This window comes from Tenrec ecaudatus (assembly GCF_050624435.1).
Source record: "Tenrec ecaudatus isolate mTenEca1 chromosome 2 unlocalized genomic scaffold, mTenEca1.hap1 SUPER_2_unloc_16, whole genome shotgun sequence".
Lineage (NCBI taxonomy): Eukaryota > Metazoa > Chordata > Mammalia > Afrosoricida > Tenrecidae > Tenrec > Tenrec ecaudatus.
This window is the reverse complement of record NW_027457576.1, coordinates 447,986-592,164: the sequence shown is the minus strand read 5'-3', so window position 1 is coordinate 592,164 and position 144,179 is coordinate 447,986.

Below are 144,179 nucleotides of genomic sequence, written 5' to 3'. Positions count from 1 at the left end.
CAGTCCAGTGCCTCAGAACTTGAAGGTGTTTTTGGATATGAATAAGTTTTCATAACTTTGTACCCTGTATGCTCTATCACATACGTGGACATATTGACATATTTACAGTACAAATAAGTATATCAAAATAGTCCCTGCCACACAGGTATACTCCCACAGACCACCGGTTCAACTCATAACTACCTATATATATACATACACTTATAAATTATTATTTGCTTTCACTGTTATTTCAAAATGGTGATTGGTATCTTTAAAAGGCATTTGAATCCAAAAACACAATTAAATAGATAATGAATGATTGACTACAAGCTAAGCAACTCTAAGAATTGCTGGCAGTTCCCAAAAGCTGAGAAAAACGATATACGGACCTCCCTTATTTCAGAGAGAGAACAAGGTGCTGTCAACACTTGCCTTCAGATTTCTGGCCTCCAGAACCGAGAATAAACTTCCCTTTGTTTTAAGCTACCTTGCTTATGGCATTTAGTTGTTGCTGATGCACAAGTTTATTGATAGTCATGTGCCAGGCTAGCCATTACTGTCTGCCTTCGCAAATCAGATGATAAACAATTGTGGTTACACATTAAATATAGCAAGAGGTCTTACACATCATCGTAACTTGCTTGTGTGAAACATTAATAAATATTCAAGAATCTTGGGCTTCTTGGCTTCACCAGGAATGCTACAGCATCCCTGCCGAATGTAAGACCCATGAGGGTCTGCCTTCTTCTTGTACAGCCAAATGCAACTGTGTTTGGGGGGAAAAGAGGAAAAAGACTCAAAGGTAATTAACAAACCACTAATATAAAATGTTATATATATGGATAGAGATTACTGCAAGGATGAGAATTCTTAGGATTCTAATAAATTCTTAGAAATGAGCACTAAAACTATGTAGTCAAGTAATTCTGGTTTTACATAAAGAATGCCTGTAATTTTAACAATTAAACAGTGGTGTCAGGTAGATGGAAAGATGTACAGATGTCTCCAAGAGCTGGACTCTGTCTAAATGTGAAGCTATGACAGCACATGTTCCAGAATTCCTTGTCTGATTAACTGTTCACACTTCCAACGAGGTAAAAAATGCTGAGGGAAAAAAGGGACACAGAAAAGAAATTATTGGAAAATAACCTCTTGGATTATATTTTACATCAATAAAAAACAAACTAATAGCTTATTTTAAAATTCCAACGGTGATAGATCATAATCAACTCAACAGCAACAAGTAGTTAATAAGGAATTAAGTTAAGTTTACTATATTTATTGCTTTATTCAAATTTTGTTAAAGCTATTGGTATTTTAATCAGAATTACTTAAATGAATTGTATAGTTTAAATTAAATTCAATAAGAAACTTGTAAACACAGAAGTGGTTTTTTGCCCAACTTTAATAAACACTGAATTTTCCAGGAGTGTAACTAGTATATATATTTTTTAAAAAAAAGAAGAACTTATGAATTAAGGACATCAGGTATAATGAATAACTATACAGACAACTTACAACAAAGATACAAGAGGTCTAGTAAAACTAGGTAATCTTGGAACCTTGAGCTTCAGAAGAAATTATAGAAAAGTGGACTGAAAACTAACTAGAAGATGAAGGGAAACAAAAGTGGTGCAAGAACAGACAGGTGAATTGTCAGCTAGCCTGACGCATTCCATCCAGACAGAAGCCTGGCACATTGGTAGCTGGCACTAAGAAAGGATCCTCACTTGTTTCCCACACCCTCCTGATATCACAATTGCCAGCCCCTACCTTCACCCATACACCAGACAGAGATATCCTTGTAAGTCCATTTCTGCTTGAAGACAAAGCTATGCCCTCATGGTTTAACATCCCCATGCCTAGAGATGGATTATCACCCCCATGCCCAGAAATGCTTGAGATTCTCCTCATAGCACTAGCAAAAAATACAATGCTGGATCCCTCGCTGCTCTTGGACACGTGGAAAGTTCCCCCATGATTAGCCATTCTGACCCAGCTGCTTCTCTACCAGAAAGATTCCCCTCAGCTATCACCTAAGCTGTAAAAACACCCTACTGGATCAGGTACGTGGACCACAGAAAACAGATAGGCCTGCCAAGCTCCATCTGGAATCAATATTCAACCCCCTAGAGGCTGTGACCTATACAAAAAGGTCCTCACCCCAAGTTTTCTCTTTGTTTTTCCTTTTCCTTCACTTCCTTTTATTTATTTTAATCACTTCTGCACTCTGCTTTCTTCTTTATTTCTGCTTCTACTTCTATTCTTTCCATTTTAATTTACTTTTCCAGTTCCCTTCCTTTCCTTTTTTATGTTTTGATTAGCTTCTCTTTTATTTTTCTCTACCTTGGTTTTTGACACACACACACACACACACACACACACACACACACACTTCTAGTTATTAAATTCCTTTCACTTGCTCTTGTTTGTCCGCTGTCTCTTGCTGGTTTCTTTTTCAAAAATTATTTCTTCGTTGGCAATTTTTTTTTGTCCCTTCCTGTTCTACCTGACAGTGGACAGCAATCGCAGGCCTAGCCACCTCTATGACTGTAGTCATACCTATACAGTGACAGACAATACATACTCCTGTACCACCTGATCATCTTTACGTAAGTGAGACCACCAAACAAACCATTGCTAACTGTGCTATAATAACAACAAACAGTACCACACACATTCTCAAATTATCCTTTACAACAACCACTAGATAGGTGGAGTGTCTGCAGTCTCAAATACTAAGATCAATTAAACACAAAAACACTAATACTACAACATCTCAGTGGCAAAGGCAATTTAAGTTTATATGAAGAAACAAGACAGAACAGCTGAAGCACATGACCAATATAGAGCTAGAAGACCTTTTTTCAGGAAGAAAAGGCATTGAAATTACCTGATAAACTATTAAAAATTATACTTTTATACTATCAATGAACCGGGAGAAAGGAAAGATTGCGAAGCTAAAGAAAAACTGAACACACACACACACACACACTTTAGAGTAATTCAGGAAAGCACTAAAATAACACATCAATTGAAACTAGAAACCGTATACCACAGCAAAGAGAAATTCAGAAGATTAATACTAAGATGAGAGAAACAGATAACGCATTAGAAGAGCAAAGGACTTTGCGAGTAGAAGGAGGCAGGGGAAGGGAGTGGTAAGCAAACAACGCCAAAGACAGGGGAACAACTAAGGAATTAAAATCAACAATGAGGAGGACATAGAGATCCTGGTGGTGTTGGGGTAACAGCAATTTAGCTGAGAAGAACTACTAAGGTGGAAGAAGGGTGAGTGTGATGGTGAGGTAGAAGAAAGGTAAAAAGAAACAGGAAAGATCTAGGAAGCAAAGCTATAGATAGAGGTATAAGCATAAGTGTGTACCTATGTAAATACATTAATTCATAAAAATAGAGGTATTGGTCTATGTACATCATATATGGCAAGACATTGATGTAGTAGATGGACGTTAGGTCTCTGCTCAGGGCCTGCCTTCAATACAAGAATACTTTGTTCTAAGAACCTGGCATGTTGTGATGCTCACCCTCCTGGCATGATCGGTGAAGACAAAATGGGTGCACAAGCAAATGTGGTAAAGAAAGCTGATGGATTGCCTGCAACAATGATGCAAAAATAGAGCGATACTGGGGATGGTTCAGGACTGGATGGGGTGTGCTCTCTTGTCTAGAGGGTCACTGTGAGGTGGAGCTGGTTCGACAGCACCCGACCACAACAACAACAGAAAACTAAGACTGGCTCTGACAAGTGTCAGATGCTGCTCACCCAGGCTTGGACATTAACTTTCCATCGCATTAAATGTAATCGCTTGGTGTCAGAGTTGGAGAAGCTGCTATTCATACTCTAGTGATCAAGTGTTATGTGAGAAAATTACTTGTACATTTACTAGTTTGCTATTCATACCTTATTTCAGTTTAGCTTAATAACCCATTCCCTTGTTTTCTTTATCTCTGGGGAAAATAAGTATCACTAATTGGAGCAGGATATGTGAAAGTACTGCAAAAATAAAACACACCATGCTAATATTAAAAAAAAAAGAAAGCTGATGGTACCTCTTCTATCAAAAGATATAGCATCTGGGATCTAAAAGGCTTGAGGTTAAACAAGCAGCTGTCTAGCTGATAAACAAACCCACATGGAAGAAGCACACCAGCCTGTGTGATCATGAGATGGGATCAGGTAACAGGCATCAGAAGACGCAAAACACACACACACACACCCCACACCCCCCCCCCCAAATCCATCTGTAGATAATGGAACATCTCCTTGCAAAAGGGTCACAAGGGATGAGTCAACTAGGATGCAGTATAACACCAATGAAATATACAATATTCCTCTGGTTCCTTGAGGTTCCTCACCCCCCACTACCATGACTCCAGTCCTGCCTTTCACTGAGGGCTAGACCAGAACATGTACACAGATACAGATAAGAGCTCGAGACACACACTGAATCAAGGAATAACAATGGAAGTAGTGATACCAGGAGGGCAGGAGAAAGGTGACTCCAATGATTGACACATAACCACACCCCCACCCCAGGGGGACGATCAACAGAAACCAAGGGTGACGGGAGAGAGTGGTTGGTTAAGATATGAAAATAATAATAATTTATAATTTATCAAGGGGTCAAGGTGGGGTGGGGAGGGAGGGGAAAAAGAGGGACTGATATTTTGACCCTGGCCTCTAAACCCCTGATAAGGCCTGACCGTGGCAGCCTGCTCTCTGCTGGCTCCTCTAAGCCCCATGTCCATCACATGGCTGGTTCATTTTCTGTCAGCGCCCACGTAACTGACATATCTCCCCCACTTGCCTGAAAAGACAGCCAGGAGATCACCTCGCTAGGGTTTGGGATCAACGGTGGCCCTCTCTCCTTTGGGGACTGCCTACACCAGCGGAGCTCTTAACACTGGTCTCACTTCATGCCCTGCCTTGCCCTAGGGGCTAACTGACCCTGGGGCACAGCAAGGCCAGTATCATCACAAGGGCATAAGGACTGCACCTCTTGGCCTCCTAGTACAATCCTGCCCCTTGAGAGTCCCTGGCGTCTAATAGTAAGGGCTCAAATAGAAAGTAAATGTTTAGAAAATAATCTTGGCAACATATGTACAAATATGCTTGATACAATTGATGTATTGATTATTATAAGAGCTCTAAGAGCCCCTTTATTAGTCTAGGTACTTTGGAGAAGTAAATCTACAGCAACTTGTGTATAAGAGAGAGTTGTATGTAAAGGTTAAGTGCGCATCAAGAAAATATCCCAACCCAGTGCTGCCCAAGCCCACAAGTCCAACATTAACCCATTAGTCCAATAACAGTCCACAAAGTCCTGCTCCATCTCACAAAACAGACACAATGATGTCGACTGCAGAGGAAAGCTGAGTCAATGAATATGTAAGCATCTCAGCGCTGGCAGGGGTCTCCACGTGGGTGCTCCAGCACCCAGGGCTGCATCGGGGTATGTTCATGTGGCTTCTCCCTGGGGATGTCTTGCAGGAAGTCTGTCTTGCAAGCTGAAGCAGGGAACTGCGAAAGCAGTTGCACCCTGGTGTGACCACAAAGCAAGAGACCCGAGAACTAGAAAGGTGAGGCTCACTGAGCCATTTATCCCTCTGCCCTTCAATTAACCCCACATGTGTTTATCGGCCAGGTTGGCACAATAAACTAACTGAGTCCCCAGTAGTATGATCTTTTAATTTTAAAAAAGAGCAAATGGACTAGAATTGAATCAGAGAGAGTTCATCAGTGAGATTAAAGAAAATCTCTCAACCTAATTTGGTAAAGGAATAATTTTTAAAATAGACAAGAAAATCTAGAGAAAATCACAGAATTCTGTGGGACAACATCAAGTACATTATGTGTGATTGGACAAAAAAACAGGAAGAAACAAACAAAACAATCAAAAGAGCAGAGAGAAGGAAACTTCCTTAATATATCATGACATGGTAAAAAATGTACTCATGAAGCTAAACAAACCAAAAGCAGGGCTGACTGAAATAAAATAATCATGACATATCATGATGAAAGTTACAAATGACAGGAATCCTGACAGCAATTGAGGAAAAATAAGTTACTTAAAAAGAGGAACTGAAAACAAAAATTGTCTTAGAAAAAGTGCATCCAGAAGGCTCTGTAGCAGAAAATGACGAGACTTGGTTTAATGTACTTTGGACATGTTGTCCAGGGAGACAGACCTTGGAGACGTGTCCCACGCATGATAAAAGTACTGGGTTTTAGAACCGAGGAAAACCTTCAACAAGATGGATTGACACAGTAGCTGCATCACTGGGCTCAAAGATAAGAACAATAGTGAGGACTGCACAGTATGGGGCAGGGTTTTGCTCTATTGTCCATAGGAACACTGAGTTGGAATAACTCCACAGCACCTTCCAATAACAGCAACAACACCACCATCTATCATACACGAACACACTGAAGCAGGAAAAGTAAACATACATATTGAAAAGAGAAACAAGTCATGCAATTAAAAACTCCCAATACATTCAAAGAAGAGTTGACACCAATTTTATTCAAACCATTGTAGGACATAATAAAAATGGAAAGTCCCCAAATTCATTTTATGAAACTTGTAAAATCATTATACCCAAATCAGACAGAAACATAGCCAGGAAAGAAAATAATACAGCAATATCCCTTATGAACATAAATGTAAAAATATCTCAACAAAACCCTACCTAATAAAGCCAACAATAAATATCTCAGTAAAGTAAATCATCATGACCAACATGAATTCATAACAAGGGTGCAATGATGGTTACATATTAGAAAAACAATCAATGTTATCCACTATATAAACAAAACAACAGGAAAGAACTTTATAACCATATTAGAAAAATTCAAATCCTACAATCCTGAGAAGAAAATTGGACCGACGGTTCCAGGGGATAAAAGAAAGGGAGAGCTAGGGAAGGGGGAGGGGAGCCAACAGACCCACGGACAGGGAACAACAAGAGATCTAAAATTGATGGAGAGGAAGGTGTAGAATGCCTGGTGGGGTTAGATCAAGTGCAATGTAGCTGAAAGAGGAATTACTTAGAGCCAAATGAAGGTCAAACATGATAGTGGGACAGGAGGAAAGTAAAGGGAAATAGAGGAGGAAAGGAGGCAAAAGACATTTTTTTTTACATTTTATTAGGGGCTCATACAACTCTTATCACAATCCATACAAATACATACATAAATTGTATAAAGCACACCCCTACATTCTTTGCCCTAATCATTTTCAAAGCATTTGCCCTCCACTTAAGCCCTTTGCATCAGGTCCTCTTTTTTTCCCCCTCCCTCCCCGGTTGCCCCCTCCCTCATGAGCCTTTGATAATTTATAGATTGTTATTTTGTCATATCTTTCCCTATCCGGAGGCTCCCTTCCTCCCTTTCTCTGCCGTCCATCTCCCAGGGAGGAGGTCACATGTGGATCCTTGTAATCGGTTCCCCCTTTCCAACCCACTCACCCTCACTCTCCTAGTATCACCCCTCAGACCCCTGGTCCTGAAGGTATCATCCACCCTGGATTCCCTGTGTCTCCAGCTCCCATATGCACCAGTGTACATACAACCTCTGCCCTATCGAGTCCTGCAAGGTAGAATTCGGATCATGGTAGTTGGGGGAAGGAAGTATCCAGGATCTGGGGGAAAGCTGTGTTCTTCATCGGTACTACATCGCACCCTGACTGACCCATCTCCTCTCCTAAACCCCTCTATGAGGGGATCTCCAGTGGTTGACAAATGGGCTCTGGGTCTCCACTCTGCACTTCCCCCTTCATTCACTATGGTATATATATATATATATATATATATATATATATATATATATATATATATATATATATATATATATATATATATATATATATATATTGCATGATGCCTTTGGCACCTCGTGATTGCACAGGCTGGTGTGCTTCTTCCATGTGGGCTTTATTGCTTCTGAGCTAGATGGCCGCTTGTTCACCTTCAAGCCTTTAAGACCCCAGACACTATCTCTTTTGATGGCCGGGTACCATCAGCTTTCTTCGCCACATTTGCTTAGGCACCCGTTTGTCATTGGTGATCGTATCATGGAGGTGTGCACCCAATGATATGATTTTTTTGTTCTTTGATACCTGATAACTGATCCCTTCAGGACCACGCGATCACACAGGCTGGTGTGTTCTTCCATGTGGGCTTTGTGCCTTCTGAGTTAGATGGCCGCTTGAGACCTTTAAGACCCCACACACTATCTCGTTTGATTGCCGGGCACCATCAGCTTTCTTCACTACATTTACTTGTTCACGCACTTTGGCTTCAGCAGTTGTGTAGGGAGGGTGAGCATCGTAGAGTGCCAACATAATAAAAGAAAGTATTCATGCATTGAGGGAGTGCTTGAGTAGAGGTCCAAGGTCCTTCTGCCACCTTAAAACTAAACCTATAAATACAGAAACATAGATCTATTTCCCCATCCTCATATATATATTTGCATGTACATGTCTTTGTCTAGACCTCTATAAATGCCCTTTGACTCCTAGCTCTTTCCTCCATCTCCCTTGACTTTCCTCCTGCCCTACTACCAAGCTCCATCCCCACCTGGGTTACAGCTATACCTCTTCTTTATGTAACCTTACCCTTGATCATTCCCTACCAGGCCTGCCACTCCCTCCTCACTACCATTTTGGGTCCCATGTTGTTCCCTTGTCCCTGGGTTTGTTAACACCACTTCCTTACCCCCCCACTTCCCCTATCCCAAGCCCCCCCCGGAACTGTCGGTCCATTGTTTTTCCTCCAGATAGTTCATCCAGCCTGTCTTATTTAGACAGACCTGTGGAGACAATAACATGCACGAAAATAAGACAGAGGAAAACAAAGCAACAGTATACAACCAGACAACAAAACAACAACAAATCACTGACAAAGAACAAAACAAAACACATCAAGAAAGAAAACTTGTAGTTAGTTCAAGGATCGTTTGTTGGAGGCAAAAGACATTTATAGAGGTGTAAATATACACACATATATAAAAATATACTTATATAATGATAGGGATATGGGTCTATGTTCATATATTTATGTTTAATATCAAGGTTGCAGATGAATATTGGTTCTCTATTCAAGTCCTCCCGCAACGCAAGAACACTTCCTTCTAATAACCTGGCATTCTGTGATGCTCACCTTCCTGACATGATAGCTAAAGTCAAATGGGTGCATTAGCAAATGTGGTGAAGAAAGCTGATGGTGCCTAGCTATGAAAAGATACAGTGTTTGGGGTCTTAAAGGCTTGAAGTTAAACAAGCGGCCATCTAGCAGGGAAGCAATAAAACCCACATGAAAGAAGCACCCAGCCTGTGTGATCACAAGGTGTCAACAGGATCAGGTATCAGATGACCCAAAACAAACCATCATATAGATATGAATTGGGGGGGGTTTGGAGTGGAAACCCAAGGCCCATTTGTAAACAATTGGACATCTCCTCACAGAAGGGTCAAGTCAGTCAGGGTGAAGTTTAGCACCAACAAAATACACACTACTCTAGCTCTTTAATTGACCTTGGCACCCCACTATCCTGACCCCAGTTCTAGCTTACAAATCTGGCTTGACAGGAACATGTACCCTAGTACATATCAGAGCTCTTGGTACACGGAATCCAGGACAGATAAATCCCTCAGGAACAGTAATGGGAGTAGCAATACCATGAGGGGAAGGGGAAGATGGGAGAGGAAGGGGAGAAAAGGAAAACCAGTCACAATGATCGACATATAAGCCACTCCCCACCTGCAGGGGACAAGCAACAGAGTAAAGGGAGACTGCAGACAGTGTAAAATATGAAAATAATAATAATTTATAATTTAACAAGGAGTCATGAGGGTGAGGGAGGGAAGGAGGGAAATAAAACAGGAGCTGATACCAAGGCCTCAATTAGAAAATGTTTTGAAAATAATGGTGACAACATATGTACAAATGTGCTTGATACAATTGATATATGGATTGCTATAAGAGGTGTAAGAGCCCCTAGTAAAATGATATTAAAAAATACATCTACCTCTCCGTCTCTCTGCCACCCCGAGTGTGGTGGTGCTCCGACTTCACCATGTCATCTCATAAGACTTTCAGGATCAAGAGATTCCTGGCCAAGAAACAGAAGCAGAATCTGCCCATTCCCCAATGGATTCGAATGAAAACCGGTAATAAAATCAGGTACAACTCCAAGAGAAGACATTGGAGAAGAACCAAGCTGGGTCTGTAAGGAGCCCCCTGAAGGATGGCACGCATGGCCGCATTTTCCCAGGCTCAAATCATGAATTAAGATTTTTGTCCCCATCTGATGAATTGAACTTCAATCGGCAAATAATCTGGTTTATTCCTTGATTTTTTGCTTCCTAATCAAGTTTAACAATAAATAATGTAAGGTTGTTGTTGTGAGAAAAAAAATACATCTATACTACTATAATACCTCAAGTAGAAAAAGACAGAAAATGGGGTAAGATGGCCACCATATAACAAGCCCGGGAAGATGTGCTCAGCAACTACCAAAGAGTTTCCACTATGAGAGAGATTCTGCACTTCCTGGTAGCAAGAAATTCAACTTAAAAGCCAAGTTGACCCAAGTTTCTCAAAGTGGAAAGCAGCAAGGCCTGCTGACAAACTCCCCTTTACGGATGAGCAGCAACATGAGTTGCTTCTACAAGCATCGTGATTCTTCGTGGCCCCTGAGAAAAGACAGTCAGCCAGCCAACCCTCTACCTCCCTGGCCTCTAGGGACACAGATAGCTAGCAGATCACTTGGGCAGCTTGGTACACACATGCTCAGTACCCAAGGTATGCTTTGTACCATTTCCCCATCTTCCTCCTCTTTTCCTGCTTTGTTCTACAAGGCATTCCATCCCGTGTGCCAGCGCCGTGATACCGCATACATGTACACACAGACTACTAAAAGAGCAGGAATCCCCACCCACAAGGTAGCTTTATTATATATATTTTTGGATTTTGTACTTTTGTTCTATTTTAATACTCTCTCTCTCTCTCTCTTTTTTGATCTCCTACTTCCTCTTCTGGAGTGACTCCACCCTCCTGAGAATCCACATTCCTCCCAGGAAGAGACAGGTCTGTGTATCCCAGCATACCCACTCTAGCATGGGCTTTCCAGGACCTCCTAAGTGCACAGATATGCTCACATTCATTCACATTGCCACAATAGCAGAATCTGGTACCCACAACCATACCCAAGTCTTTTTTTTTGATCCTTGTACTTCTATCAATTATCTTTCTATTTTCTTGCTGTTCTCTCGTTAAATATCTTTCCATGAAACCTATTAATTGAGATTAACTCTCTGCCCGCAAGTGTCAACTCACAGTGATCCTATAGGACAGGGTAAAACTGTCCGGTGAGTTTCTGAGACTGTAACTGTTTATGGGAATAGAAAGTCTCCTTTTTTTGGCGGAGCAGCTGGTGGTTTTAAAATGTTGACCTTTCGGATTACAACTCAATACATAACCATTATATGACCAGAGCTCCTTATTGTGATTACCCCTCTGAAAATATTTTCCCATTATTTTTGCAAGTCTGTTGGCTTATTCACAGTCACTTATTACTATCACTACTTTATTCTTATCATTACTTTTATTTTATTCTATTTTTCCCATCCACTATCCCCACCTAGGCACCTTTCCCCTTCTTTTCATTTCACCACTGTATGTTTTCCAGCTCCTATTAGAACTCACCTGTGTCACTAGACAAATTCTACCTCTGTATGGCCAACAGCTCACACACCACAATGCTGAAGAAACAGCAGTCAAGCACAGAAAGCTTCCAAATTCAAGAAAAACAAACATGAACAACCAAGTAGCACTCAAACCAATGGAATAGTCTGAAGATGTGATTGTGAACCACCAGTAACAGAATTCAGAAGAATGATGCTTAGGTCAAGAGATCTGGGGAATGTTCATGAGAAAAACAGAAGAAATTGAGAAACTAAAATCCTTAAACCAAAGGATTCTAGAAGACAAGCAATGAGATAACTGAATTAGGCAACATAGTAAAAGGCTAGAGGAATAAAATGGAAAAGGAAAATAAAATAAATGAGCTTGAAGACAATTACCCTCACGACAGTAGACAAGAGAAGCAATCAACAAAAAAACCCGGAAGCATCCAAATAAATCCTGTAGGACACTATCATAAGAACCCATCTAAGAAAAGAAAAAAGAAAAGAAATGCTGGGAAAAGAACACCACCAAAAAAAAAATCTACAGAGAATAGTACAAGAAACCATGGAAGAAAATTTCAACATATTATTCAACAAGCTGAGAAGAATGGACAACCAAAGAGAAAACATCAAGACATAAAGAAAAGGAGAGAATCTGAGGGCAGCTAGAGAAAAAGGAAAAGTTATCTACAAAGGAAAGTTGAAAAGGATAAATTCAGACTTCTCAGCAAAAGACCTGCAGGCAAGAAGACAATGGAATGACATATATACAATTGTGACGGGTGGAAGGGGGGGTGGGGCGGAAGGAAGCCAGCCAAGAATATTATACTGAACAAAAATATCCCTCAAATACAAGGGAGAAATAAAGGTTATTTCCTGAGGAGGAAAAAATAAAGGAATTTTGAATTCAACAATTCATTTTCTCAGATCACAATGTTATAAAACTGGAAATCTACAACAGAAAGAAAAGGAACAAAAAGACAAACACATGGAGACTGAACAACATACCATTTCAAAATGACTGGACACTAGAGTAAACGAAAACGAGAAATTAAGAAACTCCTTAAAACAAGCAAACCTATAACACATCATACCAAAAACTCGGATACAACAAATGCAGTTATCTGAAGTCAATTTATAGCAATCAATACACACACGAAATATGAGAGAAATCCAAAACCAATACTAATAAAACACTTCCAAGAAGTAGAAAGAGGGAAACCACATAAGTCCTTCAACAATAAAGGGAAAGAACTAATAAAAATTGAAGCAGAAATAAATGAACTGAAAAATGGGGGGGAAATCAACAAGACAAAAAGTTGGTTATGAAAAGATTAACAAAATCGACAAACTGCTAGAAAACTTAACAAAGGAAAAGAAAGATGCAAATATCTAGAATTTGAAATGAAAAGGGTGCCATCACAAAAGATCCAAATGAAATAAAAAGATACATGTAGAGCAAAAGAAGAATTAGAGGTCACCAAGAGACTTCCAACCAAGAAAGATTCTAAAGAAGTATGTATGTTGCCTTCACAGGAGAATGCTAGCAAGTATTCAGGGAAGAGCCATAACTAATTCTGTGCAGACTATTCCAAAATATAGAAACTGACAGCAAACTCCCACACGCATTCTATGAAATGAGCATAATCCTCAAAACCTGATCACGATCATTTAGAAAAAATGAAAACAGGAAGTAGATAAGAGTGTCCCTCATCAATATTCTTATTCAACATTGTACTACAATAAACATCTTAGCCAGACAGACAGCAAAAAAATTTTAAAATAAAAGGAATATAATTGGGCAAAAAATAGGTCAAGCTGTCACTATTTGCAGATAGTATGATTTTACATAGTGAGAGCCCCAAGGACTCCACAGAAAGATTGTTGGAAAGTACTAACGAATCTGTTAAAGTAATGGCATACAAGATTAATAAGCAGAAATCAATTTTAATATGCTATTGAAGAGCTCCAAAATAAAAACATCAAGAAAAAAAATTAAAAAAGAGAAAACAATATCATTTATAATATCCATACAAAAGATGAATACCTGGGAATAAACTTAACCAAAGAAACAAAAGACCTGTACAAAGGAAACTACAGAAAAATCAAAATGTGAATATTACTGAAAGCAATAAATCTATAGATAGAACACAATTCTGATCAAAATCATTTTCTTGGGGGCTCATACAGCTCTTATCACAATCTATGCATCCATCCATTATGTCTAGCACATTTGTTCATTGTTGCCATCATCATTTTCAAAACAATTTCATTCTACTTGAGCCCTTGGCATGGGCTCCTCATTTTTCCCTCTTCCCTTCTTCACGAACTCTTAATAATTCATAAATTGTTATTAATTTTTCATGTCTTACACTGTCCGAGGTCTCTCTTTACCCTCTTTTCTACTGCCCATGCCCAAGGAGGGGTTACATTGTGATCAGTGCCCCCTCTTGTTACCACTACTCTCACAGCTGTCTACAAATGGGTTTGGGGTCTCCAGTCCACCCTCCCCCTCAATCACATCAATAAGGCTTTTTGTTCTGGGTCTTTGATGCCAGATACCTGATCCCTTCGACACCTCTTTATCACACAAGCTGGTGTGCTTCTTCCATGTGGGCTTTGTTGCTTCTTAGAGAGAGTCACTTGTTCATCTTCAAGCCTGTAAGACCCCAGATGCTATATCTTTGCATTGCTGGACACCATCACCTTTCTTCATTACATTTGCTTATGCACCCATTTGTCTTCAGCAATTCTGGCGGGAAGGTTATCACAGAATGCCAGGTGACTAGAACAAAGTGTTCTTGCGTTGAGGGAGTACTTGAGTAGAGGCCCACTTAATTGGACCTTTTGGACCTACTTTCTATCCAGCTCTTGGTAATCCAGGGTGTGTGCTACAGACTCGTGGACTTAATATTGTTCTTTGGAGGCACACAATATCTTTCATAGGCCACACCAGAAAGAATCCATGTGGAAGCTACATTCACTGGAGTTTGTAAACTGGGCTTTCATTCAAACTCATCAGGAGCCCTTTGATTTAAGACTGAAATTCATCAGTGTGAGAAGATGATGACTGCTATCCCAAGTTATGGAATTGGCAGTTATTGGACTTTGGTTTGACTCTCTGGCCTTCAGGGTGCCTAATGAATGGTGATCCAGGAATACCAAATATTTACTACTTTAATGCTCTTCTTATTTTGTTATGACATGTATTAGTCAGGTATGCATGTTGCTACCTTTTGGAATGAATTTTGTTGAAAGTTTTGTTCCAACATCAACCCTAATTATTTGTGTAAATAGTGTCCAGCCCAGCCTGTGTGATCACGAGGTGTCAATGGGATCAGGTATCAGGCATCAAAAAACAAAAAGTCCTTTCACTGTGATGAGTGGGAGTGCGAAATGGGGACACAAAACCCATCTATAGGCAACTGGACATACCCTTACAGAAGGGCCTTGGGGAGGAGACAAACCAGTCAGGGTATAGTATAGTAAAGATAAAACATACAGCTTTCCTCTAGTTCTTTAATGCTTCCTCCCTCCCACTATCATGATCCCAATTCTACCTTACAAATACGGGTAGACCAGAGGATGTACACTGGTACAGACAGGAACTAGAAACAGAGGCAATCCAGGACAGATGACCCTCTGAGGACTAGTAGTGAGAGTGGCGATACCGGGAGGGTGGAGGGAAGGTAGGGTAGAAAGGGGCAAGGGATTATAAAGATCTACATATAAACTCCTCCATGGGGGACAGACAACAGAAAAGTGGGTGAAGGGAGACGTTGGACAGTGTGAGATATGCCAAAATAATAATAATTTATAAATAATCAAGGGTTCGTGAGGGAGGGTGGGGGAAGGAGGGTGAAAATGAGGAGCTGATACCAAGGGCTCAAGTAGAAAGAAAATGTTTTGAAAATTATATGGCAACAAATGTACAAATGTGCTTGACACAATGTATGTATGGATGAATTGTAATAAGAGCTGTATGAGTCCCCCCAGAAAAGATTTTTTAATAAATTGTTCAGAAACTTGAATTTAATCTATATAAGTCAACAATTCGAGCATGAATTGATGTCTGAAACCAGCCTATACTTCTATATGCTTTTCTCAACCGTGTTTTAAATTCTGTATCATTAGCTAAATGAATCACACTATCGTTACCTTATGTCCCAGGAAGATGGTTTGAAAAGTTTTCGTTATCATAAAATGATAATGTTGTTTCTAAAGTGAACCAGAGACATATATAAACCACAGATATGTGAATGGATTTTGTGCTCCCATTTAAATCTAGCCCCAATCTAAGAACTATGCGTTCTTAGGATGTGGCCCTCTTTAATGCTTAAAGAAGTCACTAAAGATATAGGTGCTATAGAAAAAACAAAACAAAAGAGAATGAAAAAACAACAAACAAAGCCCAAGTAATATACTCATAAAAATTATATCTGTTTGTAATTAATAGATAAAAATTTTACTAGTACATTGCTTAGAACACATGGTAGATAAATGGAATCACAGAATGGAATTTTCCCACTTTTTGCAGTCCATTGTATATTCAATATTTGTAAGTCTTAACATTTACAAAAAGTACAAAACAAGGTGATCTATATTAAACATAATGCCTGTGCTATAAATTGTCATCACAAGGTAATTATTTTACTATTGATTCGAACATTTTCTTCATTCAATACTTTTATTGAAGTTCAAAGTATACATTCTTAAGACAATAAATACCTGGCTGTTTTTTCTTAGTATCACAGAGGTACCATCATCAACTTCAAATTCTCCATAGTCTCTTAGACACCGTACCTGAAAAGAAAATCAGATATTTTATCCAAATTACCTTTTAAAATATGCAGTGATCATAACATGAAGTGGGATTATATAAATGCCCGAACAGTAAAAGTACTGTATTTTATGTGTCTGTTTCCTCCTCTGTGTACTTAGGACCCTTACTATTCCCAGATATTTACTGTGGTCCTAAACCTAAAGATCTCAATTTCCTACGTCACCGGGAAGGGAAACATAAGCTTTGCAAATGTATACATGGATGGTATTACCAATAAGGAAACCAGGGATTTAGATAAAAGGAGACTACATAGTTGGACGTTTTCCTCTCAAACAATGCACTATATTAATCAGAAGGAATAAAAATGAGGGACATAACAGTGGCAAACAAGAAAGAAAAGAGCATTTTACCTCAACTAGATTGACCAGATCCTTCCCATAATCCATCAGGATAAAAGAACATACATCTAAAAACAAACTGTTTTTCTTTTTAACAATTTATTGGGGCTCATACAATTCTTATCACAGTTCATACATATACATACATCAATTGTATAAAGCACATCTGTAGAGTCTTTGCCCTAATCATATTTTTCTCTTTTCCTTTTTTACATTTTATTAGGGACTCATACAACTCTTATCACAATCCATACATATACATACATCAATTGTATAAAGCACATCCATACATTCCCTTGCCCCAATCATTCTCAAGGCATTTGCTCTCCACTTAAGCCCCTTGCATCAGGTCCTCTTTTTTATTTTTTCCCCCTCCCTCCCCTTTCCCCCCTCCCTCGTGTGCACTTGGTAATTTATACATCGTTATTTTGTCATATCTTGCCCTATCCGGAGTCTCCCTTACCCCCCTTCTCTGCTGTCCCTCTCCCAGGGAAGAGGTCACATGTGGATCCTTGTAATCAGTACCCCCTTTCCAACCCACTCACCCTCCACTCTCCCAGCATCGTCCCTCACACCCTTGGTCCTGAAGGTATCATCCACCTTGGATTCCCTGTACCTCCAGCCCTCATATGTACCAGTGTACAGCCTCTGCCCTATCCAGCCCTGCAAGGTAGAATTCGTATCATGGTAGTTGGGGGGAGGAAGCATCCAGGATCTGGAGGAAAGTTGTGTTCTTCATCGGTACTACCTCGCACCCTAATTAACCCATCTCCTCTCCTAAACCCCTCTATGAGGGGATCTCCATTGGCCGACACTTGGGCCTTGGGTCTCCACTCTGCACTTCCCCCTTCATTTAATATGGTATATATATACATATATACATATACATATATACATATACACACATGTACACATACATACACACATATCTTTTTTTTTTTGCATGATGCCTTATACCTGGTCCCTTGGCACCTCGCGATCGCACTGGCCGGTGTGCTTATTCCATGTGGGCTTTTTTGCTTCTGAGCTAGATGGCCGCTTTTTCACCTTCAAGCCTTTAAGACCCCAGACACTATCTCTTTTGATAGCCAGGCACCATCAGCTTTCTTCACCACATTTGCTTATGCACCCATTTGTCTTCAGCGATCCTATCATGGAGGTGTGCAGTCAATGATATGATTTTTTGTTCTTTGATGCCTGGTAACTGATCCCTTCGGGACCACTCGATCACACAGGCTGGTGTGTTCTTCCATGTGGACTTTGTTGCTTCTGAGCTAGATGGCCGCTTGTTTATCTTCAAGCCTTTAAGACCCCAGTCACTATCTCTTTTGATAACCGGGCACCATCAGCTTTCTTCACCATATTTACTTGTTCACCCACTTTGGCTCCAGACGTTGTGTCGGGAGAGTGAGCATCATAGAGTTCCAATTTAATAAAAGGAGATATTCATGCATTGAGGGAGTGAACAAACTGTTTTTCAAAGGAAATCAAGTCTTCCAATCTCTTGTTTCTCAGGAATACTTAAAAATACATTTAAAAGATTCAGTTTCATGCTCTTTCATTTTGCTTACACAGTAACTTAGCAATCAATTAATTTTCATTTAGTATTTTAAAAATAAAACAAAATTTATGGAAGATGGAATGTTAGATTACATTAAGATGCTTGAAATTAAAGTGCCAACATCCAATCATTTTTGACCTATAAAATATAAGCTTAATATAGTTCAGCTCACACATCACTATTACCTTAAAACTGTGAATCAAAGTTTGTTGCAGAGAGGGCACTATAAGTATTTCCATACTCCTGTCCCTCTATAGCAGTGTTTCCCAAAGTGGGGATACTGCAATGATCCAGGAGGAGTATAAAGCAGATAGCTACACTTTATCCTGGAGTATAGGCTATTGTATAAAAGTTTTTAATTTTACACACACACACACACACACACACACACACACACACACACCATAGTGAATGAAGGGGTAAGTGCAGCGTGGAGACTCAAAGCCCATTTGTCGGCCACTGGAGATCCCCTCATAGAGGGGTTTAGGAGAGGAGATGGGTCAGTCAGGGTGCGATGCAGTACCGATGAAGAACACAGCTTTCTCCCAGATCCTGGATGCTTCCTCCCCCAACTACCATGATCCTAATTCTACCTTGCAGGACTGGATAGGGCAGAGGTTGTACACTGGTGCATATGGGAGCTGGAGGCACAGGGAATCCAGGGTGGATGATAACTTCAGGACCATTGGTATGAGGGGCAATGCTGGGAGAGTGGAGGGTGAGTGGGTTGGAAAGGGGGAACTGATTACAAGGATCCACATGTGACCTCCTCTCTGGGAGACAGACGGCAGAGAAGGGTGGGTGGGGGGGGTAAAGGAGACTCCGGATAGGGAAAGATATGACAAAATAACAATGTATAAATTACCAAGGGCACATGAGGGAGGGGAGAAAAAAAAGAGGACCTGATGCAAAGTTAAAGTGAAGAGCAAATGCTTTGAGAGTGATTAGGGCAAAGAATGTAGGGATGTGCTTTATACAATTGATGTATGTATATGTGTGGATTGTGATAAGAGTTGTATGAGCCACTAATGAAATGTAAAAAAAGAAAAAAAAAAAAAAAGAACACAGCTTTCCCCCGGATCCGGGATGCTTCCTCCCCCCAACTACCATGATCCTAATTCTACACTGGTGCATATGGGAGCTGAAAGCACAGGGAATCCAGGGTGGATGATAACTTCAGGACCAATGGTATGAGGGGCAATGCTGGGAGAGTGGAGGGTGAGTGGGTTGGAAAGGGGGAACTGATTACAAGGATCGACATGTGACCTCCTCTCTGGGAGACGGACGGCAGAGAAGGGTGGGGGGGCGGGGGGTAAGGGAGACTCCGGATAGGGAAAGATATGACAAAATAACAATCTATAAATTATCAAGGGCTCATGAGGGAGGGGGGGCAAGGGAGGGAGGGGGGAAAAAAAGAGGACCTAATGCAAAGTGCTTAAGTGGAGAGCAAATGCTTTCAAAATGATTAGGGCAAAGAATGTAGGAATGTGCTTTACACAATTGATGTATGTATATGTGTGGATTGTGATAATAATTGTATGAGCCCCTAATAAAATGTAAAAAAAATGATTAGGGCAAAGAATGTACAGATGTGCTTTATACAATTGATGTACGTATATATATGGATTGTGATAAGAGTTCTATGAGCCCCTAATAAAACAATTAGGAAAAAAAACAGGCCCAAAGAACAAAAGAAAACTGGGTTAGCAATATATATATACATAAATTAAAATATCTATAAAGAGATTCTATCACCGCCCTCTAGTTGATTCTAACTCACAATGACCCTATATTGGATTTCCAAGGCTGTAAATCCTTACAGAAACTAAGAGTCTCATCTTTCCCCTGAGCAACAGTTGGTAAATTTGAACCGTAAGAACCTCAGAACCCTGGTGGTACAGCAGTTAATCACTGGGTTGCAATCTGCATGGTCGACAGTTCAAAACTACCAGTACCAGTAGGAGAAAGCCTGGGCTTTCTACTCAGAAACCCATAGGGGATCCCTAGGAATCAGCATTGACTCAATACCAGAGAGTTTGGTTCTGGAACCTTATGGTTAGCAGTCCAATCAATGCCTATCCTACAATGCCAGCAGGGATCCTAAGAAAGAGATGAAGAGATGTAGTCAATGAATAAGGCCCATCTAGCCATCATCTCTTATGCATTGTATTATCAATTCTAGCCTATATGGCTATGGTTAAAATGCCATTTTGGAGGGATGGTTATGTGGAAAAGCCATCTCAGAAGCAGGAACACAGAGAAATGCTGGACCATCAAGGTGTAAGAGGCCCTAGTGGGACATACTTGAGATCTTTGTCTGAAGTGGTAGAGACTGAGATGGAGGCATCAAAGGCTGCAGCACAGAGACCATGGGACAGAACAGAGGGACTAGGCCAAGACCAGAGGCTGAGGCAAGGCGTCCATGACATAAAACAGAGGAGCAATACTGAGACTATGATACTTTGAGGCAGAGCAGTGGGCTGCCTTTCTGGCCCAAAGAGGCAAAGGGACTATGTGACTGAGAGGCTAAGGACTAAAGACTGACATGACTGCTGGATGACAGGAGAGGTACACTTACTGTTTCCTGATGCTGACTTGTGGTAACTAGTTACCTTCCTTAATAAGCCCACTAAATTGTGAATATTGTCTGTGAGTTCTGTGAGGCCAACTGGGACCGATAATTGAACCCGACAGAAAGGCAGTGTGTGAGGGAGGAGTGGGTGGTGTCAGAATAGATATTGAAGGATGAAGGATGGAGGCATGTCTGAACTCTGCCTCATGGAAACAGTGAAGCCAGAGAAAGTCAAATACGGCCCTCTGATATGTCTTCCTACATTTAAAGAAGCCAATCCAATTACTAGCACTAACAAATAAGAGAAACAACGTTACTGGATAACTCAACAGGATATTTGAGTTGGCAGAAGAACAGAACAGCTTATTGAGGCTGAGGAACAAAAGTAAAGAAACATGATCCCAAGGAACACCATCAAGCAAATCAATGCAAATATTATGGAAGTCCCAGAAGAGGGCAAAGGGTAACTAAATAAAACTTAATAGACAACAGCAGAACATTACCAAAACTTGACAAAGGACAAGAATGTACATATCAATGACACTTAAGAATTTCCAAATCAGAAGAAAGCCTGAGAGATCCACACCAAAATATCTTATCATCAAACTCTTTAAAAAAAAGATAAAATCTTGACAATATCAAATAAAATGAAGTACCAATTTACATATATAGAAACCCTGGAAACCAGGAGGTAATAGAGTCACATATTTAAAATAATGAAAGAAATGAACAGCCATCCAAGATTCCTATAGCCAGCAAAACTTTCCTTTATAAATGAGGATAAAATTCAAGAAAACAAATAAAACCTGAGGGAATGTTGAGACATTCCTTTAGATTGAAATACAAGGAGAGTAGATTGCAAGATGAAGCAATATAGAGAAAAAGGTGTTAGGTTCCTGGATTCAGGTACCTGAAAGAATTCACACAGCAGAAGCAGGTTTGTAATCCAAGTGATTTTATGGGGAAAAGGGAAGTTTCAGGTATTACAGCCTCAAAAAATACACATTGTTTTAAGAAAGCATACAAGGATCCGCAGAACTGCACATGGGTTCACTGCTGAATGGGAAAAAAACACATAGAAAGAACAGGAACACATAACCCAGCACGTGGAACCAGGAAATCCCAGGGGCCAAAAGGGCTCCCACCCCCCACTTGTGGAGAATGCTGGAATGGAAGGAAGTCAAGGCAGGGTCTTTATTCCCTCCTCTCCACAACGGCTGGGGGAAGCATGGTTGAAGGTATTGGTTGGTTCCACTGGCTTGAGTTTAGGCCCACCTGTGTGAGGTAATGTAACTGAGCCTAATCTGTGTGCCCTGGTGGACCTCCCCTCGGGGCAGAGGGAGCTCTTGTCTGAGCATGCTCAGTTTGATTGTTCTAAAATTTAATGGATGCCTGATTTCTTCCAATCCTTTTGCTTTAGCCTTATGCAGTTAGTGCGGAGACAACCCCCTTGTGGTGCTTATGTAATCTGATGTCAATTTGGGACTTGAGAGGATTAAGAGTGAAGTGGTGGAGTCTAGTTGGTCAATCAGGATAGCCAGTGAGGCCTCTGTGTGGGCATTGCCTTCGCCTGAGAATTCTGGGAACTCCAGTATTTCCTCCTTAAACAGGAGACGCTTCTCTCTCTCAGCTCACTTCCTTGGAGATGCTCTACTGGCAAGACACATGGCACTACGTCCTGGTAGCTGGGAAAGCCACACGGACCTACCCTGATGCAACAGACCTCTGGAGCCAGAGAAGCTACATAGAGAAGAACCCTGCCAGCGCTGAGATGTTTACAATGCTACTGGATCCAAAAACTTTCTACTCGCTGGTTCAAGATCGTCCTGCAATCGGAGTCATTGCATGTTTCGTGAGTCTGACGAGGCCTTTACAGATTGGTATCAGACATATGGGCTAATATTGGGCTCACGGACTTGACCTGGACTGGGCTGGGACGTTTTCGCAATATTCAGTTGTTCTTCTATATAAACCTCTTTCTTATAAACATGAGTTTCTATGAATTTGTTTCTCTTGTCTACCCAGACTAACACTCCCCCTTTATGGCCCCTATTCTGGCTACCTAACATATTTAGCCAACACCTAAGTTGAATGCAAACATTTTTCTTTGGTCTTCTTTATTCAATATTCAAAAGTATACAAAAGAGGATAATAAAGATGGTTCAAAATCCAAAAATTAACTAAGCGCCAAAGTACGTGGTACTACTGGAAGAAATGAGGAGCAAAGAGAGGATAACCCACTTAACAAGTAACAAAATGACAACTATATGACAGGGACTTCAAGTGTGTGCAAATATGGAATTTAAAAACTGAAAAAAGTCCCAGAAACATTTGAAGCTCCTTGGTAAGTACTTCCTTAGTGGTAGTAACTTTCAATATGAAAGTATTAAAATGTCCAGTGTAAAAGCAGAGACCTTGTGATATGCATATGATACAACTTTGCTTATGGAAAGCTAAGAGGATTCAACACATTAATGAAGAACTGAGACTAAAGCTTTCTGTAGGGATTATGGCTCGATGGAAAAAAAAAGCCTCATGCTCTGGCCAATAAACACAATGATAAAAAGAGAAAAAAATAAATTGACACGGATTTCATTTATTTCAATGCATAATCAACATTCATGGAATTAGTGAAGAAATCAAGCCATGAGATAAATGCTGCAAAAGACTTCTTTAAAGTGTTAAAGAGCAGCAGAGTCAGCAAAATGACTGTCAGACAACAAACTCGGACAACTCTCAGCAATTATAGAGAAGGTCCACTAGGAGCGATATCCTAAACTTCATGGAAGAGAATCTCAATATGAAGTACATCCAAGCTTCTTAAACTGAGAGAGCAGTAGCAACTACTAACAGATTCCCCTCTTTGTTATAGGCTGTCCACACGCTGGGGAAGCGTCCCTCCTGCCTGGCATAGCCAATTTTTTCTGGTCCCTGAGCTAACCCAGCTGACCAAGCCTCTTGGCTTGCTGTCCTCTGGTGAAGAACAGCTTTGCAGAGTCAGCTTGGTGCAGACAGTCACTAGCCAAGCTTAACTTTTGCTTTGTTCTACAGTTCCACCAGCCCTTGCTCAACATTCCTCACCTTGCCACCCCCAAGCAGGAAATGTGTTAGCAAAACAACACAATTAGGGGGCAAGGGGGAAAGAGAAGCCTAGCACTTCCCGCACCAATCTCAAAGTAGACTTGAGAGGTTTAATTTAACCCCCCCCCCCATTGGGTGAGAAATCCACACACCTGGCCTCTAGACCTGGCAGGAACCCCATCTTATCCCTCAAGGGGTGGAGTCAAGGGACAGAGTTTTTGTGGGTTTTGAACTGCGGACCATGCTGATCGCAACCCAATGTGTAACCACTGTACCACCAGGGGTCCTTTTATCTCAGTAAAACTATGAAAACTAGTCCTCGGTTTATCTGACCCCAGCCATGCTATTTTTTAATCACCTAATATGTATATGAAAGGTGAACAATGAATAAGACAGAGGTGAATTGATAACTATGAATTATGATATCGCAGAAAAGCACTGACAAAACATCAACAGCCAGAAGAGCAAACAAAGCTATGCTGGAAGAGCTACAGCGGGAGTGCCCCTTAAAGAGGCCGACTCCGTGTATATGTCATCTGGATGGCAAGTCCCTGGATGGTCAAAAAGAGGAAGCCTCTCAGTGGTACACATTGACACCATGACTGCAATAATGGGCTCAAACAGCAATGTTTGAGAAGAGGGTGCGGGGCAAGGCAGTGTTTCATTCTGTTGTACATCTAGTTACTATGAATAGGACTTGGTGGCACCTAACAAAACTATATTCATATCTCCTTCTTACATAATAGGAGCATAATCCACACATTCAATAAAATCCATTCTCAAGAGGTAAAACTTACTTCAATATATAAGCTTTGGGGAGGCTTCATATCCTGTGTTATGTCCAAACCTTCATTTCCTCCCAATGACCTCATGTAAGTAGCGAGGGACTTCTTATAACAATTGAACCATTCTATCTGAAAACAGAAAAATGGTCTTTTTACCAAGTGACAAAGAAAACAAGCTTGCCAACATTGTGTAATCGTGACTTCAAACAGCACATACGCCCATGTAGATCATGAGTGTGGCATTCCTGTATTTATATAGCGAACATTAATGGTTGTCTTCTACGAGTCAGGAACTGTCTGTGCACTTAGGATGGAGCATTCAACCAAAACAGACAAAATTCTTGTTATCACATAGCTTACAAACCAGTAGACCTAAGCACAGATCTAAAAAAACCATTCAACCAGAAACAACACTACGAAAAACACATGATTCAGTTATGGTCGCATTAAATACTGCACGGACTCTTTTTATAAGAATGGAACAACATGCTTGAGCAGACAATGCAAATGTCCCCAAAGAGAAGGAAGGACAAGCAAAATGAGGAGTGCACACAATAGAAGATAGTGAGGCTTACTTTGGAATTCAGTTCTAAGTTGTAACTGACAAGGGTAAACCTTTATCACACGTAAAGTGGCGCAAGAGGTCACATTATTTTACGACTGCATTTGTAGGAAAGTCAGTCATCGGAATTCTATAAATGTAAAAAAGTAGATTAAGAGTTGCCAAAGGGCTGGGGGAAGGAAATAATAATAAAAGGCATTTGTTATTTTTTAAAGTCTATTATGGTTAGGGTGAAAGTTTACAGAGAAAACTCATGTTTTATACAGTAATTTATATATATTTTGTTTTGTGACATTAGTTGCAATCTCCTCAGAATCTTATTTATGTATAATTACAGAAAGGTAGGCAAAACAAAGATGTACAGGTTAATGACATTATTAAGAAACAGCCTGGTCAAGGAGTAACACATCCTCAGCCCCAAAATGGAGACTTATCATTTTGTTCCATTCTGAAAATTTTACATTATCACCCAAGAATGCATCCCTAAAACACTAGTTTAGTGCTGTTCATTATTTGTACTTTAAATAGATCCACACAGTATTTATTATTTTGTGACAAATTTCTTTCACTAAACATATTTTGGATTTCTGAAATTCTACTTTAAAGTGATGAAGAGCAAGGATGTCACACTTTGAGGACTGAGCAATGCCATGGGATTTTCCATTGACCTTAGCCATGGGATTTTCCATTGCCTCATAAGCATATGAAAGTTGGACAACAATTAATAAAGACCAAAGAATAGATGCCTTTGAATTAGCATGTTGGCAAAGAACACCGAAAGTACCATGGACTGCTAACTGAACAAACAAATCTGTCTCGGAAGATCACAGCCAGACTGATCCTTGGAGATGAGTATGGCAAGACTTGTCTCACAAGTTTTGGGCATGTTTTCAGGAGACCAGTCCTTAGAAAACGACACAATACTTGGTACAGTGCAAAGTCAGTGGGAAAAACAAAAACAACTCAAGGAGATGAATTGATACGGTAACTCAACAATGGGTTCAAACATAACAATTGTGAGGATGCAGAGTCCAGTAGTACTTCATGCTGATCTAGACAGGGCCACTATGAGGCGGAACTGACGAGAAGGCACCCACCACTACTATGTTGGTTAGTATTGGGTTATGTGTTGGCTAAAGCCAAGGTCAACAGTTTGACTCAACCAGTTACACCTAGGGAGAAAGGGGATTTCTGCTCCTATAAAGAAATACAGCTTCAGAAACCTAAAGAGCCAGTTCTACTTTGCTCATCCTTAAGGATTGTTAAAAGTCAATGGCAGTGGGTGTTTTACACAATTAATGTATGTATGTATGGATTGTGATAATAGTTGTATGAGCCCCAATAAAATGATTTTTAAAAAAGAAATTATGACATAAGATTATCTCTCTCTAAAGTGTCTTGGAGTCTCTAACTTGTAAACTACTATTTGTCTACCTTCATGGAAAAAAATAATACACTAATCTTTGTTAAAGATGGCATCACCTATCCCTTATCGGTGAGTTCAAAGTGAAATGTTCACATATAGAAACTGAATTTCGGTTTATGCTCTGAGAAGGAAAAGGCAGAGGCAGTGATTCTCTCCATAGACTAGACCTTGTAGAGACTCTATTAACACCGAATTTGGACCCCAGCTATAAGGGATTTCCATTGAACTCAAGGTCAAAATGAAGTCTAAAGTATGGAAATCTAATCTCAAGACTAACATTATAATTCTTAATTATAATTTTCTGGTTCGAAAATCAGCATCTTGAAGTCTTACTTGTGTGCCTTGTCATGACTACCTTGTACTAAACTAAAAAAGTTTATGCACGACAAGTTCATGTATTTATGTTTAAAATAAAATCCTCATCTATTGGTTACTTAAATTTTAAGATAAAATCCTACAAGAACTATTACTCTTAAACACTCTATGTTTTTAAAAAAATACTATAGCTATTGTTATTAGAGAAAGAACATGTTCTGTTCATTTCACCATAATAAAGAGGCACCCCTCAAGTCCACTTAATGTAAGATTCCGGCACAAAGACCATGGAAAAAGAACCTGAAAAATTAACTGGTAACGTAATTATTTAGTAGTTCCCTCAAGAAGCTGAGGTACTTTGTTTCTTTCTCCAGAACATGAACAGAATAAAAATAAAGCATGGAAATGTACTTAGCAATCCAAGATCAGAGGAGGCAATGGTATTAGAGATTAAAACTTGAGCAGACTGCGGATGACAGTGGAAGCCCAAACTCCATTTGCACAGTTCCCACACAGATTAAGCCTCCAGTGAATCTCCTTAGACCATGAACAAAGAATGGAAATAGTCTTGTTATACACTGAGTGCATTGGAAAGTAGATTAACACAGATAATTTTTAACGTTATTGTTTTTCTCTCTTTTGGTCCCTTTTAAATTTGTTCTAGTTTTTATATTTTCTTTTGGATTGAGGGCTGTTTTTTTTGCATATGATTTTCTTTCTTTTTTTTGGAGTTTTCAGTGGTTTATTGAGCATTCAATATTTTGCCATGATGACTTAGGATAGTTAGGTGTTTTTTTTTATTTTGTGTTTTACATTTTATTAGGGGCTCATACAACTCTTATCACAATCCATACGCATATGATTTTCTTTAAATAAAATCTAGGATAGGACTTAGTTACTGTGAAGACTATAAATGGATTAAGTTTCTTTGGGTTAGGACAGGGCAGGCTGGGGCAAATGGTGAGTTTAAGACTGAAGAAAATGTTCTAAAATTGATGGAGATCATAACTGCACAGCTCTTTTTAATATATTTAAACCACTGGGTTGTGTGGTATATGAATTATGTCAATTAAACTCAAGTTAAATTTTTGAAATGCAGTTAGCAAGTAAATTGTTTATAAAACTCATGGCAAATTTACTGAATACATGCCGTGGCAATTACATTATATCCTGTCAGCCTGTCAATAAAATTGCAGCTTGATGACCTCATTTTGAGGCATGACAGAAATAAGTAGCTCAATGGAGATCAAACCCAGTCTCTCTGCCTTCCTTTTCTGCGCTGAGACAGTCAGAGAGCTGGAGGAGACCCGTGCCAACACTGAAATGCATACACTGCCACTGGATCCACAAGACCTTCTACCCACAGGCCTGCGATATTCCTGCATTTGGCACCATTACATATACTGTGAATCTAAAGAGGAATTTATCGACTAGTACCGAACATATAGGCTAATATCGGACTTAGGAACTTGATCTGAACTAGGCTGAGATGTTTTCTCAATATATAATTGCTCTTTTATATAAAGTTCTTATACACATGAGTGTATGACTGTTCCTCTAGTCAACCCAGACTAACACTTTCTTTCATAAGTGATATACTATACCAAACTCACACAATAACAGCATTGATCACATTCCGTTCTATGCTATGTTCCAAATGGGCAGCCTTAATCATCCTGTAACAACCCTGTTAATACAGCAGTTCTCAACCTGTGGGTTACGACCTCTTTTGGGGTCAAAGGACCCTTTCACAGGAGTCACTTAAGACCATTGGAAAACATGTATTTCCAATGGTCTTAGGAACCAAGTCACTGCTCCTCTATCCATCTCCAGGAGGGTCTGCCCACATACGAGTACGCAGCGTAATGACATAATCAGACAACCCCATCACATTCAACTTGTACAAATAAAGGTGGATGTGACAGGGTTGGCACCACAATGTGTTTATGTGGACAAGTCACACATGCGTAGAGAGCAGCTGCTGTGTTAAAAGCAGCTACTGTGTTAAAAGCAGCGACAGTGTTAAAAGCAGCAGTATTGGTGGTAAATGACACTTCATGAATTATTATTTCTGGGTAAAATCATAAACTACTGCAAAAAAATCGATATCTGTACCATGGGAACTTTATCTGGATGCTGATTGGTCTTTTTATATTCAGCTGTGGTTGATGTGAATACTGCTCCTTGTGATAGTAACAGGTATGTAAAAACACAACATAGAGAATGTTAAATCATAGGAAATTTTAATAAACTGTATTGACTAAATTGTGCCATGTATCATCTTTAGTACTATTTTTTTTTTAAATAAGAAATTTAAACAAGACGCTTGACTTGAAGGGAAAACTATCTAGGCTTCATTGAGAGTAATTTATGCCTACTTAAAGACAGATTGCCCTACATGTAATAGCTACATACAAAAATGTTATAAAACTGTCCTTGGTTTTACAATGATAAATGAAAAACATAAAAATTCTTCAATCGAACAAGGCATGCAAGGATTTTTTTCATGTCATTTTTTTTGTTTTTGTTAAACAGTGAGAGCAAAATAACCTACTGAAATACAAAGAGAGAAGCTGAATGAGCAAGCCACTGATGGAGAAGGGGAGCTTTCACAGAACCAGTGTTTTCCCCATCCCATCTCCACCTGATGTTGATCAAAACATACCATTGGTGATTTAGTAAACGAATAAATAAACAAAGGGAAAAATTTAATATGCTTGTGTACATGCACCAGTTACTTTGTGTACAATAAAGGAATGAGGAAGGGGAAATGAAATAAAGAGAAAACTATACTGTAGTTGTCAGGAGGTGGTGGAATCAAACTGTGGTTTTCTAATCGAGAATGGATTCTTGGTCGGCTGGAAGAGAGTTCTGGAGGAAAGGAGCAGGCTCCCTTAGAAGATGCCTCCTGTCTGCTGCTGGAACACATCAATTGTATCTTCATCCTCCATTTCCAACTGTGCAGGTGTGTCTGTTTCATTGATTGGCTGTCTGTCGAATCAAATCAGATCTGACTCATTGACAAACCCTGTTCACAATAGGCTTCCATTAGCTTACTAAGTGGGTGTGCCTCTGAATCTTAAACTGCACCACAGAACCATCCTGCCCTACCACCTTCAAGTTAATCTGATCATTGTTCTCAGTCTTGACTCCTCCCTTGAGTTTTTTGTTGGCCAGGGTGAATGCTGAAGTCTTCTCAAAAGAGGTACCAGGTCCGCACCAAACGAGCACACAGGCAGCTGCAGGAACAGCAGGAGGAGGTGGCAGTGGTGGAGGAGGGAGAGCCATCTTTTGTATTATTAAAGCTATGGTTATATATTATTTTCATTAGCCAACCATCCCATGACAATGGATCATGTAGAAGAACGTTAAGAAAAGATAGTGAGGATTTTTTATGGTATGGTTTTACTTCAATGACAGCAGGAACTGAGAAACTACAATGTCTTACTTGTTGTGAAGTTCTATTAGTTGAATCTATGAAGCTGAACAAACTAATATGCCATTTTGATAGCAAATATCCGAGCTTTGCTGGCAAGGATACCAACTATTTTAAAAGCAAAGCTGATGATAAACTCAAGAAAGCCAGACTTGACACTGGTGGCAAGTACCACAAACAAAACGTAGCAGTCATTGAAGTTTCATATTTGGTGGCACTCAGAATCACCAGCGCTATGAAACCCTACACCATTGCTGAGGATTCACTGTTGCCAGGGGCCAGTAAATTGTTCGAGTTATGATCAGAGATGAATTTGTTACAAAATTGAGCGCAATTTTCTTATCAAATGACACTGCCTGCAGAAGAATAGCAGACAAGGCTGCTGATATTCTTGATCAGATAATCCAGGAAAGTAAATCTGCTCCACTTCCAATATTTAGCATCCAGCGTGATGAATCTACAGACGTTGCAAACTGTTCACAGTTACTGTTTACCTGAGGCATATTAATGATGGCGACTTTAAATATGAGTTTCTTTTTTTGCAAACCTCTTAAAATGGCAACTACTACACGTGATGTATTTGATAGTTGGTTCATTCTGAAAGAGCATAAGATCTCTTGGGAAAAGGTTTGTGGTGTTTGCAGATGATGCTCCACTATGCTAGGATGTCAATCTGAATTTCAACGTTTGGTACTGAGTCACCGAAAGTCACCGGAACTCACTGTATAACTCATCAGAAAATATTAGCAACAAATACACGGCCAAAAGAGTTACAAGAAGTAATGAGAAGCATCATAAATTCTGTCAATTTTGTAAAGGCGAGCACTTTAAACAGTCTACTGCTTTCGCAACTGAAGTGAGACGGTTGTCCAGAGGAAAAGTTTTAAAAGGTGTTTTTGAGCATGGTGATGAACTCAAAACGTTTTTTATCAGAAAACATGACCGCAGTTCAAAGCATTTTGCAGCGATAAAAGTGAGATACAGAAAATAGTTTGATTGCCATCTTTGCCATCTTGAATGAGTTACAATTTATTACTGCAAGGACAAAATGCAACATGCCTTGATTTATCTGAAAATATCTGATCATTCCAAAGGAAACATCAGCTTTGGGGGAAAAAATTGGATGAAAATAAAATTTACCAAAAAAATAATAAAAAGAAAATAAAATTTACATGCCTACCCTATCTGTTTTCTTTGAAGAACATGACACTGAACCAGACAAAAGGATTACAATTTCTGTGAAAGAACACTTGCATATGCTTGCAGATGAAATTTCATCGTACTTTCCAAATCTACCCGACACCTCATTTGCACTTGCCAGAAGCCCATTTGCAGTCAAAGTTGAAGATGTTCCTGAGATAGCACAAGAGACGTTTATTGAACTAACAGCGATGCAGCGAGAACTGATTTCTCTACAATGCCAGTTACAAAATTCTGGATCAAGTGTTTGCAGTCAGGTCCTGTTCTGTCGGAGACTGTGTTGCACCTTTTTCTTCCATTTCCAACAACTTATCTTTGTGAAACAGGGTTTTCCAGCTTGTTTGTTATCAAGTCTAAATAAAGAAGTAGATTTGTTGTGGAAGATGATCTTGTGCTCTTGCAAAGACTGTCTGGAGAATTTCTGATCTAGTGAGAAAGAAACTATCTCAACCTTCTGGCTTTTTACGCACACTGTCGCAAAATGTAGCAATGTAGTTCACTATTGTTATATTAAGACTGTTACTCATGCTACACCATGCTTCAAGACAAAATTTCATTTATTTATAATTAGAAATCAGTATTTCACAAGATATAATTACCTATTTTTGTGATTAATCACTATGCTTTAAATATGTTCAATTTGTAAACTAAAAATATATCCTACATATCAGATGTTTACATTATAAATTCACAACAGTAGCAAAATTACAGTTATGAAGTAGCAACAAAAATGATTTTAAGATTGGGGATCACCACAACATGAGGAACTCTATTCAAGGGTCGTGGCATTAGGAAGGTTGAGAACCAAGGCTGTAGTAGGACACACTATGACCCCATTTTGTAAATAAAGGAGTGAACACAGAGCAATGAGGTTACTTGCCCAAGATTAGAAAGCAGTGTCAGGAGTTGAAACCAAGTGTTCTGACTCTAATGTTCTATCTTGAAATACTGGTCTAGCACCCTACCTTCAGTGACAAATACTCATCTTATTCTGAATATTTATTCATGCTGACTAGAAAACTACATATCTCCTAAGAATAATGTCGGCTTTTCAACTCCACTGATGAATCACTAATAAATAAAAGAAACTCCTTTTTTTATTGTTTGTCAGTTTTCCCTGTAGCACTAGAATTACTTACTACTACTCCCTTCCAGGAGGGTACCCCAGTGGCAGTTGCTACATTTGTCACTATTAATGGAAAGGTTGGCAATTTGAATCCACTTAGCTACTCTGTAAGAGAAAAATATGGCAGTTGGTTTCCATAAAGATTGATAGTGTATATGGATTATGTGCCAAATAAGACAGTTCAAAACAAAAATAATGTATAGCCTTATAAACCTCTGAGGCAGTTTTAGTCACAATCGACTTGAGAGTAATGAGTTTGGTTTTATACTTCCCATGCCTATCGCAGTAAGTACTAACTGCTTAAAAAACGCTGAAAACTTATTGCTGAAAAGGTGATCAAATCATGGATCAAATGATAGCAACTCAAAAGATTAGCTAGGAATCTTGGAGTAGTAAGCTTATGCTAGTGAGGAATAACTCAGAAAAGTATGGTAAGAATGGTTGCTTAATTCAAAAAGTATGTGTCAATAAATTATATATACAAACTGCTGAGTTAGTAGTTTATATTTACCTCTACACATTCTCACAAACAAAATTTACATAAAACAGAGAAATACTAGTAAACATCATTGTAGAAAAAAAAAGCCAGGATCTCAGTATTTTCCCAAAATCATTAACTTGAAAAAGTGCTAACTTACTTCTTCAGCAGACATGTGAAATCGTAAAGCATTAGGCAACACACTGCCATATTCCCACCTAAGTGCACGAATCCGCAGTAACTGGTCATACCTAGGACATTGAGAGAGTATTAGCATACAAACAAGCAGGAAATCAGACACTGTTCTATCAGTAAGGACTCAAGGATCTTATCAACTAAACTGTCATTTGTGGATTTTTTTTTTAAGATTCTGATGCAAATAGATCTACTCTAAGAAGACATCTTTGGGACTACCAGAAATCGGGAATAGGAACTGGGCTGATGCCCCTAGCACTGTTCATTGTCGTAACTGTGATGGTGACACAGCAGTAATGTGGAAAAAGATCAGAAAGGCCCTTATTTCTTAGAGATGTATCCTAAAGTATATAGTGGTAAAATGTTATCTGATGTTTAGTACTTAGTTTTAAGTAGCCTAACATACATATGTCATAAATTATGGAAAATGTATTGTTAAATTTATAAGACAACTCCAGGAGCTTCACTATATTATTCTCTCTGCTTTCAAGAATAGTGCAATCTTTTACAATACAAATTTTAAACTGGAAAAACGAAATTAAAATGCTTACATTAAATCAAACTTAAAAGAAATAACTCACTGCCACATGGAGTTGTTTGACTCATACTGACACTGTAAGGACAGGATAGAAGCGCACCAGTGAGTTTCCGAGATTGTAACTCTTTTTTAAGAGTAGAAAGCCTCATCTTTTCCCCGCAGAACAGCTGGTGGTTTTGAAATGCTGTTTCTGGTTAACAGTCCAGCGCATAAACACTGAAAACACTCTCACTTCCATCAAGCCAATGCTGACTCATAGCAAACCCCTGTGGGTTTCCGAGATTGTAATTATTTACAGGAATAGAAACACGGCCTTTTCCCCTCGGAACTACTAGTGGTTTTGAACTGTGGACCAGGTAGATCACAGCCCAACAAGTAACCATGCTACCAGGGCTCCATGCATAACCACAGAGATAAATAAATCTGAGATCTGTTGCTATCAACCAGAAACTTAATTGAGAAACCCCATGGAAAACTCTTCTTTGTTTCCTGCTACTACAAGTAAAATCACAGCAGCTTACAAGTACGCAATAGTGCAGCGTCGATTTCTTAACAAAGAACAGTGCCGAAATTTGATGGTTGGTATCAAATTGCTTCTTCCGTCTGATTTTGCTTCATTACTAGGAAGAGAATTAAAGAGAAAATGGATAAATACACTGCAGAACAACAAAAATTTTTAAGTTTTATTGACATGTAACAATTCACATCAAACAATTCAATAGTTATTAAGAATTGTACAAAAAACTGTACAATTACCACTACAATCAATTTTAGAACATTTTCTTATTTCTTGTACTCATTGTTATTAGCTTCCTCTTTCCCACCAACCACCCCTACAATCCCCACAAGAAACCATTAAATGCAGTTCCTGGCACTACAGAACCAAAAAATTAACTTTTCCATGATATTTTTCAAAGGACTGATACACGTACACATTTTTACCTATTTGTACGTAACAGTTTACCTAAGCAAATTGTGCTGCTTCTACTTCAGAACTTTTATTTACACATTACAAGATTAAATTAAGAAAAAGCCAAGTTAACTAACTTGTCAATGCAATGATACTATAATAATTTAATCTCCTTTAACCATTTGGTATTGTACAGTTTTGCACACTGATTGCTTTCTATTATTTCAAAAGACAAGTGTCCTATTTGTTCACTGAGGTAAGAGAAAACCTGACATCATGGCCCGAAGAAGGTGGTCTTACATGATGTTTCTATTGTATGAGCACTCCGCTTCTAGGAGCACTTCCGAATCCTCACCACACTACTGTAGCTGGACATGGAGTCAGCAGTTTATTCATTCAACAAATATTTGCTATTTCCCCATCTATATTTTTTACTATACTTTAGGGTTTTTTCATATACAGAGGAAGTAGTTTCACCCTATAAAATGCACATCTTCTTAGACACTTTATATGGATCACATTTTAAAACCAGAAGAACAAAAGGAGTAAGTATCTACTTTAGCATTTTAAAGCAATTAGATGAATATAAAAAGGGTCCACCATGCTTTGTTCCACATAATGCACTAGGCCCTGAAAACAGGAAAAATGCACACCCTGTGCTGTTAGGTTTTTCTATCTGCTGTCACTCTATGGGTACCAGATTATGGTCTACATTGTACAAACTAAGCACAAATACACCTAATACCAAGTACTTAAAAACATACATCAAATGTCCTAAAAAAAATCACATTTATAGGTGGGAAAATAAAAAGATTTCTTTTGATATATAATTTAACCAGACATTGCTTACAGTGATTGTTTTCTCAGAAGGACATCAGGAAGATGGGGGACAAATTTTTAAAACAAGAATTTACAAGTGTTATGAATACAAGAAAGTAGTTCAAAGTGGAACACATCCTGGCCCACCAAGCCCTGAGGACGATATTTCCACTCAGAGAAGTCAAAGCACAGAGAGGACCATATGGCCAGTCCACTATGAGACACGATGTACCTCACTGACCCATAGTGCTACCAGGGGACAACACTGGAAACACAGTGTGGGAACTGTGCCCAATCTGACCCCATCACACTGAGGCAAAACACTAAGAGCCATGCAACAGAACAGCAAAGGAAGCAGAGCAAAGAAGTCTTGAGGGAGTACAAAAAATAGACTTTGGGGCCAGAGTGTGCCACCCCATCAGACTCAACTGGAAAACACTCCTAAAGGTCAACAAACAGACCTTGAACTATTTACAGGCTTTTCTTTTTTTTTTGTCTTTTTTTGGTTTTCTTTTGTTGCTTCGTTTTGCTCTGTCTTGTTTTTTGTGCATATTATTATCTCTGCAATTCTATCTAGAAAAAATAGGCGGGATAAACAATCTGAAGGAGAAAACAACGGACGGCTGGTTCTGGGGAGATATGGGAGCAGGGGAGGCGGGGGTGGGGGGAAAGGAATGGGTGTTAACAAACCTAGGGACAAGGGAACAATAAGTGATTCAAAATCAATGGCCAGGAGGGTGCAGGAGGCCTGGTAGGGCTTGATCAAGAGCAGTATAACCTAGAGGAATTACTGAAATCCAAATGAAGACTGAGCATGATAGTGGGACAAGAAGAAAGCAAAAGGAAATAGAGGAAAGAATTAGGAGTCAAAGAGTATTTAAAGGTCTAAATACAGGTGTGTACATGCCAATATTTATATATGATGATGGAGAAGTAGATCTAATGTGCATGTATTTATAGGTTTAGTATTAAAGGACATTGGGACTCTACTCAAATACTCCCTCAATGCAAGAACACTTTGTTCTATTAAATTGGCATTCCATGATGCTCACCTTCCCTACATGATTGCTGAAGACAAAACAGGTGCATAAGCAAATGTGAAAAAGAAAGCTGATGGTACCAGCTATCAAAAGATATGGCCTCTGGGATCTTAAAGGCTTGAAGATAGAGACCCACATGGATGAAGCACACTAACCTGTGTGATCACGAGGTATCTATAGGAACAGGTACCAGTCATCAAAGAACAAAAAAAATCATCATTGTGAATGAGGGGGAGTGCGGAGTGGAGACTCAAAGTCCATCTGTAGGCAAGTAGACATCCCTTTACAGCAGGGTCACAGGGAGGAGACGAGCCAGTCAGTGTGCAGTATAACACTGATGAAACACGCAACTTTCCTCTAGTTCTTTAATGCTTCCTGCCCCAATTATCATGATCTCAATTCTACCTTACAAATCCGGGTAGACCAGAGGCTGTACACTGATACAGATAAGAGCCGGAAACACAGGGAATCCAGGGCAGATAAACCCTTCAGGATCAATGAGTGCAGCAATACCAGGAGGGTAAGGGGAAGGTGGGGGAGAAAAGAGGAACCAATGATCCACATATAACCCCCTCCCTGGGGGTGGAAAACAGAAAAGTGGGTGAAGGGAGATATTGGACAGTGTAAGACATGAAAAAAATTTTATAAATTATCAAAGTTTTGTGAGGTAGGGAGGGAGGGAGAAGAAGGGTAAAAAATGAGCGGATACCAAAGACTCAAGAAGAAAGAAAATGTTTTGAGAATGATGATGGCAACAAATGTGCTTGACATAATAGATGGATTTATGGATTGTGCAAAGAGTTAGTTATACAAGCCCCCAATAAAATGATTTAATAAAATAAATAAACCTAACCAAACTCACTACCAAAAAAAAAAAAATTCCTGTATCCATTGCTGGTAGGAATGTAAAATGGTATCGCTAATGTAGGTAGTAGTGTCGCAGCTCAACAAAAATCTGATCTACTACACCCAGATTTGAAAAGACATGCAAACAGACTTGTACACCAACATTCCTTGCTATACTATTTGCAATGGGTGAAGATAAGAACCACCTAATGCCCATGAATAGGAAAATGTGATATATATGTGTACACACTACTGCTGCTGCTGATGTTACTCAGCCAATCGGAGAAATGAAGAATTGGCACAATCTACAATATGGATGGGACTCGATGTCATTAAACTAGTGAAAGAAGTCAACCACAGCACGGGACTTGGTTTCAATCTCTTGCCACCAAGAACAGTGGCCCAGAACTACCAGTCTGTTTTAATGCTTCTTTGCTTTTTATGGCAGGTGTGGCTCTGCTGTTGTAAATATTATTGGAACGTTTGCCCTATCACCAACTCCTGTTGTTTCTGTAAATAGTGCTCAGTCACTTAAAGGTTTAATTTACACAAGTCAACAATTCATGTATTGCAGTTCACAGCTGGCCCATACTTGTATAATTTCCCTTTCTCGACAATGTTCTAAATTCTGTAACATTGGCTAAACTAATGACACCATCAAAGTGTACCGGCTACACATTAGACTCCTAAGTGAAACATCAGCAGTTTAAAGTCACCAGCCAAGTCTGTGGGGGAAGGATGAGGCTTTTTACTCCTGTGATGATGTGCAGGCTGGGAGACTCACAGGACAGTTCTACCCTGCCCTATAAAGTTGTCATGAGTCAGCAAGGGGATGATAATTGATAATGTTCTGTAACATAAAATGACAATGATGTCTCTTAGGTGAACCAGAGTCATTTATAAACCATGAGTGGATTTTAGGCTTGTACTTAATTCTAGTCCCAATCTAAGAACAGCTAGTTCTTATGACATGGTCCTGCTTGGTGGTTGCCCTCATGAAGAAATCACTGAAGATATGAGTCTACAGCAAAATGTGGTGAAGAACCTAGATGGTGCCCAGCTATTAGAAAAAATAGTATTGGGGATTTTAAAGGTTTGTTTTCAAACAAGCAGCCATCTAAGTGGGGTGTCACATGGAAGGAGCCCATCAGCCTGTGTGAACATAATCCAAATCTAAAGGCTGGAATGATATCAAAGCTTAAATTGTGAACAATTGGTTTGTAGAAGGCTATGGTTGTCAGTGGAAGCCCAAAATCCATTTAGAGGGTCCACAAAGAGATCAAGCCTCTTGTGAATTCCCTCTCGTTATAGCTGAGGGATGTGAAGAGCTCTATTATCAGACACTGTAAATCAATATGTCAGACATAGATCAAAATGCAGTATATCTTATTTGATTTTCCTTTGGACCCATTTTAAAGCTGTTTCAATTTTAAAAAAAAGTGAAGGGAAAACACTCATGAAGCAAACCCTTGGAGCCTCACTGTGACCATGGACGAGGGGTGGAGGGCCTCGCTAGCATGCAGAGCACAGTGGATTCCTGCGGATGCGGTTAGGTTCAAACTCAGCACCCCACCATTTGCTCTCCCTTATGAGCCATCTAAATGTGTTCTAGTTCTTAAGATACTTGTAGCTTTCTTTTGACTGAGGTTTTTGTTTTATTTTCATAGTCTTGTTAGTGTTGTTTTTATTGTTTTCACTGTTTTTCTGTATATAAAATCCAAGATACAGAGGCAGTAACTGGATTCATGGTTCCTTGGGGCAGGGCAGGGGAGGTGGGGAGGAAATGGGGAGCTAATAACAATGAGTCCAAGAATGAAGAAAATATCTAAACCTGATTATGGTGATGATTCTACAACGATATGTGAATTATATACCAATAAACTGTTAAAAAGTCCATCGCAAATTATATAATTAAATGGTTCAATCATATTAAGAAGAGTTGTACAATCATTACCACAATCAAATTTAGAACATTTTCTTCCTTCTTGTACTCACTGTTATTATTGTACTCACTTCCTTCAAACCGCCCCGGCCACAACTCAGGAACCATTAATCAAGATATTGTCTCAATAGATATACCTACCCTAGATTTCATATACACTAAAACATTTAAAAACAGCAAAAAACCTACTAAAAATAACAAAGTAAAACAAAAGTATCCCAACTGAAAAGATAGAAAATATAAAAAACTAAAATCAATTTAAAATGGGTCAAAAAGGAGATCAATGGCTATGGTGCTAAATTTTAAAGGAATTGCATCTGCAATAATCCACTTTCCAATGCACTCTGCATAACAGCAAGGCTAACCACAACACTTGTCTATGCTCAGAGAGGACTCACAGAGCTTTATCCATACATATTTCCCCTGCACTTTGTTTTTACTGAAGTAAAATGGGTCAAAACAGAGGTCAAATGATATCATGCTTTATTGTAATCATCTCTATAACACTCTCTGTCTGATAGCAAGACTACTGACATCCTTCAACTGAGTCAGAGAGGATTCACCGGAATCTTAAACCACTTGTGTGGAACTTGCAAATGATTTTGGATTTCCACTGTCATCCATATCCTTCTGCAAATCAGGTGTTCACAATTTAAGCTCTAATACTATTCCCTCCTTCATATTTGAGTTTTAATTATTCACACTCCTCTGGTCACAAAGGCTGATGTGCTTCTTCCATGTGGACTTAGGTGACATTTCACTCAGAAGGCTGCTTGTTGAAAAATAAGACCCCCATGCGCCATTCTTTCTAAAAATCATACCATCTAAATTTCTTTACTACACTTTGCTATAGCATCCATATCTTCAGTGAGCATCAAAAAGGGCCAAGTCACAAGAACTAATTCTCATATTGGGCTAGAATTAAATGCAAGTCTAAATCCCATTCATGTTATCTATGGTTTACGTACATCTCTGGTTAATCTTAAGAGACATCATTGTAATTTTATATTAGAGAACATTATCAATCACCCCCAGGGGCACATGGCAATTCTATTGATAGTGTGAACTTTTTGATTAAAGAATCTATAAACGAATGCTGATCAAAAGGGAAAAATTCAAAATTGAATTTCAAATTACCAAGAACTCTAGACTTTCTAGAGCCACGTAAACTGGAAAAACCCAAGTCCTAAAATAATCCTTAAACCAAAAATATCCTCCAAAGTGGGTCACTCCACAAAGAGGTGGGATATGGGATAAGACCATCCACCTGAGGGTCTACACCAAGACAAGGCTGGGGCAAATCCCCACAGAAATGAAAGAACCTTGCCAGGAAATCAAGTTTAGGCCAGGGGAGAGGAACATCACTGATAGTTCTGTTGGCGAGCATGGTAGGTGATTGGGGAGAAATATCCTCACATTGGGAAGGTGTGCTAAACAATGATTGTAGGGAACCTATAGGGACAGATTTTATGTTCCTGGGTAAACACTACAAATATGTCTCTAGCCAAAGCTCAATAAAACATGCCATGGACTAAACACCAAGATGTCACTGGATGCTGACCTTGTGGTACGGTAAACCTTGTGGTCAGCATGGCATCACTCGGGCTACACAAGCGCTTAACACAGAGGCCCAGCAGAATGAACTGAGCCTGGCCTCAAAGGTGCCTGTACCCTTGGACTGAGGACTGGGGTGCTTAGATAGAAGAGGAAGCAGAGTGGCTGCCCTGGACCTGTGGAAGTGATGGTCATTGGACCTTGGGGGGAACCCCATTTGGTTGGAGTCCATCAAAAGGGACTCAGAATCACCATATATTTAGTACCTTGATGCTCCCCTCTCAGTGATATGACTGGCTTTGATCTGTTGGGCAGGGATTTAAACTTGGAAGAATTGATCCAGGATGTTTCCCCTGGCATCGATCCCCCCTGCTTAGGGTAAACAGAATTCAACTGAATATGAGATCTAACTGTGTGGAGCAACAACTCATGGGTTTCGGCTCAAGTTAGAACTGTACTTGCAGACTCCTCAAACCTACAGCAGAATGATGTGTCATCGGAAAACTTGATGGTGTTGCCAGTGCAATCATCTTATACTCCAGGGGGAATGATTGACAATGTGTTACTTTTCTGTTTCTATGGGTTTTTTCCCAGCCTTTCATTTGCTTGTTTTGTTTGTGTTTCTCTTTAGTTGTCTGCTAGTTGTTTTGCTGCTGTTGGTGGGGTAGTTGGTCTTACAGGGTATTAATTTGTCATAGTATGGCTGTCAAAGTAAACCCGAGCTATGCATATCCCAGGGACAAGCAGATGGATTCTGGCCCCAATTTAACTTTAGTCCCAATCCAAAGACAGTTAGTTTGGATAACATGGCCTTGCCCACCTCATGTAATGATCACTGAAGATAAGGGTGCTATAGCTAAGTGTGGTGAAGAAAACAAATGGTGCTCACTATCAATCGGAATAGTGTGTGGAGTCTTAAATTCAAACAAGTAGTCATCTAAACGAGGAGTGAACTATGTCCACAAAGAAGAAGCACACCAGCTTGCGTGACCCAAAGGCACGCAAAACAAAATTCAAAAATGACAAAGGGAAAAGTATCAGAGCCCAAATTTCGAAGACCCAATTTATAGAATGCTATAGAAGATAGGGGGGCCCCAAACCCATCTGCAGAGTATCTAGTCAGATTAAGCCACCAGCAGATCCCCTCTAGTCACAGGAAAGTGTCTCGAACAGCTTTTCTATCAGATAGAGATCATTGTAAGTGTGATTATGCTGGAATGAACTGGATACATGGTCAGATGACCTCCCTTCTAACCTGAACTTGTTCTTGGTCAGTGGTTTTCAACCTTCCTAATATACATTTACTACAGTCCCTCATATTGTGGTGACCCCCCCAACCATAAAATTATTTTTGTTGCTACTTCATAACTGTAATTTTGCTACTGTTATGAATCGTCATGTAAAACCTGATAAGCAGGAAGTATTTTCATTGTTACAATTTGAACACAATTAAAGCAGAGTGATTAATCACAAAAACATTTTCTATTGTGAAAGACTAATTTCTAACTACAAATGAAATTAATTTTGTTGTAAAGCATAGTGTAGCATGGGTAACAGTTTTCACGCCAGTTACTCGTATGTGGGCATATCTGCATATGGGCAGCCCTGCCTAGAGACAGCTAGAGGAACAGTGTCTTGGTTCCTAAGACCATTGGAAATGTGTTTTCAGGTCTTAGGTGACTCCTGTGAAAGGGTTGTTTGACCGCCAACGGGTCGTAACCAACAGGTTGACAACTGCTGTTTAGGTGAGAGCATTTCTTGCTTGTTCTAAGACAAGGTGGTCTTTTCTTTCTTACTCATTATTTGTAATTTTATCTCTAAAGAATTGATTGTGTTAATGATTATGTAAGTCTTCTTGATATGACTGAACTATTGAATTGTGTGATATATGTGGATTAAGTACCAATAAAACTGTTTTAAAAAAGGCTCAGAAACCCACACAGGCAGTCTATCCTGTCCCATAGAGTCACTATGAGTCGGCATTGACTCAATGGCAGTGAGCTTGGTTTGTTTTTTGACCAAATCACAGGGCACTATTACTTTGTCTTACAGCTCAAATTCTTCACTGTGCCAAATCCCAGGCTGAACTTTTACTATCTGTAAATCTAGAAACCTTTTGAGCTTTCTGCAGCACTAGTTCTGTATAAACTCCACTCCAACTATGAATAATCTCTACTGCGCCGATACTCAAACCAAACTCTGCCAGTGAGTTGATTTCCACCCAAAGCAGTTCTGCCCATAGGACAGGGTAGAACTGCCCCTCTGGATTTTTAAGACTGTCACTTTATAGGAGTAGAAAGCTTCATCTTTCCTCCTCAGAGTAGCTGATGGTTCCAAACAGCTGATCTTGCAGTCAGCAGCCCAACATGTAGCTATCATGTTGTCTATTGTCTATACTGCCTACTATATATTGTCTATTCTCTTTACTCAATGCATTAAAACATCTATTAATTTTTTTAAAAAGTAAAATGTATGTATTCCACTTTGTTAGTGCTTTTATTCACTTGTATCTCAATTTGGGTCTATCCTAATTCCGTCATATCAATCAACCAACAAATATGCATTAAAGCACCCAAAATGCAGATATAACAATAAGCAATATTAAGTCCTTTAGAGCTGGGCTAAATTATATAGTTAGAATATAATCAGGTGCACAGAGATTAAAAAAAACCCAAATATGATGCAAAATCAACTAGCTAATATTATTTCTAATTAATTCTTAACTCTGATAACTTAAAAAAAATCTTATGAAAACTTACACATCGGATTGGTTTTGTTCATATAAAGCCTTCATCTCCTCCAGAATTTGTCTGAGTCCATCCTCCTGGAATATATAAACTGCTTTTGATATATATCCATGGATTCCCCAATGCATTCAATTAATCCCCTAAATCTATCTGTACTACATTTATCCTCAATTTATATATATAATTTATTTAAAATCCATAGCCATTGCATAAATTCTGGCTATTTATGTACCTATATCAAAAATAAAGGCTTAATCGAGCATGAAAGTACACATTTTCACTGCAAAAACAACAAATACAAGTTTTAAAATATTTCTCCCAATTTTTTCCCCCAAAGACACAGTTTTGGTTTGTATTGCAAGAAAAGAAAAGCCAAAGGAATTTTTCCTACCATCTACCTTAAGATAGAAATTTTTCACTTAGACAAATAAAATGTTTTAATTCTAAAATTCATAAATGTTAATAAGATAGTTGACCATTTGAAAAGAAGTGACATCACATATTCTTTCAGCCAAAATACAGTCTTGGGTTCAACCAACCCTGTAGCCAATTATATGTTGAAAATATCTGATGATGATGAATAGCCTTGTTTACTCTTGATGTCATTTATTACCCATTTCATCTCCACAATTCTAAAAGTTACAAGTCCTGCTAGTCTTCAATCACTTAAAAAACTCATTTATCAATATCTGTAGAATTGAGTTTCAATCATCCACATTTCTCACCACTAGCTCATCTCTCTGCCTCCATTAGTTCTTCTCTTCTGATGCATTTTCCATATTGCCAATAACCAAAACCACTTCCATTAAGTACATTTTGATTAAATGACCCTATAGGACGGAGAAAATTGCTCCCTATGGTTTACACAGCTGTAAATCCTTACAGAAGCGGCTATCTTTCTCCCTTAGAATGGCTGGTGTGTTTGAATTGCTGACCATTAGGCTAGCAGCCCAATGCATAACTCCAGGCCTCATTTTACTGCCAATAAGTACTCCAAAATATAAAAACATCCCGCCACACCCCTACCTGAAAACCTCTACCTGATTCCAAATGCCTGTGGAATAATGCCGAAGTTTTTCTAATCCTAGAACCCACCATTGACATCTCCATACATAACCTTTCCAGTTGTGATCATGAGTCTTAAGCCATTGTTTATCACCTGCCTGTGTGAGGGCTAATACTTCATACAAGGCTCGAACACCCACTCCCAACCCCCTAGTAGCATTTCTCTTTATGCTCCCATCTACGCAACACCAGTTTCACTTACCACATTGCATTCTATTCACTTGTGTTTCTTGGTCCTCTCACTGACATCTATCTAGTTGCTGCCCTATGATTGTTTACTACGATGCTTAAACGTACAGGCTCTTGAGCCAGACTTCCAGGGTTCAAGCTCTAGCTCTGCTCTTTACTGGCTATATCACCACTGACAAATCTCCTAACTTCAATTCTCCACTCACATGTTTGAGGTGGGGGGAGACAGCTCAGATCTCACACAATTATGAGGAGAGACAATTGCAAGCTAAGTGCTGAACATCATTCCTACTTCCATGTTATTGTAGTGGACAAATAATCATAATAGTAACAATACGACTGTTAGCACTATTATTATTTCTTGTAGAAACAGCATACAGGGACTCAGCCCTGGGTGTGTCAGGTACAGTTCCTCACTACACCAAGAGCTCTGTACCATCATCATGCCCATTTTTGTTGGTGAGAACACTGGACGCACAGAAAGCCTGAGTCCACAGTGATCGAACAGAGTATGAATCTCAGTCTGGCACCAGAGGCCTACTTCATCATCACATTTTGCTCACTGAGTGCGTGCGCGCACACTAACGCGCATAAAACGCTAGATCCAATAAAAAAGACTGGTTCTGTGGGTTTCTGAGGCTGTCAATCTTTAAAAGAACAGAAAGCTTCCAGCTTTCTTCGGCAGAATGGAGGTGGATTCGAATTTACTTTAGTTCGTATTAGGCAACCTTTTACTTGGCTAAGCAAAGGAAAAGCAACAAAGCTAAAAATGAAGCAAAACGGAAGGAAGTAGACTTTGAGGAAGCGCAATTGCTGAGTTGTACAGTAACTTCCTTCTTTCTCCCACAGTAACCTTTTGTTATGCTGTTACTTTCCCTTCCGGAACTTGGCTCACACCCTCAGGGGAATCTGAAGCAAACCGCGAAAAGAGCAGCCCAGGGGAGATCCCGCTCACCCTCCAGCCCCTTTCAGCCAAGCTCCCCGGACCTCCATCCCGCCCTCTGCCGTCCAGCCCGTCATATTAAAGGCGGGCAGCTGCCCTTCTGGCGTGTGGTGCAGTTCGCGGACCACCTCCGTCGCCTTTTCACAGAACATGGCGGGTAGACCTGGTACCGGGACCTCCTTGTCGGCCGCCCACTTGACCGAAGAGTCTGCGGGCTCCCTGCAGCCTAGTTCGCGCCGCGCTTATTAGCGCAGGTCTAGGAAATCGCCTGCGCTTTGGCGGTAAAAATCCCCAACCAATGGGAAGGCAAGGACGCAGGTTGCGTGGCTACGGTGGTTGCAAAGGGACAATTCCATACGCGGTAGAGAAATATGACCGGAAGTGGGGAGGCGGTGACCGGTGCCTTCTTCCGGTGGAACGCAGCCCTCCGGAAAGAGTCCTTGGGGTTCCATTTGACTTTATCCATGAGGTGAGACGAATTTTCAATACTAATCTGAGCACATAGTTTAGGGAGCAGCATAGCTTGGAATAGATGTACCACCCACACCCCCCGAAACTTCCTCTTTTCCCTTTTTTAAAAATAAAAATCATTCTATTGAGGGCTCATATAACTATCCATATGTACATACATTGTGTCACGCTCATTTGTACATTTTTGATATCATTCTCAAAACATTTGCTTTCTCCTTACTCCCTTTATATCAGCTCCTCACTTTTTCCCCTGCTTCATGGAACCTTGATCATTTATCAATTATTTTGTCATGTCTTACAGTGCCCACATCTCCCTTCATCCACTTTTCTGTTGTGCAACTCCATGGAGGGGGTTATATGTAAATCCTTGTAATCAGTCGCCCCCCTTTTTTTTTAAATCATTTTATTGGGGGCTTGTACAACCCTTATCACAATCAATACATCATTCCATTGGGTTTAGGACATTTGTGCATTTGTTGACCTCATCATTCTCAACACATTTCCTTTCTAATTGAGCCCTTGGTATCAGCTCCTCGTTTTTCTATCTCCCTCCCTACCACCTCCCTCCTAAACCCTTGTTAATATTGATAGGTTTAGAATTAAGGTAGCAGATGGACATTGGACCTCCACTTCTTTTCTCCCTCAATTGCAAGAACACTTTGTTCTATTGAACTGGCATGCCGTGATGCTCACCTTAAAAGCTTGAAAATAAACAATCCGCGATCTAGCTCAGAAACAGCAAAGCCCACGTGGGAGAAGCACACCAGCATGTGTGATCACGAGGTGTTGAAGGGATCAGGCATTAAAGAACAAAAAAAATCACATCATTGTGAATGAGGAAGGGTATGGAGTAGGGACGAGGCCAAAACCCATCTGAAGGAAAGTGGACATCCCCTTACAGAACGGTTGTGGGAAGAGAAGAGGTGTTCAGGGTGCAGTGGAGCAACAATGAAACATACAGCTTTGCTCTAGTTATTTTCTATTTGTTTATGTATTTGTTTGTATCATTTTATCAGGAGCTTGCACATCTCTTATCACAACCCATACATACATTGTGTCGAGCACATTTCTACATTTGTTGCCATCATTATTCTCAAAACCTTTGCTTTCTACTTGAGCCCTTGGTATCAACTCCTCATTTTCTCCAACCCTCCCCGCTACCCCCTCCCTCATGAACCCTTGATAATTTATAAATTATTATTTTGTCATATCTTACACTGTCCGACATCTCCCTTCACCCACTTTTCTGTTGTCCTTCCCCCAGGGTGGAGGTTATGTAGGTCCTTGTAATCGGTTCCCCCTTAATACCCCACTTTCCCTCCACCCTCACGGTATAGCCATTCTTAGCACTGGTCCTAAAGAGAGCGTCTGACCTGGATTCCCTGTGTTTCAAGTTCCTGTCTGTACCAGTGTACATCCTCTGGTCTAGCCAGATTTGTGCGGCAGAATTGGGATCATGATACAGGAGGGGGTTGGGAGAGGAAGCATTTAGGAATTAGAGGAAAGTTGTATGTTTCATCATTGCTACACTGCACCGACTGGATCATCTCCCGACAACCCTTCTGAAAGGGGATGACCACTTGCCTACACATGGTTCTTGGGTTCCCAATCTTCACTGCCCTCATTCACAATGATATAAATTATTTGTTCTTTGATGCCTGATACCTGATCCCTTTGAAACATCATGATCACACAGGCTGGTGTGCTTCTTCCATGTTGCCTTTGTTGCTTCTGAGCTAGATGGCTGCTTGTTTACCTTCAAGTCTTTAAGAGCCCAGACGCTATCTCTTTTGACAGCCAGGATTTGTTTCACCACATTTGTTTATGCGCCCATTTGTCTTCAGCAATCATATCGGGAAGGTGAGCACACAATTATATGACTTTTTTTGTTCTTTGATGCCTGATAACTGATCCCTTTGGCACCTCATGATCACACAGGCTGGTGTGCTTCTTCCATGTGGGTTTTCTTGTTTCTGAGCTAGACAGCTGCTTATTTACTTTGAAGTCTCTAAGACCCTATATCTTTTGATAGCCATTTGTCTTCAGTGATCAGATCATTACACAGCTCTTTTTAACAAGTTTAAACTATTGTATTATATGACATCTGAATTATATGTCAATAAAACTGAAAAAATTTTAAAGATTAAAGGAATATATGGAGTCGCTATACTAAAAAGAACTAGTCAATATTGCATCATGTTAAGAGGTATCATATAAGAACCAAAGGTACTGAAAGAAGAAGTCCAAGTTGCACTGAAAGCATTAGTCAAAAACAAGGCTCCAGGAATTGTTGGAAAACCCACTGTAGGCAGTTACATAATCTAATAACTTGAGAAAGGGTAAAGTCTAGCCTGTCAATAGGGTCACAGCAAATGAGGCCTCTGTGGGGCCTGGCTTTCTCCAGAGGATTTTGGGTATTCCTGTATTGCTATCTTGTGGTGGAACACACTGTCTCTTTTCTACACAATCCTGTTGACAAACCACATGGAGACACACTGAGAGAGCCAGAGCCCTGGAGCTGGAGGAGCCACATAGTGACCCCTGCCAGCACCAAGATCCTTCACCGCTACTGGATCTACATGACTTTCCACCCACTGGTCTGTGATATTCTTGCATTTGGCATTATTGCATGGCTACATGAGTCTAAAGAGGAATTTATTGACCAGTATTGGACATAGGGGATAATATTGGACTTAGGGACTTGATCTGGGCTGGGTGGGATGTTTCTCAATATACAATTGCTCTTTTATACAAAGCTCTTTCTTATACACATGAGTGTCTGTGAATTTGTTTCTCTGGTCTACCTGGACTAACACATTATGCTACCTGGAGTGGTGTACTAGAGAAACAAATCACAAAGATGGAGAGTGGATGCTTGTTTGACGTCTGCTCATGGTAGTACTTTTTTGGCTAGCCAGAGGTTAGATCTGGCCATTCAGTTTGCTGGGTTGTTTTATGGAAAAAATACAGGAAGTTAAACTTTTTATGATTTCCTTTGATTGCTGTCTTTGGTGATTCCTGTACTAACTGGTAAAAATGAATGTGATTAATGCATATTTAGAGCTCAGGGGTAGAAATCCAGATTGGAGACTGGAAAGTCAACTCGGTGCTCCTCAAGGGGACAGGCACTCCCCTCTCTGGATCTCACTTTTAACATCGATACACAAAGGTCGATTCTGTGAGGGTCACAGACTGGGGACTCCCATGGCCAAATGAGGACCTGTGTGGACTCTGGTTGGCCTGCTTATTCACTGCCATCTAGAAGATTCCAACTCACAGTGACCCTGTAAGACCGAGCGGAACTGCCCCTGTGGGTTTCCGAGGCTGAAATTCTATATGGACTAGAAGGTCTCATCTCTGCACAGCCCCCCACCCTATCCCCCAACCCCCGCTCCCCCAGTGTGACTGGTGCTTTCAAACTACTGACCTTCTAGTTAGCTGCCCAACACATAACCCACTGTGCCATCAGGGCTCTTTGGCCTACTTGGCTTCTATCCAATGTTATTGAATCGCCTTTGAAAAAATCAGGAGGTTTTTAAGAAAACAGGAATTTTGACTTTCTCTAGAAAAATCGATCTGGCATCACTGGAACCTAAACTAGAGGATCCACAATTCCACGTGGCTCTGGGAATCTCAACATTTCTTCCTCCTGCTCAAAGTAAAATGGTTTAAGGGGACCTTTCACAGCTGGTGGGCTGGTCTCCTTTCTAGAAAGTTGCCTCTGTAAAGAAAATGCATCTTTCTTCCCTTTTACCTAGTTGGGGGTGGTGAGGGTAGCAGGAGCTATTGGGTTAAGAAAAAACAGTCCAGGTAGCTTCAGTCTGCCCTGCCAGGGCTTTAGAGGCCAAGCCTTTTTTGCTCCAGCTGACTGACCTGCTGTTTCCAGGGCAGCCCCACCATCTGTTCCCAGATGCAGGGAGGGAGCCGACTTTCCTCCATCACACCTGCCCCAAACTCAGGCCCAGAACTACTGTCTAAACACAGAACAACTTTTGTCTGTGGCCAAATGTGGGACCCCAAATTTCTTCCCTCTTTCCCGATACTCCTTCAGTGACTTGATGACCTGGGCCAGGCTGAGATGAATTAGCTTGCTCCTCACAGCTGGCTGCTGGGTTCCAGTCAACTCCCAGAGGCCACTGGCTGTGCCCATCAGTAGAAGTGGGAGTTGAGAACCCTCAGCTCTTGGCTGAGCAGCTCTGTCAGTCTGTAGCTGTTGACTGTAGCTGCTTCTGACAGCCAGTCTAGCTGGTGCTTTAAGTCATTTCAGTCGCTCCACCTCAGCTGTGATTAGTCTAGTCTCGGTAGCCTCAGAGGGAGGGGAAAACAAAACACCTCAATGACTTTGAATCAGAGTGGGTTATCCTCTTTTAAAAGGCAGAAAGTCTGAATTGGAGGATATTTTTGGGGGGTCTCTTTTATGCATTTCACATTTATGAAATAAGAACTAACAGTATTTGTTCCAGTAAGTGGATCAGAACCACCTAAGGGCACACTCCTCCCACCAGGCCACGCCTCACTAAGAATAGAGGTCCATCACTTGTCTGGCATTTTGTGGTACTGTGGTGACTTTTGTTTTGTGAGATACTGGGAGCTATGTGATTGGCACTTCATATACCAGCAGGGTCACCCAAAGAGCTTCCAGACAAAGAACAGACAATGAAGAAGGAATTGGCTGCCTGCATGGGAAGAATGAGCCATTGAAAACCCTATGGATAGCAGCAACACTGTCAGTTACTAGACCCCCCATGAACAACAGAAGAACATTGTCAGAACGTGTGCCAGAAGATGAGCTCTTCAACTTGGAAAGTACTCAAAATACGGCTGAGGAAGAGGAAGAGCTGACTTTTCATAGGCAAGTCGACCATAATGATGCAAATCGAGTATAGCCATCAGGACCTTCATTTGCTGATGGGGCACAACTCAAAATGAGGAGAAACAGTTCAAATCGTCATTCATAATTGAAACTTGGGATGTATGAAATATGAATCTAGGGACATTGGAAGTCATTAAAAATGAAATGGAATACATAAAGATTGATATTGTAAGCATTAGTTAGCTGAAATGGACTGATATTGACCATTTTGAAACAGAAAATCTTACGGTTTACTCTGCTGGAAATGACACAATCAAGAGAAACAACATTGCATTCATCATCAAAAGGACATTTTAAGATCTATTTTAATGTACAATGCTATCTTTGATAGGATGCTATCTATGCCCCTTCAAGGAGAACCAATCAATACAACTATTGTTCAAATTTATGCACCAACCACCCAAAGCTGGTGATGCAGAAATTGAATAATTCTACCACCATATTCAGTCCCAAATTTGTCAGACTTGCTATCAAAATGCTATTGGAATGCAAAAGTTGAAAACAAAGAGGAAGGATCAGTAGTTGAAAAATATGGTCTTGGTGATAGAAACCAAGCTGGAGATCGCATGACAGAGTTTGCAAGACCAATAAATTGCTGATAGCATATACTATATTTTCCAACTTCTGTTCTTTCCTCTTTGGTTCCAACATTTGCACTCCAATCACCAATAATTACCAATTTATCTTGATTGTATGTTAGAATTTTGCATGATTAATGATTTCTTCAAACATTTGATCAACAACAAAAAAGGTGACCATAAATGTGGACTTCTCCAGATGGAATACACGGAAATCAAATTGACTACACCTGTGGGAAGAGACAATAAAAGAAGCTCAATATCAGCAACTGAAACCAGTCCAGGGACTGATTGTGGAACAGATCAGCAATTGTTCATATGTGAGCTCAAGTTGAAGTTCAAGAAAATGCAAACAAGTACACGAGAGTCGATATACAACCTTGATAATAACCAACCAAATTTTGAGAACATCTCTGAATAAAGCACAGTGTCATTATAAAAAAAAGGAAATAAAGAAAAGATACAAGTGCATGTCCAAAGAGACTCTGAAACTTACTCTTAATCAGAGAGTAGCTAAAGCAAAAGGAAGAAATGATGAAGTAAAGAGCTAAATAGAAAATTTCAAAGGACAACTCGAGAATACAAAGTAAAATATTATCACAAAATGTGCGAAAGCCTAGAGTTAGAAAACCAAAACAGAACATATTCAGCATATCTTAAACTGAAAGAACTGAAGAAAAATGTCAAGTCTTGAGGTGCAATATTAAAAAATTCTATGGGCAAAATATTGAATGATGAAGGAAACATCTGAGGAAGATGGAAACAATATGGAGTCACTGTATCAAAAAGAATAGACCAACATTCAACCATTTCAGGAGGTAACATATGAGCAAGAACCAATGGTCAGGAAAGAAGAAATTCAAGATGCATGGAAAGCACTAGCCCAAAACAAGATGCCAGGAATTGCTGGAATATCTATTGAAATGTTTCCACAAGCTGATAAAGCACTGGCAGCACTCACTCATCTATGTCAGGAAATTTGGAATACAGCTACTTGGCTAACGGACTGGAAAAGATCCATATGTGTATACATACCAAAGAAGGGAGACCAACAGAATGGTCAAATTATGTAACACTATCATTGGCATCACATGTGAGTCAAATTGTACTGAAGCTAATACAACAACAGTTGCATTGATTCATTGACAGAAAGTTACCATATTCAGCATTCAAGAGCCATCGTGGCACAGTGGTTACAGGTTGGATTGCAAACCCCAAGGTCAGCAGTTCAAAACCACCAGTCACTCCGTGGGAGAAAGGCAAGGTTTTCTACTCCCATAATGAGTTACAGTCTCAGAAACTCACAGGGGCAGTTAGTTCTACCCTATACTATAGGGTCAGGATGAGTTGTCATCAACTACAAGGCAGTGAGTTTGGTTTCCCAGAGATTTAAGCCAGATTCAGAAGAGGATGTGGAACAAAGGATATCAGATATCAGATGGATCTTGCCTGAAAGCAGTGAATACCCTAAAGATGGTTACTTATGTTTTATTAACACCCAAGCTATCTGACTGTGTGGATCATAAGAAAACATGGATAGTTTTGAGAAGAGAATTCCAGAACACTTATAGAACAAGGGTAGATTGCATGGTTTAAGAACCAAGAAAGGTGTGCATCCTGGTTGCACCCACTTATTATACTTTTTCAATTGTATGGTGAGCAAATAATCAGAGAAGCCAAATTATATGAAGAAGAACACAGAATCAGATTTGGAGGAAATATTATTAACTACCTGCTATATGCAGACGACACAGTTTGGCTTGCTGACAAGGATGGGGGACTTGAAGCACTTGCTGGTGAAGATCAAGGATTGCAGCCTTCAATGTGGGATACAACTCAACACAAAGAAAACCAAAATCCTCACAACTGAACCAATAGGTAACATGATGATAAATCGAGAAAAACCTGAAGTTGTCAAGGATTTTGTCTTGTCTGGATCCACAAGCAATGCTCCTGGAAGCAGCAGTCAAGAGATGAAAAGATACATTGCACTGGGTAGATCTGCTGCATAAGAGCTCTTTAGAATGTTGAAAAGTTAGGATGTTACTTTAAGCAGGAAGTACACCTGATCCAAACCATAGTATTTTCATTTGCCTCATCTGCATGTGAAAAGCTTGCCATTGAGTGAAGAAGACCCAGGTAAACTGTATGAATTTGAACCATGGTACTGGCAAAGAATATTGACAGTACCATGGACTGCCAAAAGAACAAACAAAATCTGTCTTGGAAGTACGGCCAGAATTCCCATTAGAAGTAAGGATGGTGAGACTTTGGACATGTTGTCAGTGGAGACCAGTCCCTGGAGAGGCATCATGCTTAGAAAAATGGAAGGGCTGTGAAAAAAGGTTGAAGGCCCTTGAAGAGCTGGATTGACACAGTGACGACAACAAGAGGACTGAGCATAGGAACACTTGGGTGGATGGAGGAGGAGCTGTTATTGTTACATTCTGCTGTGAATAGGTTTGCCATGGACCAGAACCAACTGGATGGCAAACTAACAACAACAACAACAACAACAGGGAGAGACATTAAAAAGCCAAACTCACTGCCATTGAGTTGACCTTGATTCAGAGCAACCCTGGAGGACAGGGTAGGACTGGCACCCGTGAGTTTCCCGAGAGTGTAACTTTTCACAGGAGGGGAAAGCCCCTTTAACCTACTACTTAGCAGCCCAGCCCATCACCAGGGCTCCACAAGGATAGAGAGAAACACTGTTAGGGCTGGATAGGGCAGAGGCTGTACACTGGTACAAATGAGGGCTGGAGGTACAGGGAATCCTTGGTGGACGATACCTTCAGGACCAAGGGTGTGAGGGGCGATGCTGGGAGAGTGGAGGGTGAGTGGGTTGGAAAGGGGGAACTGATTACAGGATCCACATGTGACCTCTTCCCTGGGAGAGGGACAGCAGAGAACCGGGGAAGGGAGACTCCGGATAGGGCAAGATATGACAAAATAACGATGTATAAATTACCAAGGGCACATGAGGGAGGGGGGGAAGGGGAGGGAGGGGAAAAAAAGAGGACCTGATGCAAAGGGCTTAAGTGGAGAGCAAATGCTTTGAGAATGATTGGGGTAGGGAATGTATGGATGTGCTTTATACAATTGATGTATGAATATGTATGGATTGTGATAAGAGTTGTATGAGTCCCTAATAAAATGTAAAAAAGGAAAAGAGGAGAAAAAAATTATTAGGGCAAAGACTGTACAGATTTGCTTTACACAATTGATGTATGTATATGTATGAACTGTGATAAGAGTTGTATGAGCCCCTAATAAATTGTTAAAAAAAAAATGATCCTCAATTCTATCTGAATCCTTGCCAGAGCTGCAAGTTGCCTTAATAAACACGTGCAAAAAAAGTACCTCTGGCAGCAGACCGCTCAGGTTCAAATCCAGGCTCTCTAACTTATTGACTATGTGACCTTGGGCAAACCTGGACCTCTCTGTGCTTCCAAAGACTCACTTTCCAAAAGGGAAGTCATAAGCCAACTTTTCTTATTCCTCACTGGGTTGCTTTGAAGATGAAATGAGACATCTGTCTAAAAATGCTTCTGACCATCCCTTGGTTCTCAGAGCTCCACAAATGCTATGGATTATTGTTATAAGATTATGAATGATTTTTTCCAAGGGTAGTGCAAAGATTAACATCAGTGCTACTTCTCTCTGACAAAATATAAATCCAAATTTCTAAATAGCAGGGTCTGAACGGATGCGCTGTTAACAGCATCTTGCTTTTCTCCCATCACTTGTCACAGTAAATCTGATAAGAAATGCTGGGCTAGGGCCTGCAGCCAAGCCCCTCACTGGCAGCCTGCAGGACCTCAGGTTGTTGCCAGGCCAAGGGACATCACAATGGCAAGAGGAGACTCCACAAAGGGCCCCTGCTTCCTCCCCCACGCCACCCTTCCCCACATTCAGGGTGAAACGTCAAAATACAATTTTTTTTGTCACCTGGTGAAATAATGAGCCCCCATTCCCGTTGCCTTGGTATCATCAGAGCGCAACAGCCACGTGGGGTAATCGCTGTCTCCGTGTTAATGCTGCTCAGTTCAAACATTTTCACAGGCCCTGGCGAAATGAAACCCGTGCTTTCTACCTAGGTAGAGTTTGAGGCGATTCAGCCCATTTGCTTCTGCTGAAGAGGCTACCTCAGAAAAACAGGAAATAAAAACATAGAGGGTGCCATTGACATTAGGTTTCTCGTTTTCTTCCTTTCTTCCCTACCTTCCTTTCTTCTTGCCCTTCTCTTTCTCTTTTCTTCCTTCCCTCCCTTTGCTCACGTCTTCCTGCCTGCCTTCACTTTCCATCTTCCCTCCCAAACTCCTCCATTTCTTCTTCGCTCCTCTCTCCCCACCGCCACCTTTCTCCTTTCCTTCCCTGCCTTTTCCCTTCAGCCTCCCAGTTTCCCTCCTTCACTCTCTCCTTTGCTCCTTCCTTCCCCCACCTTGTTTTGATCCAGTGATTTGTACTCCTTTCTTCCTCTCATCCCACCCCTCCCCATTGCTGGAGAAACATCAGTTCCTTGTGGTGCTGGTTTCTTGGCGCCAGACCCTGTTCTTTGGGTGTTCACAAGTCTGTGTCCTGTGTGCAAACATAAGACAGACATATGATCAGGATTGGACAGAAGATGGGATTTGACAGGTGTTCTGCATCCCAAATCTCCAGGAGGCAAAGGTAAAGTCAGGCTCCTGCCTTTAAGGTTATGTCTCCCATTGTAACTGCATCCCACAAAGGCTCCTGCCTCCTGGCCACCTGAGGCCTGCTGCCTGCCTTCCTCTAGCTCCTGGGGAATTGGGGCAGCAGTGGCAAGAACAACAAAAATCCCCAGGAGTTGACAAGAAGGGAAGCTGCCTTGCTCGAGAGACGGCCCCTCACCCACCTGCATGATGTTGAGATACAGGTTCTCATCCCTGTGACTGGGCAAGAAACACCCCCTCCCCAAACGCAGTGGCTTCAAACAAGGACCATCATCGTGTGGTTGCTGGGAGGCCACTGGGTCGTGCTTGGAGTCTCCCATGAGTTGGCAGTCTCATGGGAGCTGGGGCACTCAGAGGGCTGGCAGCTGAAGCTGGCCGTTAGCTGGGTGCTTAGCTGGGTTGTTGGTTGGAGTGTCTCCACGTGGCCTTTCCAGGCAGCTCAGGCTTCTTTCAGCATAGTGTCCGGGTTCTGAGAAGTGTCCTGAGAGGTAGCACGTGGAGGCTGGACATTCTAAGGGTGAGCACTCAAGAAGAAGTCTTTGAAGGGATTTTTCAGAAGCTGTGAAGCACTTTGTGGGAGGGAAGGGGGTTGCCCAAACTAGATGTCACAATGTCATCTTCTCCATAATCTATTGGTCACAGAGGTCATGAAACATCCCAATTTAAGGGGAAAGGGCATAGACTCTACCTTCCTATAGGTAGCCTGTCAAGGAATTTGGGGGTCACATACGAAGACTGGGAGACCCTGGGTGGCACAAATGGTTAAGGACTCAACGTATCAAGAGGTGGGCAGCTGCACCCCTCAGAAGAAATAACTAATGGCCTGCTTCTAGAAGCCCACAGGCTTGAGAATCCTGTGATGTGTAGTTTCTCCCTGGCACCCAGGGGGTCCTCGGGAACCAGAACCAACATAACAGCAATGGGTTGGGTTTTTGTTGGTTTTGTTTGGGCTAATATTAAAACGATTAGTATGAAATTATATATGTATTGTGTTTAACTCTCAGGACTCTGATTATGCTGAAGTTGAACAAAACCGTCTGCCTCTTCTATGAACGCCAGCCGATGGAGGCAAAGGGTGAGGGTCTAGAGGAAGAATGAATGTCCCATTCCCGTCCTTATGTTTCAGTTGTCCTTAAAGGGCACAGGGGACAAACCAGACGTCTTTGATATGATTTTAGCCTAATGATGTGCTAGTATGATGATGAGCAGCCTGAAAAGTGGTTTTAACTAATGTGATCCAATATTTGAAAAGTTGACGATTTCACATCGAATTTTATATTCTCAGCATCTCAGTTACAAACAGAAAATCAGGCCTTAAAATCCTTGCATTTCCCCAAGGCAACAACAGTCTGGAGCTAGAATTTGAATGTCCCCTGTGGATGAGCTGACACGTGCCTGTTAACCACAGTCTCCATCCATCCCTATTGCCCCCAAAACAGAGGTTGGCTACAAGTATCCTTTATCTATATGGCTAAATAGGTTAGTTAGTTTGGATTGGGTTGCTAGTTTTTCCTGTTTTGTTTTGCTTACTTTTGATTTTTGGGGGGGCTAGGAAATGGTGTGTATTTTGGTACCATGTCTTCCAAAGCGAGAAAACCAAACCCAGTAAGCCAAGAAGGTCAAACAGTCTAGATTAATGATGAAAGGAGGAGCCCTGTTGGTGAGGTAGATTATGAGTTGGACTTCTAACTGCAAGATTAGAAGTTCGAAACTCCCCCCACCCCCACTCCACAAGAGAAAGATGAGATTTTCTACTCCTGTAAAGATTTACAGCCTTGGAAACCCACAGGGGCAGTTCTATACTCTGTCCAAAGGGTTGCTATATGTCAGAATTGATTCCAGGGTAGTGAGGTTTTCTTGATTGATATGAATAATTTTTGGTGAGTATTGAAAAAACCAGTCAATATTATTTTTAATACACATCAAAAAGGTCCACATTAATTGTTCCCACAACCCTGCCACCTTCTTTCTTTATTCCCTTGCCTCCCACTCTCCTTTCTTCCTCCCTATGTTCTTTTATCTCATTCGTTTTCTTTCAAGGGTTAGCCTAGGAGTGGGAAAGTCTGACTAATTCTTAACCAAAAGACTAAATTGGTGTTATTACTTGGGTTAAATTTTTTTCTTTTCTCTTCTTCTATTGGTTTGTGTCATGTAACCCAGAAAATGGGGAAACATTTGGAACATCAAAACACTATCCTTTCTCAGTAGACTACAAGCATTAAAGGCAACAGAGATAAATACTCCAATAATAACAATAACATACAAGGATAGCTAGAGAGATAAATAGATAGATAGAAAAACCACAAAATCTGAGCAGTTGTGGGAAGGAGAATGGGAATAGCCCCATGAATAAATATAGGTTTGCCAGAGAATAGTTCTATATACATATTAGCATACACTACAAATATGACCATGAATATAATAGTGCATCCAGGAGGCATAGTTAGGAAATGTCTTAGCTAGAACAAAACCCCTTGAGGGAGCGTGTCCTAAATATCGGGGATCAGGAACATAGCTCTGAGAGACCTCAAGATCAATTGGTACAAACTAGCTCACAAAGACAATGTTCTGTATCCATCAGGGAAGTGACTGGGGTCTTCAAAAGCTAGTGAGTAGCAAACTAAAAGTCGGTTCTTGGTCTCACCCTATGTGTTGGACAGGGTTCTCTAGAGAGACAAAACCATATTGCTAGTAATTATATATAAATATATTTATAAAGCTAGATATGCAATACAAGAAATGAACCACTAAATTATATACAGATAGATAACACAAGAAACTAACAGTTAAATTATAAAACAGTGAGACACTAGCAGTCCTTTAAGGCTTGAGAGCCGCCAGTTGCCAGTCCCATTCTGTAGAGAGAGCTGGGCTATATATACCCAGGCAGCAAACAGCAAGGCAATTCACCAACTGTCACCAATTGTCGGTCCCCAGCTCCAGAGACGAACATTCCAATCCTGTGGGATTAAATGGACCTCAACTTACAGCGACAGAGTCCACAAGCTAGGCATCCCACAGGTAGTGTACCCCTTTAAATTGAGGCACAGAACAAGCAAGGCGAGGCTCACGAAGCCATTTATCCCTCTGCCCTTCGATTAATCCTACTTGTGTTTATCGGCCAGGCTGGCACAATAAACTATTGCACCCTGTCTGGAGCAAATACCATTGAAGAAGCTCAAGATGCCTGGCAACAATTAGTCCAAATCAGTAATGGACTATGCGTACCTCAGCCTCTATGATGCTAAGGTCAGAAGAACTAAATGGTGCCTGCCTATCACAAACAGCTGCTCTGAAAGGGATCATGGTACATGATCCTAGATAGAGTGGGGAGTAATGTGTAAGAAAACTGAAAGTCATACTACTACTACCAATAGTAATAATAATAATGATAAAAGATGAGGTTTATTGGTTAGATAGACTAGTGAGATCCCCACTACTATGGTCCTTCATCACCCTTCAGGTCTGGAACTGAATTCAACCCCCTGAAAAATAGACAGGTTTATAAAGTGAACCTTATGAGAAAAGATTGCAGCCCTCAGTATGGATTACAACTCAATGTCAAGAAGACACACATCCTCACAACTTGATCAATAGGTACCATGATAAATGGAGAAGTTTGTTGTTTTTTTTTACTTGGTGTTATTTGTTGAAGTTGTCACGGATTTTTTGTCTTGATGAGGTCTATAATCAATGCTGTTGGAAGCTGCAATCATGAGATCAAATGACGCATTCCATATGGATACATTTGGTGCACAATACGTCTGTAGAGTGCTAAAAAGCAAGGATGTTACTTTGAGGACTAAGGTGCACCTTACCCAAGCCATAGTAATTTAAATTGCCTCATAAGTATGTGAAAGTCAGACATTGAATAAGGAAGGCTGAAGAAGAATTGATATGTCTGAATTGTGGTGCTGGTGAAGAATATTGAAAGTAACATGGACTGCCAAGGGAACAAACAGATCTGTCTTAGAAGAAGTATGGTCAGAGGGCTCCTTAAAGGCAAGGATGGTGAGACTTCCTCTCACATACTTTGGTCATGTTATTAAGAGAGACTAGTCCCTGGAGAAGGACATCATGCCAGGTAAAGTAGAGGGACAGTGAAAGAGAGGAAGCCCCTTAAGGAGATGGATTGACAGTGACTGAAACAAGGGGCTCAAGCTTGGGAACAATTAGGAGAATTATTCAGGGCTAGGTAGTGTTTCTGTCTGTTTGGCATAGGGTCAATGTGGGTTGCAACTGGCTCAATGGCACCTGATAAGAACAACTACACCAAAATGAATCATAGCACTGAGGAGCACACATTCCTCAGAACCATCAACCATTCAAAAGCAAATAGGCAGTATTTGCCCAAGGCCAAATTCAAAAGGCAGGCAAGGTTAGGGGAGAAGGATGAATGAAAACAGGAAGCAGAGTTTCAATGGCATGAGTGATATTACATTGCAGGAGATTGTCATCAATGTCACATAACAAAACGTGTATAAATTGTTACGTGCAAAGCTGATTTTCTCTGTAAACCTTAACCCACCTTACAATAAAAACTTTCTTTTTTTAAAACAAAGACACCATCGTTCATATTATAGACACAGCCAAAGAAAGATCTCCTGGACAATCCTAAAAGGATCTCCCAAATGATTTGGGTAGTTAGCCCTCCCCAGGGAGTTCTACCCATTGAAACGCTGGGCGGTTATGGCTGCAATTATATTTCAGGCCAGAAGAGGCAGCAGAGGCCTGGTTGTTCAAATGCTACAAAACTACCAGACAATGGGCAAACAGTTTCTTTCCACGGACGACTAGCGGCTCTGTCATATCCATGTCTGGTGTTCAACACTTGGCGACAGAATCCAGCCCGCTGGGTTTGGGTGGGGTCTGTTTCTCACCCATGCTTGGCTTGGGATTGTTCTATGGCATCCACAAAGTGGAGTCCTTTCCTTTCTGATGTCCTGAGAAAGCTGTTTTCTCCTTTTTCTCTCTCTGGCCCTCTTCCCAAGAACCCTGGGGTTCACTCTGCTTTCCTCTGGTTGATGTTTCTCAGGCAGTTACTTGACCTCGGTTCATCTACTGCAGGTGACCATTAGCAAGTAACTGTACCGTCCTTGGATGGTATTGTTCATGAGCTAGGCTGCGAACTACGGGTTAAAGGTTTGAGTTCACCCAGAGGTGCCTTCCAAGAAGGGCCTGGTGCTATGCCTCTGGAAAAAAACCCACCCCAGCCATGGAAAATTCTAGGGACCGGACTTCTCTAACACACTTGGGCTCTCCATGAGTCCGAGTTGACTCAATGGCAATTGGTTGCTGATATTCCTGTAAGTAGAAGACAACAATCTTTAAGCAGTCCCTCTTGGATTCATGGGAGGAGGATGGTTTCCTCTGAGAGAACTTCTCAGGGCTCTAAGGGCTCAATGATCTTACAAAAAATGAGAGAAATGATGAGCCTGATGACAGATGATATTGCTATGCAGGCCTCGTTTCAGGATGCTCAAGTTTCCAGGTCTTTCCCTGACTCACAGTGTAGCCCTGTGAGGTTCCAAATAGAAGGGCACCCTTGCTCCCAGGACCTGGAGCCTTGTAGCTGAGCAGAGCAGTCATGATGAGAAAGAGGACCCAAGGGGGAAGTCAGGGGGCTGCTTCACTTGTCTCAGTGTCAGGCAAACAAATGTTTTGGCAGGAAATTTCTCTTCAAGAGTGTTCTGATTTCTTGAAGGAAATATTTTTTCTGAACCATTTCCTCAGGGGAAAACCACTCAACTACCTCGGGAAGGAAGATTTTTCTCCTTCCAAGCTTACCAGGCTGTGCTAACTCACAGAGGAGGTGTGACTAGCAGGCAATGAAACTGATTTCCAGACTCCTATGAAAATCAGCAAGTGCTCGGCTGCTAAGTGAAAGGTCGGCAGTTGGAAAACCCCAGCTGCTCTGCAGGAGAAAGTGGTGGCTGACTGTGTCTGACAAGATGACAGCTTTGGAAACCCAATGGGGCAGTTCTCCTCTGTGTTCTACAGTTGCTTTGAGTTGGAGTGGACTTGACAGTGATAGATCTGATCTTTTTCCCCATGAAAATCAACTTTCACGAATACATGTGCATTCATGGATGTCTGTGTCTGCTTTGGCATGCATGTGCACATATGTGCCTATTTGCACGTGGATGAATACGTCTGTGAATGTGGGCGTCTCTATTTACTTTGCCATGTGTGTGCACATGTCTGCCTTTGTCAGTATGCATGCGGGCTCAGGCAGCATAAAGAGATCACAGAGAAACTTGGAGAGAAAGAGAAAAGTAACCTATTTTCTCATGGGTCTCCCATACCTGACGGTCTACTGGCATCCACCGCCACGAAGACCAGAGGTCACTTCATGCCATGTGTCCAGCTGCACATTGCTGGTTGAGGTCAGTCACCAGGGAGGCAAGTGAGACTGGCCTCGCCAACCTACCACCCACCTGCAGGAGTGATTCCCACCATCTGTCCTGGAGCCCCTCCCACCTTACTCAGCCTCCCTAGACCTTGAGTGAAAGGCGTTTCCAACGTTTTTACATAAAGATTTCTGAGATTGACTGAAGAAATGATTTCATTTGACAAAACAAGAAGCTTTGAATTTAAAGATTTGAGGCAAGTGCCCTTCAGAGAGGGGCCACAGGACGGGGCCATGCTCCCTTCCGGTATGCACAGGGGTTGCTATGAGTTGGAACCAACTTGATGAGCACCTGCCAGCAACAACAACAACCAGAAGTTGTCCAAACTTCTGTGGCCTCAACTCGGAAATGAGAATATTATTATTGCCTCCTAGAAAGAACTCAAGGTATGTACAATTGGTTAATAGGCGTTTGGAAAGTGAGTACATTAAGTGGACTGATGACATTGATAAGGCAATAAGAAACTGAGAAGGCTTCACTAACAGGTGCTTTCACATCTGTAACCAGTAGATTCCTTCCTTCTTCATCTCTTGCCATCTTAATCAGCTCCCACACTTTCCAGGCAGCTTGAGGGATTAAATGTTCAGTCTGATCCTATTATAAGCCTCAGCCTCAGAATCAGAGGCTTTACCTGAGGTTTGAGGAGCTATACTGGGAATGAGGGAGAGTAACCTGTCTTTTCTATTGCTCTCCTATCGCTCCCTCTTCCCTAGCCCTTCCCTGTCTCTGGGCCTGCCTTTCCTCCCTAGAGCATTGGCTTCCGGGAGAAGGGGATGGAAACAATGAGCACAATGAGCACATTCCTGACCAGGCCTCTTACCATGCTATGTTCCAACCCTCTCTTGGAAGGGCCTCCACCAAGTCCTCTTATGTCATCTCACAATAACTTGTTAGATACCATTGAGTGAGCTCCTGACTCATAGCAAAAGTACACACAAGAGATTGAAGCACCACCTGGTCCTGCACCGTCCTCACAATGGTCCTTGTGTGTGAGCCCATGGTTGCAGCAGTGTGGAGGAGATCCTGTCCAAGAAGGCTGCCAGTGGGTGGGAGGGGCTGCAGCTTTCAGAGACTTTGGAGGATGCCAAGGTGGATAGTTCACGGCGTATCATATGAGGTCAGCCAGCGGGCCTTGGGGCCCCTTCCCATTATCCATAGATATATGAAATAAATGGAGGCCCTCAGCAAGATGGGCTGCAGACACCTCCAGGACTCACTTGATCCTTGGCAAGCTCCCTTAGCCTTAGGACACCACCTGCTGGAACTGTGGCTTTGCTGCCTCTCCTGCCTCTCAACTTCCCTCCTAGAGGACTCCAGCCACCCTTCTCCTTCCAGATCCTTCCAGCAGGAGGCAGATATTGGTCTCTATGCTTTTGCATGTGGCCAGTTTTCTAGGGACAGATCAGCCTCTCCCAAGAATTTGGGTTCACCAGAGTGAGCGTGCCCACAAGTCTGCAGAGCGTACGGCCAGGCCTCTGAAGAGAGAACTGCTGGAAGATTTGCCCCTTTTCAAAAGCGCTAATTCCACAGTTGAGAGCTCGTCTCCTGGGGACTCAGCTTGAGTCTCAAGGAGCACATCCCCTTTGACACTGCTGGCAACTCGAGGTACTGTGGGTCATTTTCTTGCCTTTGAGGAGTGCAAGGGAAATGCTACAATATGTCCCTTCACATGAACCACCAATCCTTATCTGGAGAACTCTCTGAGATGACAGGGATGAGAGGGAGATGTTCCTGGGGCACGCTTTCACCTGCACATCTCTCAGGTGAGTCAAACATTTGACCCCCAAAAGTTGAGTATGATGGTGAGAGTTCAGGCTGGGAGATAGAGTGTCTGGGTTCAAATCAAGAGACTGCACATCTCAACTCCCATGGTTCTCCTGCATAAAACCCAAGCCAAGCAGTTTATCACTTCCCGGCTGAGTATCCTACTGAGGCCAGCTAAACTCATTCTTTGCTGATGACAACGTTGCTTGTACCAAATGGCTTTGCCATGTAGCCCTTAGCAATGGCCAGAAGGGCTGCTCATCAAACCGCAGAGCAGGGCTTCTGGCGCACACGTTAAGAAGGGGGCTATTCACAACAAGGTCAGTAGTTCAGAACCCACTAGCTGTTTCTCTGGAGAAAAACTGTGGCTGTGTGCTTCCATAAAGATGCCCAGCCATGGAACCCCCCTGGAGAGGGCCATGATGAGCTGGAGTGAGCTCTACAGGAGTGGGATTTTTTACTGTGGATGTAATCCCACCTGGGCAGAGATTTTCTTTGTGACTTAAAGAGGCTGTACCTTACACCAATGACTTGGCTGATACAAAAGGATTCAATTCAACACTGAAGCAAACCAACTCCAAAGGAAGAAGGCAGCTGCCATGCAGAGAGCTCCAAGGACCACCAACCATGGAGGTCATTGAAGCCAAAACAAGAATACCGCCCACCAGCCCTCAGCCCCCAGGGATGGAAAAAGAGAGCGTGCCCATCAAGCTGGTGCACTGGCATGATGCTGTCAGCCTCCGGTGCTGTGAGAACATTGACTTTGGTGTGTTAAAGGCACCCACTTGCGGTATGTTTGTGATGTCAACGTGTGGAAACTATGGCAAGCCCCCCTCCCTGCCTCACCGCAGCAAAGCCTCGGCATTAAAACCCCGTGCCTTCTGTGGCGCTTGCCAGCTGTGAGAGGGCAGGAAATGCCCTTGGCTTTTCTGCTCCTTGTTGCGACCTCCCTCTGAGGCAGGGAGCAGAGGATGTGAGGTTGGAATCTGTTTTGTTTCATCACTACCCTTTGTCATCTCTCTGAACACTGTCATGTGCTCCTCACCAGTGCTTCGCCCTCTCTATCACCAAGCCATGTGCTCTTTAAAACATGCACACACACACACACACACACACACACACCTAATGTTCACATTTTGAGGCACATTTGTCTTTAATTCACTAATAATAACAATAATTATTCAAAGTCACTTTACCATCTGAAAAGAAATCACTATGCATACACATAGATCATGGATGCCAACTGCCTTCTTAACAACATTTCCCAATGAAATATTCAGCAGCGATTATTTTAAGCCTGAAGCTGTTCATCCAGTTTGTGTTAATCAAAACAAAAACAAGAGACGAAGGGATCCAAAAGGACATGTAAGATCATAGACTGAAAGTAGCCCCATCGAGCACCAAAGGCTTGTCCAGAAGGGCAGAGCCACAGGTAAAAGCTATGTCTCTCTGGAGTTGCTGGCATTTAACTAGATGCAAAATGTCAGCGCAGGAAATGGCTTGCCCAATGCAAATACTAACAAGGGAGGCATGTGTTCCTGTGTAAATGGAGCTTTAGCCAATCCGGGCCTTCAGGATCCAGCTCCCATCGCAGCATCCACGGGAAGCACCAGGGGAATGTTCCGTTTGCTTATTTTCCCTCTCTTTGCTAAGAAGAAAAAGACTCTTTGTGGCCTAGTGGCTACAAGTTGGGCAGCTAATTTCTATATCAGCAGTTTGAAACTACCAGCTGCTTTGTGGGAGAAAGATAAGGCATTCTGCTCCCATAAAGAGTTCGAGTCTCAGACACTCACAGGGGCAGTTCTACGCTGCTCTATAAGTTGGCTGTGAGTCAGCATGGATTCGATGGCAGTGAGTTTTCTAAGAGTAAGAAGTATCTAGGGGTGTAAACAGTTAATGAGCTCTGCTATTAAGGGAAAAGTTGTCATGCCCAACCCACTTAGAGGAGCTGTGAAAGAGAAGCCTGGCAATCTTCTTCAGAATCCTCAGCCATTGAAAAGTTTATAGAATGTATTGACCTTGGTTGTTAAATAGATCCAGGTATATGGTGGAGCATACAGGGACCAATGTCATAAAACGGGGTGGGGGTGGAAAAAATCTCTGAGACAGATGCAAAAACTGTGAGGGAATGAGTTGTGAGGCTGGGGGATCAGGACCATCGTCTCTGGGATTTTCAAAGTTCCTGAGCAATCAGGAAAGGGGCAACAGTTGGTCTCTCCCCATCCAGAGGACAACAGAAGAGGAGAACTGATTGGGCACAATGAATCAATGACTAGTGACTCAAGCAACGATCACCCTCCACCACTGGAGACCAGAAGAACTAGATGGTGCCTAGCTCTCACTATCGACTGCTATGAAAGAGATCACATTAGAAGGGCTTGATTAGAGTAGAAGGGAAATGTGGGGCAAAACTCAAAATCATGATTGTCGCGTGCCAGGTCTCGCCAGCAAGAAAAGACGCACCACAACAGGATTCTTCCACAAGCATTTAATATTACATAATGCGGTAAAAGACCCCGAAACCCCAAACTACTGCTGCTTATATATGCTCTATTGGGACGTGCTGTGCCCTGATTGGTGCATTTGCCAAAACCTCATGCATTGATTGGTGAGTTCGCCAGAACCTTCGTTTGCATACTCCAGGGTGGAGTTATGACTACGTCATCTCAGCATCACGCATGCGCTAAGTGGTTGTTTATCACTTAGTTGGACCACCGCCCTGACTGCCCGGCGCCATCTAGTAATGGCAGCGAGAGCTGCGGCTACCCACATCACGAGAGCTGTGGCTTCCCACATCTCGCGAGAGCTACGGCTTCCCACACATGATAAAACACCAAGCTTACTGTTTGGATAAAGGCTGGTGAAATTGCAAGACTATGGTGCTTAGTTACCCTGCAGGTCTAGAACTGAACTCATCATGGCTCGATGTTCAACCAAACAATAGACAGGTCTATAATGGGAACAATGACATTAGAGACATACAAATACCGTAGAATAATAGATCACATGAGATCAAAAGACAGCATTCCCCCAAGAACGAAGTTCAAAAAAGTTGAGAATGAAGGAAGCTTGGAGACAAGAAACAAGAAGATGTGGGGGAAGTGATGGTACATTGTGGGAATTGCTATCAATGACATGAAACAAAATGTGTATGCGTTGCTCAATGGACAGCTGAGCTGCTCTTAAACCTTCACCCAAATCACAATAAAAATGTTTTTAATCAAAGAAAACTTCATGGTTCACTTCTACTCTGACACACACGGGGTGATGAGGAAATAGTGTCAACCGGGTTTGCTGTGGTCCAACCACCAGACATGTGCTTATGGGAGAAAGAGCATGCTGACGCTGGCAATACCGAGCAGGACCAAGATGGTTTTATTTGCCTGCATCATGAAGATGGTAGCCCTGGTGGTGAGATGATTCAGAGCTCAAGTGCTAACCAAGAAGCCACCCAGTTTAAACTCACCCAGCCCTACTGAAGGAGATTTCCCTCCTCAAAGGTGTTGTTGGTTGTTATGTGCCATTGAGGCGATTCTGACTCCCTGTGACGGGAAGGAAAGGCACACTGTGCTATAGTGTAAGGGTTTTCAGTGGCTACTTCCTCTGAAGTGGGCAGTGGAAACCTTCTTTGTATTCTGTTCATAGCCTGGAAGTTTCCCTGACACCTCTTCACTTGAGGTAACCCTGCTGGCATTTGAAATACCAGTCACGTGGCTTCCAGCATCACAGTAACACACAACTCACCACAGCACCACAAATGGACAGACAACAACAGGATAGGAGTCTTCATGGGAGCAGGCAGTCACGTCTTCACTCTCTCGATGGGGATCAGTGAGTTCAAACTGCCAGTCTCTCTGTTACAGCCGCACATGCAACCACTGTGCTGCTAGGTACATTTCCTTAAAATTCTGCCTAGAAAAATCTGTGGAACAGTTCTTCTCTGTCACAGAGGGTCACTGTGAGCCAGGATGGGCTCTGAGACACACAAATGCAACACCATGAAGCCACCTTACTCTGTCCTGCTCTTATTTAACTCTATTCTTTTCTGAGCTATCTTTTCCATATATTGACAAGAGACTAGCACTGAGCAGTGTTAATTCCACCAAGGCCAGGAAGGAGGTCAAAGAGTCACAAAGGACTATCTCTTTGCTCTCATGCCACTGCACTAAGGAGGCTTGGGTGGCAGCTGGAAGCTGCACATTTCACTCCCTGTCCCTACACTCCTGGCTGAGTCTCCTCAGAGTGAGACTGCCCCTTTACCCAGCTCACTGCATTGGCTGTCTTGCTCTGAAAAGAGAATTCGCACATGTGAGTCTGACGGGGTGACAGATGGGAATCTTAATGCTGCTCTTTGGAATATGAAAGGCCTCGGATCAGAGTGCTGCAGGGGAGTGATGTCTGCAGAAGACCTGCTGGTCTCCCAGTTAGAAAGAAGCCTTCCCCTTTGCCTCAGAGGTGCGTTCACTGTGGGTGGCAAGTCAGATCCTTGGGCTGGCACTCTCAGTAAACAGATCATATGGGCACCTTGAGAAGCGCTTGCTCACTGACCCAGCTCCCCAAGGATGTAAATATACCAACCAGGATGACTAAGGACACCAGTGCCAAGAATGATCACATTCTTTGCATGTGTACAAATGAGGTGGGCAGCCACCTTCGCTGATGGTGGCTGCACAGTGAGTGTCTGGAATCACACCTGGCTAGGTGGACCATTGAAAGAGTTGGTGACATGATAATAGGGAGTACACCCCCTTGCCAGTAAAGCTGAGGAAATGGCATTTGAGGAAGCAGGGGCAGCCGGGTCGCCAGCATGAAGTCAGCGAGAACTTTGCTTGTGCCTCCTTTGTTCACTGGTGGCTGCTGGCATCTGGGTAGTGAGGACACCATGGCTACTGCCAGAATTCTCCACGGTCCCTGGTTCCACTCTCAAGTCGCTGGCTTCATCACTACCACTGCCATCGAGTCGATTCTGACTCACAGCAACCCGAAAGGACAGAGTAGAACTGCGGCTGGTGGGTCTGGGGGGCTGTGGATCATTATGAGAGCATTTCTATCTCGCAGTAGCTAAAGGGTCCAAAATGCTGGCCTTACGGTTAGCAGCCCAACATAACCCACTTGGTCATGAACCCTTGCCAGCTGATCCAGGGAGTCCATTCCCAAGTGCATATCTAAAAGAATGAAAGACGAGTACCCAGATGGATGCTGCACTAATCACTATGGGCAAAAGGTAAACAATAAGCCAACAATACCCATCAGTAGAAGAATAGAGAAAATATGATCTACACAGAGTGGGATATACATATAGTCTGCCACAAGAAAACTAAGGCCTTTGATTCGGACAGACTCTGTAACACAGGTGAACGCAAGACATGAAGTGAAAGACGCCAAACACCAAATGCCATGTATTGTGAGTCCATTTAGAGCAAAAATGCTGGACAGGTAAATCCCGTAGAGCCATAGAGTAGATTGGTGGTTTCCCAGGGTGGGGCGGGAGGGGCAATGGGGAATGACTGCTTAATGGCTGCAGGGTCGATGAAAATGTTCTGGAACTGGATGGTGGGAAGCTTTCACAGTGTCCTTAAAACTACTCTTAAAAAGGGGAGAGAAAGAATCTGCAGAAAGCACAGTTCTGATTGACTCACATGAATGCGGTCACCAAGAATTGGAATCCACTAGAATTGGAATGGCAGCTAGACTATTGTTTCCTTGGGAGGTGCCTCCAGGAAGGGCCAGTAGAGAAGGGTAATACTGATAGAGCAAAGGGAAGGGGCCGATAAAGAAATGTCATTGAGTAGGTTCCCAGAGACAGTATAAATCCTCTTGTAGTTGTCCCACCCAAAGGCTGAGGGAACTGGAGTGTGGCTCCACCTATCCCCATGTGTCATTGGTTAAAGTGGCATTAAGTTCTGGAGGATGTCAACTCCCCTGTCTGCTCAATGACTGTTCCCTGTGTGGGGAGTTACATGTGCTTCCTGTGAGACCATTGGCATTTATGGGAGTGGTGGGTGCCAAGTGCTAATACATGGGCACATTAGCAGCTGCTACAGCAAGTGCTGTACATTTTTAGCTGCTTGAGTGACAGGTGGGCCTTACCTCCTGCCTATATTCAGTGGTAGGGTGTTCAGATGGGGGCATCCGAAAAATAATAAGGCCCTATTCTTTGCAAATAGACATTATTATTATTTTAATCTGTCCCAACCCCCTTTCTTATCTGTCCCTGTGAACTACCTCACTGGCTGAAACATCAGTTCCCTGGGGAAGACACCACATTTCAATATGGTCACAAGGCTGTTTTCATTGGCCCAGTGGAGACACTTACATAAGATGGGTCAACTAGACGCTTTTTCTGGAGCATTTCCAACCAAAAAACAAAAAAAGATAGTCCCGCTTTTGCAAGTGGCCTGGCATCTAAGAAGCATAATTCAGAAGCACATGTCCCGCCATGTGGAGGAGGCGGTCTATGTTGCGAGATTACAGCATGTGCCCTGAGAGACAGACACAAAGAACACAGGAACATGCCAGTGGTGGTCAGGAACCGTCGACAGAGCCAGCTGTCCTCTTGTTCTCCCCACCTTTCCATTTTCCTAGGATTCTCTCTTCCAAGTATTGGTCTCTTTGCCTGTTTACAACCAAATGAGCCCCAAATAAGATCCAGATCATAGAAATAGAAGGAGGAAGTTGGATGGAGACTGCAGTTCATACTCCCCGGAAGCCATTCAGACTCGCTGGAAGAAGGAGACCCTGTGATGGAATTAGCTCTGGATTCCTGACATTTATTGAGGAATGCTCAGGGAATAAGCACCTGTGGGGGGAATCAAGGAAGGGCACAAGAGGGAAATCTCAACAGAGGTCTCAGCCCTGCCTATGGAGAGTGTCATAGTCAGTGTTCCCTAGAGAAACCAAACCAGTTATATAGCTGTAACTGGAGATATCGATATATCCACCAGGGCTCCTATGGTTAACCACTGCACCGGCCACTCATTGCCATCAAGGTGGACTCAAAGTGACTGTGTAAAACAGTATAGAACTGACCTTTTGGGCGTTGGAGACTGTAACTCTTCAGGAGATTACGAAGCTTCATCTTTCCCTCAAGGAGCCCTTGGTGTTTTCAAACTGATGTCCTTGCTGTTGGATGCCCAAAGGGCCACCCACTACGACACCAGAGCCCCAGAGAGTGAGGCTTATTTCTAGCAATTGGCTCACATAGGGGAATGGCAAGTTCCAAATTCATAGGTCAGGCAACAGCCTAAAGAGCTCTGTAGATGTTCATCCTAAAATCCATAGGTTAGGTGATGGGAAAAGACAAGAATAAGAATGGTCAGAACACACCCTAGGGTGTGCTGAAGGCCTTTGGCTGATAGGTTTACCCCTTCCCACATTATGGAAGGTATTCTATTTTGCTTGAGACCCACTCCTTCATAAGAGCAAATAGATGAGGTGAACAAGCGGCCATCTAGCTCAGAAGCAATAAAGCCCACCTGGAAGAAGCACACCAGCCGGTGCGATCATGAGGTGCCAAAGGGACCAGGTATAAGGCATCATGCAAAAAAATAGAATATATATATATCTGTGTGTATATGGATATATATACCATAGAAATGAAGGGGGAAGTGCAGAGTGGAGACCAGAGGCCTAAATGTCGACCACTAGAGATCCCCTCATAGAGGGCTTTAGGAGAGGAGATGGGTCAGTCAGGGTGCGATGTAGTACCAATGAAGAACACAGCTTTCCCCTAGATCCTGGATGCTTCCTCTCCGCAACTACCAGGATCCAAATTCTACCTTGCAGGACTGGATAGGGCAGAGGCTGTACACTGGTGAATATGGGAGCTGGAGGCACAGGGAATCCAGGGTGGATGATACCTTCAGGACCAGGGGTGTGAGGGGTGATACTGGGAGAGTGGAGGGTGAGTGGGTTGGAAAGGGGTAACTGATTACAAGGATCCACATGTGACCTCCTCCCTGGGAGATGGACGGCAGAGAAAGGGGGAAGGGAGACTCCAGAAAGGGCAAGAGATGACAAAATAACAATCTGTGGATTATCAAGAGCTCATGAGGGAGGGGGAGCGGGGAGGGAGGGGACAAAAAAAGAGGACCTGATGCGGAGGGCTTAAGTGGAGAGCAAATGCTTTGAGAATGATTAGGGCAAAGAATGTACAGATGTGCTTTATAAAATTGATGTATGTATATGTATGGATTGTGATAAGAGTTGTATGAGCCCCTAATAAAATGTTTAAAAAACAAGAGCAAATAGATGAATGCTTGTTTGACAAAAAAACTGGGCACCATAGCCTCGCCACATTGCTATGCAAAAGGAGCCATCACAGGGAGCTCTGTAACTGGGACCTGGCCAAGTGGTGACCAGTAGCCTGGGACTTTGTAGCCTAATACGTTGCAGCGAATTGCTTACTAGTTCTCCTCTAGCTATAGTCTTTGTAACTCCTACCAATGACAGGGTGGAACTATGCCACCGAGGGAAGTAGATAGCATGCTAATAATATCAGTAAAGTGCATGGCATCCTCGAAGAGGTGAGACCATTCAAATAAGACCTGTAGACCGCTAATGTGGGGATTGGTCGGTATGGTCATCCTGGGTGAGTTAACTCAGAAACAGAAAGTGGAGTTTCAAGAGCACCGAGAAAGACGAGCCAGCAGTGGAGTGTGCTCTTTGGACCCAGGATTATTACTCTGAGCACCACCTCTGTCCAGGAGACAGAGATCCCTGACACTGGATGCATCAGGAGACAATGAAAAACAGTGGCAGATAAATAGCTCATGGAAGCAGAGGCTGCAGCACCAAGACCCCAGAACAGGGAGCTCGCCAGCACACAGAATGAGAAAGCTGAGTGTCTTTGGGCCAAGGCTTCCAGACAAAGCGGGCTGCCTCAACGCACTTATCAGCAGAGCTGAAAGAACTTTGCACACGGTCCCAAGCAGAGCAGAGGTCAAGGAGCTGCAGGGCAGAGGCCAAGGACCAGAAAAAGTTCTGCCTCTGGGCACCACTTGGAAGAGACTGTCCTGACTGGAAGAACTATATCCCCAGTCATTTCTGATCCTGAATTGTCACCTGCTAGGTCCCCAATTAACCCCAGAAACATAAGTATTGTTTGCGAGTTCTGTGTGGCCATTGCCACTTAAGGATTATCAAACCCAGCAGAGAAGAAGAGAGTGTCATGGTAGGGATGGTTGGTGTCAGAAACTGTGAAAAGAAAGGAGGGCGGAGGCATTTTGATCTCTGTCTCATAGGAATCAGCCTTGGGTTGTTTATCTTGATTTTCCTCCATTGCCTTTTGTGAAGTTACAGGGGGGTCAAATGCCTCCACTATGCCATTTATACCCCTACATTGACAAGTCGTTGGATGAAGGTTAGTTTGGGGAAGGAGCAGACCTTGGATGAGCTCTCATCAGCTGAGGCAATCCTGATAGGGGCCAGACAGCTGGGACCTTTTCTATCAGTGGCTCTCTCGGCAGCTGGGGAAATCAGTCTCTTGGCCCTGAGAGGAATCTGGGTGACACACTCATCTATGACAATACCCTGAAGAACAAGCTCCCACAAAAACCTGGCTGAGAACTCTCGCCTAGATCACAGGAGTGCATGCCTAGCTAATAATAGCCATTTACTGAAGGCCCTATGATTGGAACTGTGCCTCATTTACAGATGGAAAACTAGAGGAAGGGATTTAAGGTGGCTAAGTTAATAAGTGACAGAGACAAGATTCAAATACAAGTTTGAAGCTGGTACTGTTAGCCTTTTTTCCAGGGCTGGGTTTTAGATGATGCAAATGAGACACTTGTCAGGCACACAAGGTAAAGAGGCCTTCCCTCTCCAGTGTGACTTTCCCCATAAGTCTGAATCATGGGCCTGGTGTGTCTTATTTGCCTTCCCTGAGTCTCAGAACCTGGTCTAGTCTGATTTGCTACTTTGAGGAATAAGCCAGAATGCTCAAGTACTCTGAGTCAAGACCCAATCTCCCCTGGAATTGTTCAGTGGGACTTACCAGCCTCTTCCTTCATGTTTCACTTTTCTAGAAACCTCCATGGAGGACTAGCTCTCATGAAGAGAGCTTCAAAAAGCTCATGGCAAAATTCCATTATTTTTTCGTATCATTTTTCCACACGCTTTTGGAAGCTCCCTCTTCATCCCTTTCCACAGTCTTTCTCAAGGAAAGAGACTGTTGCTGGTTGATGTCAGATGCCCCTGAGTCTGTTTTCTACTCAGAATGCTCTGCACAAACTCTATCAACAAATGACGTAGAGTCAAACGTGCTGTGTGTCTTTAAGTTGATGTCAGCTCATAGTGACCCTACAGGACAGAGTAGAACTGCCCCCAAAGGTGTCCTAGGCTGAGATCGTTATGGGACCAGCTCGTCAAGTCTTTTCCCCTTTAGAGCCCATGGGTAGGTTCAAACTACCAGCCTTTTGTTTAGCCACCCAGTCCTTAGCCATTGTACCACCAGGGCTCTTTAAAACAGGGATTAGGTTGATTAACTTTATAATCTCCAGGCACATTTGAAAGCTGCTTCCCAGAACACCCTTCCCCAGATTGTTGATTAAGACGGGCATTTGGGGACTCATTTCTTTCTCATTTGTGTAAGTGCACTCTATGAGAGGGGTTTCCCTTCATAGATAGGTGATCACATACTATTTTTCCAAATTGAACCACTCTTGGTGGTATATTGGGTTAATAGTTGGGCTGCTGCTAATGGCAAAGTTAATGGTTCAAACCCACCAGCTACTCCTTGGGAGAAAGATGAGGGTTTTCTGCTCCCGTAAAGATGTGCAGTTCTGAAAATCAGCAGAGCCAGTCTATTGTGCCATATATGAGGTCAACCCCATGGCAGTGGATTTGGTTTTGGTTTGGGTCTGTGGGGGAAGTCCTTAAGAAATTCTTTAGTCACATGGAGGAGTCCCTGGGTGGTGCAGTTGGTTAACATACTGGCAACAAAGCCCTGTCACTCCTTACCTTAGGATTTACTCACTCTTTGAAACAGGCATTTATTTACACACAGTTTGACCTCATGATGGTGTTCAGTAGATGTGGATCTTACTTATTTGCATTGTTCTGTGACAGTTGCAAAATTCGTTAGTGGCTCAGGGATCAATCCTCTGTGGACTGCCCCGAAGCTAGATGAAGCAAGCGGGTTCTCCCTGATTCATCCTCCCTCCTTAGCAATGCTTGCTAGTCAGGATAACATAGTGCCCATTAAAGAAACTGCCTGTGTCACTTTAAATTTGTGACCTGGGCGGGAGGGAGGGTCATGATCACAAGTGACAGAAACTGATGCTTGACTAACTTAGGGGAAAAGGCCTAATGGTGGATAAATGTTGGGAAGACAAGAAAATGTGGCAAATGCCTGGGCAATCTCAGGGCTGTGAAGCAGGTAATGGCGAAACACTCCTCCTGAGGCCAAAGTGTGCCCTCTGTAGTACATTAAATCACATTCACACACACCCATTCATGTTCACATGGGACCTGAGGCTATGGCCTTACTTGGAGAGGAGGTCTTGGCAGATGTGCTTAGATAAGTATTTCAAGAGCTCCATCTTTCTGGGTTTAGATTTCAGATGGATACTACATGCACTGATTGGTGTGTTCTTATAAGAAGAGGAGTGGGCACACAGAGACCCCGTGTGAAGACACTGGCAGAGATTGGATCAGTGCATCTATAAGCCAAGAAATATCAAGGATTAGCAGCAGTGACCGGAAGCAGAGAGAGGCTACTTTGATTCTCCTTCAGAGTTCTCAGAAGGAATGAATCTTGCCCACACCTTAATTTTAACCCATTGTCCTTCAGAAAAGTGAGAGAACAAATGCCTGCTGTTTAAGTCACTCGATTGGTAGCCATTTGTTACAGCTACCCAAAAGAACCATTATGGATTGATCTGTAGCCCCCTCAAAATATGTGAGAAATTTGAACCTCGGTGGACATGATCCTGTTTGAAAAGAAGAGAGTTCTTTTGTAATATAAATGAAGCCGTATGGCCACTGGAGATCCCTTCATAGAGGGGTTTAGAAGAGGAGATGGGTCAGTCAGGGTGCGAGGTAGTACCGATGAAGAACACAGCTTTCCCCCAGATCCTGTATGCTTCCTCCCCCCAACTACCATGATCCAAATTCTACCTTGCAGGGCTGGATAGGGCAGAGGTTGTACACTGGTGCATATGGGGGCTGGAGGCACAGGGAATCCAGGGTGGATGATACCTTCAGGACCAAAGGTGTGAGGGGCGATGCTGGGAGAGTGGAGGGTGAGTGGGTTGGAAAGGGGGAACTGATTACGAGGATCCACATGTGACCTCCTCCCTGGGAGATGGACAGCAGAGAAGGGGGGGAAGGGAGACTCGGGATAGAGCAAGATATGACAAAATAACAGTGTATAAATTACCAAGGGTACATGAGGGAGGGGGGAGCGGGGAGAGAGAGGAAAAAAAAAAGAGGACCTGATGCAAAGTGCATAAGTGGAGAGCAAATGCTTTGAGAATGATTGGGGCAGGGAATGTGCGGATGTGCTTTATATAATTGATGTATGTATATGTATGGATTGTGATAAGAGTTGTATGAGCCCCTAATAAAATGTAAAAAAAAGAAAATGATTAGGGCAAAGAATGTACAGATGTGCTTTATACAATTGATATATGTATATGTATGGATTGTGATAAGAGTTGTATGAGTCCTAATAAAATGTTAAAAAAAATGAGGCCATATGAGAATAGGCTTGAGCCTAAACCTAAACACTTCTGAGTTAAAGGCCAGGATAGACCCAGTAACACACAGTACGGGGAGAAAGATAGCGAGGAATGCCAAGGAACTTTCTGGTATCCACAAAGAAGGACCCTGACCTAGAGTCGCACCCCAAATTTGAACCTGTAAGCTCCAAAGCAGGGGGAAAAGTGTTTTAAGGCTACTGACTTGTTGGATAATTTTTGGTTAAGGAGATTAAGACAGGAACTTAAGACATCCTCCAATCCTTCCTCTGGCTTCGTTCCATTTTTCTCACATTCAAGAGTCCTCCTAGAGGATTCAGTCAGGTTGTTGTTGTTGTTGTTCAGTGTCATAGGGAGGGTTTGGATTCATTGTGACCATGCATACAACAAAGTCATACACTGCCCGGTCCTGTACCATTCTCACCGTTGTTCTTAAGTTTGAGCCCATTGTTGCAGCCACTGTGTCAATCCCATTTGTTGAGGGCCTTCCTCTTTTTCATTGCCCCTCTACTTTCCAGAACACGATGTCCTGCTCCAGGGACTGATCTCTCCGGACAACATGTCAAAGTTAAGGCGAAGTCTCATTATCCTTGCCCTGAGGAACATTCTGGCTGTACTTCATCCAAGTTAGATGGGTTTGTTCTTTTGGCAGTCCATGGTACATTCATTACTCTTTTACATCACTACTAATCAAATATATCTATTCTTCTTTGGTCTTCCTTATTCAGGTTTCAACTTTCACATGAATATGAGACAGTTGAAAATACCATGGCCTGGGTCAACCCGCCCCAGTCCTCAAAGTAATCTCTTGCTTTTCAACACTTTAAAGAGGTCTCGTGTAGCAGATTTGACTAGTGAAATGTGTCATTTGTTCTCTTCTCTGCTGCTTCCATGAGAATTGATTGTGGATTCAAGCAAGACAAAATCCTTGACAATTTCGATCTTTCCTCCATTTATCATGATGTTATCAATAGGTCCAGTTGTGAGGGTCTGGGCTTTCTTTACATTGAGTCATAATCCAAACTGAAGGCTTTAATCCTTCATCTTCATCAGCACGTGAATCAAGTCCTTCTCATTTTCAGCAAAATTGTGTCATCTGTATAATGCAGGTTGTTAATAGGCCTTCCTCCAACCTGATGCTCCATCAGGCACTGCCCCTTAATGAGTTTAGGTCATGAAGGATAGTCCTCCATAGGCACATTGATTATTACACTACCACCCTCACATAATAAATTCAGAGAGAGAAAATTTCCCCAAAGCAATGGAAAGCTTACTAGAGAAGTGGAGGGTGCTAAAAGCCAAAGGTGACACAAACTGGAAATCAATACTAGTTTTCAATACCTGCAGTCATCTAATAGTTCACTGCACTATCTAAGGAAAGGTGAGGAGAACTGGGGCAATTCCATTAAAAAAAAGACAATGCAGGGTATATAAGTCCGTCATTCCTCTGGAGAAGAAAAACACATAGTTGGGTTGTAGAGCTTTGTTTGCTAATCAACCGAATGTAGTTGTAAGGCAGGGGTGTGTGTGTGCGCGTGTGTGTGTGTGCGTGCGTGTGTGTGTGTGTTGAAGGGAGGGGCTTGCCATTCTATTTCATAGCCAGGAGAAAGATGAGCCTCTTCCCATATCTTTTGCTCTGTGGCAAGTTACTGATCTACAAGGAACTTTTATTTGACAAGGACATTGCCGAGCAAAAAACGGGAAGCTTGTGTTCATCTCTGCTGAGAGGTGGAGTCAAAGAGATGGGCTTTATGACAGACACCCTGATCGTGCAACCAAACTATGAAATGGCCTCATACATTCAACACACATTTGCTGCACCTTCCCAGTGTGCTGCCCAGATATTACCAGGCAGAGTGTTTTATGGGCAGCATTTTAGAGTTAGGCAGGCAGAGGGAGTGTCTTTGTGGGTGTTGCCTTTACCAGTCCTTGGATTGTTCTGGGACAGGCATGTCTTTTTCCTCTAAAGTAACTGATTGCGTGTAAAGAAGGAGTCTCCTCAGTAAGACGGGTTGAACCAAACCCAACCTATGACAATCATCTCAATTGGAACACATAGCGACCCTATACAAATACCTGTAGGGTTTCCAAGTTTGTAACTCTTTTGGGGGGGTCAACTACCATATCCTTCTCTTGCAGAACCACTACAGAGTTGAGTGTTGTGTTAGCAGCTGAATGCTTAATCACTGTGCCCATTTTGTTTGCTGAGCCGCCCTCAAAACACTGAACAGGTTTTCTGGGTACCAAGCATGTCCACTTCTATATCATGCCTAGGGTGTTTTCTCCAAGTTGATAGGAGGTGCAAATCAGTTACTAGGGGTTTGGCAGAGTCAGTATGGAAACTGGGAGGGTGTGTGAAATTTGAACCAGAGTAGAACAATTCCAAGACACTTCCTAGGGATTCCTGGCATATAATATGCAAATGATAGTCAAGATATATAACTGTGTCTCTGTTCTTGGTTCTGTCAGTACCTGGTGTGGCCACAAAGGAGAAACCTGGTCTCCTGCTATTTTGAGCATCTAGTGTGAATGACAGGAGATAAGTCACATGCTAATGAACCCTGGTGGTGTAGTAGTTAAGCACCATGGTGCCTGGCTATCAAAGCATATAGCGTCTGGGGTCTTAAAGGCTGGAAGATAAACAGGGGGCCATGTAGATAAGAAACAACAAAGTCCACATGGAAAGAGCACACCAGCCTACACCAACATGATCGCTGAAGACAAAGCGGGTGCATAAGCACATGTGAGCATGTTTTCTTGATGTGCACTCACCCTTTACATACAACTCTCTTATACATACGTGTTTCTGTGGATTTGTTTCTCGAATGCACCCAGACTAACATAAGCAGCGTGGAACGCATTTTAGAAGCCTAGACAAGGGCAGGGCAGGATATTCAGAGGGACTGGATCCAGAATTAGAGAGGAAGGAGCCCTGGTGGCAAAACGGGCTGCTAGCTCCCTGTCCCAAGGGGGACAATGAGACTGCTGGCTCCCATGAACATTTACAGTCTTGAAAACTCCATACAGGGTCACTGTGGTTGGAATCCACTGGACGGCAGTGACCTTTTGGGATTGAAGGTGGAAGCCACCAATGACTTCCTGCCATTGAGCCAAGGAGCCTCCGGAGAGTGTGTGAACTTCTGGAATGCAGTGAACAACCTCTGCACATCTGCTTTTCGTGCTGCCCAAGTCATGCCCTTGGCCTTTGCTTAAACATATTCATCCAGAAGTGAACCATCACAGCTGCTCCCTCGGGAAGCTGGGGGCTGAGCTCTCTAGTTCCACTCTGTCAGCATTTCTGGTCCGGGTACCTCCCCTCTGCCCCGGCACAGGCAATGTGCTTTTGGAAGCAGTGCTCCCTGGGTAGTGGGTGTGATTTGCCTCCTCTGGCCTAACATGATGAATGCTGAGAGGGGGTGGATACTAGGGGGTTAAACTCCCTGAACTTTACCTAGCCCAGGGGAAAACTTATTATTTAAAGTAAGCTTTAGACAGAATCTTTAGAAAGAGAAATGGTTAACTTTATGTACACAATTACTCCCCAACACATAGGCTCAACCTCATAGGCTGTGGATGACCTTGAGCAGGTGCTCAGTCACAATGGGTTTCTATCAGGATTGAGAGTTCAGCTCTCTCAACTCTCCAACTGGTTATTGGCACCATAGTCTCGTTTCTATTTTTGTATTTACTTTGTTTTGAGGGGGAAAAGACTCCCAATCCAACTATATTTTATTAGGAACTCCTTTGCTAAGTTTTACACAAGAAAAAGGCACAAACTGCTGTTCTGGATGAAGGAGAGGATCCGCATGAGGCCACAATGGTGTCGGAAGGACCCACAGCCACAGTGACTTAAATAAAATGACACCCATTCTGTCCTGCTGACTCTGACTCATAGTGACTCTGTGTAGGGATCCTGAAGTTGCTACCTTTACAGGAAGCAATAACCTCATCTTTCTCCTGTGGAATGACTAGTGGCTTTGAACCAGCGACCTTGCTCTTAATAGTCCAACACTATCCAGCATTACCACCTGGGCTCCTGAAAACTTAAATAAGACATAGAAAACAAACAACTTTGTCACAAAATTGTGACTGAAGACAGATCAATTCATGGCGTTTCAGGAGGGCCTGTGAGAGCATGAGCGGGACCTTCATTGGGATATGCACACTACCGTATATCGTTGAGTGTGGCCCGGGGAGTGGATGCAAGCACACTGCCTGAGGGACAAGCTTTCCACTGCCAGTCAGCAGTAAGAAAGAACTCAATGGTGGCTGAATCTGTGGCCCCTCAAAATGGATGTAGGGTCTCCACATAGACTCTCACTGTGAGCCACAGCCTATTGCTCAAAATTTAAGCTCAAATACGACTTAAACGTCAAACATTCTGTTTCCTTAAAATAGGGTACTGCCAGGAACAGCTAGAAGTCTGCATGACCTATCAGATCTCAACGCCGATCTCAAATCACTTCACATGATCCATTCTACCAGGCATGTCAAGGACAACTAGAGGTCTGCATGAGCGAGCCCAAATCGCCTCCTCACTTACCCATTCCAGAGGCTGTGCCTGTATAACCTATCGACTAACACATTCCCATATGCCGTGGTTATGAAACCAACCATCATGCTGGAATAAGGACCAATCACGATGCAAGGGTCAGGGTCAGTGGGAAAGCAAAATAGGGGCTGAGGGGAGCCAAGAGGGGTCGCTTCACTCAATCCCTAAACCTGATCTAATGTCACTAGACTGGGGTCTTCCTCACATCTCAAGGGCACCCGATTCATGATTGAAGTGAATTGTGCTTATTCAATCTTTGTTCTGCTTGCTGTTTTGCTGTGCTGCATCCTCTTCTTGCTTTTTTGTGCATGGCTCCCTCTGTTGTGGTGACAAATGGCTTGAGAGGGATTTGACATAGGGAGAAAGCCCACCCACATCAACTGTCACCAGAAGCAGACACTAAGTCCATTTCTCTCACCTCACAGAACTATGCACACCAGACACTGGTAGGGCTGTCTGGGAGGGGAACCCTTAGTGCAGTGGTTCTCAACCTGTGGGTTGCGACACCTTTGGGAGTCATATGACCCTTTCACAGGGCTCACCCAATTCATAACTGTAGCAAAATTACAGTGATGAAGTAGCAAGAAAATCATTTAATGGTTGGGGGAGGGGGGCATCACCACAACAAGAGGACCTGTATTAGGAAGGTTGAGAACCACTGCCCGAGTGTGTTTAGGACTTTGCTGCCCTCAAGGTCATCAGACATTCCTGAAGGCAGAGCCACTGCAGGAAGCCCTTCTGGGAAATGCCCTGAAGACAGGTCTCAACCAACTCCACCCTCACCCTCTGAGATCCTAATCATAGGACGCATGGAAATGCTCCCTGCCTCTTCGAAGGCTGTAAGTCCATGGGAGCAGAAAGCCTCCTCTTTCTCCCTTGGAGTGGTGGCTGGTGAGTTCAAACTGCTCACTTTCTGGCTAACATAACCCACAGACCAGCTCCCCCTGAGCTCAGTTTGGTTTGCCGCACAGCACACATTGTTTGGAACCTTCTGAAATAGCTATACACATGTGCAGGTTGGGGGGATTTCGCACAAGATGCAGTTTTCCACCCTCTCTTGGCAAAAATAATTTTTGCAAAAGGCTTGTATTCTCTTCTGGATCTGAGTAGCAGCTACTCTCATGAAGTCATAGCACATACATCCATGCTACAGTCCTCCCAACTCCCTAATGTCTTACGCCGAGTCTGCTCCATGCTTTTCTGTGTCCTACATGGCAGCTGTAGGCACCCAAGGCATGGGCTCTGCAGCCTGGGTCCAAATCTCTCCTTCCCACTTCCTCACTGTGTGGTCCTAGGCTCATGACTTTATCATCCTGTGCCACTGATTTTTCATCTGTAAAAGGAGGCCAAATAGAGTCCACACATAGGCTTGTTAAGTGGAATAATTGAATTATTATACACAAAAAGCTTAGGACGGTGCTTGGCATCTTGCAAATACTATTAGGTGGTTTAGCATAGGGACTGGGTCATCCATTACATATGCTCAGGTTCAAACTTCCGGCCAGGAAGGGGTGGTACACCTAGGTGGGCATTACACCTGGATTGGCCCATCTGGGCAAGGTGAATTCAATCCAGCCATTGGGGTTGACCATGACCGTCAACCATGCCTCCCTATGGAGGAATTGAAAAGGCAGGATCTTGACCGCTCCGATGTCTCCCTTCACCCACTTTTCTGTTGTCTGTCCCCCAGAGAGGAGGTCACATGTAGATACTTGTAATCAGTTCCCTCTTTCCAATCCACCCTCCCACAACCCTCTCAGTATCACCACTCACAAATTATCAAGGTTTCTTGAGGGATGGGGGAGCGGGGAGGGAGGGGAAAAATGAGGACTTGATGCCAGGGGCTTAAGTGGAGACCAAATGTTTTGAGAATAATGAGGGCAATGAATGTACAAATGTGCTTTACACAATTGATGTATATATGGATTGTGATAAGAGTTGTATGAGCCCCTAATAAAACGATTTTTTTAAAAAGAAAAAAAGGCAGGATCCCGGAGCCCACTGAGTGACTTTCTCTCTAGCAGCTTCTAGGTAGGCTGTGCCCCGTGAGGGGCCCCGAGGTGCCTGTGTAAACCTGAAACTTCTTCTCTCAAAAAACCCACTTGGATCACAATCCAGGCTTCGAATTGAATTCTTTCTCGCGCGAAGCCAAGGCCTGAGGTATATCTCTCCCAGGAGAGATCTAACAATAGTATCTCTTATTATAGCATTAGGAGCCCAGGTGGTGTAGTGGACTGTGCATTAAGCTGCTAATCGCAAGGTCGGGGGTTTGAACTGACTAGCCCGTCCGTGGGAGAAATATGAGATTGTCTATTTCTGTAAGGCAGTGGTTCTCAACCTTCATAATGCCCCCACCACCCTTTAATACAGTTCATGTTGTGGTCACCTGCAACCATAAAATTATTTTCATTGCTACTTCATAACTGTAATTTTGCTATTGTTATGAATTGGTTGACCCCTGTGAAAGGGTTATTTGATCCCCAGAGGGGTCGCGACCCACAGGTTGAGAACCGCTACTGTAAGGATTTAAAGTCTCAAAACCCCAAAGGGGCAGTTCTTTGTCCTATTGGGCCGGTATGAGTGGGAGTCAATAAAATGGTAGTTAGGTTTTTTTCTGCATCAGTATCAGATTCTGGTGGCAATCTCAGTCATCACGCATTGTGGTCTGGTTTGAACTCTGGTAGATCTGTGGGAAATGACTGCCCTGGTTTGAGGTGAGGGTCACGGTGCTTCAGTGGTAGATCTCTCATCGTCTTTCACCGGGAAGACCCGGGTTCGATTTGCAGCCAATGTGCCCCAGACTGTCAGTGAAAGTTTGTGTGTTGCTATGACACTGAGCAGGCTTCAGTGATGTTTCCAGACTGAAATAGAATAAGGACGAAAGACCTGATTATTTCCATCCACACATCGACCTATGGCCCTCCACGGTTGGCTTCCCTTCCCAGCCCTGGTGATAGCACAGACTGGCATAGTTTGCTCCGCTTCCCATGAGGTGCCCATGAGAGGCTGACTTGACAACCACGGTCAAGATCAACAGCTTGAACTCCTTTCTGGGTCTACAGAAACAAGAACAACCTTCTGAAAGGAGGTCGCATTGCTATTTGGGACTGGGAGAATGCCTTTGTGACAAGGATTGTGCTCTGGATCCCAAAGGCGACTTTTAAACACAGCCACATAGCAACTCCGGAAATTGCCATAGTAGAAGCCAGGTTTAAAAAAAAAAAAAGTTCTACTGGCTTGCTCAAAGGAGGCCAGAGTTGGATGGGGGTGGGGTGGGGTGGGGTGGGGTGGGAGACTCCTCTAAAAATGAACAAATTTGTTTCCTTACATATTTGTCATGTCCTTTGGGCCTGAAAGAAAGGGGGGGAAAAGCAGAAGAGAGGAGGAAACGGCGACTGACAGTCTCTTGTTGGTATTCCCACAGCATCCCCTCCTTAGGCACTTGCTGCCATCTCATCCAACTCCACTCAGTATATTTTCACCCAGCAATGATGCAGAAATGTCTGTGTACTCCAGTGTTATTGTAGTCGGGCAGCGTTTACGGGTTTGACTTTCAACTCAGCATGGCAGGACGTCTAGAAGCAATTATAACCAGCACCTGCTCTGTCTGTGCGGCGGGCAGGCAGTGACGGATCCCCAGCTTCCAGAACACTAGTGCCCCCTCCCAGCTCAGGATAATGACGGTGACACTCGGCCTCCTTGTTGTCTGGGGGAGCTCTAGGAGCTCTCCTCTGAAACCTCATATTATTGGCATTTCTTTGAGTGAGCACATCAAATTAGTGACTGTAAAGGAAGGTGTAGGAGATGATTATTGGTGACAAGACAAGCCTCAACCACCTCCAGAGAGCATGTCTCCTAAGTGCAAAGTATGGAGAGGGAGGAAACAATTGACCACAAATGGAATAGGCTCTGAGTCTCGCCACACAATGTATGTGCATGGTCACTGAGGCGCCAACATTATGGCTGGAGGACGGATATGGTTTGTGCAGCCGTGATTGCCATCCAGAACGTGCCGTGCTATTGTGAAAAACGATTTTTTTATTCTGAGCAAATCTCTGCTTCCACTTGCTTTAATGCTTCGCCAGAGAGCCAGGGACTCTGGGAGGGGTGGGGACGCACAGGGCTGGGCTGACCTCAGGAACTCATGTGTAAAGGGCTTTTTCTCACTTGGAAGCAGGCTGGGTTCACAGCTGTTCTTTCTGGTAAAGCTTGTTTCTGAACCTTGCCACGTCTGAGTCCGAAGAGGGAAATGAAGGTGACAAATGCTGCGAGGAGCCCTGGGCACATCTTGGCTATGGTCCTGCTTAAGTCTGTTTCATTTGAATCCCAGTTTTACCTTTCCTCCTTTCTGGGTTCCGAAGCATCAGATGGGTGCCAAACGCTTCCACGGACAACTAAAGCTGAACAAGGTGCAGGCAGATGAAGAGCAACGGGAGGTTGGTGTTTGGGAGAATGAATACTTGGGCTTCCTAGGCCGGTCCAGCTGGTGGTTAGAGCCCTGTTTCAGATTCCACTGAAATCTCCTAGTGTCCAAGGACCAAGTGGCTCCTAAGTCCAGAATTTCTGTTACATGTCTCACCAAGGAGAAGCTGGGCCCAAATGCATTGAAGAATAAAGCAGGAGCTTGGCTTGTGAATCCACTCTCTGATTCTGAAATTTCAAAGGCTCCGTGCGCAGACATTTCAACACTGAAAGCACAGCAGGGAAAATCAAAGACTTGGGCTTCCTCCTTGCCCCTCTTTTAGGGCTTTTATGGTTTTCCAAGGCGCCTCCTAGAGCCGAGTGTTGTATAGGTCATGTTTAAATATGTCGTAGTTCTGAGGGACTTGCTGTTCTGCTTTCTTTTGCAAGGAGACCCGGTTTCTTGTCTTGTGGCCAAACACAGAGCACAGATGTCTGTGGGCCCCCTCCCTTTCCCCTGACCTTTGCTCTCTTCTCTGGATACCCTACTGACCTGTTCTCCCTTACAAGATCTGAACTGCTCACACACTTCGTTAAATTCTCATCCTAGCGAGAAGCATCCGAGCATCTTATTAGAGCCTGTATGAGTTCTGTTCTGGATGCCTGTTTGTGTAATTTCAGGTCTCTGGCATGGAAACGTCCCATGCCCACAGACCCACACAGGTAATATAAACTCCAACAGTAGTTTAAGGTTTAAGGTGGTCACAGGGAACACTGGGGCCCGTGTCTCCTGGTGAACCCCTCAGGCTGTCTAAAGGGGCTAGTTCCATCTCAAAGTAGCCATGCAGGAATGTAGACCGGTTAGGTAGCAAGACAAGGGGTTGTTCCTCTCCATGCTTAGGGGGCCCCCTACAGGAGGTTGGAAGCCAATGCGGGCTAAGCCCAAGCCAGGAGAGCTTAATTGACGCCTCCCAGCTGAAAACCCTTAAAAGGCTGGAATCTGGAGACCGCCGCCCCTTCCCTTCAGCTGCTTCTCTGCCTTCCACTCAGCAGGGCTGAGTGTGCAGTGTCATAAGGGTGCCCGTGTTCAGTTTAGTGTAACGCCGGAACCTTCTTCTCTCATGTATATAAACCCACTCGGATTACCAACCAGACTTTGGTGTGAATTTCTTTCCAGTGTGTAGCCAAGGACCGAGACATTTCCTACCCGAGAAACCTAACAGACCCAGACTTACAATAAACCCATATTTTTATTTATAAGGCAAGAGGTGACCAGGTCTAGACAATAATGGTGAAGAGGGCCCTGGGTTTGAGAAAGATTCTGAAGTAGAATCCATAACCCTTAGAAATGTATTGGCCTTAGGGGAGGGGCAAAGAGGGCTGGATTGAGAAAGTCTCTGGCATCCAGTTCTGACTTGACTTCTGGATCCTGAATCCTTCAGGGCCATGACCTTGCCCTCCAGCCAGACCTTCCAATAGCCAACTTCTCAGAGCCTTGTTAAGTTCTCATAATACATTACACCTGCCATCCTGTGAGCAGCTACCAAACCCAGGCACTTTTTTCAAAGACAAGCTCGCTCTCTCTACCCCTAAGAGCAGGTAGTTTGGGGATGATGGATATGAGATACCACAGAAGACAAATCTGTTATCTTCCATGGTGCACAAAACATGCTGTCACAACCAGGACTCGTGACAATCCCTCAGTTTCCTAAATTGCTTCACTGCTACTTTTTAATTAAGCCTCATTAGATTGTCACATATTGATAAGAGGGATGACCCTGAACTAGATGCATAAATTAAAGCTATCCTCATCCTGTGCTTTTATATGAATGTGTTAATTATTTTTGTCATTAGGGAGAATAATGGAGGGATGGAGCAATACCAAACGGAGTTTGACAAAGTGAATCCGTCACCCAGTGAGTCTGCAATTAACACCAAGGGACAAAGGTAGGATTCCCTGTAATAAATAACCTTCCTCCCAGATGCTAATGGAGACCCAGCAGGACCCACTGTTGTGTTGTCGCAGTTGTACACGGGCCCTTAGAGGAGACAGAGCTGGTGTTTCAAACGAGTCTTGTTTGCCCCCAGTTGGCTCACACATTTGTTTTTTAAACGGCATAATCACTAACATTTAAACACAGGGTGATGTCACGTAACAATCTGCAGCTTCTGAGAAATGGAGAGGCCCGACTTTGCTGGTTGACAGTGCAGAGGGACTGGGGGAGCAGTCAGATATGGTGATCAGAGTTTGGAATCCTTGCTTTCCAAGTACATGTGTCAAGGAGTTCAAGGGTTCAGAAATTTAGGAGGGAAGTTCCAGAAGACAAGTTTGTGTGGTCGATAATAAACCAATATAGGGGTTGAGATTTCAATCTGTTGGCTATTTATTTTGTGCGTGGTAGCCAACCAGCCCAGAATTCCTGACCTCGCCGACCTGTGAAACAAGGACCATTCCAGAATGACATAGAAGCAAGCACGGAAGCGAGGGCATCCATTACCCCGAATGCGTAGGGGTCAGGAACTAAGTGCTTTCTGTAGAACAGCTCCAGAAGGCAGACCTTTGGCTGGAAAACCTGTTAGGGAGCTAGCATAGGGACTGGCAGGCCTATTACACATGCTCAGAGGTCCAAGCTACCGGCTCATGAAGCAGTGGCTCACTGCATGCTCAGAAGTTCAGGTTTCCAGCCAGGAGGGGGAGCTATGCCTGGGTGGGCGCTGTACCTGCATTGGCTCACCTAGGCCAGGTGAATTCAATTCAACAATTCAGCCAATGGGGTCGACCCACGTCATCGACCACGCCTCCCTAACCGCTCATAAAACTCACGGGGATCCCAAACCAGGCCTCGGCGTGAGCTGTTTTTCACGTGGAGCTAAGGACCGAGGCACACCTGTCCCCGGAGAGGTCGAAAAGAAGTGGAGCTGTGTGATTCGGAGCTATGAGGTAAGCCGGCCCCAGGAGTGGGCTCTCCCATGTTGGTCTCACGGATTGGGGGCCCCTCTGGGCTCCTTTTACCTCACCACCCTCGGGAGATTTGTTGGGTTGAATTCACGGTGTCCGTCTTTGCGCCGTTTCTTGCTGGTGTCCGTCTTTGCGCCGTTTCTTGCTGGTGTCCGTCTTTGTGCCGTTTCTTGCTGGTGTGCGGGACTTGACGTGCCTGCTTTCCCGGGAACTCGCCTGCCTTCCCGGGCTGCATTTGTGAGGGGGCTGGGAGGCTGCTGCCTGGAGGCTGGGAGGATTTTGACTCCCAAAGCCTTCTTGAGGCTCAGTGTATAAGGTTTATTTGGACGTGAAAACGGAATCAAAGATGCAATTAACGAAGTTTTAGAAGCAGGCCTTATTGAGAAGCTTGCGGGCGGGTTCAGCAACTCAGGGTATTGAGCTATTGAAGCCGCGCAGGGGGAAAAAATCCTGGCAGCGTTTTTATGCCCACTGCTGGCAGGCACAGCTGGGGAGGATCAAAGCTGGCGAGGATCTGCGCACACAGGTGCTTCAGAAGGGAGAAGGTTGTTAATCTTACCTATATGTCAGGGACGCGTGGAGTGACCATATCTTCAGAAAACATTCTGGCTTTGGGACGAGCTGGTTCCAGGAATTTGGGGTTGAGCAGGGGAGGGGAGGTCGGTTAGGGGTCAGCCTTGAGAGCTAAGATGGAGGTGCAGGACTCAAAATGGAGTCTGTTGTGCCAAGACCGGACATTTTAGACTGTGCCCTATAGGGAAAAGGGATGTAACCATTTCTGTAACTGCTTCCTGTGGGTAGTGGGTAAAAAGCAAGGGGAGGGGCTTTTCAGGCAGAGTACTGACAGTTGCGGCCTAGCACAGGGTGGAGAGGTTGGTATTGCTGGTGAACTGCTATACGGGTAATTTCGCGGAGTTGACTTTGCCGGAGCTGGATGAGACAAGGAGCAATTAAGAGCAAAATTATAACTAAAATTATGGGTCCTAGTATGGGGGCTAGGAAGGAGTACAGAGAAGAGTTCCACCAGGAGGAAGATCCATCTGTTCTGAATCTGTTGTTTTGCAGCTCTCGGTTTAGCTTGTTGAGGATCTGGACTCTAGTTTCCACAATCCCCAGTTTATTGATATAATAACAGCCTTCCTCCTGGAGGAAGAGGCAGGTAAAGCGCGGTGGTTCTGCAAGGCAACTTGGGCAACAGAGGTTATTTGTCTTTGCAGGGAGGCTAGAGACTTGGCAGAGGCATCGACTGCCAGCTGGAAGCATGCGGTAAACTTGTCTGCTGTGATGATAGTGTCCAAGGGCTCCGCCGCTGAGTCCTACTGCAATTGCTGCTGAGGCGAAGGAGATTCTCACTGCTATCGGGAGAAAAACTGCTCTTTTAGTTTGACGACTGTATACTTGGATGTATTTGTCCTGGAACTCAGCCGGAGTGTATATAGGGAGCTGCGGAACCAGAGTGATGGGTAGAGGTAGAACTGATGTTTATATGCATAGTGAGTGTATGGTTGCACCAAAAGAAAATTTTTTCTGGCCCTGTTAGTGGTTTGGAGGGGATTTGAGTGACATTACATGTCTGTGTCGATGGATTGGAGTAGCAAAAGGGCACTTGAGTGTTTTCCGGTTGGATGTACAGAGTGACGTTGGGGATGGTTATGGCTTTTGTGGTCTTTACGTTGGATGAAAATGACAGGGCAGGACCTGGTACTGCTACCAGAGGAGGGCGTTCTAGGGCCGCACACATGAAGCAGGTGGAGAGGTTGCCTAGTTCAGCAAAGTGGCGATGGCCAGTCCCTGCTGTAGCAGGGTGAGCCAGGAGAAGGGAGACTCAGAAGGTTTAGAAATTTAGTTAGTGAGTTGAAGGTCTTGGATCTGAATATTACGGTGGATGGTGGATTGGACCTGGAGTAGCGACCTCCATACATACAGTTTGGCGTCCAGAAATTTCTCTTGGCGAGTGGTGCACTAGGCTCCTGGAACCGGAGACGTCCACCGGCTATCCCAGGGGTCTGGGATTGTGAGAGTGTATTTAGATTGATGGTAGTAGAATCATCCCTGGGGACGAAGGGAAAGGTAATGTATCTGGCAGGAAGACCAAGGACACCCTACATTTTTCTGCATTCACTTTTTTGCACATTGGGTAGTTGCCTTCTGGTCATACAGGAAGCGTTTTAAAATCAGTGAAATTTAAGTATATGGGTGCTCTGCCCCCTGTGGGTGGGCAGTTAGCGGTGGCCAGCAAATAATCATAACACTTAGTGCAGGCGTAATTGGTATAGTTTTCAGTCAAGTAAAATCGCCAGGCAAAAGGGGAAATTATACTACGTTTAGCTGGCTGGCTTGGTGAGGTGAGTGAGGCAGAGAGACATAGGACCAGTAGACTGAGCAGACCACTGGGAGCCATGGTCAGAGTTTACTGCCATCTGGACTCGGGACAAATGTACCCAGGAATCTAGTCTAAGAACCTTGATTGCTGAGGGAGTGGTAAGGGACAGTGTAAGGGCCTTTCCACCGGGGTGCTAAGGGTTTGGGTGCAAGGGATTTAATTAACACAGCATCTCCAGGATGCACTGGTTTTTGGTGATCAGCAGAGGTCAGAGAGGGTTCAGGGATGGCAGAGTTGGCGTGTTGTCTAAGAAGGTTGTGGAGCAAGCACAAGTATGGAAGGTAAAAAGCTAGCAGAGGGCAATCGGTTGCAGGAAGAGGCGAGAAAAGGAAAGGTTGTCTGTAGAGTATTTTGAAAGGACTGAGGCCGGACGGCTCCTGAGGGGCTGCGCCAAGGCGAGTATAAGAGCAAAGGGTAATAGTTGAGGCCAAGAAAGTTGCAGTTCTAGGGAGAGTTTGGTGAGCTGTTGTTTTATGAGACTGTTAGCTCGTTCAACCTTACCAGAAGACTGGGGGTGTAGGCTGCGTGGAGTTTCCAGCAGATGCCCAGTGAGGCGCAAACTGCCTGCTGCACCATAGATATGAAGTCTGGACCATTGTCCGACTGAATTGAAGCAGGCTGGCCAAAACGAATAATGAAGTCTTGAAGAAGGTGAGTGGCGACTATGCTTGCACTCTCAGAGGAGGTGGGAAAGACTTTGATCCATCCTGAAAATGTGTTCACCATAGTGAGGAGATACTTAAACCGCTTATGCTTTGGCATGTGGGTAACGTTTATCTGCCAGTCCTGTCCCAGTAGGTGCCCTTACATCTGGTGGAGCTGTTTATGAGGGTGTTGAGCTTTCTGGCTATTGGAGAGGGCACCGATGTTGCATTTTGCATGTACTGTGTTGATAGTACTCCATAGTCCAGTGGGGTGAAATATGGGGTTAGAAACGTGTAGAGAGCTTTTGGCCCGATGTGTGGAGAATTGTGAATATTGGTGATGATTGTTTCCTGTTGTAACTTTGGGAGAATGAGTAAGTTCTATTTGTGTACCCACCATTTTTGTTGAGGAAGAGAGCAATACTGGGTGTTTTCCTGTTCAGTGTAAGTTGGAGTGTAAGTGGGAGGTAAAAAGCATACTGAGCTAGGAGCGGGAAAGTTGTTGGGCTAAGTCAGTAACAGGATCTGCAGAGTGGGAGGGAAGGGGAAGTAGGGCCTGAGTGAGAGGGCGAAATGGAGAAGGTAGTCCGCTACCTGGAGCACAACCCTGGGCTCGGCGAGGGTTACCGGAGTCGAGGAGCCAGGGCCTCTTCAGTCCATGAACCCCAGCAGCTCCATACCTTGCAGCTATGTGTCTGGAGTTTCCAGGATCTCGGCACCTCGGCTTTGCAGAGCCGGTGGCAGAGCCAGGGTTGGGCAGTTCGACTTCCAGTGGCCTGGCTGTTTGCACTGCGGGCAAGGCTTGGTAGGAGGCTTGGGATTGGGGCAAACTTTTGCCCAGTGGCCGACCCGGCCACATTTGAAGCAGGCTCCTGGCGGTAGGTGCCGGCTCCCCTGGGGAGCGTGGCGATGGATGGGATTGCCTGCCGGCCTTAGGGCTGCTACCAGGGCTTGGGAATGGAGGCTAACCATCTGTTGGACCCTCACCTGGCAAGTGGCCTCAGCTGGCTCCTCCCAAGCGTTGAAAACTTTAAATGCCATTTTTACCAGATCCTGCATAGGGGTTTCAGGGCCCTCCTCAGCCTTCTTTAGCTTTTCTTTCTGATGTCAGGGGCTGACTGGAAGGTGAAGTGAGAGGCCAAAATAGAGGCCCCACTTTTTAGACCCTGGTCTAAACGAGTGTACTTTGTGAGTGCCTCCTGGAGGCGGTTAAGAAAAAGAGCAGTAACTTCTCTCAGTTTTTCATAGTTGACAACCTTGTTGGAGACTGTTTCCAGACCTCTAATGAGGTACCTGAGCATGAGGTTTCTATAAGGAAGATCAGACGCCCGGCCGGGCTGGTAACTCCAACTGGGGTCCTCTATTGGGATGGCATGCGCCCCCAAGGGGACATTAGGGTCGATAGCGTGGTTTTTTTCTGTGTACGTTCCTCGGCAGTAAGGGTAGAAGCAAGGATCATTTGGATGCCATGCCAGGTTAAATCATACGTTTGGGAAATGTAGGTAAATTCTTTAATAAACTTAGAGGGCTCTGCTGAGAAAGAGCCCAGGCGGGTCTCTATCTGCGACAGGTCCTTTAAGGAAAAAGGGACGTGGACTTGAATGAGTCCCTATACACCTGCAACCTCTCTTAATGGACAAAGGGCAGCTGGAGGATTGTGGAAGCGGGTATGAAAGGCAAGCGGTGAGGACAGGAGAGAGCGATGGGATGGTGCAGCGGGCGGGGTAGACTGATAGAGTAGCGGAAGAGGCGCACTGAGGAGCTTGGCTGGATCTTCTGGGGTTTGAATGGCAGGTTCTTTCTGCTGAGGAGATAGAGCTAACCGTATTTGGCGGGCGGAACAATGGCTACAGAGGTCAGGGCGGGAACGCAAGTCCCAAAAAGCCTGCACATAGGGGACTTCAGAATCCTTACCAGTCCTCCTGCAGAAATTGTCCAGGTCCTGTAGAACGTTGAAATCAAAAATGCCCGTTGGAAGCCAATGTGCGTGGTTGTTAAGCTGGGACTGGGGCCAGGCAACTTGGGAGAGAAAAACAAGTATTTTCTTTCACAAGGTCTGAGTGAGAGGGAGAGACTCATCAGGGCAGCCATAGACTGATTTTGAACGTAGGCAAGCGCCGTGCCTAAAGGTCCTGGAGATTAGGGTGGCTCTTAGGGGACCCCAAAAGAAGTGGGGAGCCGCACACCTATCCCGGGTTTTTGGCACCAAAACACAAGGTCTATTTGGATGTGAAAACAGAATGAAAGACCCAATTAACGAAGTTTTAGAAGCAGGCTTTATTGAGAAGTTTGCGGGCGGGTTCAGCAACTCAGGATATTGAGCTATTGAAGCTGCGCCGGGGGAAAGAATCCTGGCGGCGTTTTTATGCCCACTGTTGGCAGGCACAGCTGGGGAGGATCATAGCTGGTGAGGTTCTGCACACACAGGTGCTTCAGAAGGGAGAAGGTCGTTAATCTTATCTATATGTCAAGGAAGGATGGAGTGACCATTATCTTCAGAAAACATTCTGGCTTTGGGACGAGCTGGTTCCAGGAATTTGGGGTTGAGCAGGGGAGGGGAGGTCGGTTAGGGTTCAGCCTTGAGAGCTAAGATGGAGGTGCAGGACTCAAAATGGAGTCTGTTGTGCCAAGACTGGGACACAGTGTTGTGCCGCGGCTCCGGCAAGCAGCAGGCCTGGGGGCGCCTGCGTCCACCCCTGTTGGTTTGGGCAGGACTCTGGCTGGGTGGCCGGCTCCAGGCTGGCTTTCGGCTAGGCCGCAACCTGCGGCCTCCATTTTCCCAGCCACGTGACTCCACTCTCAGGCAGAATGGCACCACCTGTGTCTGTTGTAGCTACACTCCATTCCCAGACAGCAAACCGCCCAGACTGCCGGAAAGTTCAGCAGAACAAGTTTCATTTCCTGCGCAGGGACCAGACCATCAGCTCTCTTGAGGGGAGACTGAGCGGCCCCCCAGTCGAATTTTCCAAAGGTTTTTATACTTTTGCAATGTGCAGGTGTGCAAGCAGGCAGAGCTCAGGAGCGGGGTATTGTGGTTAGCCATTCTTAGTTGAACCAAAACTGCTCTGGTCCTTCTCGCAAGCCTTCTGAACATCCATTTCCTTCTGTACGTTCCCTTGGGCTACGTCTGCACAGCCTAACTCCCCAGTATCAGCTAGTTCATTGGCAGTTCATAGCTAGTTTATTTACCATTCATAATGGCTTCTGAAAGCTCAAAATGACTTCTCTTGTCAAGGCTATTTAAGCTTTGCCCAGAGCTGCTATATTCTCTCCTGTTCTTAGCCAAGTTCAAATCATTGAATCTTCGGTAGCCAGCCCAGTGTATGGTGGGCTCAGCACTAAGAGTTTTGTGGCTTGTACTTTCTGTGTAAGGAATGCCACTAGCTTATTGGTTATTACTGGGCCAAATGTGAGGCTTAGCAGGAGGAGGATTAGGGGCCGGCTAGGGCCGTTCATAGGGTAGTTAGCCAGGCTGACCAATTAAGTAGCTTTTCAAACCAATTGGTTCCTCTATTTCTTTTCTTGACTCTTTGTTCTAATCCTTTCCTAACCAGGGCTCATCTATCTTTATTGATTCCCGAATGCTTTGCATAGAATTAGTTTCTCCCAATGCTGTGCACAGCATTCCTTGTTTCCAAAAGAGCAAGTCAAGCCCTCGGCGGGTTTGCAACACAACTGCCACAAGGGAGTCTAGGGATCTTTCTAAATGGGAGACAGGTTTTTTTTAATCCATGTAGATCTAAAGCAATTTGCTGACTAAGAATCTGATAGTTTAAGTTTCCTTGTATTAAAGCAACTGACCCGACTGCAGCTAATCCCATAATCCCAAGCCCTGTTACCAGTGGGACCAATACTGGGGCTCTTTGAACTCATCCGGAAATTCCAAAGTTATCCCTACACCTCCTTCACCAGAACACAGGTACACTTGAGGACTAACATGCACTAGTACACAAATACCCGGGTCTGCTACTAATACTGGGGAAAAGAGACAGGGTGTTCGTCCTGTGGAACAAGTAAAGCAAGTACTCATTGGAGCAGATAACAAATTAGGATCAACATTTGGTTCAATGGGAACAGCTTGAAGGCAAAAATCTCGATATCTTGATATATTAAAGGGATACTTAGATGAATAAAAACACAGTCCTTGCCCTTGCAAATCTTTTAAAGGGAGCTTAGACTTGAGTCCATACTAACATCACCTATAGACTGCCGCTTTGTGTAATCCTTTTTACTAACATTTCTAATTGGATTACACTCTGTACCAATAGTGCTATTTGTACCTGTGCCTACATAGTAAGGGGAAGCAGGGTTCAGACAAAGCCAACAATCAGCTGTGAGGTGAGGATCTGAGTTCATAAATTGGAATACAGCATCCCGAGAATCAAACACAGAACCTTGAGGTGGCTCCTGAATGAGAAGGGCCCTGTGAGTTGGGCTGGCAGTGAACGGGAAAGTTACTGGAGAGTCTGGAGGGTGCGGCAAAGGAATCTTAATGACACCAGCTGTGGCTCTTCAGGATTTATCCCGAGGTTTGGGCCTTTGTACGGATGGCAGGTTGCCATATTTTACTTTGCTGGATAGAAAAGGGTTTCCCGGGATCTCTATCATTTACATAATGTTGAATTCCCCATGTTTTCCCAGGGAACCCAATAACGCTTGAATCCAATTCTTATTGGGTTACATTTGGAAACCATACACGTAGTGGGATCAAACCCTTCCAACGTGAGTCTCATTCTTGTAAAAATAATAGGGTCATCTTTAACAAGTTTCCACCCTGAAAATGATAGTTTCACAACCCCAAGCTGCACAATGATAATGTCCCTCCCCTTGGCAGTTAGGGAGTCCATGAGCCGGGCATATATAGACATGGTTTGTTTGGAGCCTTCTTTCTATAGAGGGTATTCCGCACCCATAGGACGGGATTCCAGTATAGGTCCCATTGTGCCCTTTACCTTTAAAGGATCCAGAATGCCAATTCTTTCCTAGCAAATCAAACAAATCAAAATGAAAACAGGGGGTCATACCCAGTATAAGAGGTTACATATTCACTGCTGGAGGTTAGAATAGCAGTCCACAGATGTGTTTCTGCTTGGGGGAAACACTGGGTGCTGTCAGCAATACTCGGAGAAAAACAATTAAGTTCTGTAAAGCCTTAATTTTGAGGGATTTTCCGTCTTTCTGGGTGTCCATCTTTTCAGGATATGCTCAGGGTGGGCTTTTTTTTTTTTTTTACTTATGACTGATGAATCCACGGCCCCCTCCCCACTATTTTAACAGCAGTTGGTGTTGTAAGTATCACTTGGTATGGGCCAGTCCACCTAGGTTCTAAGGTGTCAGGTTGGTGTTTCTTTACCCATGTCCAGTTTCCTGGTTGCACGTTGTTGGCTGCCTGTTCCCTTTCCCTTGGTTAGGCCCAAAATGAAGGTGTCAGAGCAGATGATTTGTCTCTCACCTGTTGCACAGCCTGCAGGCACTCGATGAGGGAACGATTAGTGACTTCCATTATTTCTACTTCCTTCAATCTTGGGAGGATTCGGGGAAGGTCTGCCAAACATAAATTCAAATGGGGACATGCTTTTCACATAGGGAGTGCTTCAGACTTGAAGTAGGGCAAAAGGTAAAGTAAGGATCAACCCAGTTCTCGCCAGGTCCTAAATGCAACTTAACGAACAATTCCTTTAGGGTTCTGTTTATTTTTTTCTACTTGCCCTGAAGAGCTTCCAGTTAATATTTAGAAGCATTGCTAAGACTTTAGTAATTTGAGCAATAAATGTTGGGCCATTGTTGGACCCCAAGGTGGTGGGAAGGCCAAATCTAGGGACAATTTTAGTTACTAATAATTTACACACAGTGGCAGCAGTTTCCTTCTTTGTTGGGAAGGCTTCCACCCATCCAGAACAGGTGTCTATGAACACCAGCAAATATCGGTAGCCATACTTTCTAAGTTTGATATCCATAAAGTCCACCTCCCAGAATTCTCCAGGACTACTACCTCGAGCTCGTGGTTGGGGTTGCTCCTTTTCTTTTTGGGGTTGTTTACCCGAGCACAGTGCAATCAACGGTGGGTGACATCTGCCACCCAGTGTCCAAGCCTGGGTATGTAAAAGTGCCTGAGAAGCAACTGAGACAGTTTAGAGAGGATCCCAAATGCATACCTTCATGTATTCCTTGAATCAGATCTCTCCCAGAGCTTCTGGCATGAATCTTCTTCCATCAGGATGGAGCAGCCACCCTGGATGCTCCCAGTCTTTTTGGCAGGCCAGCTCTTGGCTTATCTTTAGATCATTTTCTGAGTATGTAGGTTGTGGCTGTAACACTGGGGATGGCATGGTCACAGCCACTACCTTGGGGATTTGTGGCATAGTCCTGGCATTCGAGATCCACCGGTCCGGGGGACTGGTTAGGAGTGGTTCAACCATAGGTCCCCCTGCCACAGCAATATCCTGTCCCAGTGTAAGCTTCCTAGCTTCTATGACTAGGATGGCCGTGGCAGCCTCAGCTCGCATGCAGCTCAGCCATCCTGCAGCTACAGAGTCCAGTTTCTTTGAAAGATAGGCCACAGGTCTCTTCCATGGCCGCAAGTTCTCAGTTAGCACTTCTTTTGCTGTGCCTCTGGCCTCACATAGACAATTGGAAGGGCTTTACTCTGTCTAGTAGGGCAAGAGAGGTTGCCCATATGAGCGACTTTTTAAAGGATTCAAACGCTTGTTGTTCTACTTCAGTCCATTTAAGTTCTTTTTCCTTTCCCCAGTACTTGCATATAGGGGTTTCGTTGTTTTTGCAAATCCCAAATTCCACAATGGACAGTACCCCACAGCTCCTAGAAACTCTTGCAACTGCCTCTTAGTCTCAGGGACTGGGATTTTGAGGATCGCCTCAGTGCGGCTGGGGGACAAGGTCCGTTTTCCCTCCTCCAGTTGGTAGCCTAGGTATACAGCTTTATGGACACACAGTTGAGCCTTTCTTGCAGATACCCTGTACCCCAATGGGCCAAGGACTATTATCAGGTCCTTGGTAGCCCGTTGGCATTCTTCCAGGGTTTCGGAGGCCAGGAGGAGGTCATCTGCATACTGGAGCAAGGTGGTTTGGGGGTGTTCCTCCTTGTGTCCCTGTAAGTCTTCACTGGGTTGATGTGCAGGGGACACGGGTATGGAGAACAAAGCATCCTTTAAGTCCAAAACAGTATAACAAATTCAGTTTGACGGGATAGTACTCAGGAGGGTCTCGGGGTTTGGCACGTGGGGTGGCCCGTTTCTATCCTCTCATTTGCCTCTCTGAGATCCTGCACCGGTTGGAAGTCCTCAGTTCCCGGCTTCCGCATGGGCAGCAGGGGAGCATTCCATGTGGACTTGCAGAGGACCCAAATGCCTGTCCTCTTTAGTCTGCAAATGGGAACAGAAATACCCACTTTTGCTATCCAGGGAGTAGGGTTAGCTTGACACACCGGTGTAGCTGAGCTCAGAAGTTGTACGACCCCAGGCACCTGAAGTCCAGAAAGGTCTGGCAGGTTGTTCTCTGCCCAAACAAAAGGAATATCTTTTAGCGATTTATCAAGAAGTTCCTTTGAGCAGGTCTCTTCTGCTCCTTGATAAAACACATATCACTCTGACATTGGAGCGGTGAGCAAAAATTTTGGCTTTTCAAGTTCAAGGGTTAAGGTGGTTGTAGCAGATGAGAAAGTAATTATGGCTGCCATTTTTCATAATAAGTCACGATCAATTAGGGGAAAGGGGCATTGAGGCATTACCAGGAAGGAGAGTGTGTGTAACTAACTGTCTCTTGTGCTAAATCTGTTATTCTGGCCGTTGTCCATGGGTGTGCTTGGGTCTGCCCTGGGGCCCCTGTAATGAAAGCCTTTCCTTTTGACAAGGCACCTGTAGTCTTTTCTGAAACCAAGAAGGTGACCCCTTTGTCCACCTAGAAATTTACTGGCTGGCTCCCTACATGGAGAGTGAGCATGGGCTCTTTGGGGTCAAGTGAAACAGAGCCTGGACACCTTTATTCAGCTTCGAGCATTATTGTCTGTAGCTTCGATTTTTCTAGGCGAGGACTAGGCCCGTTCCCTCTAGTGGTGGCTCGTCTGCCTCTCCTGGGCTTTTCAAGGCACTGATTTTTCCAATGTCACTGTTTTGTATAGTAGGTACATGGATACTTCCTCAGGACTAGGCGAGTGAGAAGCGGGGTATTAGGGTTAGCCATTCTTAGTTGAACCAAAACTGCTCTGGTCGTTCTCGCAAGCCTTCTGAACACCCATTTCCTTCATGACATTCCCTTGGGCGACGTCTGCACAGCCTACCTCCCCAATATCAGCTAGTTCATTTACACTTCCTAGCTACTTTATTTTCTTTTCATGGTGGCTTCTGTCAGCCCCAAATGGCTTCACTCTTGTCAAAGCTGTTTCAGCTTTTCCCAGAGATCCTACACAGTCGCCATTGTAGCCGAGAGGTAACAGGGTCTGTGACCATGGCCAAGATGGCACCCACCAGTCCAAACATGTGGAAGGGCGCTGCCTAGGGAGCTGGGTGAAGAGGCCTGGGAGTTAGCCCTGCCTGGTCCCGGGAGCCAAAAGTTTCCCTTATCCCCTCCATTCCCTTTGCCTTTCTCCTGGTTTTTCAAACAAGCTGCTCTAGCCCTATAACGCCAAGCACAAAATTGTCATAATTCTTAATGAAAACGTATCTGGTACCCAAATTATAGATGTGACAATTTGGTCACATTTCAAAAACACTGAAAATTTTATGCTTTTAAAATATATTTTGAATGCCATATATATTGATAACTATGAAAGTAAAGAATAGAAACCAAAAAAAAAAATTTTCCTAAATTTAAAACTTGAGGCGTTATAGGGCTAGTGTTCTTCCAGATTTGGTTTGTTCCTTCTTACAGGCTGGTTTTCCGTGGCCCAGGCTTAGGCCAATGGCGTTCGGAAGCCTAGGCGGAGTCACTGTTACCTTTAGGCTTTCAGTGATGCTGCTTCAGGCACTTTTGGGGACAGCTCTTACTTAATACACAGCTCCTCTGCCATGATGTTCCAGCCAGAAATTCCAATTTCCCTTAAGGTTCCCTGAGCTGCCACGTGTCCCTTCCCTTCAGAGATTTGAGCATCAGCCCCGCCAGCAGGCGTCTTGGAGGGCCTTGGAGCCATCCCAAGCAATGGTCCTCCTAGCCTGTTGTCCAGAAAAATGGTTGGACCTAAAGGTCGCCCTCGGCGACTAGTCCTTGACCCCTTCCCTCGGGCTGAGGCATGAGATTCAGGGCAACCCAGGGGTGCGCTCTCAAAGTGGGGGTTATTGACCTGGAGGCAGCAAGCTGTCAATCGCCTCCTTGTTTTGTGCTTTCTAGATGGGACTTAGCAGCTTGATGCTCAAGAATTGCCCCCTTGCATGAATCGTGTCCAATTGGGATAGAGTTGATACAGAGACCCTGGGCAAACAAAAGCTGATAGATTCACTTTGCAACTCTATTTGGCCACAGTATCATTTTGAGAAAGGAGAATGGTGGGCAGAGAATGGTACGCTTTCCCTTCCAACCGTGATTCACCGGGAACAGTTCGGTAGAGTGCCGGGAAAGTGGGCGGAGATGCCAGGACTTAGAGCATTTCTCCTCTCGAGGAGCAGTAGGAGACCTTCATCCCCAGTGCACCCAGGAACCCCTAAGGCAGGCGTCCTCAAACTGTGGTCCATGGGGCACATGTGGCGCCATGCCATTTATCCCACACTCGGGGTGTTTTTGCTGCCACTGCCTGTCCTGCTTAGCAGCCGACTCGTGCAGTGTGCATAGGAATTTGTCCATAGGTTTTTTGAAAACCATAGTCTGGCCCTCCAACGGTCGGAGAGACAATGAACTGGCCCCCTGTGTAAACAATTTGAGGACCCCTGCCCTAAGGGATCCTGGACTTCAGGTCACTATTGTCCCAGCCCTGAACCCTCCCTGAACATTCTACCCCTAGTAGAGGCACCAGGGGCATTTGGTCCCAGGGTAACTTACAAGCCTTTTACTCAAATGGAACCCGAGAAAATTAAAAATGACACAGGCAGTTACTCTACTTTTGATCCCTGTTGAATCCGCCTGTAGCATCCCAATATTACAATTTAACCCTATAACGCCGAGCATGACCTTTCCCTAACATTTAATGAAATGAATATAAATGTATATATATTGATAACTATGAAAGTAATGAATCAAAACGAAATTTTTTTGCCCAAAAATTTAAAAGTGAGGCGTTATAGGGTGAAAAAGAAGGATGGTTCTTATCAGAGGGGCCAATGCCTTAGGATCATAAGTGAAGCGGTGATCCCACTGCACCCAGTAGTGCCCAAACCCTGGACCCCCCTAGGGGAAATTGTGAATGCTTTTACCCCCGTGCCGGTACTTAGAATGAACAAACACACACGCCTGATAATCCTAAGATTTTTACTTATTTCCTGTGATACTCACCTACTTTCAAGGGCACTCCCACCTCACAATCCTAGCCTTGTCTCAGTTAAACTGTTCACCCTTTTGTGCGTTTGTTGTTTTTTCCAGAAGTTCTCAAGTTACCAAAGCCCCTAATCCAAGTGTGCCAGCTCCAGGACCACCATCTCCTGGACCACTTCAACCTTATCCATCCTAGCGCTGAATGGACAACCCCTCCCAGCACAGCAGGAAGGGTGTGGACCCAAAGCTCCACCTCGTCCCTTTTGCCAGCAGGAAGTAGCTAGAGATGTAGTCGCCCAGTACCCCAAAAATTTGGGTCCACATCTCTTCAGGGTGGAAATGTTAGGTAGCTAGCATAGGGACTGGGGTGTCCATTACACATGCCCAGAGGGCCCAGTTAGCGGCCCAGGAAAGAGTGGCACACTGTGCGTGCTCAGAGGTCCAGGTTTCCGGCCAGGAAGGGCAGGTCCACCTGGGTGGGCACTGCACCTGCATCGACCCACCTAGGCCAAGTATATTCAATTCAGCCACTAGGATCGACCAGGGTTGCCCACCACATCTCCCTAACTCTCCTAAAACTCACTTGGATCACAAACCAGGCTTTGGCGTGAATTCTTTCTAACGCAGAACCAAGGCCCGAGGGATATCTGTCCCCAGAGAGATCTGACCAACTCAGGAAAGCTCTTTGGAGGCAGCAGGAGTGGACGTGAGTGGCTGGTGGATACTGTTCAGATGCATGGCTTTCTGCTTGGAAGGGTTTTTAGTCTCGGCTGACAGGATCAGAGGAGGTAGTATGTCTGGATCACATAGTATCCATGTCCACAAATGAGCTGCCCATTCCAAAGTCCTGACAGTGCTTTTGGAAAACACTGTGCTTTGGAATGTCACCCCTTGCAGAGGGCAGTGGGAGGGGCTGGGACCCAGGTATGCTGCCCCTTGCTCCCAGTTGCCGGTTTCTGGATCCTGATTATATCTCTCACAGGATCAGTTAGTGGGCTTGATGTCTGCCTCAGGCTTTGTTCACCGAGGTCCTCCAGCTAGGTGGTGGTGTGTGTGCATGAGCAGAGGCTTCCTGCTAATCCCCCATGAGTTGAAGAGCTCCCCTGGTGTGGGCTCCGTGAAAGAGGTGCCCCAGACAGCAGGAGGGTGGGCCCTACAGGAACCGGAGGGCCATTCCCCCTGTGGAATGACCTCAGAGCCCCGCCTCTCTCACTGTCCAGCTGCCGGGGCTGTGGACCCTAAGCTTCATGCCTCACATAGGAATAGACACAGGGTGAGGCGACTGCAGCACCTGCTTTTGCTGGTCTAATCCAGCCTGAGATCATCGTAGCATCAGCCCTCTGCCAGGGTCTTTTTTTTCTCTCCTTTTATAGGGGCTCATACAACAATAACCACAATACGTGCAAACATCACTGATATAAGGCACATTTCTACATTCATTGCCCTCATTATTCTCAAAATATCTTCTCTCCACCCAAGCCCCTGGCCTCAGCTCCTCATTCCCCCCGCCCCCATTCTCACTACCCCTCCTCATAAATCCTTCATCATTTACTAATTATTATTTTGTCATATCTTGCACTGTCTGATGTCCCCCTTCACCCCCTTTTCTTTTGAGGTTTTATGTAGATCCTTGTCATCGGTTCCCTGCTGCCAGCCTACCCTCCCTCCACCCTCCCAGCATCCCCATTCATAACACTGGTCCTAAAGGGCTCATCCACCTTGAATTCCCTGTGTTTCTAGGTCCTATCTGTCCCAGTGTACATTCTCTGGTCTAGTCAGATTTGAAAGTTATAATTGGGATCTTGATAGTGAGGGGAGAGGAAGCATTGAGGAGCTAGAGGAAAGTTGTGTTTCACCGTTGCTGTCTAGTACCCTGTGTAGGCTTGTCTCTTCCCCAAGACCTTACTTAAGGGAATGTCCAGTGTACTGCAAATGGGCTTTGGCTCTCTACCCAGCATTCCCTGCTCATTCGCAATGAGATTTTTTTGTGCTGATGATGCCTGATCCCTTTGATACCTCGTGATCGCACAGGCTGGTATGCTTATTCCATGTGGGCTCTGTTGTTTCTGAGCTACATGGCCGCTTGCTTACCCTTCAGGCCTTTAAGACCTCAGACGCCATATCTTTTGATAACAGGGCACCATCAGCTTTCTTGACCACATTTGCTTATGCAACCGCTTAGACTTCAGGGAACGTGTCGGGAAGGTGAGCATCATAGAATGCCAATGTAATAGAACAAGGTATTCTTGCAATGAGAGAGTCCTTGAGTGGAGGCCCAAAGGCCATCTGCTACCTTAATAGGACACCTATAAAGATATGGACATAGGTGTATTTCCCCATGCTCACAGATAAATATATTTACATCTGTGCGTGCCTTTCTTTAGACCTCTATAACTGGCCCGTGCTTCCTAGGTCGCTCTGCTATTCCCTTTCATTTCCCTCTTGTGCCCACTGCCATGCTCAGTTTTCATTTGGGTTTCAGTAAATCCTCTTGGTTCCTTCACCCTTGATCACGCCCTACCAGGATTCCTACATCGCCCTCACCACGGATTTGCATCCACTTGTTGTTCCCTTGTCTCTGGGTTTCTTGACATCACTCCCTTTCCCCCCAACTCCCTCTTTCCCGTGGCCCTCCCGCGAAGTGTTGGTCCCCTTTTTCTCTCCTGCAGATTGTGCATCCAGCATCTCTTTTTAGACATACAGTAGAGGTAATAACATGCACAAACAAAAGACAGAGCGAAAGCAAGCACCAAAAGAAAGAAAACAGCCAAAATCCAATGACCATCAAAGAAAACACAACTCCTCAAGAAAGGAAAGCTTGTAGTTAGTTTACGGACTGTTTGTTGGCCCTTAGCAGTGTTTTCCAGTCCAGTCTGTGCGGGCACCAAGTCCTGCCCCCAAAGTCCTCCTTTGGCATTCCCTGGGGACCTTGTTGCTCCACTTCCTTGCTCTTCTGCTGCACGCCCTTAGTGCTATGCCTCGGTGTGGCGGAATCCGTTCCCGCACTGTCTCTCCAGTGTTGTCTATTCTAGGGCTGTGGGTCTTTGAGGGACGTCGTGTCTCATCTTGGGCTGGCCATGTGGTCTTCTGTGTGGACTGTCTTCTCTGAGTGGGAACATCATCCTCAAGCCTGGTGGGCCAGGATGTGCTCCACTCTCCCCTCCTCCCCCTTCGTCTTCTCCGTATTCTCTATCAGATCTGTCCCGCTTCCAGAGCTGCAGATTCAGTGCCGTCCTATGAAAAAACATATTTGGGCGTGGGAGGGGGGAATGGGGGGGAAGATCTGCTCAGATCTTTCGAAGGTCCAGGAGAGGGTGACTGCTCAGCTGGGCACAGGCATATGGGGCTCTGAGCTCTGGCTCCAGACACTGGTTGGGAATGTGGCTTTGTTTTTAACCAGTTGTGTTCCTGTGGGTCAGTACCTATGTCTTTTTGAGTGAGTTTTCTCATCTGGAAAGTAAAGGTATTCCAGGGTCTAGTGTCCCATGTCACTAAGTGATCGAGAGGGGTTAACCTGAACCTGAATCAAACCATGTGGACATGTCAGGCGCATTCTAGATCCTGGGTGGCGATTCAGAGTCCAGGACAATGTTAATATCCAAGAGGTGATATAGGTGGCTTCGTATTGAAACGGGAAGCCCACGGTGGAGGTTTTGTCCTTCCGCTGATGGCCACTTCAACTCCTGCTAAAAGAGTTTCACTGGCTCAACAGCCGAGCCGGGAGCCAGTGCCATGAAAACCATGTGGCTAACTGGGACATAGGGCAGAGAGACATTTTTTACCTTGATGGCTTGGGAAGCCCCCCAATCTCCATGCAAACCTTCTGGTGTGAGTACTTTGGAAGCAATCATAGGCTGACAGTAATTCCAATCTTTCCTTTGACAATGTGTCCGTTCTCTTTTTTGAACCTGAGAAGATGGCCCCTGTGTCCTCCAAGACATTTCCTGGCTGGCCCCCAACTTGGACAGTTAGCACGGGATCCTGGGGGCCAGTGAAACAGAGTCCTGAGACATTCCTTCAGCTTCCTCAAGCGTTATTGTCTCTCACTTGGGTTTTTCTAGGCGAGGACGAGGCCTGTCCTCTCTAGTGGAGGTTTGTCCGTCTCTCCTGGAGTTTTAAATGCAATGTTTTTTCCAATGTCTGTCTCTTCTGTAGTAGGCACCTGGATCCTTCCTTCCTCAGGGCTTGGTGGTGCCACAGGTCAGTCTCTCCGTGAGTGGGCCATGATCTCTTTTTCTGAGTCTCTGTTGTGTCTCATGGCAATTCCTAGTATTTTAGCTATTTCTTTGTCTCTGTCGTGGTAGGGTCATCTGTGTTGTGATACACCCAATAAGACACTTCTACCAAATCACGAAGATTGTTCCCTTCAAATGCTTCCCATTTCTTTTTCATGTCTGAGGCGGGCTGAGTAATAAAGGCAATACTTATTTCCCTCTTGTTCTCGGGGGCCTCTGGGTCCTTGGGGGTACAAAGAACGCAGGATTCCATCAGCCACTCTAAAAAGGCAGGCAGGCAGGCAGGCAGGCAGACATTCGTTTGTAGGCGCCTGAAAATTCTAACTGACCTTAGATAAATGCATAGGTTTCCTAGTTGTCCCGCGGAGGCCCTGCAAGAGAGACTGGTGATACCTAGCTAAGCCCTCGGGGCATTACTGGGAGTTTGGGTCTCACATTATTCGTGGAGTGGTAAAAAGAGTTTCTCTCCACTGGGGAGTGCCCGCTGGCTGACCATCAGTTCTATTGACTGCTTTCTGGGCCTCTCTCTGGAAGGGCTCCCATTCCTCTGCTGTGAACAGCACCTGCAGAAGTGGCTGGCACTTGTCTGAGGTGGGCTGATGCATGTGGAAAAGCTAGTCTAGCAAAGAAATCAGACCTTGTGGTTTCTCAGACAGGGGGTTTTGTTTATTCCAATTATGCAATCCTGGGGAAAAAAATGGGACATAGACCCAAAGAGGGACTCTTGGGGTTTCCCCAGGTGTTTGGGCTGCTTGCCTTAAGCAGAGAATGCTGCTGACCAGTGATCCTTCTGGGGGGAGGAGAGGACATGCCAGCCCTAGTGCACGTGTTGGGGGGTGACTTTAAAATAGGTGGTATTTCTCTTCCTTTTGCCCCCATGAACTGATAGGCAGGCAGCGGTCACAATGGGTCTTAAGCCAGCTCTCCCGATCCTGAGTCGTCCTGCAAAGTGGGATAAAGAGGACGGGGATGGGGAGGGGAGGAGAGGGACGGCCTCCACTTTGGTGGCTTTAGGAATTTGGACCTGTTGTCTTTCCTGGTCATGCCATGTTTCGTGAAATCATGGAGAAAAGAACCCATTCTGTTGGGGGAGGGAGTAAGTCTTTTATATATGCTGGCTTACTAGTGGCCCTATCAAGTCACACATCAATTTTATCGAACCCTAACCCTAACCCTAACCCTAACCCTAACCCTAACCCTAACCCTAACCCTAACCCTAACCCTAACCCTAACCCTAACCCTAACCCTAACCCTAACCCTAACCCTAACCCTAACCCTAACCCTAACCCTAACCCTAACCCTAACCCTAACCCTAACCCTAACCCTAACCCTAACCCTAACCCTAACCCTAACCCTAACCCTAACCCTAACCCTAACCCTAACCCTAACCCTAACCCTAACCCTAACCCTAACCCTAACCCTAACCCTAACCCTAACCCTAACCCTAACCCTAACCCTAACCCTAACCCTAACCCTAACCCTAACCCTAACCCTAACCCTAACCCTAACCCTAACCCTAACCCTAACCCTAACCCTAACCCTAACCCTAACCCTAACCCTAACCCTAACCCTAACCCTAACCCTAACCCTAACCCTAACCCTAACCCTAACCCTAACCCTAACCCTAACCCTAACCCTAACCCTAACCCTAACCCTAACCCTAACCCTAACCCTAACCCTAACCCTAACCCTAACCCTAACCCTAACCCTAACCCTAACCCTAACCCTAACCCTAACCCTAACCCTAACCCTAACCCTAACCCTAACCCTAACCCTAACCCTAACCCTAACCCTTACCCTACCCTAACCCTTACCCTTACCCTTACCCTTACCCTTACCCTTACCCTTACCCTTACCCTTACCCTTACCCTTACCCTTACCCTTACCCTTACCCTTACCCTTACCCTTACCCTTACCCTTACCCTTACCCTTACCCTTACCCTTACCCTTACCCTTACCCTTACCCTTACCCTTACCCTTACCCTTACCCTTACCCTTACCCTTACCCTTACCCTTACCCTTACCCTTACCCCCCACCAGAAAGCCAGCCTTTGGTGGTGGTGGTGAGCCATTTTCAGTATATAATGTCTGGCTCTACATTTTGCCAGACCTGTTAGATTGACTAAGTGCCCTTGTGGCATAGTGGTTACAAGTTGAGCTGACATCCCAAAGGCCAGTAATTTGATACCACCATCAGCCCTGTGGCAGAAACCTGGTGCTTTCTGCTTCCATGGAGTTAGTCTTGGATAGTCACAGGGACAGAGCTACCCTGTACCATAGGATCCTGTTCAACAGCGTCCCTCACTAAGAGCTAGTATTGACTTGATGGCCATGAGTTTAAGGGCCATTTTGGCTTCCTTTTCAAAGGAACCTCATTCAGTGAACTGACTCTTTCTGGTCAATCCTTTCCTCTGACTCTGGTCTGAATGTAGCACCTCACCGGGGGAGTGAAGCGGTCTGAAGCTTGGAGCTGCCTCCCAATGAAAGAAAGTAAACCATGATAGTTCATAAAGGCACTTGTGCAAATTGTAAACCACCAACCTTGGCTTAATTCATTTTTTAATTGGATAGAAATACTCTAATTATGTTGATGACAAATAAACCAAACATATATATGTGGATATACACATACACACACACACAAATACACACACACACACACAAGACGGATGTTTAGGGGCATCTACCCAGCTCTGTCAGAGAGATTTGTCCCAGGTCTGGGCATAGGAGTCAGTCTTCTTGCATTTCAGTGTCTGGCTCTGTACCTGACCTTAAGCCCCATGACCTTGATCAGATTGCTTAACATCTCTGAGCCCTTTTGGCAACACCGTGTATCAGGGCTGAGAAGGGGCACTGGGTAAGCCCTGACACATGATGGTGGAGGGACTCAGCCAAAATAAAGCATACAAGGGTAATGACCATGGCATTCTCTCCAGTGTGGGCCTCAGAGCAGCCCTGGTTCTAGATAATCCCACAGAAATAATTTTACCAACCTGGGCCTTCAGCCCTCACGCCAAACTTAACACGTTTTTAATCCACACAATGTTTACAGCTTTGGGTTCTCATCCCTCTCCTTCTTCCAAGAGACCAAGGAGAATGGAGTGTTTGAGCAATATCCAGGCCACATGACCATCTTTCTCAGTTCTTAACTCACCTTTTCCTCTCTCAAGCACAACTTTAATGTTTCCATGAGTGTCCGTGGCTATGATAAAGAATACGTGTTATGGGAGGTAATCAGGGCCTGTGTCTTCCATAAACCAGTTGCCAAAGACTCTTTACAGATAGGTAATGGTAGGCCCATATGTTTTACTTACCTATTGCTGCTTAGTGACTTTCAATCCCACTCGGTGTATTATTTGCTCATAATTTTGTAATTTGAGGAAGGTTTGGCTGGGGCAGCACATCTCCACTCCACGTGGCATTGGCCAAACCAGCTCAAGCAGCGAGACCCGGCAAGATGGGTTTGCTTTGGTTCATAGGTCTAGGGCCTGGGTTCTTGCTGTTGCATTGGCTCCCCAATTTCCCTCCATGTGATCGTATCATGTGCTTGCCTTTAGCTTCCTCACAGCAGGGTGATTTTCAAGATAGATTTTTTTGTCAGGATAGTTGGGCTGTAGGCCCAGTGACAAAATCCCTTAAAGGGATTAAATTGAATGCACAATTTAATACGTGACTGCCAAATATCCCCCAGAGCACACAAGTTGAAACCACAAGACTTCTCCCTAAGAGAGGTTCCTTGTAGCTTTTGGTTGTCTTCTAAGTCCCTTTTCCTTTTCCACAATAATGTCTGGGTTGCTTTATCAATCATCTTCTTTCTTTTTATGTAGCACTATCTCTGGCTGTTTAGTCCAAGCCAATGCAGTTCCTTCCCAAAGTTACTGGGTTTCCCTTGCACTGGATTACATGATGCATTCAATTTTATGAAAGCCATGTCCCCACATCTCTTTGAAATGGGTCCCTCTCTGTTTTAGGCTGCAATTCAGCCTATTTAGGCTGTAGCACAGCCTTCTGGAGACTCTTAGAAAACCTTTTGTGTACACGAGACTGTCTACAAGGCACTGGATTACATTCTTTTGTGATCTTAGTACAGGGCATGAAAGCTATCTTCTTGATCTGATCCAACACAGAAGCCCTGCTCATGCCATTCCTATTATGGGACATTATTTTTTGGCAAGAAAGACTTGGGGTTGAAAAATAGGTTTTGTTAGGCAGATAGGCAGGAATGAGATGTCCATTGACGCATGCCCAGGAGAACCAAGCATAGAACAAAAGCCTAGGTTTTCCCGCTGGTGGGTACGGATGGGCGTTAAACCTGGATCAGCCCACCTGGGCCAGGTGATTGCAATTCAGCCAATGGGATCAACCTGGGGTCATTCACCATGCCTCTCCCCGGGAATCCTTGAAAAGGCAGGAGCGAGGGGGAGAAAGGAAAAACTGGGTACAGGAACTGGGGAGAGAACTTGAGAAAGAACATGAGACAGGTCTTTTTTTGGAGGAAAACTTAGGAGAGAGATCTTTGCGTGACCTCGAGCAGTCTCTGCCAGGCTGCATGGTGGGGAGGAATCCTAGGGGTGGCGCGTAAAACCTGAAACTTCTTTTAACTTTCATTAAACTCACTTGGATCACAAGCCAGGCTTTGGCGTGAATTCTTTCTCATGCGGAGCCAAGAACTGAGATGTAACTCTAGCCCGGATAGAGATCTTACAGTTCATATTTAAGTCCAGCAAGTCCCTGCTCCTTCATAGTTCATATTTTCTGCTAAAAAAAGCACACAACTAAACCCCAAACAGAAGTAACTTCTTTAGCTTTTCTTTACCCTTCTGTAGTTTATAATTATTTGTCTGTTGCCTCCATTGTTAATGACGCTGAGAGTTCAGATTCTAGATAAAGCAGAAGAATGTCACTGCCACCCAAAATAGTTGTTCTTAGTGTTAGTTGGTGCCCAATCAATCCCTGCCCATCCACTCACTTGCTGCCATTGAGTCAATTCTGACTCATGGCAGCAGAGTATACTTGCCCTGGTAGGTTTCTGAGACTATACATCTGTACAGTAGAAAGCTTCAGCTTTCTCTCTCAGAGCAGCTGGTAGTATTGAACTACTGACCTTATGGCTAGCAGGACAATATGTTACCAGGGATCCTTTTCAAGACTGTGCCCTTTCAGAAACAGATCACCAGGCCTGCTTTCCTAGGAACCTGTGGGTGGGTTTGAAGCATCAACCTTTTGGTTAATATGCAAGTGCTTAACAAATGGTCTTTATCCCGGTTTGGAAAACCTAAGTCACTGGTCTTTTGCCTAAAGAGTCACTTTCAATGGCCCTGGCTTGTTTCATGGGAAGGGCCAGTTCAGGGGCTCCCGGACAGATGGTGGGGTAGGATCCTTATTTAGTAGGGCCATATTGGGTGGGGTGGCAGGGAAGTGTGTGTGTGCTGTATGTGTGTGTAATCTGCATCTTTAACAAATGCCCCCCCCCACTGAAATGAGAAACACTGGCCCCAATTGTCCTCTGCCTCTCTTGTTGCTGCCTTTTTTGGGATTGTTCTGGCTTTTAGCAGCCCTGGAGGCCCCTCCTATCTAGGCAGGAAAAGGAGCCAATAAATAAGTTCACACTAAGGTGCTAGAGAGTGATAACAGCTAATCCCTTCCAAGGGCAATTGCTCTCAGAAAGAAAGAAAAAAGAGAGAGAGAGAGAGCTCAGGGGGTTGGGGGGAGCAATTTAACTCCAATGAATAGTGTCTCCTGGAAGAGTCCTACACTTTGTCGCTGCAATGGGAGTCATATATGAACACGTGTGTGTGTGTGAAACCCCTCGCATCAGTCTCTTCTTCTGCTTTTGTGTAAATTGGACTTTAAACACATTCTCTAGGAAGTGTTTGAATGCCTCTGTTTATGGAAGCTTCTTGACAGAAGGGGGATTTTTGTCTCTTTTGTTCAGTGAGAGAGCCCCAAGGTGTGGCATTTAATAAGTAAGTAGCAAGCTGGTTGAATGAATGAGTGAATGAGTGAGTGAGGTAAAGAAGCCTTCAGCAGCCTTCCAGGTCGAGACTGGCTCCCTCAGAAGCCTGGCTCTTGTCTAAAGTGAGGTAGATCTCTCCCCCTTCCCATTTCATGCTTCCCCGTGGTCTGCCTGGGATTGAGCTGAAAAATGATTTTTCATGCATGTCATCCTCATTATATCATTATCCCTCACAGCAAAACTCTCTGACCACCCTGAAGACCTGTATTTAATGTGAGGAAAGGTGATTTAATGGAGTGGAGAGCGCAGCATAAAACAGACAACCCTTTCAGAATAGCAGAGCAGGCTGTCCCTCCAAGGGGAAAGGGACAAAAAGGGAAAAGAAAAGAAAAATGGCGAGGGAGGGGGGGCAACTCTCACTCTCCTAATAGGCTGAAATAAGAAGTCATTTTGGTCAACTTCATCAGAAGACAAACCTGAAAGGGGCCCCTTGCCCTCCCCGCCAGCGCATAACTGACTTACCATGCATTTTACCGTGGAGCTGATTATGCGGTGAGTTGTGGTAGACGGGGAGAGTTTATTGACATATGGTCTCCCTTCACACCTTTTGTTACAGCCAGACATCAGGGACTGAGCTGCAGGATATTAAAGGATTTGGAAGCGTTATCAAGGAATGGTACATATTTATCAAAACCAGGGTGATATTACAAAGCTGGGTTGCTGCTACACCTGGGTGTGTTATGTGATTAAAAATAATGACAATGCATCCTCTTGATGGATTTTGCACCTGGGCGAATACTGAGCAGGTCTGCTGGACCACCCTTGGTCGAGAATTCACACCTAACAACCCCTTTGGTCTCAGAAGAAAATTGTGGCTGCTAGCTCACACTTGGAATCCAGGTAGGGCAATGTTTAAGCACTTCACTGTTAACCGAAAGAGCAACACTTGGAATTCACCAGCTATCCCGAGTGAGAAAGATGTGACCATGTGCTGCCACAAAGATTACAGCCTTGGAAACCTTCCGGGAGGTTCTTTCCTGGCCTACAGGGTTGCTCGAGTCAGAATTGACTTGACTTCCATGGCATTGAGCTGTTTTGAGTTTTGAATGGCTGAATTGGAGACTTCAGGATTGCAGGAAGATTTGAGAACAGCCTGAAATATGCAGGCGACCAGCCTTGCTTGCTGCAAGGGAAGAGGAGTTGAAGCACTTACTGATGAAGTTCAAAGATGATAGTCTTCAGTATGGATTACAACTCGAGGTTAAAAGAACAAGAATCCTCACCACTGAACCAATAAGCAACATGATAAACAGAGAAAAGATTTAAATGATGAAGCATTTCATCTTACTTGGACCCATCCACAACCAACGCTCATAGAAATATCTGTAAAGAAATCACTGGATAAATTGCTTTCAGTGAATTTGCTGCAAAAGGCCTTTTAAACATTTTTTTGAACCAAGGTGACTTTGTCACCTTAAAAATTCAGGAGTATCCTATCCCAAGGCATGATTATTTTCATGTGGAAGCTGGAAAATGCATAAGGAAGTCCTATGAGAAGAATTGATGCATTTGAAATATGGTCCTGGTGAGGAATATTGAATACACCAAGGAACTTCTAGGAGAACAAACAAATCTATGTTGAAAGAACTACAGCCAGATTGATTCTTAGAAGCGAGGATGGTGACATTTGGCTTCATGTACTTTGGGTGTTATCAGGAGGGACCAGTCCCTGGAGTTGGGCAGCATGCTTGGTCAAGCCAAAAGGAGGACAAACCTCCACAAGATGGGTTGACACAGTGGCTCAAATGTAGGAATGGCTGTGAGAAATGCGCAGGGCAGCGTGTTGTTTTGTTCTGCTGTACATAGAGTGGCCATGAGTTGGAACCAAATTGACAGCACCTGGTTACGCAATGGACTAATGGCAATATCAACCATTCAAAACCACCAGCCACTCCTCAAGAGAAAGATGAGGCTTTTTTACTCCTGTAAAGAGTCACAGTGTGAGAAAGTCACAGGGGGAATTCTACCCTGTCATATAGGGTCACTGTGAATCGGCATCGACTCTACGGACGTGAACGGCAACAACAACAACAACAACAACAAACACACTAATGGTGGCTGGGTACATGTGCAGACACCCATCCACTCGCACTGGAGCTAAGTTAGTGGTTTCAGCAGGAAGCTTACCTCGGTGGTTTCCAGAACTCCCCTGGGCTGAACCAATTTACACCAGGTCTTTCAAATATTCCTGGTACCCCGGGCATCTCTCATTTCCCAGAGTTGGTTGCATGACTTAAGGCTTGATGATCATGGGGCCACATGAAGGACGCCTATGTGCTCCAACCACTGCCTCCTAGAGAGTGCTGTGGACAATTGCCTTCAAGTCAGCCAGCTCCTGACTCATGCGGACTCCATGTGCTACAGAACTCAATGCCCACTGGTCCTGCCCCATTCCTTCAATGGGTTGTAGATTTGACCCCTTGTCAGCTGGGGGGTTTTCAGTGGCTGATGGCTTGAAGGAGTTCACCAGGCCTTTCCTCCTAGTCTGTCTGTAGGCAGAAAACATCGCTAAAATCTGTTCAGCATCATAGCAATATGCCAGCCTCCACTAGCAGTTAGGTGGTAGCTGTAACAGGAGGCGCACTGGCCAAGAATCAAACCCAAATTTCCTGCATGGCTAGTGAGAATTCTGCCATGGAACCACCATTTCCTCTCTCTTGGTTTCTAGTGTTTATGTATATAAGATTTCAGTACCTTCTAACAAGCAGTAAGTAAGACTGCACCACGGGTCACCTCTATTTAGCTCTCCCTCAAATTTTTCCACATGAATTATAAAGTGTGTGACAGTTGTAATATGTTTCTCTTTTAAAAAATTGCTGGGTGAACTTAAAACAGCACAAGGAAGTGCCAGCATAGCAAAAGGATACCCACCTGCTTATTTATCTTAAGAGAAGAAAAGTCGTGAATGCATTCACTCAGGTGAAAATATCATTCATGGAAAGAAGTGCCTAATGGTCACCAGGACCCATGGTTAATCCAGGCGTGGTCATCTGATTCCAATCGATCAGACCTAGCTATAAATCACTTATATGTCTGGGTAATTAAAAGCAAATATAAATTTTCAAAAAAATAACGTTGCATGGGATAGAAAGAGAATACATAACAACATCAGACATAAATATGCCTCAAGACAAACTCATTGTGCACATCCAGAATACATAATGGCTCTTGCTAAGATGCGTTTCCCACTAGACCCTACCCCAAGCCAGTAAAAGCCAGAAACTCTACAGGAAACTGTGGATTGTACTACTCTGAAATGGGAGCTGTGTCTCTAGACCGAATTTGGGGCTGTTCGTGCTGAGGACTCACCAATACCTGCTGCAGTGACAACAGTCTAGGTGAGAATAAGGAAATCTAGATGACAGCCAGGATATAGGAGCACTGAGACCTCAAATTGCTTCTAGGCGAGCATGGCCTGATGGGCTTCCATTTCTGCACCTCTGGCAGGAGGAGTTTGTTCTGGAAAGTAATGGTTTCTAAGGAAGTATTTCTTAAACTTTCACATGCATGCACTTACCCAGGTTCCTGGAAATCGGGCTGGGGGGCAGATTCTGATTTTGTGGGTTCAGGGTGGGGTCTAGGATCCAGCAGTTCTAGAGGCCCTGGTACTCTTGGGCTGTTAACCACAAGGACAGTAGTCCTAAACCACCAGCCACTCCTTGGGAGAAATATGAGGCTGTAGACTCCGGGCAAGAGTGACAGTCTGGGAAACCCACAAGGGCAGTTCTACCCTGTCCTGTAGGGTCACTATGAGTCAGCATCAACTCGATGGCATTAGCATGGGAGAAGCTAATGCTGATGTTGCTGGTTCCTTGACCTATCGTACTTTGAGTGGCAAAGTCCCAAGGGCCTTCCCGGATGTGATGGCCAAAAACAGTAGTGTTCACCCTTGGTCATACTTTGGAATCCCTTAGGAGCTTTCAAGCCTCCCATTGGCCTGGCCCCATCCCAGACCAATGAAGCAAGGCTTAGTGGAAGCAGGATTCAGGTCACGGTCAGTGAGAAAGCCCCCTTGGCAATGCCAACGTACAGCCAGTGCAGAGTCAAACTGGTCGACAACTCCACATGGTTCCATATACTTTGGTGAAGCCAGCTGTTTGGGCAAGGTTTTCAGAGTTACCACCCATGTAGACTTGTTGGTGATAGTGCATTAAATAGAGCACATGCAGTGCATTGCATGAGTGGCCTATGTCATGCAACCACATCAGGGGGATGTTGAGCCAATTTCTCTGGGAAACCAAGGGTGTTGGCTCCATCCTGAACGTTGGCAGGGTAATGGACTGACACAGAGGAAACTCGTTCTCTTTGTGGCACTGCACTAATGGGTTCTTCACAGAAGGCCAAGTCCATGGCTTCAGATGCAGATGCTCACGGGGCTGAGGGAGCAGGTCAAATCCTAAGTCCGAGGTGGGTGTTTGCATATTTACATGCCCTCACTGCCATCAAGTCCATTCCAACTCACAGGCCCATGGGACTGAGTAAAATGGCCCCCGTGGGTTTCTGAGACTGTGATTCTTTAGAGGAGTAGAAAATCTCCTCTTTCTCCAGAGGAGCGGTTGGCCATTCAAACTGCTGACCTTGAGATTAACAGTCCAACTCCTGACCACTCTTGCCGTCAGAATTCTATTTATATACACAAGTATATATATATATATTTATACTTTCCCAAAAGAACTCCACATTTTCAAATCATTCTTGACACTCATGGCCTTTTTTCCTTTATAGCCATGCCTTTGGTTGAAACACAGATATAAGAGAAATATTTATCTACTTATAGGGGTCCAAAAGGAGCTTTGGTGGCATAGTGTTTGCATGTTGGGCTGCTAACACCAAAGTCAGCACTTTGAAACCACCAGCCACTCCGTGGGAAGAAGAGTCTGTCTACTCCTATAAAGAGTTACAGTCTCAGAAACTCACAGGGACAGATCTACTCTGCCTCATAGGGTCACTATGAGTCAGCATCACCTCCCTGGCAGTGAGGTAGATTTTGGTTTCATAGAGATACAAGTCAGTCTTGAGCTGCTAAAGACAAGGTTGGCAGTTTGAACCCACCAGCTGCAGAGAAAGAGGAGGCTTTCTATTCCCATAAGGCGCTACAGTTTCAGAAATACCCACAGGGGAAATTTTAACCTCTCCTGTAGGATCAATATGAGTCAGAATCGACTTATCGGTGGTGAGCAAGTGGAGGGGACCCTAAACAGGTTCCGGTGGACCTTAAGAGTTCTACTCATTGTGCATGCTCTGTAAAATGTAAACCAAGATTTTACTTTTGCAAACATTATTTTTTTCTAAACACGTCTAACTGTGAAACTATACACGCATGCGGGTCTTTGAACCTGGTCAGTGGTCTGGGGAAGTGAAGGGCCCTGACACCCTTTGTTGTTGTTAGTGCTGTCCAATCATTCTGACATCACAGGGACCTTCTTTGCAACACAAGGCAGCACTGCCCGGTCCTTTGCCAGCCTCAGGGGTAGTATGTTGGAGCCCATGGTTTCAGCTACCGTGTCCTCCAGTTCACCAAGGAGTTTCCTCTTTGTGCTGCTTACTAAACCCGTTTCTGAGGAGTCCATTCCAACTCACGGTGACGCCGTGTGGGTCAGCACCACGGGACCCCACAGAGCTTTCAAAGGCTGGTCGTTCAGAAGTCAATCAGCAGGCCTTTCTTCTGAGGGGCCTTAGATTTGAACCGCAAACCTTTTAATCAGCAGTGGTTGAGCGTGCTAACTGTTCACATTACCCGGGGACACCCAACCCTTCTTACCCTCATCGCTTCATAGGTGATCCATCTCCAATCCAAGAGGGCAGAGAAGATAGATAATACAGCCTGAGCTGCGTATGTCAGGTCCAAACTTTTCAGTGTCATGGAACAAATAGCCAAAAACCTTGATGAAATGGCTGGGAAAACTCAGTCCAAATCATTCCAAAGAAATGAGTAGCGGTGCACTCTTGGGAACTTGTGCTGTGACAGCAGCCACCAGGAAGACCCCGGTAGTCCAGAGCCTTGCCACCCCAAATATGGTCACAGACTAGCAACATCAGGAGCTTGTTAGAAGTGCAAATTCTCAAGCCCTACACAAGGTCCACTGAACCAGCGTGTGCAATTTACCAAGACCACCAACGGATCGGGGTACCTGTGAAAACCAAACCAAACCCATACTCACTGCTGTCCAGTCGAGTCAGACTCAGAGCAGCCCTATGGGCCAGGGTAGAGCTACCACTGTGCATTCCCAAGACTAATTCTTTAAAGGAGCAGACAGCTTGTTGTTCTCCTTCAGAATGCCTGCTAATTTAGAACTGCTAGTTTGGTGGTTAGCAGCCCACTGCCTAACCGCTAGGCCACCAGGGCTCCTTTTGTGCTTGTGAGGGGTCGAGCAAATACCATTAGCAACTAGAGAAGAACCTGGAAGAAGAAGAGCAGGGTGGGAACTGTGAGTCAACTTGGTCATTAGCACATTTCTGTGTTCACTTATTCTGTTCCTTCCCTTGTGTATTCAGTCAACAATTCTTCTTTGAACATCACCTCTGAGCCAGGATCTGTGATATGCTAATTAAGCTGGTTTAGGAAAGGGGTCTGCCTAAGTGACTCCTGCTTCCTGGCTTTTCCTGCTTCCAGATCCCCTCTCTTTACTTCCTTCCACATTAGAAGCACATCCTTACATGTGCAGCTGATCCCTAGTTCAGGACCGGAAGTTACGTGTTGGCATGCATGCATGCTCATAGCTCGCTCAGTGGGAGTGCAAAAAGTCAATTCCTTCAAGAGCCTAGCACAGTCTGTAAGGTTGGGATGGTGTTAAAAGTGGTGGGGTTGGTGTTAGTTCCCGTTGAGCCCATTCTGCACAGGATGCCTTCATGTGACAGAGTAGAAATGTCCCCATTGGGTTTCCTAGTCTGTCATCGTTACCAAAGGAGCCCCGGGGGGTACTTTAAGGGAAGTGTTGGACTGTCAACTGCAAAGTCAGGGGTTCACACCTACCAGCTGCTCCGCAGGAGACAGATGAGGCCCTCTGCTCCCATGAAGATTTACAGCCTCAGAATCCCATGATTGGGTCGCTATGAGCCAGAGTTGGTTCCATGACAGACCCAAAGCCCACTTTCTGTCGAGTTGATTCCAACTCATGGTGATCTTATATACGTGTTGTTGTTGCTGTCGGGTGCCATTGAGTGGTTTCTGACCCAAAGTTACCCTATGCACAACAGAACCAAACACTTCCAGGTCCTGCACCATCATCACATTTGTTCTCTGCCTGAGTTCATTGATGCAGCCACGGTGTCAATCCAGCTCGTTGAGGGCCTTCCTCTTTTGTGCTGCCCCTCCACTTTACCAAGCAGGATGTCCTTCTCCAGGCAATATGTCCAACGTATTTGGGAGGCAAAATCTTGCCATATATGCTGTCAAGGGCACTCTGGCCTGACTTCTTCCAAGACAGATTAGGTTGTTCGTTTAGTAGTCCATGGCAGGGTAGAATTTTCCCTATAGGTTTCTGAGATATTATGTCTCTATAGGAATAGATAGCTTCATCTTTCTCCCACAGTGAAGCTGGTGGGTTAGAACTGTTGACTTTGCATTTAGTAGCTCTGTGAGTAGCCCGCCATGTCACCAGAGGTCCTTTGCGTTTGATGGCAGTGGGGTGGAATGCTTACAATGGCAAGACCTTTTTCTCATGCATTGCTACTGACCGCGGTCTAAAGCCCAAGTGCTTAGCCATTGGGCCACCAGGATTCTTCGTGGTAAGGATGTGTTCCTGCCAAAGTTCATGAACACTACACAGCAGTGGGGTTTTGGAGCTGCTAGGTAGTTTAGCTTAGGGACTGAGGCATCCATTACGCATGGTCAGCAGTCTGAGCCTTTGTCCCATGAACGAGTGGTACACTGCACATGCTCAGAGGCTCAGGTTCCCAGCCAGGAAGGGGAGGTACACCTGGGTGTGTTCTGCACCTGAATTGGCCCAACAAGGCCAGGTGAATTCAGTTCAGCCAATGAGTTCAACCAGGGTCACCAGCACGCCCCACCTCTTGGAGTAATTTAAAAGGCAGGAGCACAGAGCAGACCTTGTGACTTTCAGGGAAGCTTCTAAGGAGATGCACATTTCTGAAGAGCCCTGCAGGTGCCTTTATAAACCTGAAACTTCTTCTAATTCTCATAAAACTCACTTGGATCACAAACTAGGCTTGGAGGTGAATGCTTTCTCGTGTGTAGCCAAGGAGCAAGGTATATCTCTATCCTGAGAGATCTCACAGAACCATAGATTGCCCTGGCATGTTTTGGAGTCCTGATGGTGTCATGGTTATGCTTTGTGCAACAGTTTAAAACCACTAGCCACTCCACAAGGGAAAGATGGGGCTTTCTATTCCTATAAAGAGATACATCCTCAGTAACTCACAGGGTAATTCTACCCTGTCCTATAGGGTTGTTATGAGTCAGCATTGACTCAATGGCAGTGAGTGAGTGCCCTGGCAAGAAACCCTTGGGTATCTACATTGACTCTCAGTTTCTGGTTAGCTTTTCACCACTTCACCCCATGAACTTGAACTGCAGTGGATGAGGGTTGGGAGCTCTGGCTCTGGGGCTGCTTGCTTGAATTTTCACATCATGGCCCTGCCCGTGATGGGACCTTTGACAGTTGGGCAAATGAGCTCAAGCCCGAGTTTCCTTTTCTGCAGCATAGACTGAGGAAGGAGATGTCTTCCTTCTTGTGTGCTAACTGACTTTTACCAGTTAGTATGAATTAGATCTTTCCACGAGGAAGATCAGGGAGAAGGGGGAAGGATGAAGCAACTTGGATAGAGGTGAAGGCAGCGTGAGGGGTCAGAGAGAGATGAAAGGACCACCATGTCACCTTTGACTACTCTTAGTGAGGCTGGCTTGGAGTGCAGGAGACGGGGAGAGTGAGGACACGGGCTAAAGGCAGTGCTCATTCATTACTTCCGGGCAGAGTTCAGCCTTTGGCATGCTTGTTGGATGCTGGCGCTGTGTTCATCCAATGAAACTTCAAAATTCTGTCCTGTCATTAACCCTTTGTCTCTCCTTTGTTCACGATTTAGAACTTCTATCCTCGGGTTCTCTTTAGAGCCCCAGGAAATCAAAAGTCACAAGTCACTTCTGTTTACAGAGAGGCCCCCAGCATGCAAAGGCAGGAGGGTGTGTTAACAGCACACCGGTCCAGTGGCTGGTCACGTCCATGCAGTACATTCTCCATCCCTTAGCTCAACAAAAGGAAAATCACCAAAGAGAAAAATTTTTCTTTTTCATGGATATTTACTTTTTCAGTTCCCTCCCCCACCCATAATCTGTGTGAATTACAATAGAACACGCACACACACACACATACACACAATTTTCTGCCAGAATGTGTTACTCCAGTACATTCTACCCTCCTCCCTCACTGCCTCCTACCCTTTTTTCTCCTATCTACTTTCTTCCCATGACACCCAATGGACAGGTAGGGGAATTCACAATAGACCCCAGTCTCAAATGTAGTTTAAAGCTCAATCACGAACTGCTATTGTGCCAGTTCTGACCCATAGTTACAGGATACAACTGTCCTTGTGGATTTCTGAAACAACAATTCTTTGTGGGAGTTGAAAGCTGCCCTTTCTACAGGAATGCAGCAGGTGCGTTTGAACTGCCAACCCTGCAGTTAACAGGCCAATGTGAAGGGATTTTGCCACTTTGCCACCAAGGATCCTAAAGGTAGCATGAGGAGAACATTTATTAAATCTTCCATGGTACACAGGCAAGGGGGAGACCTGAACTACAGCTCTCGGGATTCTTGGTGCCTCGCAGTGGACAGTTCCAGCCGCATCGGATCCAGGCTTCCCAAGATTTGCAGAGCCACCAGCATAGTCTTTGCTCCTCTCCAGGATTCACAATTGCTTCCTGGTTGCTCAGGTATATAGGAGTTTAGTGGTTCTCTAATGCAATCATCCCATTTTGCAAAGAAGATGCTGATGCCCAGACCGGGGAGAAGATTATCTGAGGCCACTGAGAAGGACACCATCACCTCAAGTCCTTCTGACCCCCCACAAGTTTCTGCCAACAGCAATGAGCTCTGGGTTACCTACTCAGTCTTTTGAAGCCTTAGCCAGCTGATGCAGCTGCCAGTTGGATTGATCAGGGTATGTGACCCAGAGCTCCTTAGAACGCGCCCCCTCCCAAATGCAAATTTACTGCCATAGAGTTGATACTGACTCATAATGACCCTATAAGACAGGGTAGAACTTCCCCTGTAGGTTTCTGAGACTAACTTTCAGCCTTTCTCCTGAGAAGTGGCTGGTTGTGTGGTGGTTTAGATTTTGCAGTTAGCAGCCTTTCAGCATGAGAGGTAGGGTCACATTTCTGTTCTGCTTATGCTCCATTTTCTGAGATGCCAGTGCCGAGGCTCCCCCCTGGCAGGTAGCAGTGAGATTTTTCTCACTAAACTGCGCTGGATGGGAAACTTGGGGCAAGTAGTGCATCGCAGCCAAGGAAGATCTCATTGACAGTGCAGTACTTGAATAAGGCAGGAAGACACAGGAGTGGCCATCTGGTGGTGGGCAAAGTGTTCCAGGTAGGAGACAGTCAGTGCAAAAGACCTTGTGATTGGGTTCTCCAAGCTTCTTCCTGGAACAGCAAGGAGACCAATGTGAGTGGGGCATGACACTCTGTGTAGTGAGGAAAGATGATCACTGTGTGGGCCTCCTGTATGATTGAGAAGCCAAGGGGAATTTTTAAACCCTAAGCCAGATCAATGCTCAAGGAAGCATCAGTCAAGACATCAAACGACACGTTGCATTGGCTAAATGTGCTACAACAGATCTCTTAAAAAGACTGAAGATCAAGGATGTTACTTTGAGGACACTGCGTGATCTTGTGCCAAATCTCGCCATGGTTGTTAGGTTGGAGTCCATTGTTGCAGCCATGGTGTCAGCCCATCTCCTTGAAGATCAGTCTCTTTTCTTGTGGACCTTCAGTTTTGCCGAGCATGATGTCCCTTTCCATGGACTGGTCTTTCCTGATAAAATGTAGTAGCTACCAGATTGGATGTCATGCCTTTAGAACAGTGGTTCTCAACCTTCCTAATGTTGTGACACTTTCATATAGTTCCTCATGTGTGGTGCTCCTCCCAACTATAAAATTATTTTTGTTGCTACTTCATAACTATAATATTGCTACTGTGATGAATCGGATGACCCCTGTGAAAGCATTGTTCGACCCCCCCCCCCCAACGGGGTCGCGACCCACAGGTTGAGAATCACTGCTCTGGAACATTTTCATCATAGAAGAGAGTTCGGTTGCACAGCTCTGAGTTAGAGGGTGAGACGGGTTATTTGACATTCATTTGCTGATGTGTTTGCGAACCCAGTGGAAACACTCGGGAGTGAGCATGTTCTTTAGCCATTTTCCTGGATCATTCAAATGCCATCTCCCCTGTGAATGCCTCACTCCATCCTTGGCTTTCCATATTTGCCATATGAAAATGGGATAATATTTCAATACTTAGCATTATATATAACCCAGTATTTGGTATTCTGCCTCAAACAGATGCGAGTCTCTCTCTTTTTCTACTAGTATTTAATTTTGATATGTGAAAACATACAAAGCAAAATCTGTTCCATTTCAACCCTTTCTGGACACAATGTTCAGTGACATTGGTCACACGCTTCATATGAATTAGCATTCTTGTTCTTTCTATTCTAGGTGTTTCCTTTCTTTTTACTTAATCTCTCTGCCACAACCCTCTCACATATATTTTGACTTATCTGTAGCCCATTTAGATTTGTGCTGATTTTTTAAAGACTGCAATACTCAAGGATGCAATCCTTTAAGAGCTAAATTGTTATTTAGTTTAAAGATGACTTCAGGGGACAGTTTCAATTAAAGGTTTGAAGAGTAACTCAGGGTCATAGTCTCTGGGACTCTTCCAGTTAAGTAAGTCTAGATAATTAAAGAATTTTAAATTATGTTCCACAAGGTTCTCCCTTTCTATCAGCATCCTTAGGAATCATGGTGCTATGGTGCCTGCTAACCTCAAAGTCAATAGTTGAAACCACCAGCCACTCTGCAGGGGAAAGAAAAGTTTTCCTGTTTCCTTAAAGAATAGCAAGCGAGGAAACCACAGGGGGTGTTCTATACTGAGTCAAAATTGACTCCATGGCAGTGAGTTTATGTTGTTATCGAAAAAAGAACACATTTTAATGGGGGCTCTGACAGATAATATAACAATCCATAAATCAATTAGATCAAGCGAGTTTGTACATATGCTGCCACCATCATTTTCTAAACACTATCATTCTACTTGACCCCTTTGATATCAGCTCCTGTTTTTTTCCCTCTTTCCTCAACCCTCATACCCTTACTAAATTATATATAAATTAATATCTTTATACACACCGTCTTCTGTGTCCCTCTACCCATATTTCTGTTATTCGGCCCCTAAGTTGTGTGTGTGTGTGTGTTCCATTGTTATCAGTTCCCTTTTCCTCCCCTTCCCTACACAGCCACCCTGTGCCCTCATGGTATCTGAGTCAGTTCGAGTTGACTAGAGAAGCACATTCATAAACACTCATGTGTCTTAAAAAAGCTTTATATAGAAGAATAATTGTATATTAAGAAAACATGCCAGCCCAGTCCAGACCACGTCCATAAGTACGAAATTAACCCATATAGCCAATAACAGTGTGTAAATTTTTTTCAGACTTATGCAACACATGCAATGACACCAAGTGCTGGAAGATCACAGGGCAGTTGGTGGAATGTCTTATGGACCCAGTGGAGGTGGAAAGTGGCATGGGTCTCCACATGACTCCTCCCCGTTCAAGGCTCTGGCTGCCGTCAATGTAGATCCATGTATCTTGTCAGCAGGAATATCAAGTCATGGGTGTCTCTCACCCCCAGGAAAGAATACAGGAGTTGCCAGAATCCTCAAGAGAAGGCCATGCCCACATTGAGACCTCACTGGCTATGGCCTGAGTGACAGACTGGACTCCACCCCTATGCAAGATGATGGGAGATTAAAAAGCTACCACAGTATCGCTACTCCCATTACTGTTCCTGAGGATTTTATCTGTCCTGGATTCCGTGCGTGGTTGCTATTTCTTTTTATGATTTTTCTTTCAGCATCTATCTGTGGTGTCCCTGATCTGAAGGCCCTGATGCAGTATCTGTGAGTCTCCTGTGAGCAGGGACTGTGTTCTCTACATCTGGGTCTTCTTAAAGCTTTGCAAAATGTTGTCATTTGAATAACACTCAACAAATATTTATTGAAGGAATGGCATTGCAGGTGACAGTCAGTACCTATTCTCCCATCAGTTATATGGTTGGCGGTCTTTTTACCTCTCAGACATATAGCTGAATCATTACAATGTGAGGGTCTGAGCCTGGTTATATTATAGGGACATGTAGTCAAAAGACAAAATATGTTTGCCTAAAGCACCTTTTGAGTATGATGTTTCAATAAAATAAATCGGACAGATCCTGGCAGCAGACATGTTTCAGCCGCTCACAAGCTATGTGGCTTTGGGTAGTGTACCCTAAGCTCTGAATTCAAGGTAAGTAGTTTCAATGGTCAATTGCATGTGAGAGCTGGACAGTGAGTAAGGAAAACTGAAGAAGAATCAATGCATGTGAATGATGTGCAAACAATACCGAAAGTCATCTGGGCTGTCAGAAGAACAAGCAAATCCCTCTTGGAGGAAGCACAGCCAGAATGCCCCTTAGAAGTGAGGATGGCAAGTCTTCATCTCACATCCAGTGGACATGCTATCAGGAGAGACTGGTTCTTAAGAAGGGACATAATGCTTGTTAAAGTACAGGGGCAGCAAGAGGGAAGAAGACCCTTGATAAGATGGATGTCCACAGTGGCTACAGCAATGGGCTCAACATGGACCAACGACTGTGGTGATGACACAAGAACAGGCAGGGTTTCATTCCGTTGTACAGTTCCGGTCTCTGGTACAAAGGAAAATAAGTTGCCCTATCCTGTGGGGTCGAGGCTATTGTGCCTGCTGTGTATTTTGTCCTAAGGACTTGCAGTGTTGTTCTTTATACAGTGTTGTTGTTATTAGCTGCTCTTCGGTCCATTTTGACTCATAGCGACCCCCATGCATTTCAGAGTAGAACTGTTCCATAGGGTTTTTAAGGCTGTGACCTTTTGGAAGCAGATATTCAGGCCTACCTTCCTTAGGCACCTCTTGGATTCTGGGTGGGATTTAACTGCCGACCTCCTGGGTGCTAGTCAAACACTACCCAGGGAGTCCTCCCACTGAATAGTGTGAGTGTATTCCCACCTAGGGTGCTCCTCTTCCAGTACTTGTTTGGACGGTATTCTCTTTTGATCCATAGGGTTCAATGGACTCATTTTCAGTAGTACATCATCAGGTCTTTCTTCCCAGTGTGTCCTAGCTTGGATGCTCTTGTGAAGCGTGTCCAGAGTGGCTTGCTCTGGTTATAATCGTAGCTGGTGACACCGCTTACAGCAATCACAGCTATAGACAAATGACAACATGATGACAAACTGACAGATGGGTGGCAGCCTAGGGAAGGAATGATCAACACAACACAACCTGAGTGGAAATCGAGCTATGGAGTCTCTGAGAGTCCAGGCTCTTCGTCCTGGCACAGCCTGGGGCAGGGCCTGGAGCCAGGAACTGTGGCTGCTGGGGTGAGGACCCCCAGCTTCCCCACTTGTCATTCCCTCCCCAAAAACAGCTGGCAGCCTGTGGGAATTGTCTTTCCCCTTGCACATGACGGCACTGACGAGCATAACGCAACCCTGCTGGTGGTTAATGACTGGTGACATTATGAGGCCACTGCCCACCTTTGGTTGAGGGAATTTGCCAATGCTCGGAAGTTGTTGGGCTCTAACGAAATGCAACCCCTGCAAGCAAGCACTGAGTCAAGTGCACGAGGTGTGGGGCACTCTGACATCCCCGCGTGACCGTGAAAAGCAGGCTGCGGAGCAGTGGTGGCTGCTGAGGCTCCTTTCTCCTGGCAATACTGGCATGCTGAAATGGCGGGCTGATTTGCCATGGAAAGCAGGGTTTCATGGGAACTTGAGGATTAAGAATCCACATGCCTGCAATCAATATTGTATGTTCATCGTATAATTTACTTTGAAAGGGAGACGACACAGTTCTCCAAATTTTGGGGTGAAGTAAACCACTTTTTCAAAGGAGTAAGTGGATTTCTGTGTTTATAAATCATGCCCACCACTTGGGGGTGCAGAGGAGGATATGGGAGGATGGTAAAGAAGAGCAGCAGGAGAGGACCTGAAGACCTCATGCTTCCTCAGGGTCAGGGGCCAGGCAAAACCAATGTCCCTGGAACACCACTGTCTCTCTGGAATGGTATTAGCACAGCTTGTTACTTGCATACTGTACTGAGTTCATTCTGACTCGCAGCGCCCCTATAGGGAAGAATAAACATGCCTCAATGAGTCTCTGAGACTATAATTCTTTACTCAAATAGAAAGCCTCATCTTTTTTCCATGGAGGAAATGGTGGATTCACAACTGCTGACCTGGTGGTTAGCAGGCCAACACTTAACTTACTATACCACCAGGACATTTCTGTTTAGCCTAGAGACTTTCAAATGGATAGAACAAGACCCATACCAACCCTGTTCACGGCTATCAACCCCCCTTTCTGTGAAGTCCCCACTACGTTCTGTGAAGTTCACCACTTTCTCCGTATGTGTGTGTGTGTGTGTGTGTGTTACGTAACCTTACCCTTGATCATTCCCTACCAGGCCTGCCACTTCCCCCTCACTACCATATTGAGTCCCCTGTTGTTCCCTTGTCCCTGTGTTTGTTAACACCACTTCCTTACCCCCGCACCTCCCCCTATCCCAAGTGCCCCCGGAACTCTCAGTCCTGTTGTTTTTCCTCCAGATAGTTCATCCAGCCTCTCTTATTTAGACAGACCTGTGGAGACACTAACATGCACGAAAACAAGACAGAGGAAAACAAAGCAACAGTTTACAACCAGACAACAAAACAACAAAAACAAACCACTGACAAAGAACAAAACAAAACACATCAAGAAAGAAGACCTTGTAGTTAGTTCAAGGATCATTTGTTGGACCTTAGGAGTGTTTTCCAATCCAGTCTGTTGAGGCACCACAACCTGGCCCCAAAGTCCACTTTCAGCATTCCCTGGGGACCTTGCCACTCCATTCCCTTGCTGTTCCACTGCACTCCACCACACTTTGCCTCGGTGTGGTGGAATCAGGTTAGGTGCAATTCACACACTGTGTCTCCAGTGCTGTCCCCTGTATCACCCTTGGTCACTGAGGGGCATCATGTCTCATAGTGGGGCCAGCCATGTTGTTCTCTTTGTGGACTGGCTTCTCTGAGACTGGAACTCTTTAGGGGAGTAGAAAGCCTCATCTTTCTCCCTTGGAGTGGCTGGGGATTTCAAATTTGCCATTTCAGACATTGCGTTTAGCAGCCCAACACATAACCCCTATACCCCACCATAGCTACAGAAAACAATAAAGAAACAAAATCCAACAACATTCATTGCCATTGGGTGCATAACAATCCTATCGAGAGAAAATACTGCGGCCTCCTGGGTTTCCAGGCTATAACTCTTTGTAAAAATAAAATTGTGTTATGTTTTCAGTGAAAGTTTACATAACCGATTAGATTTTCATTTAACAAATTCTCTACTTGTTTAGTGACATTAGTTAATTTTTCAATAAAAAGGAAAGCAGAAAATTAAAAAAAGAACAAATGAAAAACGTTTTAAGAGTAAAGATAAATGATAAGATGTTAATTTTTAACCTAATCATATCTGCAACAATACACTTTCTGATGTACTGACGGTGAGCAGGGTTTAATCCCATCCCTGGTGAATGGTCCCAGGGGATTTAATGGAGGCTTATTCTCTGTGGAATCTCTGCCAATGCATTTTGAGTTTTTATACTCATCTAAGGCTATAACTCTTTATGGGAGAAGAAAGCCTCATCTTCTCCAAAGGAGCGACTGGTGAATTCCAACTGCTGACCTTGCAGTTAATAGCCCAACACATAACCCATTATGCCACCAGAAGAGAGATTTGTATCTGGGTGCCTTCCAAATCAAGCACTACAATTATGCAAGGAGGATATTTTTTTCTGTACTGGAGCCAGGTCAAGTCAGAACCAGTGTGTCCATGGTTTGCAGCGAAGTCGGAGGAAGAAGAGGGTAGACTGTCTATAACTTCTCATAGCCCAGGGAAATGCTAGGCCTGGAAGGGGGCATGTGGCTCAACCATATTCAGAAAATCTGCACACTAACCTCCCCGGCTCAAATAATTACCAGCACCATGTCTCTGAATATCACCTGAAAGCAAAATAGTGAAAGCACCATTTCCATTTCATAATACTTTTATTAAAAGTAAAGTTCAATTCAGTGATGTGAAGAAGCTGGGAAAATTATCTTTTCATTTCTTTCTTTTTCTTTCCCTCCCTTTCCCCTTCTTCTCCACAGAACTGAGAGGCAGAAGGAATAAAGGCAGCATGGCACCAGCTGGAGGACACCGTGGGGTCAGGGTCACCATTTAACTCATGCTTCTCCAGTTTGGAGGGGCAACTGGATGTCCTCATTTGTGAATTTGCTTATTAATCTTTTTGAGTTAACAAGGTCATGGTAAAAAATGATTGTTGGCGTTTTTGTTAGGAACCTTCTAGTCCAGTCCAACTCATAGTGACTCAATGCATCAGTGCCGAGCTCTCTAGACCAATGGTTCTCAACCTGTGGGACCCTTGCACAGGGTGACTGTAACAAAATTACAGTTATGAAGCAGCAATGAGAATATTTTTATGGTTGTGGAGGTCACCACAACATGAGGAACTGTATGAAAGTGTTGTGGCATTAGGAAGTTTGAGAACCACTGCTCTAGGCTTTTCTATGCTGTAATCTTTACAAGAATGAGTTGCCTGGTTTTTCTTCCAAGAACAGAGCCACTGGTGGGTTCAAACCTTCAACCTTTTGGATAGCAGATGAGCACTTAACCATTGTGCCTCCAGGGCTCTTTGATAAACTCTATTAGAGGGTCTTAACCATTGCAACCCCATGGATCCTTTTGGCATTTAGGATTGGCTATGGAACACCTGCCCACTCCCCAGAATAATATTTCCAAATACCTCCAATGAAATACAGAATCACAAAGGCACAAATTGTATTGAAATGCAGTGATAAAAATAAGACATTGGATTTGTGGCTAATATACATGTTAATAAATCCATTAAATATGATCTGATGGTGGGTCTAATAAACCAAACCCACACCATTGAGTTGATCCTGACTCACTGTGACCCTATATAAAATTCCTCAGGCTAAATCTTGACAGGAGCAGATCATGTCACCTTCCTCTCAGAGAACAACTGGTGCCTTTGAACTGCCAACCTTGAGGTTACCTGCCCAATGGCTCACCCACAGCGTCACCATGAGTTCTAGATAGTGATGAGCATGAACTGTACTCAACGATGGCTGCAACGACTAGCATGGGGTGTGAAAGCATGTAGAATTTCTCTCGGTGGTAATCGCATGGCTATTCTGAACACAGCTGTGGACATGCTAAACTGCCCTACGAGCTTAGGGGAGCTAACTCAACCAGGATTGTCCCTCATCCAATTTGACATTGCTCCCCAGCCTGCTGGGGCTCAGTGGTTCAGTGTTAGGGTCCCTTGTCTAGATACCAGGGCTGGCATGGAGAAAGTCATTCCTCTGCAGCCTTCTAGTGTGTGGGGGAAGATATTAGTGTTAAGCCTTGGCAGGAAATTGGTGGATTTTCCTGGCAGCCACATTCTTAATAACCATTTACTGGATACTTATTATATTCTGAGGGTAAATTGTGGTTCAGTTGTAGAATTCTCCTTTTCCATGTGGGAGATCTGGGTTTGAGTCCAAGACAATGCAACTCATGTGCATCCATCACTTATTTGTCAGGGGGATGCTTGGTTATTGCTGTGGTACTGAACTGATTTCTGTGTTGCTATGATACTGAAATGGGGAAGCTTGGTTGGGTGCGGCTATGAGACTGAACCTGTTTCTGTGATGTGTCCAGACTAAGATGAGCGATGAAGAAGAGCCTGGTATTCTACTTCTGAAAACCAATTAACGAAAACCCCTGTGAATCACAATCTGATGCACAACCAAAGAGATGGTGCAGGACCAGGGAGAATATTGCCCATGGAGTCACTGGGAGCTGGTTGTCACAGTGAGTTGGACTGGAGGCTGACTCAACAGCAGCTAACAACCATTGTGTTCCAGGCACTCGATTTGCTTTAAAAATCTAGCTCAGCCTTCTGGTACAGGGAAGTGATTAATCATGCCTACTTTATAGCACACCATGAACCCTGATAAATGTCAGGCCCTGCTTGTGTTTTGTCCCTCCTTTTCCACATTCACATCACTTCCATTCCCCTCTTCAGACTAGTACCCCCTGCTGGGTGCTTGGTGTGTGTGTGTGTCCTTATAGGCATACAGCCATGTGCACTAGACCATGCTGCCATGTGCACTAGACCATGCTGCTTGGTGAATGGGCTTTCAGCTTCCATGAATGGTACTGCAATATAAATCTCATTCAGTTTCTGACCTTTTCAACTCCTTGCAATGTCATTAAGAGTTATTGCCATGCTGCATATCAATTGCATGTGCTGCTGCGTGCCACTTGGTCATGAGCAATCATCATCTTTCTTTTGTTTCCTTCTTCAGTTGTCTGTTGATTGGCATCCAATTCGGCTCCAACTCTTCTCTACTGCAGGTATCAGCGTGGTGACCATTCTTGTAAAAATGCCCCAAGGGCCCTGTGAATTGGATAAATAGCTTGGCCTATATACCCAGGAATTATGCGTTGGGCTGCTAACCCCAAGGTGAGCAGTTCCAACCCACCAGCTATTCCATGGAGCAAAGAGAGGCTGTCTGCTGTCATAAGAATTTAGTTTTGTAAACCTATAGCAGCAATTCTACTGTGCCTTGTAGGGTTGCTAATGAGGAAGAATCAACTGGGGTTCTGTTTGTTTTTATACATCCAGGAAAGAGCTTTGATGGGGGAGATATTAAGTGCTTGGCTGCTAACCCAAAGGTCAGTAGTTTGAAGCCGTCTTCCACACACTGTGGGATAAAGGCATGGCTGTCTACTTCCCAATAGAAGCCTTGAAAGCATCATGGGACCATTCAGCTTTGTTTGATAGGGTCATGAGGAATGAAAGTCAACTCAGTGATTGCGCTTCTTTGGTTGTATGCCCAGGAGGGGCTCACTAGGTCCCAGGGTCCATTCAATGGGCTTTCACTAAGCTCTGCCAGATTGCTGTGCAGCAAACCTGCATCATTAGCAGTGTTTCTCTGCTTTCCCCGGATCTCCAATGACACTTGGTATGTTTGTCTTTCTAACTGTTGCCCGTTTGATGATTTTAAAAGGTCAAGCACAATAAACTCGTCTATCCCAGGCACTTTATGGTTCTGTAGCAGATTCTTAGGGTTGCCATGCCACATTCCTTTGACCCATCTCTGACACCATCTCACTGCCTTCCAGTCAATACCGACTCATAGCGATCCTGTGGGGCAGTGTACAATTGCCCCCTGCGAGTTTCAAACACTACAACTCTTTATTGGAGTAGAAAACCCCATCTTTCTTCCTTGGAGCTAGTAGTTTTGAACTGCTGACCTTGAAGTTAGCAAACCAACTTGTAACCACTGCACTTCCAGGGCTCCTCCTGATATCCATCATAGCAGTGGCGAACGGCTCTATGTAAGTGCAGGCTCCTGCTGAAATGGTGTCTTATCACAACTGTGCAGCACGCAGCTCTCCATGTCCTTCTGCCTCGAAGCCTTTTCAAAGGCATGGAAAGCCAAACCCAGGAAGGTAGGAGAGGTCACCTTACTAGGAGGAATGCTCAACACCACTACAGGCGAAGAAGAGCCCAGCCTCCTGTTTCTGGTAGACAATTCTAGGACAGAACCCATGTTGCTCAGAAGTCCTGGGGGAATCAAGCTCCTGTATCCTACATTAAAAGCCTCAACACCCCGTTCCCATTGTGATTGCTTCTCCCCCTAACTCAGTCTTGCATCTGCTTTCCTATTCCCACTCCCTGCCATCAGATCTCAAATAGACTCCCTGCACCCAGGCCTGAGGAATAAGCTCGGCATGCAAGGGCACTCAATCCAAGACACACACATTACTCTGAATCTCCAAAACAACCCTGTGGGCTACGTGTGTAATCCCCAGTTCACAGATGAGAAATGGATTGAAAAACAGTGACACACCCAAGATCACACAGGCCAGGGTTCAAGTCTGTGTCTATCAGTTATTCTTTTATTCAAGTATGCCAGAGAAGACTGCGTCTTAACACTTGAGCAATCTTCTTGGAAGAATAAGGCAAACTACAGAAAACACAAAATGAATATCGCATTTGTTCGTTTATCCATTTGCAAAAGACATAATACCTATAGTGCTAAGAATAGTATTCAAAGTACCTATTACTACCCCCTCAAAGCTTACATACTAGTCACCAAACTCAAACAAATACAATGCTATCAAGTTGATTACAACTTATAGCAACCCCATATAGGGCTTCCAAGACTATAAATCTTTACAGAAGCAGAGAGCTTCACTTTTCTCCCCCTGAGTGACTGGTGCATTTGAAGTACTGACCTTGTGGTTAGCAGCCCATTGCTAAATGATTAGTTCCATAATCATTACGCTTACTTAACTCTACATTCTTTTAATTATTTCTCTATCAGTCCAAATTGCATCTGGCTACATGGGAAAAAACAAACCGACTCTAGTGGTCTAATCACAAAAGCTTAATTTTTCTTATATTAACACCAAAAATACCAAACCAGTTGCCACTGAATTGATTCTGATTTACAGTTACCCCATATGATTCAGGGTAGAACTGTGCCCCATGAGGTTTTCAAGGGCTGAATTTTTAAATGTAGATTGCCAGGTTTTTCTTCCAAGGCATCTTTGTCTTAGCAGTGAATTGTGTTAACCCTTTGCACCACACAGGGGTTTGTCTTATACAACAGTAAGTCTTGAAATAGGTAGCCTAGGTCTGGCGTATTTGCTCAGGGACTCATCTTGGATATAGGAGAATGCATGCTTTTTGGTCTGCCAAACTCATGTAACCTATGTGACTCTCTCATCTTTCAATATTCTGACTAGGGAGCATGACAGCAGAAGAGCCAAGGACAAAAATGAAATGGGTTATGCCAGACAAGTGTTTTGCCTTAAACAACAACAAAAACTTTCTTGGGAGTCCTACTCAGTATCTTTCACCTACACATATTTGGCCCAAACTGGGTCAAATGCTTATGCATAGCTGCAAGGGAGCCTAGGAGTGAGCGATTTAAGTAGGTACATTATCACCCTAAACAAAATTGAGCTTCTATTAGTAGTAAGAATGAGAAAAATGGATACTGTTTAGGCATATAGCAGGGTTGGATAGAATTCTATTTTGTGTCTTAATTTACATTTTGAATGAACTCAGAAAAAGTCATAGAGAGTAGAACAAAGGGATGGATGTGCATCCAACCACCTCAACTACTCATTTCTTTTCATGCTCTCCCTCTAGCTTCCCTGAATAGTTCTTGGTTACACATTGGGCTGCTAATTGCACGGTCGGTAATTTGAAATCACCGGCTGCTCTTCGGGAGAAAGATGGGACTCTACTCTGTAAAGAGGTACAGTCTCAGAACTTCACAGGTACAATTTTACCCATGTCCTGTAGGGTCGATATGAGTTAGCATTGATTCAATGGCAGTGAGCTTGGTTTGGATAGATCTGTGGAATCTTAGGATGGAATAGTTTGAATACACAGAAAAAAATTCAGTGGAATCATAACCCTCTAAATAATTACCCTCTAAAGCCACAAAGATCAACTGTGTCCAGCATGGTGACAGTTTAGCATATGCCATGGGGACATTGCTCATATCCCAGTGTTGTTAATCAACAAAAACTCACGCACTGCCACTTATAGTGACCCTATGCACAATAGAATAAAAGCCTTTCTAGTCCTGTGACATCCTCACAATGGTCATATTTTAGCCTATTGTTACAGCCACTGTGTTGATCCATCTCATTCAGGGCTTACCTGTTTTTTGACGATGCTCTACCAAGTATTTTGTCCTTTTCTAGGGACTAATTTCTCCTGATACCATGTTCAAAGTATATGAAATGGAGTTTTACCATCCTCACTTCTAAAATACATTCTGGCTGTACTTCTTCTGGGATAGACCTCTTTGTTCTGCTGGGCATTCATGGTATATTCAATATTATTTGCAACATCATATTTTAAAGGCATCATCATATTTTCTTCAGTCTTCCTTATTTATGTTCCATCTTTCACATGCATATGTCAAACATTACCATCAAGTCTATTCTTATTCATAGTGACCATCTAGGGTTTCCAAGGCTGTAAATCTTTACAGGGTCAAATAGCTTCCTCTTTCTTCTGTGGAGCAGCAAGTGGGTTGAACCACCAACCTTGATGTTAGTCATTCAACCCATACCAGACACTGAAATTAAGACTCCTTTCACATGCATCTAAGGTGATTAAAAATATCAAGGCTAAAAGCAGGCATAATTTGCTAATCCCCAGAGTAAAACATTTGCTCTTTCACATTTTAAAGAGGTCTTTTACAACAGATTTTTCCAATGAAATACGTTGATTTATTGACTGCTGCTTCTGTGAGTATTGATTGTGGGTCCAAGTAAAATAGGGTTTAGCTACATTTCTCTATTTGTAATGATGTTGTGTGTTTATATTTGTCAAGTTGAGAAGACATTTGTATTCTTAGTGTTGAAGACTAATTCATACTGAAGGTGTACTATATGAGCTTTATCAGTAAGTACTTCAAGGCCTATTGACTTTCAGCCAGCAAGATTGGGTCATCTGCATAATACAGGTTGATAATGATTCTTCCTCCAATCCAGATGCCTCAACTTCTTCATACAGAGCAGCTTCTCAGATTATTTGAATAAGTATAGTGTGATAGATAGGTAGGTTTATAGTGCCAACCTGGCCAATAAGAACATGTGGGATTAATAAGTTCGCAGTTTGATTCGTGGGCAAAGAGATAAATGGCTCAGCAAGCCACACCTATCTCTCAGTTGCTCTCTGGTGATCAGACCAGTGTGTGGCTGCCTTACCTAGTTCTGCAGTTTGCTGCCTGGCTGTACTGCCATATTTACTGTTGCATGGAAGTGAGTTAAACTGAGTCCTCTGTACTGCTATGTGGACTAATTAGCTGTTATATTCCTTCGTGTTCTATCTATCTATCAAATCATAAATGTCCTGGTTTTGTTTCTCTAGAGAACCCTGTCTAACACATATGGTGAAAGGATATAACCACAACACACACTCTCCTGATTTTAAACCACGCACTATCCACTTGTTCTATTCGAACCACTTCCTGTTGGTTTGTGTACAGGTACCACAGGAGCACAATTAAATGTACGGGAATTCCCATTGTTCTCATATGTATTCATATGCTACCCAAAGTTTGTTATGATACACAGTAAAATCCTCTGCATAGTCAATAGTACATAAGTAAGCATTTTCCTTGTATCCTCTGTTTTCAGCCAAGGTCCATCTGAAACCAGCATTGATATACCTTGCCTCATGCCCTCTTTTAATACAGCCTGGATTTCTGGCAGCTTCCTGTTGACATATTGCTATAACTACTTTTAAAGGTATCGTCAATAAAATTGTACTTGCATGTCATATTAATGTTATTTTAAATTAATTTGCAAATTTTGTTGCGTCATATTTCTTTAGAATGGACACAAATATTAATCACTTCCAGTTGGTTGGCCAGATAGCTATCTTCCAAATTTCTTGACATGGACTATCACTGCATGAGCGTGTTGAAATATTTCCATTCCTATCCCTTCCTTGCTTTTCACTAATGCTTACATTGCAGCTTCAACTTCCTCTTGGCCTTTTGAACTAGTAGAACCTCAACTAATTCTTGGGAACAGAGACTCTGTACACTCCGTCCATATTCTTTGGATTCTCCCTACATCATTCAATAGTTTGATAAATAATCCTTGAACATTGTAATCCGAGGCTTGGATTTTTTCTTCTGTTCTTTCAATTTATGATATGCTGACCGTACTCATTCCTTTTGCTTTCCTAATTCCAGGTCTTTACATGTTACAATATAATTCTTTACTTTATCTTCTCAAGCTGGCCTTTCAAATTTTTCTGTTCAACTCTTTTATTTCATCATTTCTTCCATTTGCTTTAACTGCTTTAGGTTCAAGAGCAAGTTTCACAGTCTCCTCTGATATCCACTGTAGTATTTTCTTTCTTTCCTGTATTATTAATGATCTTTTTGAGGAGCCCCCAATAAAATGATTTATGATAAATAAATAAATAGCCACAGGTGACATGACAAAAAAAAAAAGATTGATGACCTTGATGCTATTTCACAAGTCTTCTGGTAGCTGATCATTAATGTTCAATATGTCCGAACCATTCTTGAGATAGGCTCTAAATTCAGGTGAGATATTGTGATAGTAAGGTTTGGTGTCAATTTAGCTTGACCAGGATCTTCAGAAGGTGCAGGTCACACTCTCCTTGGAGGTATGACCTATTTCATAGCTATAAGTAGACTGTGGAGAATGGGCTCACTCTTTTTCTTCCTGATGAAATGACCCTGGACCCTACGTCTGGCTTCTTGGGATGGCAATCACCATGAGACCTGCTGACCCTAAGAGCTGTCTGTGGCCTGCCAACTGCCTGCTGACTTTGGATTCTCCCAACTCTGCCTCCACCAACCTGTGGTTTTCCTGTTTCTTGGGCTATTCCTCCAACAGCTTCAGGAGTCTGGAAGGGCCTCTAGTTTGCATCTGATTTATGGGCTGGAGTTGGACTGGGGTTTCTTGTTGTGTGGACTTCTTAATGTAAAATTCTTTATTGATATAAATTTCCTTCTTCTACATGTATCAGTATCACTGGTTTGTTTCTCTAGAAACCCCAGCCGACCACAGATATAATATAGGCTGTATTTGGGCTCTTTTGCGTTCTTATTTTAATTTTCTTCAGGTTTGACTTGAACTTGCATATTAGTAATTGATAGTCTTTTACATAGTTGGCCCCCGGTCTTGTTTTGTCTCAATGATATTGAGCTTCTCTATCATGTCTTCCCACAGATTTAATCAATTCCATTCCTGTGTTTTCCACATGTATATATGCCGCTCCTGTTGTTGAATAAAGGTGTTTGCAATGAGGAAGTTATTGCTCTTGCAGAATTCTTTCATGCAGTCTTCAGCTTCTTTTCGATCCCCAAAGCCATAGTTTCTAATTATTCTTCCTTCCTTTTTGTTTCCATGTGTGCATTCCAATTGTCAGCAATTATTAATGCATTTTCAGTACATGTGTGGTCAATTTCAGACTAAAGAAGTTGGTACAATTCTTCATTGGCTTTAGTGGTTTGTGAGAAAATTTGAATAATGGTTCTATTAACTGGCCTTCCTTGTGTATGAAGATAGATATTATTCTGTCACAGGCAGCATTGCACTTCAAGATAGATCTAAAAATGCTCTTTTTGAGGATGAAAGAGACATTCTTTTGAATTTGTCATTGTCAGCATAGTCATTCTTATCATTTTAAGATTCAAAGGGACTATTTCAACTCACCAATGCCTAGGATATTGATCTTTATAGGTCAGATTCCGTTTTTTTATGATTTCCAATTTTCCTAGATTCTTATTTTGCACGTTTGATGTTCTGATTATTAATGAATGGTTGCAATGATTTTTCTCATTTTGAATTATAATCCATTAGCAAATGAAGGTGCCAGAAGCTTTAGTACACTTTGTTGCTAGATGCCTTCAAGTCAGTTCTGTCTCATAATAATGCCTACACAACAGAATGAAACATTGCCTGGTCCTACCCCATACTCAAAAATTTTGTTATGTTTGAGTCCATTGTTGTAGGAATTGTCTAGATCCATTTGATCGGGTGTCTTCCTCTTTTTGCAACCCCTCCACTGTAATGTGTATGATGTCCTCCAGGGACTGGTCTGTCCTGATAACATCTGCAAAGTACATGAGATGAAGTCTCGCCATCCTATCTGCCAAGGAACATTTAGCTGCACTTCTTCTCAGACAGATTTGTTTGTTCTTCTCTCCACCCATGGTACTTTCAGTATTTTTTGTCAGTACCTTAATTCAAATGCACCAGTTCTCCTTCAGTCGTTCTCATTCAATGTTCAAATTTCACATGCATAAGGTGTGGCGGAAAATGCCATGCCTTGGGCCAGGCGCAACGTAATCCTAAGTGAAATTCTTGATCTTCAGTACTTTAAAGTGGTTATGTGCAGTAGATTTGCCTAATGCAATATGTTATTTGGTTTTTTGATTGTTGTTTCCATGAGCATTAGTTGTGAATCTAAGCAAGACGAAATCCTTGATAACTTCCATATTTTCTCCATTTATTATGATGTTATCTACAGCTCCTGTTGTGAGGTTTTGAGTTATCATTAAGGTGGACTCTACTTTGAGGAAGCTCTCCTTCTCGGTGATATTTTGATTGTTTTGCAATCTGAGGGGCTCATTTTCTGGCATTATATCAGACAATATTTTACTGCTATGCATAAAGTTTTCAATGGTGAATCCCTCAGAAGTGGACTGATTGTTTTGTCGTCCTGTCAGTTCTTAGTCTGGAAGCTGTGTTGAAATCTGTTCACCGTGGGTGATCCTGCCTGGTATTTGAAGTACTAGTGGACTAACTCCCAGCATCACAGCAAAGCACAAGCTACCACAGTGCAGCAAATTGACAGATGGGGCACGGGAGGGGAGTTGTCATTGTTAGACACTGTTAATTTGGCTCTAACTCATAGCACCCACAGCCTGTTTCCTCACAGTGAATGTTGGAGACCATTTTTGCAGCCAGTATGCCAATTCATCCCATTGAGGACCTTCTTCTTTTTTTCACCACTCCACTTTACCAAGTATGATATCCTTCTCTAGGGACTATGCTCAGCTGTTAAGATGTCCAAAGTATGTGATATGAAGTCTTGCCATTCTCACGTCTAGGAAGCATTCTGGCTCTACTTCCGCCAAGAAAGATTTGTTCCTTCTTCTGAAAGTCCATGGAATATTCAATATTCTTCACCAGCATCATAATTCAAAGACATCAACTTTTATTTTATCTTTCATAATTATTGTCCATTTTCAAGTACATATGAGGTGATTGAAAATGCCATAGTATGATAGTTATATAATTTTATGTCAGTTTGAAGATATGTAAAAGTGTAAGGTTGGTATCCAATCTGTCAATCACACCATAGTCTGATGGTGCCTCTTTGTGGCCATGGCCTTCTCATAAGGAGGGCCCTGGGAACCTCCCCTTCTTTTTGCATTCACCTGACTGCTTCCTGCCCACGTTGAGAGCTGCCAGAGTCTTGCCATGCTTCCATCGACCTTGGGTCCACACGACATTGCAATCACTGGCCTTTGACATCCCTGCATTCTGCATCATTGCATGTAACTGCGTAAGTTGGAAAGGAACTTATGGGCTAGTGTTGGACTTATGGACTTGAGTTGGACTGGCCTGGGATATTTCCTTGAAATAGAAATACTATAATGACTTCTTGATTAAAAACTATTTATTGCACATATATGAGTGTCACTTGATTTGTGTCTCTAGTCAGCCTGGATTACATCCAGTTCTCTGCCATCAAGTTGATTCCAACCCTTAGCAACTCTATAGGACAGGGGAGAGATATCCCTGTGGGTTTCCAATACTGGAACTTTGTATGGGAGCAGAACTGCTGATCTTGTGTTGAGCAACCCAACCGGGTTGGTTCTGATGCATTATGTTTGTAACCACTATACCACTAGGGCTCAGCTGTGCCTTATTCCTCAAAGTGACATCTTTTAACACTGGAAATTGGTCTTCAGCAAGATCTACCAGTGTACTCGTTCATATGACTTATTTTCTTTTTACACTGTTTTGATTGTGATGTGAGGGAAAATCTACAGAGTAAATTGATTTTCTTTACAATTCATGCAATGTTTTATGATATTGATTGCAATACCTACAATGCAATACTACTTTTCCTATTCCCTCCCTTTGTTTGCCGTTTCCATTGGTCTTTCGTTCCCATGCCTTCCTGCCTTCTGAGTAACTCCCTGACAAATGCTGGGCTCTGAATTGTACATCGTTGACAGTATAGGTCTCCTATTTGGGGGCTGAAAGTTGAGCCATGGAGGTGAGGTCAGGTGTCAAATGGGAATTCCACTAGTGCCTATCATATCCTAAGGTTAGTCTTCTTATTTTGAGTTCTACATTTTCCCCAGTTGATCCAGGGCCTACTACTGTGAGCACTTTCAGAGCAATCTGCAGTGAGAACCCTATGCTACCTTGGTCTTCTGGACTCAGCGCTGTGGAGCCTGGGCTTCATGTGGTCAGTGAATCCCTTTCATCTTCTTTTGATGCTATCTGTGTAATTCTGTATTTTGAATTTCTCTTCAATTTTTTCAGCTAGTGAAATGCACATGCTTTTCATTTTTGCTGTCCTAATTCCAGGTCTTTGCACCTTTTAATATAATTCTTTATTCCATCTTTTTGAATTCCCCTTTGAAATTTTATGTTCAGCTTCTTTATTCAGCGTCTTTACTTCATCAATTATTTCTATATTTCTCTCTCTCTTTTTCGTACTTCATCATTTCTTTCATTGGCTTCAGCTACTCCACATTCAAGGTGACATCCGTTTTGTCTTTTCTTTAGTTTCTATCTTTTTAATTATCTTTGAATTTCTTTATTTATGATGTTCTTGATATTATTGCAGAACTCGTATCATCTCAGGTGATTTGTGTTCAATGTGTCAACTTTCTTCTTGAAGTAGCCTCTAATTTAGATGAGATATACTCAAATTCATACTTTGACTCTTGGGGACTTGTTTTAATTTTGTTGGCATTCGAGTTGAATTTGCCATTGATGGTTTGTTCCACAGTTCGTCTCCAGTCTCGTGACTGATGATATTGAACTTCTTTATACCGTAAATACTTGAGTATAAGCCGAGATTTTTCAGCACATTTTTTATGCTGAAAAAGCACCCCAGCTTTGGGGGGTAAAATTAGTTGCCTTGGGTTATACTCGAGTATGTATAGTAGATTATTTCAACAGATATAGTTGATTTAATTCCTGTGTATTTCTATCCAATATACATAATCCATGTCTATGGTTACTGTTTACATCCCTGAAAAATAAATGTTCAATCAATAAGCCATCCTTATTGGAAAATTCTATCATGAGATCTCCCATGTGGCTTCCATCCCCATGGCCATATTTTCTAACTAGTGATCCTCCTCCTTAGTTTCCAATTTTTGCATTCAAGTCATCAGTAATCTTGATTGCATGTTTCATCAATTTCAGACTGAAAAGGTTGGTAAAAATCCTCAATGGCTTTATTGTTAGCATTAGTGGTTGGTGTGTAAATTTGAATAATAACTTTATTAATTATTCATCCTTGTAGGTGTAATATATCCTACACCTAACAATGGTGAACATTGGAATCGATGTTGAAACATTCTCTTTTTTAACATGAAAGTCATCCATTCCTTTCAAATTTGTTACTCTGGTATGTAAACCATATTATTGTGACATTCAAAATGGCCAATACCAGTCTATTTCAGTTCAATAACACCTAGAGTGTTTGATCTTTATGTGTTCCATTTTTTCATGGCTTCCAATTTTTCTAGATCCATATTTCATGCATCCCATCTTCTTGTTAGTGGTTATTGCAGTACTGCTGTTTCTTCTCATTTTGAGTCATTGCCACATCAACAAATATAGGTCCTGAAAACTTTATATCACTAAGGTCAACTCTACTTTGAGGAGACAGCTCTTCCCCAATTATATTTTGAGTGTCTTCCAACTTGAGGGGTTCATCATCCTGCACTATA